Source organism: Sphaeramia orbicularis, chromosome 11, assembly GCF_902148855.1.
Source record: "Sphaeramia orbicularis chromosome 11, fSphaOr1.1, whole genome shotgun sequence".
Classification (NCBI taxonomy): Eukaryota; Metazoa; Chordata; class Actinopteri; order Kurtiformes; family Apogonidae; genus Sphaeramia; species Sphaeramia orbicularis.
The window spans coordinates 33,200,420-33,344,598 of record NC_043967.1 but is presented as its reverse complement, the minus strand read 5'-3'; the positions used below and the strand labels follow the sequence as shown (position 1 = coordinate 33,344,598).

At 35.3% G+C, this 144,179-nt stretch overlaps 2 protein-coding genes and 1 long non-coding RNA gene across 5 annotated transcripts; 2 read left to right on the top strand and 1 right to left on the bottom strand.

The window, feature by feature from the left end:
• Window positions 1–24,205: 24,205 nt before the first annotated feature.
• pkib (protein kinase (cAMP-dependent, catalytic) inhibitor beta) lies at window positions 24,206–106,682 on the bottom strand. Of its 2 annotated transcripts, none has more exons than XM_030147086.1 (3): window positions 106,398–106,682; window positions 29,838–29,989; window positions 24,206–25,298 (listed from the first exon to the last, which is right to left on the bottom strand). In XM_030147086.1, exons 2-3 carry the CDS (start codon window positions 29,977–29,979, stop codon window positions 25,216–25,218), a joined length of 225 nt encoding a protein of 74 aa, XP_030002946.1. In that variant the 5' UTR covers window positions 29,980–29,989; window positions 106,398–106,682; the 3' UTR covers window positions 24,206–25,215. The 2 variants fall into 2 exon arrangements, with proteins under 2 accessions (XP_030002946.1, XP_030002947.1); XM_030147087.1 differs by having other exon boundaries at window positions 106,451–106,681.
• LOC115428234 (uncharacterized) lies at window positions 106,678–118,731 on the top strand. Its single transcript, XR_003936592.1, has 2 exons — window positions 106,678–106,804; window positions 118,309–118,731. It is a non-coding gene; the product is annotated as an uncharacterized LOC115428234 (long non-coding RNA).
• A 7,494-nt stretch (window positions 118,732–126,225) lies between these two features.
• Window positions 126,226–137,392, top strand: serinc2 (serine incorporator 2). 2 transcript variants are annotated; one of them, XM_030147079.1, is made up of 11 exons: window positions 126,226–126,371; window positions 128,172–128,333; window positions 129,454–129,641; window positions 130,185–130,264; window positions 131,513–131,650; window positions 131,741–131,910; window positions 132,036–132,126; window positions 132,283–132,439; window positions 134,804–135,019; window positions 135,117–135,269; window positions 135,310–137,392. In XM_030147079.1, exons 1-10 carry the CDS (start codon window positions 126,333–126,335, stop codon window positions 135,253–135,255), a joined length of 1,380 nt encoding a protein of 459 aa, XP_030002939.1. In that variant the 5' UTR covers window positions 126,226–126,332; the 3' UTR covers window positions 135,256–135,269; window positions 135,310–137,392. The 2 variants fall into 2 exon arrangements, with proteins under 2 accessions (XP_030002939.1, XP_030002938.1); XM_030147078.1 differs by having other exon boundaries at window positions 135,117–137,392.
• Window positions 137,393–144,179: the final 6,787 nt, after the last annotated feature.

Sequence of the window (144,179 nt, the reverse complement as noted above, 5' to 3'; positions counted from 1 at the left end):
TACACAGGCATATATAGATCTACAGTGATATAATGTGTGATATGGGTCAATGGTGGCTAACGCTCATGCAAATACAAGTGGAACCAACACAAATACCAGTCTGGACCTAACGTTTACAATTATGTCTTTTAATAAGAGTCTGTTTGTACAGCATTCAATCGATAAGACACAGTATATGTACTATATCGTTTCCTTATTTAAATCATGTCATGAGATTTCACGGTAACATGAAAATGTAGGACATTTCAAGTCTTGTGATATACATCTGGCTCCTCATTCTGTGTGAATGTTCCATGTGACTTGGACAGAAACAACACTCATTCATTCATAATGATGAACCTGATGCTTCCACAGCCTTGACAGTAGACCCAATACAATGGAGTGTGTTTAATAATGGAGAGCAAGTGAAATTCAACAAAACAAGCATTTTTAAAGGTCAAAGGTTAACCTGCTTTATTGTCCTCGTAGGGCAATTCAGCCTCTGCATTTGACTCATCCTGAAATGAACACAGAACCTAGAATTAGCATTAACATTAGCATGAGCAGCAGATAGGAGCACCAATAGGAGAATGAACCTGAAGTATATGTATGTACCTGTTTTTAACCTACATGGTACAAAGTGGAAAAGTAAAGTCAACACAGAAGGGTCTGATCTGACTGACAATGACTCAAACCTGCAACCGCCACCACCACACCACCGTCCTGCCCATTAGATGAACAATATAAGTTCCCATGAAATCTAAGTCAATATAGAACCGAATCTGTATTATAAAAGCCAAATGGCCTCTATGTGCATGCGTGTATGTGTGTCTTGGGATCCACACAAAATCCAGAAAGAGCTGACTGCTGCAGTTTGGCAAATTTATTTGTTTTTGTATCATTGAACAGACTAGCGAAAATAGCAAATTAATTGGACCAATATATTAGGAAATATTAGTAATTTTGGAAGACAATAGCCTTACAGTCATGTTGCTATACCCAGCAGTCACCTTTGGCGGTGACTGCTGGACAAATGCGGTACAGCATGCACGAATACACAACTACATAAAAACTAGCACATCTAGAACCCTTGGATCCCTGCGGTTCAATGCGCTAGTTGAATAGAATAGAATAGAATAGAATAGAATAGAATAGAATAGAATAGAATAGAATAGAATAGAATAGAATAGATCGTTGTTGTCACTGTCACAGGGACACTGAAAATCAGTTAAGCAGCTCTGTTCTGTATTTAATATCTGAGTCTTTTTACATGATATGTCTTCTGTTATGTCAAATAATAGGATATAGTCCAGGATATAGTCCAATTAATAGCTTTAATAATAATAGCTTTATTTGTATAGCACCTTTAAAAACAAAGTTTACAAAGTGCTTCGACAGAGGGCACAACAGCAGGATACAAGAAGCAAGTAAAAACACTAAAACAGAAGCAACACAATAAGAGAGATGTGTACAACAAATGCAAAAAATATGGCACTTCGAATAAATTAAGAGGGCAGGGATAACGTAACAAGATGCTGTTAAATCAATGCAAAACATGAAGAAATGAGATGAAACAACATCATGTATGAGAATATAAATTAATAATCAAACAGCATAAAAATCAAATTTAAAAATTAAAATTAAAAATTAAAAAGGGACAGACATCACATAAAAGCAAGTCTATAAAAATGTGTTTTAAGAGGTGATTTAAAAGATGTCACTGATTCCACAAGCCTTATCTCCTAGGGCAGGCCGTTCCAAAGTCGAGGGGCCCTGATGGAAAAGGTCCGGTCACCTTTCGATTTAAGCCTCGACTTTGGAACAGCCAGGAGCCCTCTGCCCGAGGAGCTAAGGCTGCGTACTGGCTCGTAGTCAACTAGCATCTCATCTATATACCTGGGAACCAGACCCATTCGGGCTTTAAAAGTGATCAGTAAAATCTTAAAATCAATTCTAAAACACACAGGGAGCCAATGGAGGGATACCAGGATAGGGGTGATGTGATGTCGCCTATTAAAACCAGTGAGAAGTTTTTTGACAAAAATTATGACAAAACTAGAAAAGCACTCTGAGAGCGCAGACCTCCGCCAAGGCAGATCAGTGCCCCCCCTCCCCCCGATCACCACCAAAATTTAATCATTTGTTCCTTGTGCCAGTATCAATATTTCCTGAAATTTTCATCCAAATCTGTCCATAACTTTTTGAAAGATCCGGATCAGTCTTTGCCATTTGACAGAACACCCCATTGTAAATCCCTGAGTCAAATTGCATGAGATTTGCACAATTCCCCCATATTGTGATTTCCACCATAAATATTAGTCCCATATTTATTTTACCTATATTTTAAGATTCCTTGACCATGAAAACATACCATTAGCAACTGGATTCATAATTATATCCTTATTAGTTCAGTAGTTATTCACGAAAATCACATTTCTCGTAATGGCGGTTTTCTTCTGGATCTAGCTCCTTAAGTATTAAAGCTACATGAAATCCGGTGGCATACTCCCGATGTGGATCTGACTGAGCTACACGATGGCGCTTGTCAGAAATTTCTACCTTTAATATTAAAGGAACAGTAGGCCAAAAAGTAAGGGCACCCCCATTTTTTACATAAATTGAGATAAAATCCGCCTTCTGGATCAGATCCGGATCAGCCTTTGAAATGTGATAGAGGACCCCATTGTCAATTCCTGAGTAAAATTTCATGAGTTTTGGTCAATAATTAAGCGAGATATTGGGAAACAAAAATTTTGGCCCCATTTACCACAATGTTAACGAAAATTTCAAAGTGATCCAGAATCCAGGATTTCTTCTGGATCACCCCCAAAAGTTAATCATTTCTTCCTTATCCCATTTCCAACAAACCCTGAAAATTTTATCAAAATCTGTCCATAACTTTTTGAGTTATGTTGCACACTAACGGACAGACAAACAGACAAACAAACAAACCCTGGCAAAAACATAACCTCCTTGGCGGAGGTAAAAAGTTATTAATTTTGTGGAAAATGACAGAAGGAAAAAAGCTAACTGATCCTGCAGATGGGAGTGTTTTTTACTTCAGTGTCCCCCCACCAATGATTACAGCATATACCAGTTACAGACCAGTACAGATGACCTACCAGATACAGGTACCCAGCAGTTATGGATCACCTGTGGACCTCTATTTTTATTGATTTATTTATTTATTTTTAATTACTCCACCAGCAGAGTTGACCGATCGGAGCAGACAGGTCTTTTAAGGTGAGCTCTGGCCTCGCTGAGTTTATGGTTTCACAAATAAATATGCAAAAGCCTCTGACGGGAAGGTTAATGAAAGGTCTATCGTGTAATATTTAGTGTCATGTAGCGATGAAGGTGCAGCTTACAGAACCAGCCTCAGAAAACCCCTGTCATTTCACCCCAATCTAAACATGCTTTTAGACGCAGTGTTTGTTTTGTCCTTTCTGGGCTTTTTAGACACAGGGGGGGCGTGGGGTAACTCTAGTCCACATTTAGACATGGTAGGTGATGGTGATGCACCTTAACACTGGATGTCACCTTCTATTAAATGGAAAAAAAGAAGAAGTCAGGTCTACAAACAACTCACTACCTTTGCAGATATACACATCGCATTCTGTGGTAATAAAAAATACAGTGTGAATATTGTGAATATTGTAATACATTTCTTACAGAGGTATAGTTCTGGAGAACCGAATGTATAATATGCGGAATATATATAATAATATATAATATGCAGGTGAAAATAATCCTCAATTAACTCATAAAGACCTAAACCGCAACTGTCGATCAAAACCATCTACTGATCTAAACTGTTTAATACCTATTGATCCACTAATCCTGTCAATACATGTAAATAATTGGAGTAAAATGCAGTTTGTCGTCTTTTCATGGTCATCAGGTATAATCATTTGGACGTTCAGAGGCTCTGGAGTGAACATGGAAACACTGTCATCTTCTACAACATTAGTCACTTTTCCATCGACCCTCAAATTCGTGAATATAACTTGTGCATAAAAATTTACCTAATGGAAAAATACTCTTGTTTTTCGATTAAAAGTTTTTATGCTGGCAAGAGGTGGTTTTTGGGATGTAGTGCAATTGGTCTATCACGCAAAACTGCAACGGAAAAACCTTTTTCTGCAACGAGAGTCATGTGAATAAAAAATCCGGATGCTGACAGATGTTACAACAAGCGAAGAAGAAGAGTTTTAAAAGAAAAATTGCACAGTATGTGTGGACACACCAGGAAACCGAATCATTTTTAAATTTAGTATGGGATAGAGGGGTAATATACAATTATAATGAATATGCCGTAATTTCCGGTCTACAAGCCACTACTTTTTTCCACACGCTTTTTTTCCACACCCCACGGCTCAAAAATGATCCGGCTAATTTATGTTTTCTGGGCTAACGATTGAAGAAGGTAGTAAAGTTGCTGCATGTAAGCTTGGCATTAATGAATCGATGGTGAAACGTTGGAGATGAAGTGGGTGTGGCTTATAGTCATGTGCAGCCAATAGTCCGGAAAGTAAAGTAGCTGTAAATCAACACGATATTTACGTTCGTCGCCATGTTTATGGAGTGACTTCTCGTGTGATCTTGCGATAATAAATAAACAAATCATCGCATTCGTGATTTAATGGAAAAATCTCTGGTTTTTTTTTACATTTAGTAAATATCAGTAAAGTTTTGCGCATATGTTCAATGGAAAAGCAACTATTTATTCACCAGTAAAACCCATGGAGTTTGATCAATGACATTAGATGGAGATGCTTGTTTTTATGTTCAGTTAATGATATCTATTTTACAGAAAAAGTCACTTTTTCTTCAGTTTACTCTGTTTCTGATACAATAACCTTCCACTTTATTTTGAGCTTTTATGAACATCTACATGATCAGTGAATTAAATATAGAAAAACAGCTAATTTTCACTGGAAAGAAAAAACACAAAACAAAGAAGATAATAATGCAATAAATGGTGATAAATGACTTAAGAAAGGTTAAATAGAGAAAAATTTATTTGGGCACTGCCACAAAAGTAACATTCAGTCGTCATGGGTTAATGAAAGACTTGTCAAAAACTACAGCCCTAAGAAACTACTCTTGTGTGTGGTGTTTCTATACTGGCTTGAGCTTAAACATATAGTCTAAGAAAGAATGCATTTTGTTAAACGTCAAAACATGTTAAATGTTAAAATGTTAAATAAATGTTAAAAGTCGAAACACTGTAAATCCAACTTGGTAAAAGAGCGAGCTGTCAAACAAACCTGTCAATCAAAGTCAAAATCTATTTTATTTTGTTAACTTGAGCTCTAATAAGTGGAGAAAAACATTAAAACCCACCTGATTACTCGTTAGCGGATGCCAAGAAAATAGACTAGTGACCATAATGTTAATATTATTAACAATCTTTAGCAAGACATTCAATGGAATCCTATAGTGCTGCCCCTAGTGGCCATCAGCGGTGCTACAACTTTAAGATACACTGCATTTCAGAGCAGAGGTCCTTGCCCTATGACATGTACAGGGTGGGGAAGTAAAATTTACAATATTTTGAGGCAGGGATTGAAAGACAGTGTATGACCAATTAGTTTATTGAAAGTCATGAGAATTTATTTGCCACAAGAAAATGTACATAATAGAAAATGTTTTATTCTATGTGTCCTCCTTCTTTCTCAATAACTGCCTTCACACGCTTCCTGAAACTTGCGCAAGTGTTCCTCAAATATTCGGGTGACAACTTCTCACATTCTTCTTTAATAGTATCTTCCAGACTTTCTCGTAATAGTTTTGCTCATAGTCATTCTCTTCTTTCCATTCTAAACAGTCTTTATGGACACTCCAACTATTTTTGAAATCTCCTTTGGTGTGACGAGTGCATTCAGCAAATCACACACTCTTTGACGTTTGCTTTCCTGATTACTCATATGGGCAAAAGTTTCTGAAAAGGTATGGATAATAGTGCTAGGTATGATTATGACATCAATATGTGTTTGGTTTCAAAACAATTGACGTTGTGCCTGCTGAGAAAAAACCACTAAATGTTCATTGTAAATTTTGTTTCCCCACCCTGTACATTGCACAGATTGGGGCTTTATATTAATAGGACGGCCTGATCACAATCAAGGGTACCAGAAAGGGTGCACATATAGATAAAAAATAATAATGCTCTATCAAAAAATCAGACAGGCCATTTTATTTGTCTGAAATTTCTCTTTTAAAGTCCAAAATATTTCTGTATTATGGTGTCTACTAAAAATTTCACAAGCTTGTACCTCTGTCAAATCACAAATTATTTAGTGTACGAACACTCCAGCCTAATAGCCTCTATATTTGTTGCCTACAAAGATATACAAATGTTTCAGCACTCAGGAGAATCATGCATTGTTTATTGCATAGATGTCGTGTCCAAAGCATGTGTACTGAAAAATTCCATATATTGACAGAAACAATAAAATTAGACCCACATATTTTGATATGGTGTACGGACACTACTTGGTGTACGGACTCTACAAGATTGGAATGGAAATCTGGCTTACCACATGGTCACATCTGTGTTAGATCTGTAACTAAGTCTTCCTGGTACAGGAGGAAAGAAACATTTGTGAACAAGTTATAACAGTATATCTATAAGGCATATACGCCATATTATTGATGAAAGTATATTGGTGTACGGACACTACATGAATGTTGGTGAACAACGCACCATTGAAAACATGTGGTTCGATGTAAACATCCGTTTGACACATTGTTCCCAAATGTTCTGCAGCCAGGGAGCACACCAAAATCTGTCTAGTTGTGCATATTTAGTCATAATAATACTGAAATAACAGGTTCCCATTCTATTATTACAATTAAAGGGCTGTAAAAGAAGGGTTTTCATAACAAAATGGTTGATTGTCTTAATAGTGAAAATAAGAATTGATAATCAAACAGCTGTTCAACAAAAATGATCAATAAATGAAAAGCAATGTGATGTGTGTATTTTGTAACAAAAAAGACACAGGAGTTGAGTAGCAATTACACTGGTCTACAAGGAAAATGCTTCCAGAATAAAAGTAATGAAATTTTACCACATGAGAATCACCGATAAAGAAAAATCAAGTCAAAAATGCTGGTTGGCTGAACTTTCCAAGATACAGCCTTGGGTCAAAATGCAAAACTCAAGAATTAACGAGAGAATGGGTTTGACTCAAAAGGAATATTTGTCTCAGAGCTACAAGATCTACTTCAAAACACTGTCTGCACATTAGAATGCATTCACTTTACAGGTTCTATTTAGTGGAAGATTTATAAAACTATTATATAAATGTACATAAACCAATATATATGTGTAATAACACTTAATCATATACCTTGAAAACATCAGCAAACCGGCACTTTTGTCATTTATTTTCCAATTAATCTTATTAAAATACGTAACATTTAGCACATTTAATGTCTGAAGCAAATCATTTCTAAAAAACTGTAGACCAGTGTCATTTATTGTGTTACAAAACATTATGTACAATAATTTTGCTCTCTTATAACAATAAAATTGTGCACGTTTTCACGCTCATTGGGTCGCCATTTTATCAGTTTTTATCCAATTTTCTTCAAATTTGGAGGATTGCAAGATCTAGTAAAAAGATGGCCAAAGACACATTTTGGGAATGGTTTTGGGGGTATCTTTTTGCAATACTGATTAATAACTGATGCAAATATACTTGTTCACCTTGATTGTGATCAGGCCGAGGAACAAGTAGAAGTCTTCAGAGCTGCTGTACAAAGGAGTCCTAACAGGGAAAGAATTGAAAATGGCAAAAATATGGCAACAATGATAAAGAATGGTCGACTTTCTTACGGAAAAGGAAGCTGTATTCTTTAAGCTTCTGTATAGATTTGGTGGAAAACATCTGAAGCTTTTGTAAATTGATGCTCTGACAGCTCACAATGCATTCTGCTCCAGTTGTATCTTCCATTCTTGTTGCTTTTTGTCTCACATCTTTTCTTCCACTCTTCATTTTTCCTCCTGAGGCTCTTGTCTGTTGGAAATAGCACGTTGACTTCCACGTGAAGGCTTTTTCTCTCTTCGCCCGCCTGGCATCCTCTGTGTGACCCACGTCTGCATGGCCTCAGTGCCAGTCTTATCATCCCGCCTCCCTCTCCCTCCCCTCTGTCTCCTCATGCCATCGTCTATATGTCTCTTTAACACTCACTGTCTCCTCCACGGCAGCAGGATCACTCAGTCACGGGCCTGTTCGCGGAGGCTGTAAGGCAGAAAAACAGAGACAGAGAGAGACAGATCTGTGGGGTAGTGGAGTACCTAAAGGCTGCTCTTCATTCACTTAGCTTCGATTGATAACACAGCGTTTGGCTCTAATCTGACTCGGAGAAGAACCACAGTGCATTTCTGTGAGGCAATTACACGACAATTTCCTTAAGGAAAGCAAATAGCTCACCGCTCATAACACACTATTCAATTATGCAAGAAGACAGAGAGCTTCTCTTTCCGCTGCTGCTCTGTTCTGTGGAATTAGAAACACTCTGTCCTGTTATTTTAGCTTCGTAAAAGTGTGTACAGTGTTAACACACACTGAGGTACAGCTGAATGATGAAAGTAGAGGAGGTTTCACTAAGTCCAAGTTATTGTGAAGTATGGTTATTTCTTGTGGTTTCATTATTACCCCGCCCCCCCAAAAAAGAGAGGCAAGCGATATTGTTTTTGGTTCGGTTTGTTTGTTAACACTCTAGCAGCAAAACTATTGGTTGAATTCCTAACACATTTGGTTTGTAGATTGCCAGTGAACCAGAATAGGGCCCAATCCCGATTCACCCCTTAGCCCAGGGGTGTCAAACTCATTTTAGTTCAGGGGCCACATTCAGCGCAAATTGATCTCAAGTGGGCCAAACCATTAAAATAATTGCATAAAAACCTATAAATGACAACTCCCAGTTTTTCCTCTTCATTTTTTGTGCAATGTTACGCCCCGGCTAGGGGACCCTAGGATGCAACATGAAAAGTGTGGACACCTTTCCTCACTCCCAAGCCACAGAGAAAAAAACCCAGATGCGGGTTGTGCATGTTAACAAAAAAAGGTGATTTATTTACAAAGAGCACATTACAGGTAATGAAAACCAAACAAAAAGGCAACTGAAACTTCAGGGTGGGCTCTGGCCAAAATAACAAACAAAACTCTCTAACACAAGAACGAAGCTGACCTGCAAAGTAAAGAAACCAAAATACAGAGGCTGACCTTCCTTACAAAAACAGGAGAAAACTGTCACATCTGCTTCCAGACGTTAGTCTGGTCTTGTCTGTCTTGTTTGTCATTTCCTGTTTTATTTTGTTAAATCCTCCTCTTGTGTCATGTCTGGTGTCTTTGCTTCCTGTTTCTAATTTTCCCCACCTGTGTGATTACCTGTCCCTGCCCTGATTTGTTACACCTGTGTCTCATTGTCTTCCCTCCCTCTTGTGTATTTAAGCCCTGTGTTTCCCCTTGTCCTGTGCCAGTTTGTATTTACCACCGTGTGATACTTACCAGCGTTTTTGGATCCTGTCTGTCTGTCTGTCTGTCTGCCTGCCTGTTTTTGACCTGGATTGCTTCTCTGACTACTGCTTTTTGCCCGACCCTTGTCTGTGCCTCTGCCTCCAACGATTCAACGTGTGTTCAAGCTACTCGCCTGTTTTACCGGTACGTGAGCTTGCCTGTTCCCTATGTCCTGTTGCCTTTCCGTCTGCCTGCCCGTGTATGACCTGGTCCGTTTACTGACTTCCCTCTGCTCTCCCCTGGTCGGGTTCCCAAAGTGTTTTTCCGGTCCGGGCTGTGTGGTCCCATCTCCGGTCCAGTTCACGGACCCTGTGAAGAATCCAGGACTCTGTGTCTTCAAGATTCTGTTTATTCACACTATCAGAGATTTGTCAGTTAATTTTGTGTTTAATAAACATTGTAAACTTTTACATCTGTCTCTGGGTCTTGCATTTGGGTTCAGCTTTCGTACTCAGACCATTACAAAAACGAGACAAATGAAAAGGGCAGCCCTCCCCTACTGCTGAACCACGAACACTAACAGAATGAAGGTGGAGTTGGGAGTGGAGGAAACGGCGAAACTGGTCCAGCCCAGCTCCGCGGTCTTTATTGGTCTGCCTCCGACAGCTGGTCCAATCATGGTGCGGGATCTGGCTCATGACCTGTAACACATTATCCACTCACACACAGAAAAATGGACAAACCCACAGAGTGACACAATGACCCACCTATGGGTCATAACATGCAATAAAAAACATTAAATTATGAAAATATTTACATTTACAAACTATCTTTTCACAAAAAGATGTGAATAATCAGAATAAAAGTAATTTCTTAGGAAAAATAAGCTAAATTTTAACAATATTATGCCTCAACTTATCACTTGTACATGTGCATTACACACAATGTTACACAAACATAATATTGTTGAAATTTTGAAGTTTGGAATTTGTAATTAAAATAAGAATGTCTACAATATTATGTGTCAACTATTAACACAACTTACAAATTGGATCTACAAATCCGCAAAACATTTAGTAACAGGCAGAATGTTGTTCAAATTGCACTTAATTTTCGGGTTGTTCACATTTTATTATAAGGGTTAATAGACTATTATTTTACTTTAGATCACATTGGGCTAAAACCAGTTCAACACCCTTGACTGTTCATATCTTCAGTGTAATTTTTGCACTCCATAAAATCCTGCTGCGGGCCGGATTGGAACCTTTGGAGGGCTGGTTTTGGCCCACGGGCCTCATGTTTGACACCTGTGCCTCAGCCCCTCCCCCTTACCCTTACCCCTTGGCCCTTGCACTTGACACTACCCCTGGAAACTCTATTGCAAGGGTTAGGGGTTGAAACATTCCCCTGTGAAATGGGACAACCTCTAGAGACCTGTTACGTCATCATCAGTCATTGATGTCGCTTTAACAGATGCGAAAACTTTGTTTCTGAAAGTATTCCCCATGTCGTCAGCAACTGGAACCGTCTGTTCCATGGGCTTTGGTCATCTTTTTGTGGCTATCAACTATAAACTGCAAAAATGCGATCTATAACACATTGAAACGGCATTAAACGGTTGATCAAATGATTAAGTTGTTTACAAAGAAAATCTGTACATTTTTGTGTTTCTCTCATCACACTGCAGTACTTTTTGGCTGTTTACCTCCATCTTGCCAATGATTTGAACAGAATTATGGGGAATTTCTCCTACCCCTTTTTTTGTATTGTGGTCCTGAAAAATCTCTGTTTCGAGGGTTATACAGCCCTCTGCCTTAGCTCTTCCCCTCCATCTTATCGAGAATTGGGACAACACTACCCCGTCACATGTACGTGCAAAATGGAGGGGTAGAGGTAACGTGGAGGGCCTCAATCTCATTACATTTTGGGAACATTAAAAACCACCTGATTACTTGTTAGTGGATTCTAATAAAATGGACTAGTGACCGTAATGTCAATATTATTAACAATCGTTAGAAAGATGTTCAATATGCTGCCCCTAGTGGCCATCAGCGGTACTACAACTATAAGATACACTGCATTTCGGAGCAGAGGTCCTTGCCCTATGACCTGTACACTGCACAGATTGGGGTTTCATATTAATAGGAACAAGTAGAAGTCTTCAGAGCTGGTATACAAAGGAGTCCTAACAGGGACAGAAATAGAAATTGCAGAAATATGGCAACAACGATGAAGAATGGTCGACTTCCTGTTGGAATTAGAGTCTTTTCATGTATCTGGATTCATGTGAAACCTCATGTGGGGGCTTAATTTCTGAAAGTTTGTAAGAGGGCACTGTTGAGTCAATTATGCAAAACATCACAATTTACTGGGTTGCCATGGCAACACTTTTCAATGAAGTAATGACTCTGATACGACCAAAGAACACATTTAGATGAAACTAATTTTGCTAGGGTTGAGTCTTAAAGCCGAATTCATTCAAGTACCACAGCTGGAAATGGCAAAAACTGCATATTCATGTACTTAAATATTCATATTACTTGTTATTTACATCCCTTTAAAATGACTTAAGCGGTCTCCACTATAAAGTCTAACTCCAGGCTGAAAGCGTCTGATGTTCTGCTTTTTGTTCTTACTGACGTCCATCTCAGGAGCCCAAAGAGACTTCAAAAACTCATTTAAACACTATTTTTTTTTTTTTTTTTTTTAATTATTATTAAAGTGCAGTGTGTTCAGACCAGACAGGACCTCACACTTAGTCAAATGTCTTATCATGCATACACCTCCTGTCCTTATTTCAAAATCAATTACCTCACCTTCTGTCACGCTCTGGAAAAACATGATTGCATTTAATACATTAAGGGTGAAGCTTCTCTCAAGGCAAGGTTACCCTAGCAACAAGTTACGTAGCAGCAGCCGAAGCGAGGGAGCTTCAGAAGGGGAAAAAGGATGCCTGAGAATGGAGGAGGTGGAGAAGAAGAAGACGAAGAAGAGGGGTGTTTTAGCAAAAACACTAATCAACATGGTTTGCATAGTCCACTGTATTTCTACTTTAGTTGTTTATTTGATCAGCTCAGATGAACAGCGACTGCAGAAAATCTATTAAATAAATGATGCTGCTGTTACATAACTGCTAGACCAAAGCCTCAGCTAACAAACATAATGTATTACCCACAAGTGCTTAGCTGTGGTTGTGTGTGCAGAGAAACAAAGAGCCCATGGGGGTGTGTTAGTGGATGGTCTGTCCTGTCAGCAGGGTGCTGGGATGCAGCCAGACACCAGCATCCATAATCACACCCGTTGTGGATATAATGACCCGACCTTCCCAACTGGAGGTGATTTGGAACACATGAAAGTCAAAGGATTGTATTAAAATAATCCCCCCACCACTACTGCGCGAGCATCGAGTCAACACTGGGTGTGTCCGAGTTGAACTCCTCGTGGGTTTAATGCTGAAATCCTGCACAGGAAGACCAAACAAAAACCCTCGAGTCATCATCTGTGTCACTGTATTTGTGCAACTAAAGGCAATGCAATCAAAGCTGTTGTGTAACTAGCATTTAAGCCATTTTCTTTGTACCCAATATAACAAAGAAATTCCCCTGTCAGTGCTGGAGCAAGATGTGTGGGGAATGATAATTTAGTGAATGTCTCCATCTGCTGTACACCCAGAGTTACTGCTGCATTATGTAACAGGAGGGAGATGAAGAAACATAGTCCTTATATATTAGACCAGGGGTGTCAAACATGCGGCCCGGGGGCCAACTCCGGCCCGCCAAAGGGTTCAGTCCGGCCCGTGGGATGAATTTGTGAAATACAAAAATTACACTGAAAATATTAACAATCAAGGCTGTTAAAATAATTTTAGGTCAATTAATTCTAAAGTGGATCAGAACAGTAAAATACAATCATAATAAACGATAAATAATGAAAACTGCAAATTTGTCTCTTTGTTTTAGTGTAAAAAATGTAAAATTACACAAAAATGTTCACATTTACAGACTAGTCTTTTACAAAGAATGTGAATATCTGAAATGTCTTAAGAGAAGTATGTGGAATTTTAATAATATTCTGTCTGTTTTTTAATGTTTGGTGTATTTGTAGATAAACTGTGATCTCTAAGTTGTGATTCACGTGTATAAATGAAAAACTAAGGTGCAATATTGTTAACATTGCACTTATTTTACTAAAGAATTTTCAGGTTGTTCATATTTGTTCATGTTATGTTCAACTACAATTCGTGGATGTAAACATTTTAATTACGGAATTTTAAGTGTATTTTTGCATGTATTGTAGGATATTTTAGCATATTTAAGTGTATTTTTGCGTGTATTGTAGACTATTTAAGCATATTTAAGTGTATTTTTGCGTGTATTGTAGGCTATTTAAGCATATTTAAGTGTATTTTTGCGTGTACTGTAGGATTTTTGAGCATAATTAAGTGTATTTTTGTGCGTATTTTAGGATATTTAAGCATATTTAAGTGTATTTTTGCGTGTATTGTAGGATTTTTGAGCATAATTAAGTGTATTTTTGCATGTATTGTAGGATTTTTGAGCATAATTAAGTGTATTTTTGTGCGTATTTTAGGATATTTAAGCATATTTAAGTGTATTTTTGCGTGTATTGTAGGATTTTTGAGCATAATTAAGTGTATTTTTGCATGTATTGTAGGCTATTTAAGCATATTTAAGTGTATTTTTTATTTTATGGAATTTACTTTTTTCACTCAAAAGTTCTTATCCTAAAATTTTAATTATTGTACTGGTCCAGGACACTTTAGATCATATTAGGCTGGATGTGGCCCCTGAACTAAAATGAGTTTGACACCCCTGTATTAGACCACCCCTTGTTTTCTTCAATTTCTTGTTCATTTTAATGCCTGGTACAACTAAAGGTACATTTGTTTGGTCAAATGTAATGATAACAACAAAAATAGCTCATAGTAGTTTAATTTCAGAGCTGATATCTATCCATTTTCCGTGTTTTCTTGATAATAACCAAAATCACTTCAGTTCTTACATCAATTTCTATGGCATTGTACTGACAAAAACAGTGCTTTTAGACATTCCATGTTTTTTTTTTTCTGTCTGTTTTGGTCACATGATACACACAGGAGTTAGTACTTGACTGCATAACCATTGTTTTTGTTGATTTTTGACGGGCTAATAATTTTTTCCGCGACTGTATATAGGAATAAAAAGAGGAGTGTGCCAAAAAAATAAATTATTCCAACATTATGGACAACAGTGTATGGTATTGAATGCATCAGTTCAATACAGTATTTAATACTTACATACTTATGGTTTTTAACAGTATTTTGTATGTGATATGTTAAACACAAGTGCATTTCTTTAAACCTAATTCTTATTTTTCAGTTTCTGCAAAAAAAAAAAAAAAAAAAAAAAAAAAAAAAAAAAAAAAAATATATATATATATATATATATATATATATATATATGATGTAGAGTTTAGTTTAGTCACATGATACACACAGGAGTTAGTATTTTATTGCATAACCATTGTTTTTGATGACTTCTGATGGTCTAATAATTTTTTTTCCGTAACTGTACATAATTACATGTGATTGGTGCAGGTTTAAGTGCACTTTATCACATTTGGTGGCTGTAATCAAAAGAATAGAATGACATGATTTTTGCTTTTGTCATTTAATTTATTCATATTATATCAATAACTCACCTCCATCCTCTCAACAGCCATAACAATATTATTATGACTGAGTGAGTCATACCGTAGAGGGCTCAGCCTTTTAGAGCACTACCTGATTTTCCTTGAGATTTTTAATATTTTGTGTTCAGATTTGGACACCAGCTCCTCAAATACATGTTGAAAATGTGACTCTCATGCACACACTGTTCTGTTGTTATAATAAAGATATGGGAGGACATTGAGAGGTGCATTTTTACAGTTTGTAATTGCAAAATGGATGTGAAAAATGATTTGTCTCTTTGAAAATGCTAAATATGATATTCGACTGGACGCCGAATCATCTCTGTTCATTCTGCAAAATTGGAAAAACAAGAAGGCAGCATTTAAGAAATGGAAAATATTAATGAGGTGTTATTATTAAAAAGACAAACCGGTGACAGAGAGAAACATTTCCAGAGGGAAAGAAGATTGATTCATGAAGACTTGATTGAGCTGAGACACAAAATCATCATCCAGAATTTTAAAAAGCTTTAAGGAACATAGTGTGGTTTATTTACTTGTTCTGTCTATATGTTGTATTTATTTGTCTATTTTAACCCATAAAGACCCAGTGTTACTTTTGTGTTAGTTCCCAAATTAATTTTTCCTCTATATTTAACTTTTCTTAAGTAATTTATCGCCATTTATTGTAATATTATTTCCTTTTTTTTTTTTGTTTTTAGTGAAAATCATCTAGTTTCCTATATTTAATTCACTGATCATGTAGATGTTCATAAAAGCTCAGATTAAAGTTGAGGGTTATCATATCAGAAACAGAGAAAACTGAAGAGAAACTGACTTTTTCAGTCAAATCTATCAATAACTGAGTATAAACCCAGTGTGTCCATCCACTGTCATTGATCCAACTCCATGGGTTTTACTGGTGAATCAATGTTGTAGAAGATGACGGTGTTTCCACGTTCACTACGGAGCCTCTGAACGTCCAAATGGGTCATATCTGATGACCATAAAAAGATGAATAACTGTATTTTACACCAATTATTTACATGGATTGATAGGATTAGAGGATCAACAGGTATTAAACAGTTTTCATCCGTAGAGGCATTTAGTCTCTAGCGTCTGTTTGGGTCTTTATGAGTTATGACATACAATGTATATGCATATTTATGTTCATGTAGGGGATGTAAGATCAGCTGTTATCAATACTGTATGTAACCGCAGGTGGGTCAATGACACGACACAACATTTTTTGTGCCCTAATTTAGTTTAGTTTAGAAAAAGTTACAAAACTCACAATTTGGTGTCATTCATTCTCTTTTTTGTAGACTAAAATTTCAAGTTTTAATCCGTTTTTAGCAAAAATTAGGAAATCAATATTGTGTATTCATAAAAACTATGTCTATGAAGTGATGAAAGCTGCTGAAAATTCTCAATAAAACCCCTCTCTGGTTACATAAAAATATTTAAAAAATAAAAGAAAATATAAGAAATTTAACATAGGAAAATAGATTTACAGTGAAAAATGCAAAATATAGAAGATATTACTATAATAAATGGTGATAAATAACTTAAAGATTGAATGGAGATAAAAAAAAAAATTCATTTGTGAACTGCCATAAAAGTAGCACTGGGTCTTTATGGGTTAAAATAAATTGGTTTATATTGAAGTATAGTCCAATACCTTACCAGATTTTTCCAATCATTGTCTTTTCATGTGCTGATAATGACATGATGACAATTTATATTCCAGTGTTTTTCAACCTTGGGGTTGGGACCCCACATGGGGTCACCTGGAATTCAAATGGGGTTGCTTGAAATTTCTAGTAATTGATAAAAAATTAAAACTTACTAATAAAAATGTACAGTATATAGCCTAAATGTTGCCTAAATTTAACGTTTATTTGGAACATATTATAGCAAACTATTACATGATCAAAAACAAATTAATTTTAGCAAATAAAATGTCTCCGTTTTGAATGTCCGGGGTCACCAGAAATTTGTGATGTTAAAATGGGGTCACGAGACAAAAAAGGTTGGAAACCACTGTTATATTCTGTTTACAGAGATATTTTTTATGTGATAACAGCCTTTTAGCTTCTTCCTCTTGGTGTCAGTGTGAATAAAGTCTGCAGAAATAAACTGTCTCAACACACGTTACATGTATGTAAAGCTTGTGGGACTGTCATATATGCAATAGAAAAAATGTGTACATCAAAAAACGTGGAGATGTAGCTGTAGAATATTTGACACCATCAATGGTACCATGATGCTATTGTCTGTAACATCTGATCAACCCAAAAATGTACATTATTTGTCATCGACCCAAAAATTATAACAAAAATTTTGCCTAAAATTAACATTTATTTGGAACATGTTATAGCAAACTGTTACATGATCAAAAACAAATTAAATTTAGCAAATAAAATGTCTCTGTTTTGAATGTCCGGGGTCACCAGAAATTTGTGATGTTAAAATGGGGTCAAGAGACAAAAAAAGGTTGGAAACCACTGTTATATTCTGTGTATGTGTATGTATGTGTGTGTGTGTGTATATATATATATATATATATATATATATATATATATATATATATAGAGAGAGAGAGAGAGAGAGAGAGAGAGAGAGAGAGAGATAGATAGATAGATAGATAGATAGATAGATAGATAGATAGATAGATAGATAGATAGATAGATAGATAGATAGATAGATAGATAGATAGATAGATAGATAGATAGATGTGTACGTATATGGGTGTATATATGTATATGTGTATATGTATGTATGAATATATGTACATATTGTTGGTTTAGACCAGGGGTGTCAAACTCATTTCAGTTCGGGGGCCACATTCAGTCCAATTTGATCTCAAGGGGGCCAGACCAGTAAAATAATAATGGTAAAAAAAGTAAAATTCTATTATGATCAGGTTTACGTCTACAAAGTTTCCTTAAAAATCTGAATAACACGAACAACTTGAATTGTCTTAAGAAAAACAAGTGCAATTTTAACAATATTCTGCCTCGGTTTGTCAGTTTATCATTTACACATGTGCATTACAATCGCGCAAAACATTTAGTAATAGGCAGAATATTGGTAAAATTGCATTTACTTTTCTTAAGACATTTCCGTTTGTTCATATTTGTTCAGGTTATTCACACTTTTTGTAAAACTATAGCTCGGCAATGTAAACATTTTCATGTAATTTTACTTTTTTTACACCAGACAACAGAGATAATTTAGGGTTGTCATTATTTACAGGTTATTATGATAAGATTTTACTGGTCTGACCCACTCGAAATCTAATTGGACTGTACAGGGGTTGGATAAAATAATGGAAACACCTTCACCTCAAGATGATAATGCCCCAATCCATACAGCTAGAATTGTTAAAGAATGGCATGAGGAACATTCTAATGAAGTTGAGCATCTCGTATGGCCGGCACAGTCCCCAGACCTCAACATTATTGAGCATTTATGGTCAGTTTTAGAGATTCAAGTAAGACGTCGATTTCCACCGCCATCGTCTCTAAAAGAGTTGGAGGGTATTCCAACTGAAGAATGGCTTAAAATTCCTTTGGAAACAATTCACAAGTTGTATGAATCAATACCTCGGAGAATTGAGGCTTTAATTGCCGCAAAAGGCGGACCTACACCATATTAAATTATATTTTGTTGATTTTTTAAGGTGTTTCCATTATTTTGTCCAACCCCTGTATGTGTCTGTTTGTGGAACCTGAATTAAATGATTTTGACACCACTGATTGTTAATATTTTCAATGTAACTTTAGCAATTTTTCACAAATTCATCCCGCGGGCTGGAATGGACCCTTTGGCGGGCCGGATTTGGCCCCCGGGCCGCATTTTTGACACCTGTGGTTTAGACAAAGGGGTGAGAGCTAATAAGCTAATATGCTTCTTCTCACTCCTTTTCGAATATACTTTTCATTTCTTTTTGCGTCTATCTTTATTTTATGCTTCCTTGAATTTTCATTTGTATATTATGTTGTGCAAAGAAGTCAAACAGTAGTAATCAGGAAGCTTGTATCATATCCATATTTGAAATAAATCAATAAAAAAAAAAAGACATTTTCTATGTGATAACAGCCTTTTAGCTCCTCCCTCTTGGTGTCAGTGTGAATAAAGTCTGCAGAAATAAACCCTCTCAACACACGTTCCATGTATGTAAAGCTTGTGGGTTTTTAATATGGCAATTTTCACCACCAGATAGAATCAACAACTGGGATTCAATCCAGCTAAGTAAAATATACGCACCACTTAAGAGATCAGGACACTACAAAATACACTTCTGATCCATCAACTCCCAAAACGGTGTCTATCACACAGCTTCAGACAGACCATCAGCATTTTGTAAGAAGAAGTACAGCATCAAAAACTGGCCGGGCAGCAGCAGCAGCAGCACAACACACGCTCTCTCTGCTGCATTTGTGAAACACATCACATAAAGACACAGCCACTGGCAAAACATCTTCAAATAGAGACAAATTACAGAACACCACGTCTTTGTGGGTACAGTGTGTGAATAAATCCTGGTAATCATACAGGCAGCATGTATGACACACATGGGTTATACTACAATACAGTATATTTACAGTAGTAGTGACTGACAAAGTGTGGACTGTTTCGCGTGGTTGTTTCTCGCTCTCTTGTCTTGTTCACAACTTTGTGTATGTGTTAATGAGCGCGAACAGACTTCTCTCCATGTGGAAAAGGCAGAAGGCAAGTGTGCCGTCATTTTCGACACACCAAACACACACTGGTGTTGCTCCATGTTTGCCCAGTCAGCGGGCATATGTTGCTGCTGACGAAACTAGCATGTGAGAGGAGGATTTGTGTGGCGAGATCATTTCCTGTCGGAGCCGGACGAAGAAAACAGGTTTACAAAGGCCTTACTAATGCATTGTGTTTTGTTAAAATATACCATACCCATCGAACGAATACGCAAAGTGTTTCTGATACAGAGTGCTTCAGAAAACGAGAGATTTTTGGCACAATCTGTTCACTGTGTTTGCGTCAAGGTTCTAATAGTTTTGGATTTTTCATTATAGTTTAGTTTTATTTAGTTTGGACTTTTTTGTCTCTAATTCAGTTAGTCTTAATTTGTTTTTAAAGCAAGTTTGCTAGTTTTTATTAGTTTTCATTCTTTTCTAAATGCTTAGTTTTAGCTTAGTTTTAGTTTTGTCATATCTTATCTTCTTCGATGTCATATTTAAATAAATCCCAGACAGGACTCTGCTGCTTTCTCCGAACTTTAGTCTCCATGTTTCTAGGTAGAGTAGGAACGAGAAAACGACTCTAAATGACAAGTGACGAGAAGTGACGGACCTTGAAGTACAGTATGGTACCGCTAGCTAAAATTGCTAGAGCGAAATAAATCAATTTTATATCAATCCAACACTGACGAAGGGAATTTTATCCATAATTTTTATCCGTTTTAGTTAGTTTTGTAAGCACACAATACAGTTTCAGTTAGTTATCATTTTTTTCTTTTAATTATAGTTTTTATTTATTTCAGTTAACAAAAATGTTTTTTCAATTCTAGTTTTCGTCATTTCGTTAGTTTTCGTTAACGATAATAACCTTGGTTTGCGTCGACGTTCTCACAAAAAGTCCAGAGTAATTCACCTCCACAACAAATCCTCATAATGTTTTAAAAACTTAACCCTATAATGCTGAACGTGTCATATTTGATACGAATTTTGAAGCCTTCTACATCACAGGTGTCAAACATGCGGCCCGGGGGCCAAATCCGGCCCGCCACAGGGTCCAGTCCGGCCCTTTGGATGAATTTGTGAAATGGAAAAATTACACTGAAGATATTAACAATCCTTTTAGTTCAGGTTCCACATTCTGACTAGTTTAATCTCAAGTGAGCAGGACCAGTAAAATACTATCGTAATAACACATAAAAAAACAACTTCAAATTTTTCTCTTTGTAAATGTAAATATTTTCATGGATTTACACTAAAACAAAGTATAATTTTGCAAAAAATATGAACAACCTGAAATGTCTTAAGAGAAGTAAGTACAATTTTAACAACATTCTACCTGTTACTCAATGTTTTGTGTGTTTGTAGATCCACTGTGATCTGTAAGTTATAATGTACATGTGTAAATGATAAACTGTTAAAATTACACTTATTTTTTTCAGTTAATGTTTTTCACATCTTTTGAAAGGATAGTTTGTAGATGTAAACCTGTTCATAATGTAAATACATTTTTTTTTGCTCTAAAACATCGAGAACAGTTTGTAGTTGGCATTCTTTATATATTATTATGTTATTCTTTTACTGGTTCAGCCCACTGCAGATCAAATTTAGCTGAATGTGGCCCCTGAACTAAAATGAGTTTGACACCCCTGCTCTACACGTTGCTATCAGTGTGATATTTTTTGTCTTGAAAAACCTGATGTATACAATTAGATACATGCAATACACAGATAATCCACCAGGGGAGGAATTCATTCACCTGAGGCCTTTCCAGTGACACCACAAGACTGTTGTTAATGAGGAAGGAGGCAAAACTTTGACAATTTTGAAAAGGAATTACCAATAATAATAATAATAATAATAATAATAATAATAATAATGGATTAGATTTCTATCGCACATTTTTGGCCATTCAAAGCGCTTTACATTATTGACCCATTATTCATTCGTTCTCACAGTCCCCCTCTAGTGGTGGTAAACTACACCTGTAGCCACAGCTGCCCTGGGGCAATTAGTTAGACATATTTGTGTTAGATTGTTTTTGTTTGTTCAAAAATAAAAAATTTGAGCATTGAGACCTGATGTATCAAATATGATACAAAACTGAAACTCATACTTGGAAATTGATACTTGAAAAAAAATTGTTTTGGTTCTTCAGAGGGACTAGCAAAGGCTCCAGTTTCAAAGAAATGGAATTTTCTGTCACTGATTTAATGGTTCAGGCTTTACAGGGTTAAGTAACATCATCAAAAACTTAAAACTGGACATAAATGTTCTTCATTTAAAAAGGCTATATGTAGCATTTCTACTTTAAAATATTAAAACATTATGGAAAATGATTATAAAACTGTTAAGAATAAAGAGCCCTGAAGTTCTGCCAAAGACACTCATATGAGCTGAATCTATTCATACCCACAGTCTGACAGATTTATATGATCACTAGAGGGAGTAGTGAGTCACTCTGCTGGTGATGAAAATTAACGCCACAAGGCGAAGCTTTAAATGAAAAATGGAGTTTGACGATGAAATCACAGCATTTCTTTTTGGGTGGGGGAGTTTGATTATGAGGCTTATGAAGATTTAACGTTATTATGATGTTTTTATCTTTGCTAAGTTGCTATTCGTTGATCCACGCTTCAGACTAAACCATGACAACTAACTTCCAAACAAATCTTTTGTGCAGCTACTGACAACACAAATTATACAGAAAACGGAGGTGATCTGGGGTTTATTGTGTCTGTTTTCTGTCTAAAAACAGAGCTAAGCTAACAGAGCTACAATGTAAACTATCAGCTAACTATAAAACATAGTGTTACTGTCAAAAACTATGCATTTCAGTTTGAAGAACACGTGATGATAATACAGATGTGTGTAAAACGATGGGCTTTATACTTTATTCAGTGAGTGATTCAATCTTTGGATACGTCATATTAATACTACACATAATCCCTTTAAATTTTTAATCGATTTTTAAAATAGTAGCATTTTTTAAAAATTATTTTATTGGCAAATCTTTGGCAAAATTATTAGAAAATTATTATAAATTATACATATATTCTGCAAGCTTTTTGTTTCAGTCTTTGCTTCGTAGTTGGGTGCTCCTGTGAAACTGGGTTTATTTTAGTACCTGGTACTTTTCCAGTTTTTCAGACCCAATAATAAAACAGAAATTTAGACATATTTCCCCCCAGGATGAGCCTAATGATGACCTCAGATAAATGCAAAAAAATTCTACTCTGAGCCATCCCAAAATTAACACATTTTTAATAAAATATTGGGTCCAAAAATAGGACCCATAACTGGGACATAAAATACTACCTAGGTGTCAGCGCATTTAATCTGGAAAGCATGGGTGGAAATGCTCTTATATACCACTATAAATAAAGACACTGTGTTAAATTTGTCGATCCTAGTGGTTTTTCTAATCCAGACATGCAGGTTTTTCATAAATCTCAGTCTCATTCCAGGTTTCGCGTGTAACCCACTGTGTCCACTAATGTTACATACAGAATCTGCCCATTTAAACACATATAAATCGCAAGTGATTTTGCAACAGCGATCATTTTTGTTAAACACTCTGCCTGGCATAATTAGTTTGATTCCCAAAATGTACCTGTGAGAGAATAAAAAGACATTTGAAAAAATTGGAGCGCGTAATTTTTGTGTCCTTTTCACTCTGTTACATGCAGATTTTTGTATAAAAATAATATAAAAATGTGTTTTATCTAAAAAATAAGTTCCCTTTTATCTCAGTAAATATTTATTTTTAACATACACCCAAAGTGCTTCCAAACTTACTTCATAACATTAATCTACATTTTGTTTGATTTTTTTAGCCCCCATGTCCTGTTTTTAGGGACCGGTTTTATAAAAGCACCCAGTTGTGTTTACAATTTTCTCACTAATATCATAAATCATTGACCTCCATAACAACAGGTGGCGATATGAGTCATTTTAACAGTTGTTGCACCTTTTTTTTATGTTCATTTCCAGACATTAAAAGGATTCGATTACATTTTGAGTATTTCATATCTTGGTAGGATGTATTTTTTTGTTCTTTTAAGACCTGCTATTTTTGTTTCTGTAGCATTACGTAAAAAAAAAGAAAAAAAAAGAAAAAAAAAAGCGTATTTGTTTGACGGGTGAATTCTGTATTTGCTTAACAAAAAATGCACTAGGTAAATGGAGTTCTGTATTTGCATACCAAAGTCTATTTATGAAATGATGATTAAACATGTTTTCTTTGTTTATTACCTTTTCCCTGGAAATGATCTCCACACTTGTGCTGCACATTAGCCCTGCGGTAGCATCTGTAAATGCAGCAGACTCCTATAAAAGTTTTTTTTTTTTTTTTTTTTTCGGTGACACTTCAAGCAATAGTCATGTTGCGATACCTCCCTGTAAAATTCAGGAAATATCAGTAGCCCAGATTGGTTGATAACAGTACTTCACAAAGAAAAAAAAAAAAAAACATACACATTTTTAGTTGTAAACCGCCACTAGGCACATTTTTTTTTAGTTTGGAAAATGAAGAGACTTCTAAAAGCAGCCTTGAGCCAAAAAAAATCCTCGACTCCTCTGTGTATTTTAATGAAGCAGCATGTACTGGCAGTGGGTTTATATTCACTAAAGGAATGTCTACAGATACCGACGGCTCTTCCTCGTAACGTCTTGCATCATAGTGAGACCTTCAAAATGAAATGCCTGCTCATGTTAGTAGGATTAAAACAGTCTGGTAAGGTAAGGAGGGATAAAAACTGTACATTTACAAGGTATATACTGTACAATAGCTTCCTTCCAGCCCCGGATTTTAAAACATAGATCATACATTTTAGTGTAAAAGCATAAGACGACACAAGAGTTCTCCTATTTTTTTTTTTTTCTTTTTTCAATTTATGTCATTTTTGTCACATGTACCACTTGCTTGTAGCTGAGATAAAAAGCTTACAAGCCGCGATGACACTCCCTTCCAACTTAGATTTTTCACTTTAAAACAATAGGCAGGAATGCAAGCAAATGGTACATATGACAGTTTGACCTATATAAGATGAACCCCTTTTAAATAAATCATAGAAAAATAGTCAGTATACAATCTGTCATGGTCCCTTTGAGTCTCAGTGTCGCCGGTGATTCGTTCACCAACACGCACATTTACTCGTAACTAAGTGGCGTCTGACTCTGTTTTAGATGGGCGTCAAACAGTCTTTAGCTCCTGTATCCAGTCCTTTGGGAGACCGTGGTTCAGCCGCCTGGCAGACAGACCGACTCTCGGCAGGTCTACGTCACTCCTCCTCCCGCAGGTCGCCCTCCGTCTCGTCCTTCATCCCGTCCGTCAGGTTTCCTCTGCAGGTAAAATCAACGAGTCCCTACGATCCCTCTTTGGCCTCTGCGCTCTCCGATGGAGCTGGAGCCTCCTCCGCCGTCGGCGACTGAGCTCCTCCAGGTCCATCTGCACAAAAAAAAAAAAAAAACACAAAAACTCACAGAATAGAGACAGATGCACTGCAGTTACTTTAAGGACGATCAGAGAGTTTTAGACCGTCCAACGCTGGTGTTCAGTATCGGTTACTTCACGGTTACATCATCAAGTGCAGAGGATTTTCGACTAAAATCATTTCTATATTATCTGCTGTTACAAATGTAAACTTCTAGTCCGTTATAGAACCCAAATGTCATTTTCCACCTTCATCATACTGAATATTACAATTTATTTTTGTACTTTAAGTTAAATTATCAACGTTTTTTTTTTTCTTTTATTCAAGTCTGTTTTTACACTTCTAATTTATTTTGTATACTGTGTTTGCTCTTGTGTTCTATTTTTCAGTTCTATCTATCTATCTATCTATCTATCTATCTATCTATCTATCTATCTATCTATCTATCTATCTATCTATCTATCTATCTATCTATCTATCGGTCAAAAGTTTTAGAACACTCCAATTTTTCCAGTTTTGTTTTGAAATTCAAGCAGTTCAAGTCCAATGAACAGTTTGAAATGGTATAAAGGTAAGTGGTGAACTGCCAGAGGTTAAAAAAAAAAAAAAGGTAAGGTTAAACAAAACTGAAAAATAATGTACATTTCAGAATAACACAAAAAGGCGAACAAGAAATGGGTTAACAACTTAAAGCAGTTCTGCAGCAATGGAGGTTGATCAAGCCTGGAAAGTTGGTGCTACCAATTCCTACAGGTGTTCCAACGTTTGTGAATTCCTTCCAACCCCCTGTGTCTGCATAAAAGTACTGTTGGAACACAATGTGGTACCATACCGATGTGAGCATTATTTGAACAGTATTGTACTGCAGAAAGTAGTGTGTTACTATAAAAATGGAAAAGAGGAAAAGGCAATTAATGATAGAAGAGAGACAGACCATCATAACGTTTAAAAATGTAGGTCTGTCCTACTGAGAAATGTCCAAGAAAGTCCAGGTGTCAGTAAGTCCAGTTTCCTTCACCATCCAAAGGCACTCAGAAACTGGAGGAAATGCTGACAGGAAGAGGTCTGGCAGAGCCAAAGACACAACAGAATCAGAAGACAAGTTTCTGACAGTCAACAGCTGGAGTGAGAGGAGACTCACAGGACAACAGCTTCAAGCACAGTGAAGATAGTGGTCGTACTAAGCAAGTCTCAGTTTACACTGTGAACAGAAGACTTCCAGTCGCAGGTTTGATGGGTCGAGTTGCAGCAAGAAAGCCACTACTGAGACTTCAGAATAAGAAAAAGAGGCTTGGCTGGGCCATGAAACACCACCAGTGGACTACTGAAGACTGAAAGAAGGTGTTATGGACTGATCAAACCTGCAACTGCCTTTTTTTTTTTTTTTACCTCTGGCAGTTCACCGCTTACCTTTGTACCATGTCAAGCTGTTCATTGGACTTGAACTGCTTGAATTTCAATATAAAACTGGAAAAATTAGGGTGTTCTAAAACTTTTGACCAGTAATCTGTCTATCTATCTATCTATCTATACACATAAAGGTGGTTTCTCAAATTTGTTCAAAATGTAGATTACACCTCAATATGTTGATATAAAAATGTAAAAGTAGTGCTGTCAAATGATAAAATTTTGAATCTGATTAATCACAGGGTTGCTGTGGATTAATTTCGATTAATCGTGATTAAATATCATTCATTTTTAATCTATATTAATCACGTTTCATTTTGCATGAAGAAAGAAAGAAGGGAATAAATATGCACTAAACATGTTTATTAAACGCCTTCAACAATTCCAACAAAGCAACTTGAAACAATCTTGTTTTTTTTGTCCTCATATTTCCATCCAGAGGGCCAACGTGCTGTTTAGTGTCTTCCATCTTTATGGGTTGGTTCTGCTGCCTGTCACTACCGGATCAACTGACCATTTGTGCATGCAGGACGGTAACTCTACTCGCTGAAATGCATTGGCAGAGACGTTCAGAGTCATTCTGTGCCACAGACGGATTAACTGGATTAAAAATTTTAATCAGATTAATCATGATGATGGATTAATCCACATTAACGCGTTAATTTTGACAGCCCTAGTAAAAAGCAAAATGATTTAACAGAGCTAAAGAAAAATCATTAGCAAATACCACTGTAATGAAACCTACCAAAGTGTCATTATTGTCATCTGATTCTAGTACAAGATAGTTTATCTATGATGTGAATTCTTTATGTTCAGAAAGATGTTTGTTTCAGCATTTTTCAGTTCAGTTTTGATTATTTCTGATCATAGTTAAAAGTGCAAAAATCACTGACTATTAATGATTTAAGCTTCATTTAGCAAAATGACTCCATTCTCTTGCAGTATCTCATCCCAGGCTTAGTGTATAAAATGTGACATTACACGTCCTAGTGTTAGTGTTCAATGTAATTATTACTATTACTATTTACAAAAATACCATGTGATGTTAAATATTAAACTTATTTCTCATAAATATGTGTAAAGAATGTATTATATTAAAATAATACTTCAACCAGACGCTGAATATTAGATGTGAACACAATGTGATATTTCAACAATAGTTTTTTCTTTGGATTTTCTAAATATTATTGAAAGGCCGAATAGAAAACCCTTGAACATTGACTATAGTTTTGATGTTGTTTTTCGGGAAGCTACATGATCTCAAGAATGCCAGCACTGTGCGGAAACATACTAAATATTTAAGAAAGTTCACTAAAATTTGAAAAGAAGTCTGTCTGTGAAGGTTTGAGAGATGGAATGTTTTTAGAAAACCCAAAAAAAAGACACACTGAGGCAACTGGAGAACAGGCATGAACGCCACCTTTTGGATTTTTTTTGCAATCGGGTCATTAACAGAAATATATGGTGTTGTATACAGGCATTGGAGACATTAGAGAGACATGCTTATGTAAAATATGTCTTGATTATTGAGAAAGTTTGAGAAAAAAACAGCATTATGAAAATAACCCATTTTTTTTCATGAGACTAGTTGCATCATTGTTTTTGTAATTTACCATCATGCTCATTTGGTAATTACGCAGATGGCCTAAAATGCTGTATCAGTGTATCCGTGGCATGAGTCTGGCACACGTTGTTGCGAACATGCCAGAGTCATGACGGATGACTAATGACGATCTGGCCCTTAGAACCGGGCCAAGAATGCGTTCTGAATTATAGATGTTATACGCCTAAAGGTGTGGCTGACTGTCAGACTGTGCATACGTTTCAATCTGAGGTGAAATCCCAGCATGCATTGCCGCTTAAACCAGAGGTGTCAAACTCATTTTAGTTCAGAGGCCACATTCAGCTAAAATTGATCTGAAGTGGGCCGAACCAGTAAAATAATAACAATAATTTATAAATAATGTCAACTCCAAACTTTTCTGTATGGTTTAGAGCAAAAAAAGTAAATTGACATTATGAAAAGGTTTACATCTAAAAACTATCCTTTCAGAAGATGTGAATAACATGAACAAACTGAAAAAAATAAGTGTAATTTTTTTTTTTTTTTTTTTGGAAATATCTTTTTATTTCACACAGGAGAATCCTCCAGATACAGTACAAACATAGTCATACTGGGTCTCACTTTTTACAATTCTCCTTTGTGCATTCTTCCCACCTCCCATCCCTAAAGAAATAAATCAGCTAAACACACACAAAAGTAATAGGCCAAAAATATACATATCTAAAGAAAAATAAATAAATAAATAAATAAATAAATTAAAAAAATATATAATAATAATAATAATAATAATAATAATAATAATAATAATAATAATAAATCATCCCCACAATAACATTAATAAGGGTAACAACATAAGCATGAACATAATTATGCATGCGGTAACATAAATAGCAATAATAGGGCCCATTAGTATCCTGCATTTTTTATGATCTAACTGTAACTTATATGTGTCATTTAATAAATACAGACTGCTGCTTAAATCAAATTGTAAATCCAAAACTGATTGAGTAAAAGAGTGAATTGAAATAAGTGTAATTTTAACAATATTATGCGTCAGTTTATCATTTACACATGTACATTATAACTTACAAATACACAAAACATTTAATAACTGGCAGAATATTATTAAAATTGTACTTATTTCTCCTAAGACATACCAGGATGTTCATATTTTTTCAGGTTATTCATATTTTTTTGCAAAATTCTACTTAGTTTTAGTGTAAATACATGAAAATATTTGCATTTACAAAGAGAAAAATTTAGAGTTGTCACTATTTATATGTTATTATGATAGTATTTTACTGGTCCTGCCCACTTGAGCTTGAATTGGTCTGAATGTGGAACCTGAACTAAAAGGATTGTTAATATCTTAGTGTAATTTTTGCATTTTTGCACAAATTCTTCCCAAGGGATTTGACCCCCGGGCCGAATGTTTGACACCTGTGGCTAAAACTGTATTCAACATCTTCAGTGTCTGGGATATTTATCATCCTGTCCTTACAATGCAATGGTCCTGTCAGAAAAATGTGGCCCTGTCAAAAAAAAAAAAAACTCCGGCAGAATAAAGGCCGGTGTACTCTACCTTTGAGGGACAGCTCAGCCAGTTTAAGAGGCAGGTCACCGGGGTTAACACCTGCCGGAGAACCCAAGATGTCAGGCAAGGCGTTCCTCCTCCCTGACCGCCCCGAGGAGGCAAAGTCCAGCACCGGCTCCACCTCCGTCATCTCAGAGCCCCTGAACAATAACAAAACATGACAGTACAGTGTTAGAATTGGCTTGGGGCATAGAAATAACAGTCTACAGACAAAAACAAACCTCAGTTGATATTTCTGTCATAATGTGACAGCATCAAGTAGATTCCTTTTAAAATGTATTTAAAATGGATTCAAACTGTTGTGGCCAGAGCTCAGCTTCACTGGCACATACGTTTTGGACATGCCCCAATGTTACTACCTATTGGACTGAAACTTTAGAGCAGGGGTGTCAAACTCATTTTAGTTCAGGGGCCACATTCAGCCTAATATGATCTAAAGTGAGCCGGACTAGTAAAATAATATAAGTAAAAGGATAACAACTTATAAATAATGTCAACACCAAAGTTTTCCTTGTTTTTGAGTGGAAAAAAAGCTAAATTCCATTATGAAAATGTTTACATCTATGAACTGTACTTGAACATAACATGAACAAATATGAACAACCTGAAAATTCTTAGGAAAAATAAGTGCAATTTTAACAATATTATGCCTCCGTTTATCATTTATACATGCGCATCACAACTTACAGATCACAGTGGATTTACAAATACACAAAATATTTGGTAACAGGCAGAATATTGGTAAAATTCTGCATATGTCTCTTAACTAACGTAACATGGACAAAATTGAGCTAATTTTCAGAATTAGCTTAATTACTGTTAATTTATCTGTCCCATTAAGCTAGTGCTTTGCCTATTTGGTTTTCATGACACTTTACTAGTAGCTACTAATAGCTAACAGTAAAATAAAGAGCCATATATTTTTTTTTCCATTCTTTTTTACTATTAATAATGCACATAAACAGGAACTGGACTCTTGTGTGAACCTTTAATTTTTTCCCCCCTGTTAACATGCATTAATACTGACTTAACATGAAGTAAATGAAGCTAACTTTGAAAGTTAGCTAAAACATTAGCTTCATTAACATTAGCTTATCTGTCATTTTATGGTTTGTGGCTATTTTTTCAAGCAGCAAGCTACAATAATTAACAGCAAAGCAAATCCATAATAATATTGTTGAGTATACAGTCTTAAATAGAGTCTTATACTTTTTTTTTTTTTTTTTTAATTTCTTTAATTTTTTAAAATCTCGGCATGCATGAATACTTGCTCACATTAAAGTCTTAGAAGTGTCCACTGAATTATTGTTTGCTCTGCTTTCCAAAAGAAAAAATATTCACTAATGATTAACTTAATACATGAACTATACAGCTGTATCAAAAAACATGAATAATGGTGTTAAATCATGACAGATATTCAGTTGTTTTATACGTCTTTTGTCTCATTGATGACGCTCCTGAAGACCCAGCTCTTCCGAGAGCACCTCCTTTCCTAGCACTTTCAAACATTCCATTTTAAATATATTATTATGGTTATTCTGTTGTTTTACTTGGTATTTTTATTTCACTGTTTTTAATTGTACAGCTGCTTTATGTCTTAATCGATTCTTGTATTTTTAGTCTATAATTTTTGCTTTTTAATCTTCTGTGCGACACTGTTTTTAATTGTACAGCTGCTTTATGTCTTTAATCTATTCTTGTATTTTTATTTTTTTTAAATTTATTTATTTTTTTTTAATTTTGGTTTTCCCCTGTAAGTCATTTTGGAAAAAAGCATCTGCCAAATGCATAAGCCCAGATAGCAAATATTTTGGCAGTATTATGGCATACATTTGGCATTTTTGGCTTTCTTTTGGCATTATGAAATCCTTTAGGCTTAACTGTGGTATGATTAAGGTTATCCATAATAGATATGGAGGCACCAGCAATATATGGCTGAGTTCTGGCATATGTCTGGTTAACCAAAAGACTGGGGATCAAGTATAGGGATGGCATGTTTATGGCAAGCCAGAAGATTGACCAAAGAGCGGCAACATCTTATTCCATATATGGATGTGTTTTGGTTGTGTTTTGGCATATTTCTGTAAAGCCAACACACTGCACAAAGAGCAGGAATTTCTACCCAGAAGAAAACCCCACTTCATGTTAAAAGCATGATCAACACAAATTTTGGGTGAATTCTGGCCTCCTTTTGGCCTCTCTTTGGGTCAGTTTTGGCTACTTTTTGGCTGGATTATGGGGATTTGGGGGTTTTCTGGGACAATTATGGCTATATTTTGGAAGTCCGCAATTAGTTTTGGGTGAATTTTGGCTTCCTTCTGGTTTGGTTTTGGCTTGCCTGTTTTGGGCCATTTAGGGCCCATACATCCACCCAGAACTTTACCAAATGACATGCCAGTTTTGGGCCAGATTTAAGCCATAATGATTTTGCTATCTGGGAATGTAAATGTAAATGTAAATGTAAGAAATGCCTTTATGTTGTTATACGTTTTAAATGACAGATTAACCCAGTTTTTACTGTGAGGTTAGTAGTAACGTGAAATCATGGGAATGTCATATTTTGAGTATTACATGAACCAACACAGGCCATTTATCTTGATGCATCACAAGAAAACAAAATGCACCTAATCTGTTTGGCAATTTGAACATCAGGAGAATACATTTATCATTGAAGCGAAGGATGTGTCTGTCTGGTCTCATGGCAACCAGCAGCTGAGAAGTCAGCTCTAGGCTACACTGGTGACAGGCAGAATTACATCCCCTGTCACACACATACACGTACACTCTCAACACACACAGATACGGCGAGCCGCTGTTGCTATGGCAACAAAGCAGGAAAAAAAAAGGCACCACTGGCAGGTAAACATATGACTGTGGCCCATTCTCTCTCTGTCTCTCCGTGGTTCTTTCTCTTTTGTTGTGTTGCCTCCCTTTAAATAACTATACCATTCTCTGGAGCAAAAATCCCATTTCCCATTGGTCTGTTTCAACAAAGGGATGAGTAGCTATAAAGCACAGACACATGCAATCTAGATCTCCACAAAAAAAAAAAAAAAAAAGAAAAAGGGGCCACAGGTTGGCCATCTGTTAGCCTTGAGCGCTATTGTAGTCAAGTCACTGAGCTCATATAAACCCACAACACTGCTTTGTGTCCTTATTTTTTATCACTCAACATATTTCTTTTATCATTCTCACTTAATGTTTACAACTGAGCACCACAACACAAAGAGTGCTATCACTGTTTTATAACACAAACAATGAACTGACACATCCTAAAGTGTGGATTTATTTGATTAAATTTAACGCATATTCCATGATTAAATTTAATGTGCTACTATTCATTACCATAACAGAATGATGAGATGTGATAAATTGTTTATTAATTTAACAATGCTGAAATACTACAGTTGCAGATAGATAGATAGCTAGCTAGATAGCTAGATAGCTAGATAGATTGATTTACTTTATTAATCCCCAAGGGGAAATTGAAAATACGGTCACCGCTCCACAAAAACAGTCATACCACATCAACAACAAATAAATAAATAAATGCAGAGTATAAGTAGCTAAGAATAAGTTACATTAAAAAGAAAGTAGAAATAAAAGACAATGTGTGTTTTCTACCTATCACATAAAAACATTTACTCTCATACACACTAGAGTGGATGTCAAAATCAGATGTATAAACTGTTTAACCCATAAAAACCCAAATATCCACCAGGGACCAAAACCATCTACTGATCTAAACTGTTTAACATTTGTTGATCCACTAATCACATTAATACATGTAAATAATTGGTGTAAAATACAGTTTGTCCACTTTTAATCATCATCAGATATGACCCATTTGAACGTTCAGAGGCTCTGTAGTGAACATGAAAACATCATCAACTTCTACAACATTGATTCACCAGTAAAACCTGTCGAGTTTGATAAATGAAAGTGGATTGTTTTATGTTCAGTTAATGATGTATTTTTACTGAAAAAGTCACTTTTTCTTCAGGTTTCTCTGTTTTTTTTGTATAATAACCCTCGTTTAATCTGAGCTTTTATGAACATCTATATGATCAGTACATTAAATATTGAAAAATACCTGATTTTCACTGGAAAAATGCAAAATACAGAGGATTATTTCATAATAAATGGTGACAAATCACTTAAGAAATGTTAAATATGGAGAAAAAAATCATATGGGAACTAAGTAGCACTGGGTCTTTATGCATTAAAAGCAGGCAACAAGCGGTCCTTGGGCCTACAAAAAGATGTCTAAAAATCAGGCTTGTGTCAAGTGTGATAACTAAAACTAAAGTAGGTCCCACTGAGACATTTTCTGACCTATGTGCTGTGATTCAGCCCATTAGGATTACACCCACCCCTCATCATCTGCCATTGACACAGACAAGCCTGTCAGTCAAGAAACTGGAAGAAGATATTGTACCTGACTGTAGGTCAAACGTTCAAATCAAAGCAATTCATCTGTCTTTTTCTGGTTTCAAAGTGTCTCGCATGTGCTTGGAATTCTTCTTGATGAATTATAAACAGGCCTACTAACTATTAATCTGTTCGCTACTGTTAATGTGGCTTCTATATTAATGGATGTGAATCTTTCAGAGACAACACATTTCGCAGTTTTGTGTCGAGGAAGGCAGCTGCATGGAATTGATTATTATACAATTAAAGTGAAAATAGGCTTATGAATGTCTGTTTTTTTCCCATATAGAATAGAATAGAATAGAATAGAATAGAATAGAACAAGAAAATTAAAGTGTCATCCAGTCAAAAAAAAAAAAAAAAAAAAATTAAGGGTCATATAAAAATCTAAAATAAATATCATAAAACAACTGAAAATAAAATAATAATAAAAAAGACAAGCACAAATGCACACACAGTGACATGTGTTAATAATGCAGTACTTAATACTTTGCACCAAAACACAGAAATACTGTAAAACAGAGTTACTTATATTTCATGTGATGCACAAACCCTCCCCATTGTTTCTACTTGTTCCACTTTATATTGAAGTAAATAATCCTGATGTAAAATAATAGAAAGGAATAGAAAGGATGTCACTCATTGGTTTGATGGTCTCACCTTGGAGCGAGCAGTGAAACTCATCAAGCTAATGCTACAGCTAACTTTCTGGCAACTGCAACAAATGCCATGAAATACTGGTACTTAAAAGTTAACATATAACAGTTACATTTGATAGCAGTGATGGCAACTTCATATAATATTCATTCATTTTCAGAACGGCTTTGTCCTAGAGCGGGTCACTGGGAGGAATGGGCGAGGGTGGGGTGCACCCTGGAGGAGTCACCAGTTCACTGGAGCCTAATGCACTTTCATATTCACACAAATGCACAGGTGTCAAACATGTGGCCCGGGGGCCAAATTCAACCCGCCAAAGGGTCCAGTCCGGCCCTTGGGATGAATTTGTGAAATGCAAAAATTGCACTGAAGATATTAACAATCCTTTTAGTTCAGGTTCCACATTCAGACCAATTCAATCTCAAGTGGGCAGGACCAGTAAAATACTATCATAATAATATAGAAATAATGACAACTTCAAATTTTTCTCTTTGTAAATGTAAATATTTTTATGTATTTACACTAAAACAAAGTATAATTTTGCAAAAAATGTGAAAAACCTGAAATGTCTTAAGAGAAGCAAGTGCAATTTTAACAAGATTCTGCCTGTTACTAAATGTTTTGTGTGTTTGTAGATCCACTGTGATCTGTAAGTTATAATGTACATGTGTAAATGATAAGCTGAGGCAGAATATTGTTAAAATTACACCTATTTTTTCAGTTTGTTCATGTTATTCACATCTTTTGAAAGGATAGTTTGTAAATGTAAACCTTGTCATAATGTAAATGAACTTTTTTCGCTCTAAAACATAGAGAAAAGTTTAGAGTTGACATTATTTCTATATTATTATGTTATTATTTTACTGGTTCGGCCCACTGCAGATCAAATTTAGCTGAATGTGGAACTGAACTAAAATGAGTTTGACACCCCTGCACTAATGGGCGATTTAGCTTAAATTACCTATGAAGGTGCATGTGTTTGGTTTGCAGTATCCAGAGAGAACCCACACAAACATGGGGAGAACATGGTTCTGTGTTGCATGTATACATACAACACAGAACCACACAGAACCACCCACACTGGGGTCAGACCCAGAACCTTCCTACAGTTCTAACTAGAGCCCGACCGATATGGGATTTTTGGGACCAATGCCGATATTGATATTGGAGGCTAAAAAAGCCGATATCTGATTTATCGGCCGATATCTGATATATTGGCCAATAACTGATATATTGGCCGATATCTGAAATAAGAACATTGATATACACAGGATGTAACTGTCTTATATTAGATAATGGTGGACATGTGAATGAACAGTTGCATCTTTGTTTATCTCACAAAGATAATTTACTTTAAAACGCTGTATAATAGTCTTATATTAGACAAGTATGTGACCTGTGGGAAACCATGAGTCATAGATGTGGTCGTTTTAATGCTGGGGACTTTTGAGAAAAGATGTGTGTCTATATTTTATAAGTAGTGATATAAAAACTGCAGAGCTGCAACCGATTAATTGATTAGGTGCTTGAAGCCAATGCAAAAATTCACGATTCAATTAATCAACTCGAATTGATTGAAGGGAGATATTGTATTGCAGTTTTCCTGAATTGAAGCTTCTTTGTGCGTCACAATAAGCGTCCGTGTGAAGCACAACAGTGGAACCAATGTTTAACAGCAGACAAATGAAGGAAACAAAGCTTTGATTCAGGAGAATTGTGGTTGAATGATTTTTTTGGATCACTTTGAGTCGATTAATCGGTTGCTGCTCGAAAAAACTGTTTGGTAAATCATTATTTAAAATGTAAGCGACAATTAATGCACAGTATTAATACCCAGGTGTGCCTGCAGAGTGAAATTGTGCGGTACACAGGAAGTGCACGGACGGGGGTGGGGGGTGTATTGTTTGTAAGATGGGGGGCAACATATAAACACTAATTAGCATGAGCAGATCAAATTAGCAGGCACATATTACAGTAATGAATGACAATGCTAAAATAAGCTAATGTGGCCAACCAAGAAAAAATGTTTTATCCACTTAACCCAGTGTTTTTCAACCTTGGGGTCGGGACCCCACGTGGGGTCGCCTGGAATTCAAATGGGGTCGCCTTAAATTTCTAGTAATTGATTAAAAATTTAAACTTACTAAGAAAAATGTACATTATATAGCCTAAATGTTGCCTAAAATTTATGTTTATTAGCAACATATTATAGCAAACTATTACACGATCAAAAACAAATTAATTTTAGCCCAAAAAAAGTCTCCATTTTGAATGTCTGGGGTTGCCTGAAATTTCTAACGAGTTATTTAAAAAAATTTTAAAATTAAAACTTACTTACAAAAATTTACATTATATAGTCTAAATGTTGTCTAAAATTAACATTTATTTGCAACATAGTATAGCAAACTATTACATGATCAAGAACAAATTAATTTTAGCCCCAAAAAAATGTCTCAGTTTTGAATGTCTGGGGTCGCCTGAAATTTCTAATAATTTATTTTAAAAAATTTAAACTTACTAATAAAAATGTACATTATATAGTCTAAATGTTGTCTAAAATTAACATTTATTTGCAACATATTATAGCAAACTATTACATGATCAAAAACAAATTAATTTTAGCAAATAAAATGTCTCCGTTTTGAACGTCCGGGGTCGCCTGAAATTTGTGATGTTAAAATGGGGTCAGGAGCCAAAACAGTTGGAAACTCCCTATTTAAAATTGTAAATAGGGAGTTGTATACAAATTCAGCAGCTTTGTGGAAATGAGCTATGGGCGTTTAAACATGAGATCTCTGTGGAGCTTTTGGAGCCAGCCTCAGGTGACCATTTGGGAAACTGTAGGTAAAACCGGATTTACGTGACCACAGCCTGTCTTGTCTTGCCAAGCCGTAATAGTTACAAGGACTAATTTTGGCTGATGTGACTGTAGGCGTCCAGAGAAGCCAGGGCATTGTTCCAGTTTTCCCTCTCAGGCCCCACTTGTCAAAGCTGCTCTTTGTCCTGGATCAGAGGCCAAAGTCAGACAATAGCAGACTAATCAGGGCCAGGCAGGAGGAAGGACACTTCACACTGCATGTCTGTCCTTCCTGCTTAAGTCTGTTTTCACTGTCAAACTGAACAGCTGATTATCGATAAACATGGAGGATTGGCTCTGTTATCTTTATAATTACAGTTGAAGATTGGTTGATCTATTGACTTACTGTAATTCCACGTCTATATTGATCTTTTTTAAAACCACATATTGACCAGTCACTGGTTAGCATTTAAGTAGAAGGGAAGGATTTTCTGCAACATCTTTAACCCTTAAAGACCCAAACAGCCGCTGGTAACTGAAAGCATCTACTGATCTGAAATGTTCAATACCTGTTGATCCACTAATCTCATTAATGAACATGGAAATAACTGAGGTAAAATACAGTTTGTCATCTTTTCATGGTCATCAGATATGAACCATTTGGACGTTCAGAGGCTTCATAGTGAACATGGAAACACTATCATCTTTAGAAGTAGACCGATATATTGATTGTTTTCAATATTGGCTTAATTCTTTTTTTTTTAAAGACGGTATTTGATCAGTAGTAAAAATGTTATAAGATAATTGATCAGGCACCTGTTTGGGCAGCACCTGAAGTTCAGTAATTGTTAAAAGAGTACTATGTGTATGTGTATTAATAATTTCATTTATACTGCTGCATAAAATATTTTTTTTTTATATTTATTTTTTAATTAATTTTTTTTTTAGCTATTTTATTTAATTTTTTTTTAATTTTTTTTTTAATTTTTAAAAAAAATTTTTATGCTGCATAAAAATCTTAATTACCTGAGTGTTTCAATTGTATTTTATGATCAATGTGCTTTAAAAAAAAAAAAAAAAAAAAAAAAAAAAAAAATCAGCCTTAAATATTAAATATTAAAAATGAGTTGTTGATATCAGCTGTTGATATCGGCTGACCAAATTTTTTTAAAAATCAGCATTGGCTTTAGAAAAACGAATATTGGTCAACCTCTAGTCATCCTCTGTAATACTGATTCACCACTAAAACCAATGTGGTTTGAAAAACTACAGTGGATGGAGACACTAGTTTTTATGTTCAGTTAATGATACATTTTGCAAGGCAAAAGAAAAGGTAAAACGTAAGAAAAAAAGGGGGAAAAAAAAATTATATATTTTGCTGGAAATGTCACTTTTTCTTCAGTTACCCGTTTTTAATATAATAACCCTCAACTTTAATCTGAGCTTTTAAGAACATTTACATTATCAGCAAATTAAATACAGCAAAATATCTGATTTTCACAGCAAAATGCAAAAGACAGAGGATAATATTATAATAAAGTTTGATGAATCAATTAAGAAAGGTTTAATATAGGGAAAAATTAATGTGGAAGATGCCACAAAAGTAGAACTGGGTCTTTTTTGGGTTAAGTTTTTTTTTCTGATATCAGGAGTGATATCTGCTTCAATTCACCTGAAGTTGCTGAATCTTTCAGCAAAAACTATCCCTGTTTTTATTTAAATGAAGGCAATGTTTAACACTGTCTTTACATCTGTCATTTTAGGAACCATCTAGAACAGGGGTGTCAAACTCATTTTACTTCAGGGGCCACATTCAGCCTAATATGATATAAAGTGGGCGGGACCAGTAAAATAATATCAACAATAGGATAAGAACTTTTGAGTGAAAAAAGTAAATTCTGTAAAATAAAAAAATACACTTAAATATGCTCAAAAATCCTACAATACACGCAAAAATACACTTAAATATGCTTAAATATCCTACAATACACGCAAAAATACACTTAATTATGCTCAAAAATCCTACAATACATGCAAAAATACACTTAATTATGCTCAAAAATCCTACAATACACGCAAAAATACACTTAAATATGCTTAAATATCCTACAATACACGCAAAAATACACTTAATTATGCTCAAAAATCCTACAATACATGCAAAAATACACTTAAATATGCTTAACTATCCTACAATGCACGCAAAAATACACTTAAATGTGCTTAAATATCCTACAGTGCACCAAAAAATACACTTAATTATGCTCAAAGATCCTACAATGCATGCAAAAATACACTTAAATATGCTTAAATATCCTACAATACACACAAAAATACACTTAAATATGCTCAAAGATCCTACAATGCACGCAAAAAATACACTTAATTATGCTCAAAGATCCTACAATGCACGCAAAAATACACTTAAATATGCTTAAATATCCTACAATACACGCAAAAATACACTTAAATATGCTTAAATATCCTACAATGCACACAAAAATACACTTAAATAAACTACAATACATGCAAAAATGCACTTAATTATGCTCAAAAATCCTACAATACATGCAAAAGTACACTTAAATATGCTTAAATATCCTACAATACATGCAAAAAATACATTCTAAAATTCCATAATTAAAATGTTTACATCTACGAATTGTACTTGAACATAACATGAACAACCTGAAAATTCTTTAGTAAAATAAATGCAATGTTAACAATATTACGCCTTAGTTTATCATTTCTACACATGAATCACAGCTTACAGATCACAGTGGATCTACAAGTACACAAAATATTAAATAACAGGGAGAATATTATTAAAATTCCACATACTTCTCTTAAGACATTTCAGATATTCTTTTTTTTTTTTTTTTTGGAAAAGACTAGTCTGTAAATGTGAACATTTTTGTGTAATTTGACATTTTTTACACTAAAACAAAGAGACAAATTTACAGTTTTCATTATTTATAGTTCATTATGATAGTATTCTACTGTTCTGATCCACTTTCACAAATTTCACAAATTCATCCCACGGGCCAGATTGAACCCTTTGGCCCCCAGGCCGCATGTTTGACACCTGTGATCTAGAATAAAGATGGACCGTAGCCAGTCCTTATAGCGCATGGACACAGCATTACACTACAATCACCTAATGAGAATGTCTGCTTAGTAACTTTCATTAAACTATGGGATTAAACATTGAACAGGCAGTGACCCATCCCTGGAACAGGTTTATTTTAGCCGATAATCCAACAACAGTTGAGATGGGATTATCTTGTCAAGAAAAGTGACCTAGATACTCGGATGTCAGTCGACGGCTGAGTCAGACTTAGGCCCCAGGTACGTTATGCAATAAGGTATAAAGGAGTTATAAAAGCGTTGTCACAGGTCAGGGGGAGTTTACAAAAGGGGTGAAAACTAGACTCTAGTAGACTCTACATCAGGGGTGTCAAACTCATTTTAGTTTAGGGACCACATTCACCCCAATATGATCTCAAGTGGGCTGGACCAGTAAAATAATGACTTAATAACTTATAAATAATGACAAATCCAAGTTTTTCTTTTTGTTTTAGTTAAAAAAAAAAACCCAATTAAATTATGAAAATATTTACATTTTACAAAGAAGATGTGAATAACCTGAAAAAACAGAAATTTCATTTGAAAAATTTGTGCAATTTGAACAATATTATGCCTCGACTTACTATTTATACATGTACATTACACACAATGTTCCATAAACATTTGGTAACAGGCAGAATATTGTGAAAATTTTGGAGTTTGGAACTAAAATTTGAACAGTTTCTACAATATTCCATCTCTTATTATTAACACAACTACAGATCACACAAAACATTTTAGTAACAGGCAGAATATTGTTAAAATTGGACATTTCGGGTTGTTCATCTTTGTTTTTATTTATGTATTTATTTGCATTTTATTGTGAAAGAATAGTTTTGTAGATGTAAATATTTTCACAGTGTAATCTTAGTTTTTTCACTTAAATTTTTTCCACATAATTTTTCACAAAGAAAATTTGTCGTTGTCATTATTTATGGGTTATTGTGTTGTTATTTTTACTGTAGATCACATTGGTCTGTATGTGGAACCTGAACCAAAATGATTTTTGACAACCTGGACTGTTTAGGTTAATTTTTGCACTTTCATCCCGCGTGCCTGAATTGAAACTTTGGCGGGCCAGATTTGGCCCCCGGGCCGCATGTTTGACACCTGTGCTCTACATCATTTTTTTTTTTTTTTGCAGAAACTGAAAAATAAGAATTAGGTTTAAAGCAATGCACTTGTGTTTAACATATCACATACAAAATACTGTTAAAAACCATAAGTATGTAAGTATTAATTACTGTATTGATCTGATGCATTCAATATCATACACAGTTGTCCATAATGTTGGAATAGTTTAGTTTTTTGGCACACTCCTCTTTTTATTCCTATATACAGTTGCGGAAAAAAAGATTAGACCATCAAAAGTCAACAAAAACAATGGTTATGCAATCCAGTCCTAACTCCTGTGTGTATCATGTGACTAAAACAGACAGAAAAGAAAACACAGAATGCCTAAAAGCACTGTTTTTGTCAGTACAATGCCATAGATACTGATGTAAGAACTGAAGTGATTTTGGTTATTATCAAGAAAACATGGAAAATGGATAGATATCAGCTCTGAAATTAAACTATTATGAGCTATTTTTGTTGTTATCATTATATTTGACCAAAAAATAGGTACCTTTAGTTGTACTAGGGATGTTACAATTACCGGTATAACAATAAACTGCAGTAAAATTGCAGACAGTTAGTATTACCGTTCAAATTCTAATTGTCATGATAACCATGTTTGATTACCACATGTTTAGGGGGAGAAAACGCCTATGTAAAGCTATGCTTTTATGTCAAATATTTGAGCATAGTTTTAATTTATTACAATTTTGATTTTATATGCCTAATATTGGGAACCAATATTCACTTTTAAAGTCTTTGAAAAGGTTCGTTTAGCATCATTGTGTTATTTATGCAATAAATTATATATATATTTCAAATCGGATTTTATTTTTTTGTGTGTTTTCTGGCCTTTTATGTTTTTATAGTAGGTTAAAATGAAAAAAATAATAGACAGATGATATAGATGAAGCTGTGCTGAAAAAAAGACACCAAACATGGGTATAGTAAACATTTCTGTATATAGTATATAAAGGCAAAACCAAAAGTACTGAAAAACGGACAAAATAGGCTCAGACCGCTAACGGTTAATACTTTAATGTTTCCGCCAACAGAAAGTACATTGTGGCTATTATTTCATTTGTTATTTGTTTGTTTGTTTCAAAATACAACTTGGTTAAATTATTTCAGTGTGTGTATTCGTACTTTTTGAACATTTTGAGCATAATTTCAACAATACCGCGATAATAATAATAACAGTGATAATTTTGGTCACAATTACCGTGATATGAAATTTTCATATTGTTATATCCCTAAGTTGTACCAGGCATTAAAATGAACAAGAAATTAAAGAAAACAAGGGGTGGTCTAATAATTTTTTCCGCAATTGTATACACATCAGTAATCACCTTTGTTACACTTTATCTATCCAGACTAAATCACATCATCAATCAAGTTACAATCATTTCATGAGAAGAGGTAAAAAATATTTTATTCCATCCTTATGGGCAGCTGTGTCATAATGCTGTTAATATCCTATCTTATGATACCTGAAAAAAAAAAACCCTCTCACTGATGTCATCTTACAGGTCTATTGTGTCTCTGAACTTAAACAGCCCTCAGTGAACCCGTCACATTCAGCTCTCAAGGGTAATTTTGGCCATAACAGCACACAGTATTGTCTCCGACCAAACCTCATATTGCTCTCAACACCGGCGAAAGCAGCTCTATTCACGAGAAGCCTTGCTGTCTTTTCAGAGCACACCCGCCGTTCTAAATGGAAATAGAAGTTCAACGACCCTGAGCAAGAAACCTCGTCTCTGCAGAGGCTTCATAGAGAGTGAATGGAGGTTTTCAGCACCACGGACAGAGCTACAGATAGAGAACCTGAAAGCTCAATACACCGGACTCCGACAACCTACACATTTATATCCCCTCTGTTCTTTTGTGTAATAAATGTCAAACCAAACCCTTCAAGAACCTGGCAAGTAAATATTCCTGCTACCAGCACACAGTGCAGACCTTAGAACAGGCTCTTTCAGAAACCTTTCCTTTCAAATCAATACTTAGCTATTAGGAGTTTACGTTTTTAGAGCTGGTTTGCTGATACCAAATTATCAGTTCTTAAAAATCAATGTGTCCACGTGTATCTTGTTAAATATCATAAAAACACATTCGCTGTGAAGAAATTTGCTCTATATTGTGAACATCAATATTCAGTGTTGATCTATGAAACAGTAGTTGAATGTTTAAGAGCTGCAGCCTAACAAAACCTGCCCAAACTGCCAAGTAGTTTCTATGAAATATTAAAAAACAGGCTGAGTGGCAAGAAACAGTCCATTATTTAAGGCAAAAAGAAGCAAATACTGAACTCAAAGAAGCTGAAAACAGTCAAACTTTTGTGTTTTTACTAGTGCTGTCAAACAATTACAGTTTTTAATCAGATTAATCACATGGTTGCTGTGGGTTAATTTCGATTAGTCATGATCGAATATAATTCACTTTTAATATATATATGAATCGTGTTTCATTTTGCATGAGAAAACAGACTCAAGAAAGAAGGGAATACACACTACCGGTCAAAAGTTTTAGAACACCCCAATTTTTCCAGTTTTGTATGGAAATTCAAGCAGTTCAAGTCCAATGAACAGCTTGAAATGGCACAAAGGTAAGCGGTGAACTGCCAGAGGTACAAAAAAAAAAAAAAAAAAAAAAAAAAGGTAAGGTTAAACAAAAGTGAAAAATAATGCACATTTCAGAATTATACAAAAAGGCGAACGAGAAATGGGTTAACAACTTAAAGCAGTTCTGCAGCAATGGAGGTTGATCAAGCCTCGAGAGTTGGTGCTACCAATTCCTCCAGGTGTCCCAATGTTTGTGAATTCCCTCCAACCCCCTGTGTCTGCATAAAAGTAGTGTTGGAACACACTTTGGTACCATACCGTTGGAGCATTATTTGAACAGAATTGTACTGCAGAGAGTAGTGTGTTACTATAAAAATGGAAAAGAGGAAAAGGCAATTAATGATAGAAGAGAGACAGACCATCCGAACACTTAAAAATGTAGGTCTGTCCTACAGAGAAATATCCAAGAAAGTCCAGGTGTCCGTAAGTCCAGTTTCCTTCACCATCCAAAGACACTCAGAAACTGGACTGGGAAATGCAGACAGGAAGAGGTCTGGCAGAGCCAAAGACACAACAGAATCAGAAGACAAGTTTATGACAGTCAACAGCTGGAGTGAGAGGAGACTCACAGGACAACATCTGAAAGCACAGTGAAGATAGTGGTCGTAGTAAGCAAGTCTCATCTTCAACTATGAACAGAAGACTTCCAGTTGCAGGTTTGATCAGTCCATAACACCTTCTTCCCATCTTCAGTAGTCCACTGGTGGAGTTTCATGGCCCAGGCAAGCCTCTTTTTCTTATTCTGAAGTCTCAGCAATGGCTGTTTTGCTGCAACTCGACCCATCAAAACTGTTCTAAAACTTTTGACCTGCAGTGTATATGCACTTAACGTGTTTGTTGCAAGCTGGGCGATGCATTAGCTAAAGTGCTAGCAGAATCCCAGACAAACGTATGCTTCACATTAATATGGTATTTGAAGCTCCAAGTGCTTTGGTGAAAAGAGAACTCCTTCCTGCAGAGTGTATATAATACTTTATGTCTGTCAACTGGGTCTTGGGTTTTTTTTGTACTTGTTGTGGCCAAATAAACCTTCTAGGGACAAGAGATTAGTTGGGAGTGTGGTCTGGGTTAAGATGGACGAGTGGTATACTCATCCGAATAATAAATTTATATACTGAACTTAATCTCTTAATCTCTCTCTTGGCCACAACATACTCATATTTCCATCCAGAGGGCCAGCGTGCTGTTTAGCGTCTTCCATCTTTATGGGTTGGTTCTGCTGTCTGTCACTACCGGATCTGTTCATGCGCAACGGTAACTCTACTTGGACAAACTGCCCTAAATATCTTGGCAGAGACGCTCAGAGTCATCCTGTGCTTCAGATGGGTTCACTGGGTTAAAATTTTTAATCAGATTAATCATGATGATGGATTAATCCACGTTAATGTGTTAATTTTGACAGCCCTAGTTTTTACTGAAAATCCACTGAAATCAATTAACTGGTTATGAAAATATTCATTACTTACATTTCATTTAAATAATCTAAAGTTATCTGTTCTATTCATTTACAGTATGAATTCAATTTGCTTCCATGTTCAAATCTGTTTCAAAGCTCTGGAAATCACTAAATATGCATTTTGCTAATGAACTGAAAAATACAATGACATTTGTAATCATGAACGAAAGGATGTGATTAAAGTTAATAAGTCCAAAATCTATGTAAATATATATCAGCTAAAATTTACTTAGGGGGTCAAATGAGTGGCCATTTTTGTAAAAAAAAAAAAAAAAGTTGTAAGAAATGCATAGAACTGTGTTGAAATAATGCTAATACATCTGTGCACAGACTACTGATATTATTTGACAGTGGAAGCTATATTTTCAGAAATATTGGATTTTGAATAGCACGTGTATGTGAAAACTTTTGCTGGTGGACGGACGTGACATTACCCATGATACTCTGGTCAGTACCAGTACTTTATTAGGAATAAACTTATAGACTTACTATTGCTAATTCTCCTCTTATTCATAAATGTTAGTATTGTGGATCTAAAACAATAACAGCTGACACAAAAACACAAAATGTGGCAGTGGACGGATGTGACATGGTTGTTACAGATCCCATCATACTGATGCTCGGCAGCCATGTCACCGTTTACACTAATGATCCCTGTGCAAAAACTAGGATCAGAATTATTTATTGTATAGTTTATCATCATACTAAAGAGTAAATAACAATATAGAATTGTTATTTCTTTATAAAAATGCTTATTATTACAAAACTGTTGATTTAAACAGTGACGTGTGACATTCTTAATGTATGTATTGGCGTAACATAAGCAGGATGGATCAGCACCATACTCCATATTGAACCTGTAAAAATAAAACATGTGATATGTAGGATAGAATCTGGTAAGAAAAATTGGGGAATCTAAAAGAATAGAATATTTGTTTTTCAGGTAAATTCAGTTCAAATATAACTTGGCCATTTGTGACATGAAAATCTAGCATTAATTGTGATGAAATTGGACATTTTTGAGCTGAAAACATAGTTCATATGACCATCAACATGTTGCAACAGAACTGAAATCCTGTCAATTTGCAGAACTTGCATTTACCAACACAAAGTTCCTTTGGGGATTCACTTCTATTGATTTCTTATCCACAAAGACAGAAATAAGACCTCTACGTAAATTTTAGCTGCCATGTTCAAATCTGTTTCAAAGCTCTGGAAAACACTAAATATGCATTTTGCTAATGAACTGATAAATACAATGAAATTTGTAATCATGAATGAAAGGATATGATTAAAGTTAATTAGTCCAAAATCTATGTAAATATATATTCATTCTCATCTCATATTTAAATAGATTGATTGACCCAGGATTTTAGTATGGGTGTAACCACAACAAATAGCGATAAAATCCAAAATCCTACATATTAGCAGATGTGGATAGCAGTGTGAATAGGAAAATGTTAGCAGAGGAGCTGGTCTTGGAAGTAAGATCTCAGTCAAATCTTAATTTCTCCACAAATCGAAGACAGTGATAGTGATCAGAGTGTCGTGAGCCTTCTCCGGCCCGACGCCTCGAGCTGACCTCCATTCTGCTCTCATCAGTCCAACACTCACAGCGTGACACAGAGAAGCCACAGCCGCTGCACACACTCCAGCTCCGACAGAAGTGTCCAGTACAGAGGAGAACATATACAACACCAGAGACAGAGGCTGTTGTCAAGGACGGAGGCCACGGACACAGTTGTTAGTTTACTAATGGAGTTAGATAATAGCTCCCAGCAAAAAGAAAGAAACAGGATCAAAAACACATCCTCAGGTCACCTCCAAAACAACACAACATTTACAGACATAAGAAAGTGTTGATAGCATTAAAAAGTACAGCGGAACTGTTGCATTTAGGCTGTGGCAGTTTCAAGAGAGAAGAAAAAGAAACTTAATTTTATAAGATACAAATGCTTTGTCTCTCCACCTTATCCATCCCCATATAGTATTTGATTAAACTGTTGTTATCTTAACATTACCTGAAGAGGAGGCAAGGGCTTTTGTTTTTGGTTTGGTTTGTTTGTTTGTTAACATTCTAGCAGCAAAACTATTGGCTGAATTTGTACCAAATTGTGTTTATAGCTTGCCAGTGACCCAGAATAGATCTGATTACATTTTGGGAACAGTAGGTCAAAGTTCAAATTTTGTATGAATTTTTATTTTTTATTTTTTCCTATTCACTTACAATTAGGGTTGTGTATTGGCAAGAATCTGGCGATACGATACAAATCACAATACTGGGATCACAATACGATATATCAAGATATATCATGATACTGTTAAAAAGGCAATTTTTTGTTTGTTTCTTTATTTTAAAAGATTATTTCCTTGAAGAACTGAATTACACCAGGAATATGCACAAATAAAACACACATTTTTATCTGATCTCAACAGGATCTAATGCTTTATCACAAAACTTTCTTGTCTAAAAACTTCAATTACAGTTAAAGATCCTGTTCAAAGGTTCATATTCTATTAGTTCAGAACTAACATCAGAACATTATTTTTGTACAATCCCAACAAAAGAACTAACATTATTTAATAAAAGTGTTAAATAATAACAAATAAAATATAAACAAAAAAGAAAAACAAAAAAACAAATATGAACCTCCACAATATCTACATTTGAATAAATACGTAAAAATATCGATACAGTACTTTTTAATATGAATACAGTATTGTGAAATGAAATATCGCAATATTATTGCAGAACCGATATTTTCTTACACCCCTGTTTACAATGGGCAAAATTTCAAATGTCTGTTGCAGCAAAACTATTGCTTCAGTTCATACCAAATTGACTTTATAGATTCCCAATTAGGTTTGGAGATTGTCAGTGACCCAGAACAGATGTCACTACATTTTGGGAAAAGTAGTTCAAAGTTTCAATTTTATTATGAATTTTTCAAATCTTTTTCTTCTCCCATTAAATCAGGGGTGTCAAACTCATTTTAATTCATGGGCCAGATTCAGCCCAATTTGATCTGCAGTGGGCCAAACCAGTAAAATAATAACATAATAATATAGAAATAATGTCAACTCCAAACTTTTCTCTATGTTTTAGAGCAAAAAAAGTAAATTTACAGTATGAAAAGGTTTACATCTACAAACTATCCTTTCAAAAGATGTGAATAACATGAACAAACTGAAAAAACAAGTGTAATTTTAACAATATTCTGCCTCAGTTTATCATTTACACATGTACATTATATATAACTTACAGATCACAGTGGATCTACAAACACAGAAAATGTTGAGTAATGGGCAGAATGTTGTTAAAATTGTACTTAAAACATTTCAGGTTATTCACATTTTTTTTTTGCAAAATTATACTTCGTTTTAGTGTAAATACATGAAAATATTTACATTTACAAAGAGAAAAAATTGAAGTTGTCAATATTTCTATGTTATTATGATAGTATTTTACTGAATCCTGCCCTCTTGAGATTGAATTGGTCTGAATGTGGAACCTGAACTAAAAGGATTATTAATATTTTAGTGTAATTTTTGCATTTCACAAATTCATCCCAAGGGCTGGACTGGACCCTTTGGTGGGCTGGATTTGACCCCCGGGCCGCATGTTTGACACCTGTGCATTAAATTATAATGGGCGAAATTTCAAATGTCGATAAAAACAACAATTTTGTTTCAATTTACTTCAAACTTGGCACATATATAGAGGGAATTGATATACTGACATCAGCACATGCACAGACATGATGACATCAGCTGGATCCATGCTAAAATAAGCAACAATATGTGCGAGGGGCGGGGTTTGTTGTGACTGGCATCACTTGTTTGATCATGTTTTTAGATGTAAAGCACGTTGGTCTTCATTGTGCTGTTGTAAAGTGCTATATAACTAAATTTTGATTGATTGATCCCCAACCACCTTCTCTGAACCCTGGACTATTTGGTTCTAGTTGGAATCATTTTAATTTAACAGAGACAATAGATTAGCTGATAGCAGGAGCTTAATTCGCATTAAAACCAATTTATGATCAGAAAAAAGCAAAGTTAAGACAAATTCGTAACCATTGCTTCATAATATGACCTTTATTTTTGCCATTCTGAGGGACTTTATGTCCTGCCCACACTATTACGAGTATTTTCCACAGCATACACATCCATCTCCCAAATGTGTCTGTGCCGACCTCTATCATAGGCCTATGTGACCTATATCTGATGTTTTAGACGCATCTTCATTACAAAAACCATAACAGGTGATGCAATGCCATTCATTTCTGATCTGATCTCCTTGTTTTCCACAAGCCGGCTCAAATGGCCCAAACATAGGCCACATAAAAATATCCATGTTAAATAATGTCTGCATTAGTGTGGATACAGCTCTAGAAACAAGGCAGATGGCATGGTGGACTCTACTGCTGCAGAGAAAAACACTCATGAAAACATAATCATGAATCTGATATCCATCTCTAAAATCCCTTAAATGTCAAACACTGGACTTTTATCTATAATATTTATATTTAACCCATAAAGTCCCAGTGCTACTTTTGCGGCAATCACAATAAATGGTGCCGGGCACAACAAACCCTGCCCCTCGCATATATTCTACCCATTATAAGTAAAAGGGAAGATCTTAAAAATTCATTAAAAATTTGAACTTTGACCTATTGTTCCCAAAATGTAATGAGATCCATTCTGGGTCACTGGCAATATATAAGCCAAATGTGGTATGAATTCAACTGATAGTTTTGCTGCTACAGACATTTGAAATTTTGCCCATTATAAGTAAACGGGGAAAAAAAAAAAAAAATTAAAAATTCATTAAACATTTTAACTTTGACCTACAGGGGTTGGACAAAATAATGGAAACACCTTCACCTCAAGATGATAATGCCCCAATCCATACAGCTAGAATTGTTAAAGAATGGCATGAGGAACATTCTAATGAAGTTGAGCATCTCGTATGGCCGGCACAGTCCCCAGACCTCAACATTATTGGGCATTTATGGTCAGTTTTAGAGATTCACGTAAGATGTCGATTTCCACCGCCATCGTCTCTAAAAGAGTTGGAGGGTATTCTAACTGAAGAATGGCTTAAAATTCCTTTGGAAACAATTCACAAGTTGTATGAATCAATACCTTGGAGAATTGAGGCTGTAATTACCCCAAAAGGCGGACCTACACCATATTAAATTATATTTTGTTGATTTTTTAAGGTGTTTCCATTATTTTGTCCAACCCCTGTACTTTTCCCAAAATGTAACCGCATCTATTCTGGGTCACTGGCAATCTATAAACCAAATTTAGTATGAATTCCACCAATAGTTTTGCTGCTAAAGTGTTAATAAACAAACAAAGAAACAAAACCAAAAACAATAGGCTACCCCTTGCTTCCCCTTCGGGGGGTGGGGTAAAAATGATTTTTTTCTCTCTATTTAATCTTTCTTAAATGTTTTATCACTATTCATTATAATATTATCCTCTGTATTTTGCATTTTAAAGTGAAAATCAGGTATTCACCTATGTCTTTAATTTACTGATCATATATATGTTCAAAAAACTCAGATTAAAGTTGAGGGTTATTATGTCAGAAAACTGAAGAAAAAGTGTCTTTATCAGCAAATATATCATTAACCAAGTGTCTCTATCCACTGTCATTGATCAAACTGGTGATAGATGACAGTTTTTTTTTTACTGGTGAATCAATGTTGTAGAAGATAACGGTGTTTCCACGTTCACTATGGAGCCTCTGAACGTCCATATGGGTCAGATCTGACTATTTTTACCTTTCGTAACTGACTTGTCCCCATTTTTACCTGGTGATCAGAGGGGGGCACACGACTGATCTGCCTTGGCGGAGGTCTGCGCTCTCCAAGTGCTTTTCTTGTTAAAAAATAATATTATCCTCAGTATTTTGCATTTTTAGGTGTAAATCAGGTATTTTCCTGTATTTAATTCACAGATCATGTAGATCACAGGTGTCAAACATGCAGCCCGGGGGCCAAATCCAGCCCACCAAAGGATCCAATCTGGTCTGTAGGATGGATTTGTGAAATACAAAAATTACACTGAAGATATTAACGATCGAGGACGTCAAAATCATTTTAGTTCAGATTCCACATACAGACCAATTACATCTCAAGAAGGTCAGACCAGTAAAATATTATCATATTAAACCTATAAATAATGAAAGCTGCCAATTTTCTCTTTGTTTTAGTGTAAAAAAAGTAAAATTACATGAAAATGTTTATATTACAAAAACTGTTATTTTACAAAAAAATATGAATAACCTTAAAATGTCTTAAGATAAGTAAATGCAATTTTACCAAATTTTACTTTTTTCACCATTATTATTTTACCGGACCGGCTCACTTGAGATCATATTGGGCTGAATGTGGCCCCTGAACTAAAATGAGTTTGACACCCCTGATTTAGATATTCATGAAAACTCAAAAGGAAATTCAAAGTTAATTATATCAAAACAGAGAAAAATGTAGAAAAATTACTTTTTCGGCAAAGATACAGCTAACTGAATGTAAAAACAAGTGTCCATCCACTGTCATTTATCCAACTCCACGGGTTTTACTGGTGAATCAATGTTGTAGAAGATGACAGTGTTTCCACGGTAACTACAGAGCCTTTGAATGTCCAAATGGGTCATATCTGATGACCATGAAAAGACGAAAAACTGCATTTTACACCAATTATTTACATAGATTGATAGGTTTAGTGCACAGGTGTCAAACATGCGGCCCGGGGGCCAAATCCGGCCCGCCAAAGGGTCCAATCTGGCCCGTGGGATGAATTTGTGAAATGCAAAAATTACACTGAAGAAATTAACAATCAATGGTGTAAAAATCATTTTAATTCAGGTTCCATGTACAGAACAATTACATCTCAAATGGGTCAGACCAGGAAAATATTACCATAATAACCTATGAATAATGAAAACTGCAGATTTTATCTTTGTTTTACTGTAAAAAAAAAAAAAAAAAAAAGTACAATTACATGAAAATATTTACATCAACAAATTATCCTCTTACAAAAAATGTGAATAACCTGAACAAATATGAACAAACAGAAATGTCTTAAGAAAAGTAAATGCAATTTTACCAATATTCTGCCTGTTACTAAATGTTTTGTGTATTTGTAACTGTAATGTAAGTTTTAACGCACATGTGGAAATGATAAACTGAGGCAGAATATTGTTAAAATTCCGCTTGTTTTTCTTAAGACATTTAAAGTTGTTCATCTTATTCAGATTTTTAAGGAAACATTGTAGATATAAATCTGATCATAATTAGGGATGTCCAATAATATTGGCCCACCGATATTATCGGCCTGATATTGGCATAAAAATGTAATATCGGTGAATATCGTTATCGGTTTTCATTAAAACCGATAAAATAATGCCTTGATTTCACCGGCATTTACCGACGCGTAAATGAAGCATTGTTTGTAGCTGAAAGAAATGTGCAGTTTTCAAAATTGTACAGTCGAGTTGACACACTGTAATAGACTCATGGAGGGAGGGAGAGAAAATAAATAAATATGGCATTTTTTCCACAACTTAAGTTGAAGTATGTATTCTTTGCACAGACAGTGTTTACATTTTGAAAGCCTTGTTGCATTTGAGAATGCATCCAATGGGGCATCACAATAAAATTAGGCATGATGTGTTAATTCCATGACAGGAGATATGTGATGTTACCTAAAATTAGTTTAATATCCCACATATATTGGCAGCGGTATCGGTAGATATCGGAATCGGAAATTAAGCGTTGGACAATATCGGCATATCGGTTTTTGGCAAAAATGCCAATATCGGACATCCCTAATCATAATGTAATTTTACTTTTTTCACTGTTATTATTTTACTGGTCCGGCCCACTGGAGATCATATTGGGCTGAATGTGGCCCCTGAACAAAAATTAGTTTGACACCCCTGGTTTAGTGGATCAGAACTTATTAAATATTTTAGATCGGTGGTTGATTTTGGTCACCAGTGGCTGTTTAGGTCTTTATGGGTTAAGTATGGCTACACATTACTTATTAAAATCACATCAAAGCTTGTATCTTTTTAATCTCGTGAAGGTTATATTCCATTTGAGCTTTGAATCTAGATTTTCCAGTTTCAGTGTGAACAGGAGGTACAGCCAACGTTGACATACCCTGTTTCCTGACACTGGAAGCATGGTGTTTGGTTGGAACTACAGGGGTTGGACAAAATAATGGAAACACCTTAAAACATCAACAAACTAGAAGCACTCGGAGAGTGTAGACCTCCGCCAAGGCTGATCAGTGCCCCCCCCCGTGGGCCCCCCCCACCCCCGATCACCACCAAAATTTAATCATTTCTTCCTTATCCCATTTCCAACAAACCCTGAAAATTTCATCCAAATCTGTCCATAACCTTTTGAGTTATGTTGCACACTAACGGACAGACAAACAAACAGACAAACAAACAAACAAACAAACCCTGGCAAAAACATAACCTCCTTGGCGGAGGTAAATATAATTTAATATGGTGTAGGTCCGCCTTTTGGGGCAATTACAGCCTCAATTCTCCAAGGTATTGATTCATACAACTTGTGAATTGTTTCCAAAGGAATTTTAAGCCATTCTTCAGTTAGAATACCCTCCAACTCTTTTAGAGACGATGGCGGTGGAAATCGACGTCTTACTTGAATCTCTAAAACTGACCATAAATGCTCAATAATGTTGAGGTCTGGGGACTGTGCCGGCCATACGAGATGCTCAACTTCATTAGAATGTTCCTCATGCCATTCTTTAACAATTCTAGCTGTATGGATTAGGGCATTATCATCTTGAGGTGAAGGTGTTTCCATTATTTTGTCCAACCCCTGTAGACGCAGCACAGGTAGACAGGTTGTTTTTGCAGTAGAGCATTCGATCCGAACAATTTTCCATTCTGTTTGTTAAAGAAAACCAGCCACAGGGTGTACAGTACTGCTATGACTGTACCCCCCCCTCCTCCTATAACAGCAGCATTAGTCAGTCAGTCAGACTGTGGGGGTTTAGGTCAGAAAACTGCCTCCTTTCCTGACGAGGAACCGCACAAGAAACGATGTTTACACAGCCAACGCAGACACGAGAAGTTTCAGATGAATAAATAATGCCTGGGATTAAGTCTCTTTGCTATTTTTAGTCCCTCATACCCTGTGTGATTATTTCCTGTCCTTCTCCCCACTTTTCTCTCTTTTTTTTTTTCTGTTATCCTAAAGCTTAGCATGCTCTAGCTGCCATGGAAACTGCACCATTGTTATAAAGCCATGTAGTGGAGGAGGGGAGGCAAAGGAGACGAAGCAGACTATCTTTATACCACTTTGTTTTTCCTCCCATGGAGATGTTTTGTTGTTATGTTAACATCGGATTTGATAAAGCTTTAAGTTGAGGGAAACCAGGATTGCTGCTTTGGGGAGGTACAAGCAAGCAAAATAATACAGAGGAACGGTGAAATGGATGTGGTATATAGAGGAGTGTTATTAACCCTTTCATGCATGAATTATGAGAACCTTAATCACGATTTTTCCCCTTTTTTTTTTTTTTTTTTTTTTCAAACCCCACCACCACCACCACCACCCCGCTTCGGAGGACAACTTCATTTTTAACTATACAGGGGTTATTTTCTTATATTGAGAAGAAAAGAAAATAACCCCTGTATCATTAAGATGAGAAGACAAAATGAAAATTCTTGAACTATTTATTTTTAATTACAGCTTGTGTTTAAGTAACAATCTCAAACTTTATATTCACATGTTCATCCATTCCTTGCTCATATACATATTAGGGATGTAACGATATGAAAATTTCATATCACGGTTATTGGGACCAAAATTATCACGGTTATCATTATTATCGCGGTATTGTTGAAATTGTGCTCAAAATGTTCAAAAAGTACTAATACACACACTGAAATAATTCAACCAAGTAGTATTTTGAAAAAAAATAAAAATAAAAAAATAACTGGCAAAATGCACTTTCTCTTGGCAGAAACATTCAAATATTAACCCTTAGTGGTCTGAGCCTATTTTGTCCGTTTTTCAGTCATTTTGATTTTGCCAAATGTTTACTATACCCATGTTTGGTATCTTTTTTTTCAGCACATCTTCATTTATATCAACTGCCTATTTTTTTTTTTTTCACTTCAACCTACGATATTAAAATAAAAGGCCAGAAAACACAAAAAATATATAAAATCCAATTTGAAAATTTTATAGAATTTATTGCATAAATAACACAAAGATGCTTAATGAACGTTTTCAAAGACTTTAAAAGTGAATATTGGTTCCAAATAGTAGGTATATAAAATTAAAATTGTAATAAATTAAACTATACTCACATATTTTACATAAAAGCAAATCTTTACATAGGCGTTTTCTCCGGAAAAGTGTGGAAATCAAACACGGTTATCATGATAATTAGAATTTAAATGGTAATACTAACTGTCTGCAATTTTACCGCGGATTATCGTCATACCGGTAATCATTACATCCCTAGTACAACTAAAGGTTCAAAGGAATAAACAAACAAACAAAACAAACAAAAAAACAAATGAAATAATAGGCACAATGTACTTTCTGTTGCAGAAACATTCAAGTATTAATCGTTAGGGGTCTGAGCTTATTTTGTCCGTTTTTCAGTACTTCTGGTTTTGCCTTTATATACTATACACAGAAATGTTTACTATACCCATGTTTGGTATCTTATTTTTCAGTACAACTTCATCTATATCATCTGTGTATTATTTTTTTCATTTTAACCTACTATAAAAACATAAAAGGCCAGAAAACACACAAACAAAAAATAAAATCCGATTTGAAAAGTGTACATAATTTTAAAAAATTTTAATTGGAATAAATTAAAATTATACTCAAATATTTGACATAAAACCATATCTTTACATAGGCGTTTTCTCCGGAAAAGCGCGGTAATCAAACAAGGTTATCATGATAATTAGAATTTAAATGGTAATACTAACCGTTGGCAATTTTACTGTGGTTTATTGTTATACCGGTAATCGTTACATCCCTAGTTAGCTAACATATTTTCTCAGTTACCTATGTCCACGATAACGGCTTGCATACTGATTGTTGTATAGATTAGTCTGGTAAAGTTTTTTCATCAACATTCTGATATTCATGCAGAAGGTATACTAACCATCTGCAATTTTACCGCGGTTTATCGTTATACTGGTAATCGTTACATCCCTAATACATATGCATAGAGGGAGGGCTCATATAGATGAAAGTGTACAGGGACAAGATGAGATAAGACCGTGGATCCTCTTTAGGCATGAAAAAAACAATGCAACTGACATTTTTTTTTTTTTATGAACCTATTTTTCATGGAGTTGCAAAAATGCCCGCTCAGATGGATACCATGCATTTAATATTTGAAGTCAAAAAACGTGTATTTACTGATATACTGTGTAAAAACTATGAAATAAAAATGTTTTTAATGCTGCCAATCTGTTTTCTCATATTTAAACATACTCTAATATTAGTTATTACTCACTTCCTGTAGATAATATACAAAAAAAAAAACATGTTAAGAAAAATGATAATTACAATCTAATAACAAACACTCAAACATGTTAGTGCAGATCAGGTTTATCAAAAACGATAAAGTTACAGTAATGGTATGAATGTCAGTGTATTATTATGGGAAGATGCATGAGTGTCCACTGTGTTGGCTGATATGGAACTAAAACAACAAAATCCACAAATATACAAGAGAACAGCTGGAGAATAACTGTCCACTGGAGTGACCACTATGCATGAAAGGGTTAAAAAAAACACACACAAGAAGTCTAGCATCACTACTAAAAGAGAAAAATGGATGAAACATGTAGCGGGATGTGAAAATATGCAGCGTAAATGATCACATTACGTGCACAGCAAACAGGTGCACAGAAGGTCATGCATATGCACAAAAGCTGGAAGGTGAAACACGACTGTGAGTTTAGCAGATGATTTTCAGAAAAGCTGTTTTTTGTTTTTTTTTTCTTCTTCTTCTTTTTTCCGAGTAGCAGCAGCGAGAGAGGGAGAGAGGGGAGAGAAGCGAGAGGTGAGACTGATCTAATGAGACAGCGCGATCACAGCCTGCCTTCAGATCTCGCAAATATCCCGGGCCGATCCTCCCGTCTTTTCCGCTGATCCGTGCAGCCTTTTTTTTCCTCACCACGGATGCCTGCTTTTATGTTTCAGATGTGAGGACTCGGAGACAAAAACGCATCAGTGCAGAATTTGACTTTGTAGATAATTTACTTGAGAGATGAGAGGGGCTGTATGTCTTTGGAGAAAGAAATTTTAGAGTTCATGCGCCACAGGTCTGTACATATACAGCAAATACACATTTTTACCTCCGCCAAGGAGCTTATGTTTTTTGCCAGGGTTTGTTTGTTTGTCTGTTTGTTTGTTTTTTTGTTTGTCTGTCCGTTAGTGTGCAACATAACTCAAAAAGTTATGGACAGATTTGGATGAAATTTTCAGGGTTTGTTGGAAATGGGATAAGGAAGAAATGATTACATTTTGGTGGTGATCGGGGGTGGGGGGGCCCACGGGGGGGGCCACTGATCAGCCTTGGCGGAGGTCTGCGCTCTCCGAGTGCTTCTAGTTAGAATTTGATTTCAAGAGGCTTTTACTACAAGTTAGTGCCTTCGTTGCAATGGAGAATCAAACCGACATTTCTCAGTGAGTCAATAAGTGGATAAATCTTCATATCTATTAGAGCTGCACCCGGTTAATCGATTAGGTGCTTGAAGTCAATGCAAAAAGTCCAGATTCGATTAATCGACTCAAATTGATTGAAGGGAAATATTCTATTGCAGTTTTCCTGAATTGACGCTTCTTTGAACTTGAAGTAATTAATAATTTGACATAACTATTGATGCCAACTCATGACAACATTATTGGTCATATTGTTTATTCTTCATTGGATGTCAATGTACTGTAAATGGATGTTTTCCAAAGAATAAAGACATAAATGGCTAATCTACAGGGTGGGGAAGCAAAATTTACAATGAACATTTAGTTGTTTTTTCTCAGCAGGCACTACGTCAATTGTTTTGAAACCAAACATATATTGATGTCATAATCATACCTAACACTATTATTCATACCTTTTCAGAAACTTTTGCCCATATGAGTAATCAAGAAAGCAAACGTCAAAGAGTGTGTGATTTGCTGAATGCACTCGTCACACCAAAGGAGATTTCAAAAATAGTTGGAGTGTCCATAAAGACTGTTTATAATGGAAAGAAGAGAATGACTATGAGCAAAACTATTACCATAAAGTCTGGAAGTGGAGGAAGCAACAAAAAACGTACCAAAGCTTTTATTAAAGCTCTCAAATCCAAAATTCTAAAGGATCCAACCAAATCCATGAGAAAAATGGCAATTGAACTTGAGGTAGACAACAAGACCGTTAGGAATGCAGTAAAATATGATTTGAAGATTTAAATTCTCATGACTTTCAATAAACTAATTGGTCATACACTGTCTTTCAACCCCTGCCTCAAAATATTGTAAATTTTGCTTCCCCACCCTGTACACACTTTTTTTTTTGTTACAGGACATGTTTGGCAGCTATAAAGGTTTATTTTATGAGGACGCTAGGGCTGTAAAGTAGGTTTTTTATTGCAGGTTTGACATCAGGTCGTACTGGCCTTAGTGCTAGTATAATAGTGTCTATTTCTGGTGTGCAGAGTGGACGGTGGAATAAAACACAGCTCATTAGCATTCGCTTTAGGTTTTAGTCACTGTCACTTTTCTAAGCAGCAACAGTTGGACATTTTATGAATTTTATTTTTGTTTTCCTTCAGTATTTAGATCTGTTCAAGTGATGTGACTGCAGCTTAACCATTCCTTTTCTTGTTGATTTTTTTTTTTTTTTTTCATTAGCTGCTTCATTTATGTAAAAAAAATGTGAAAAATGTCTACTAATTAGAGCTGCAACCGAATAATCGATTAGGTGCTTGAAGTGAATGCAGAAAGTCCCGATTCGATTAATCGGCTCGAATTGATTGAAGGGAAATATTCTATTGCAGTTTTCCTGAACTGAAGCTTCTTTGTGCGTCACAATAAGCGTCCGTGTGAAACGCAACAGTGGAACCAATGTTTAACAGCAGAGAAATGAAGGAAACAAAGCTTTGATTCAGGAGAATTGTGGTTGAATGATTTTTTTGGATCACTTTGAATCAATTAATGGGTTGCAGCTCTAATATCTATTTTCTTATCTGTTAGATTTGATGAATGAAAACTTCATGCTTTAACCCTTTCATGCATGAATTATGAAAAAATAATCCAGATTTTTTTTTAGATTGATTTTATTTTTCAAAATGAGACTAAAGTTGAAAAGCATTTTAAAAAAAATTTTAAATATGGTTTTATTAAGAAGATATTTAACCTCCTGAGATGCTGGAAAGTACAAGTTTTGTCTTTTTTTTTTTAACCCATAAAGATCCAAACAGCCACCAGAGACACAAACTATCTACTGATCTAAACTGTTTAATACCTGTTGTTCCACTAATCCTATCAATACATGTAAATAATTGGTGTAGAATACAGTTTGTCATCTTTTCATGGTCATCAGATATGACCCATTTGGACGTTCAGAGGCTCCGTAGTTACCATGGAAACATCGTCATCTTCTACAACATTTATTCACCAATAAAACCCATGGAGTTCGATCAATAACAGTGGATGGACACACTTGTTTTTACATTCATTTAGCAATATATTTACTGAAAAAGTAACTTTTTCTTAATTTTTCTGTTTTGCTATAATTAACTATGAATTTCCTTTTGAGTTTTCATGAACATTTATATGATCTGTCAATTAAATATAGGAAAATACATGATTTACACCAAAAAATGCAAAATTCAGAGGATAATATTTTTTAAAAATGGGGACAAATCAGTTAAGAAAGGTCAAAATAGGGGAAAATTCATTTGGGAACTGCCACAAAAGTAGCATTGGGTCTTTAGGGGTTAATTAAATAATTGCCTATATTGGATATATCATGATGCACCCGTTTTTTCAGATGCATTTTTTGTACTTTTTTTTATGGAATGTCCTTTGTGGTGGACAGTTTTTGTTTTTTGTATGAAGCTGTGAAACTCTTGTCCATAAATGTGGACAGAAAACCCATAACTGGGTCTTTATGAGATCACGGAGCAGTCCAAATTCTACAATTATGAATTATAATCCTTTTTTTCATTGTATTGCTTAGGGTCTATAGAATATTGCCTTTATAATCCTTTGGAAAGTGAGCTTCAAGTATGTGTCCATAAATGTGGACGTCATGTATGAAAGGGTTAACATCTCCCTTCATCTGTAGGGCTGTAAGAAAATATCGGTTCTGCAATATATCGTGATATTTCATTTCACAATACTGTATCGATATTGAAAAGTACTGTATTGACATTTTTAGGTATTTATTCAAATGCAGATGTTATGGAGGTTCTTTTTTTTTGTTTATATTTTATTCATTATTATTTAACACTCTTATTAAATAATGGTAGTTCCTTCGATGGGATTGCAGAAAAATAATGTTATGATGTTGGTTTTGAACTAATAGAAAATGAACATTTGAGCAGCATCTTAAACTGTAATGTCTGTAAAACATAATTTAATTTTGAACACAGGAACATTTTGTGATATAGCATTAAATTCTGACATGATCAAATAAAAATGTGTTGAGTATTTGTGCATATTTCTGGTGTAATTAATTTCTTCAAAGGAAATAATCATTTAAAAAAAAGAAACAAACAAAAAATTGCCCTTTTAACAGTAGCATGATATTTCATGATATATCATATTGTGATCCTAGTATTGTGATTTGTATCATATTGCTAGATTCTTGCCAATACACACCTTTATTCATCTGGATACTGTAATGATACAAAAACTGGTTAATACACCCTGATGTATAGATGACATCACAGGTTGATTTCCTCTCTCTCTAATAATAAAATATAGTATTATGCAGAAAAGTTGCAGACATGAAATATTATTTAGTGTTAAAAAAACAATACATTGCTATTGCATTGAGGCTGTGAGTTAGTTTTAAGCACAAAAACCTTGGTTAGAGTAAGGAAACGGTTTGGAGAAAAGGCTAAAATAAGAAGGAGCACTGGTCTCCGGTGTATAAGTCTGTAACCTTTCCATCTCCTTTGAAGGGTTGACCCTGTTTAACTACCTCAGCTGACCTACATCACTTTTTCTAACTTTTTTGTATCTTCTTGCACTTTTTGCTTACTGGTAAAGTTTGACTGTTTATTTCAAATTTACAAACATAAAACTTAAAAAAAAACAACTCAGATCTCACGAAGAAACAACTACTTGAGTCAAAGAAAATGACAAAGTGATAAAACCTAGAGGCACTGTTGTTTTCACCACTGGACACAGCTCTAAACGAAAAGAATGGAGCTTCTTCTACATGAATGAGTTTATGAAACTATAAACTTGACCATTTGTCGATCCGGGGTTCAAACTACACTGTGACACTTCTGATCTTGTTCGGATGATTCCAAGTAGATCTTTAGTACAGCTACTGACAACACAAACCGTACAGAAAACAGAGGTGGTTTGTGGTTTTACTGGGGCTGTTTTCTGTCTAAAAACATAAGCTAACAGACAAATAATGTAAACTATCAGCTGATGCAGCACATGAAGATTATAAAACAGTGTTATTGTGACTGAACCAGCTATGAGTTTTAGTTTAAAGAAGAAAACTTGATGATATCGTAATACAGATGTGTGTGAAGAGTTACTTTTATACTTTATTCACTGAGTGTGGATACATAGCATTGATTCATTAGCAGTTTTAGTAGCTGTAGAGGAGTGTTCTAGTACAAGGTTTGCACATGCTGTTGGGATTTTGGAATATCCATACTACATATGACCCCTTTAACGCTTTAAAACCTGACGTGTCATCGCTGACACACCCTGCGCATATACAGTTTATTTGGTAATACTATTTGTGCAACTGGAAAAATTCCAATGGTTTCTGAATCCTGAGACGTTGTGCTTTATAGGCTTTATTGGGTCATTACCGTAATTTCACTCACGCCTGTACTAGAAGCTGGAGAATAAGCCGTTTTAGCAGTATTATAACATTAAGTAAACTGTAAATGACTGCTAGATTTTGAAAGTTCTAAGGCAGTGTTTTTCAACCTTGGGGTCAGGACCCCACGTGGGGTCGCCTGGAATTCAAATGGGGTCGCCTGAAATTTCTAGTGATTGCTAAAAAATTCAAACTTACTAATAAAAATTTACATTATATAGCCTAAATGTTGCCTAAAATTTATGTTTATTTGCAACATATTATAGCAAACTACAGGATCAAAAACAAATTAATTTTAGCAAATAAAATGTGTCCTTTTTGAATGTCTGGGGTTGCCTGAAATTTCTAATAATTTATAAAAAAAAAATGTAAAAATAAAAAGTTACTAAAAAAATGTATATTTTATAGACTAAATGTTGCCTAAAATTAATGTTTATTTGAAACATATTATAGCAAACTATTACATGATAAAAACAAATTAATTTTAGCAAATAAAATGTCTCAGATTTGAATGTCTGGGGTCGCTACAAATTTGTGATGTTAAAACAGGGTCACGACGCAAAAAAGGTTGGGAACCACTGTTCTAAGGGCTCTGGAAAATGGCCAAAAGGATGCACTTACAACATATTTTCTAACCTTTTTATAGTCAAAATAAGAAAAAAAAAAAAAGTCCACACAGACCATTTTAGGAATAGGGTTTAAAGGGTTAAGAACAAAAAAAAAAAAACAAAAAACATGACATGGTGTATTACATGTAAATAAAAACTACTGATTCAAATGAATGATTATTATAAACATCATTCTCTTATTAAATTAATATTTATTTTTGGTCAGGTAATTGCATGTAGGTTCATGTTGCTGACCTGTGATATAAATCTTAAATGTTCCATCTGTTTTTTAGATTGTTAACAAATTGAAATTTTGAGCAAATTCTCAGTGGACATTTTCATTTGACTGCTTTTTCCTAAACAGGAACGTTTCAGTAACAAATGATCAACTCTAAAATGTCCACTTCAGTTCTGCTCTGCCCAGGTTTAGATTTCCTAAAACCACATTGTGTGTATCAGCCTCTTGAAAAAAAACAAACCTAGTGCAGCATCTTTGTCATACTGCGTTATGTTAGGAACAACTGCACCCAATTTTTTTTTTTTAAGTCATTTTGAGTTGTGTGTGTTCTAATAGCTACATCTGCAATACAATGACATAATGCTGACATAACAGTCTGAGCATATCAACATTTAAATCGAGGTCAGCTTGAAACATGATGTAGTCAGGACCCTGAAGGTTTAATCTTTATTTTTGAAGGGATAACATGTAAAGCCTATTGGATAACAACAAACCTGTCTCTGATCTTAGATTATGATCGATCTTAATCTGTCATATGATCTCATTTTTCGCAGACTGTACAGATAATGTCATTAAAAAAAGCACTGTGAATACTCCACTTCATTCTGACTGGCCTGTTTTTCAGTCTAATTACACTATTTTGCATAAAACATTACATGAAGGTCTATAGATTTATAGTATTAACATCGGTGGGACAATTTGCTGGACTAATGAGTTTATTTCAGTCCATTTATAGCACAGGTGTCAAACATGTGGCCCGGGGGCCAAATCCAGCCCACCAAAGGGTCTAGTCCGGCCCTTGGGATGAATGTGTGAAATGCAAAAATTACTCTAAGATATTAACAATACTTTTAGTTCAGGTTCCACATTCAGACCAATTCAATCTCAAGTGGGTCAGAAAAATCTATAAACACTCACAAATCCAAATTTTTCTCTTTGTAAATGTAAATATTTTCATGTATTTACTCAAAAACAAAGTATAATTTCACAAAAAATGTGAATAACCTGAACAAATATGAACAACCTGAAATGTTTTAAGAGAAGTTAAGTACAATTTTAACAATATTCTGCCTGTTATTAAATGTTTTGTGTGTTTGTAGAGCCACTGTGATCTGTAAGTTCTAATGTACATGTGTAAATGATAAACTGAGGTTGAATATTGTTAAAATTACACTTATTTTTTCAGTTTATGTTATTCACATTGTTTGAAAGGATAGTTTGTAGATGTAAACATTTTCATTGTTTAATTTTACTTTTTTCATTCTAAAACATTGAGAATTTTTTTTTATTATTATTATTTATATATTATTATGTTATTATTTTCCTGGTTTGGCCCACTTCAGAACAAATTTAGCTGAATGTGGCCCCTGAACTAAAATAAGTTTGACACCCCTGATTTATCGTGATACTTTAATGTCTGTCTGCAGCAAATTATCCAGGTTTAGTCGATATTATTATTATTTTATTATTATAACTTTTGTTTAATCAGGAAAAAAAAGCTCATTGAGATTAAAAATCTCTTTATCAAGCGTGTCCTGACCAAAACAGCAGCAGCAGATACACAAAATAGAAATCACAGCCATACATCCACACTAAAAATATACATAAACGCAATGAAAGTCAGTACTAAAAACTAACCTTAAACTGATAAGAACATATATATAAAACATCACCATTATTTTAAAGGTACTATAAGTATAATAACAATGTTCCATAAAAGCATCTCAAACTTACAGAGTTTGCATAATGTGATATTTTGCAGCTGCTGATGAAATAATAAAGTCTGTAAGATGTGGGTCTGGTATCTGAAGTCGGATGTTCAATTAGTCTGATTTACACAGATGCTGATAGTGTTATATCTGTGTAAAAAATATGGTTGATTTATTATAGAACTCCAGTTGAACAAATTAAGCTACAGTCGAGGGAAATAATGAAGCTGCATGGACTGCTGCTGTGGACTAGCACTGACTTCACCTACATATTATCAATATTGTAATGATGTTTATCCAAATTTATTCTGAGTGTGGAGTTTCTAATCAAATACAATATGTGGCTCCAGGCACAACTAACCCCACCCCTAACACATATTGTAGCTTATTTTCGCATCAATCCAGTCTATACGTGTGCTGATGTCAGCATATCTATTGCCTCTATATATGTGCCAAGTTTAAAGTAAATTGAAACAAAATGGATGATTTATACACATTTTAAATTTCACCCATTATTTTTATATTTCCCAAAATGTAACTATGTCTATTCTGGGTCACTGGCAATCTATAAACCCAATTTGGTATGAATTCAACCAATAGTTTTGCTGCTACAGACATGTGAAATTTTGCCCATTATAAGTAAATGAGAAAAAAAAAAAAAGAAAAAAGAATTTAAAAAATTCCTAAAAAAATGTGAACTTTGACCTACTGTTCCCAAAATGTAATGAGATCTATTCTGGGTCACTGGCAATCTAAAAAAATCAATTTGGTATGAATTAAAGCGATACTTTTGCTGCTACATACATTTGAAATTTTGCCCATTGTAAGTAAAGGGAAAAAAAAAAAAAAATTAAAAATTCATTAAAAAATTGAACTTTGACCTACTGTTCCCAAAATGTAATCAGGTCTATTCTGGGTTACTGGCAATCTAAATTCCAAATTTGGTATGAATTCAACCAATAGTTTTGCTGCTACATACATGTGAAATTTTGCCCATTATAAGAAAATTGAAAAAATAAAAAGGAAAAAAAAAAAGAATTTAAAAATTCATTAAAAATGTGACCTTTGACCTACTGTTCCCAAAAATGTAATGAGATCTATTCTGGGTCACTGGCAATCTAAAAAAGTCAATTTGGTATGAATTGAAGCAATAGTTTTGCTGCTACATACATTTGAAATTTCACCCATTGTAAGTAAATGGAAAAAAAAAAAGATTTCAAAAATTAATAAAAAATTTTAAATTTGACCTACTGTTCCCAAAATGTAATCAGATCTATTCTGCGTCACTGGCAATCTATATTCCAAGCTTGGTATGAATTCAACCAATAGTTTTGCTGCTGGAGTGTTAACAAACAAACAAACAAACAAACTGAACCAAAAAAAATAAAAAAAACAACAAAAAAACAAAACACTACTTGCCCCCACTTTTGGGGGGGGGGGGGGGTAAAAATACATAGCCTGAACCTCAGAAACAGGAGAAAATCTGTTCTAGGAAAACCAAAATTTTAACAGCTGTGATACAACTCTAATTTATTTATTATCAATTTATTATTATATAATTGTGGATTCTACATCATCATCATACGATCTTTTGACCAGATCACCCATCCTACCTCTACCTAAACAAAAATGTTAGCGCAAAAAGAAGAAGTCACAAGCTCAAAACAAGGTTATAATAGTTTTGGATTTTTAATTCTAGTTTACTTTTATTTAGTTTTGACATTTTTTTCTCTAATTCAGTTAGTTTTAATCCGTTTTTAGAGCAGGTTTGCTAGTTTTTATTTGTTTTTGTTATTTTCTAAATGCTTAGTTTTAGTTCAGTTTCAGTTTTTTCATATCTTTTCTCTTCTTTGCTGTCGAATTCAAATAAATCCCAGACAGGACTCTGCTGCTTTCTCCCAACTTTAGTCTCCATATTTCCAGGTAGAGCGGGGACCAGAAGACGACTGGAAACCACAAGTGACGACAAGTGACGGACCGTTAAATATCATATGGTGCCAGCAGCTAAAATTGCTCAAGGGAAATAAATCGATTTCATATCAATCCGACACTGACAAAAACGAAAACTAAGGGAATTTTATCCATAATTTTTATATAAAGTTAGTTTTGTAAGCACACAATACAGTTTCAGTTAGTTATCGTTTTTGTCTTTTAATTATAGTTTTCATTTATTTCAGTTAACGAAAATGTTTTCTCAATTCTAGTTTCTGTCATTTCGTTAGTTTTCGTTAACGATAATAACCTTGGCTCAAAAGCAGGCTGATATCACTGAAGCGACACTGTCTGCTGTTACCGCATCCACCTTCAAACGGCACAGAGAACCAAACTGCCCTCTCGATGAATAGCTGTGTTTAATGTGCAATAACAACAACAAGCCATTATATGAAATGAGGCCAACAAAGCGCACTCTATGTAGCTAAATATGAGACAGATTGAGCAGCTTTTCAAGAGGGTCAACGATAACAACAGAGCACCCAACCATTAACTGCAATTAGCAGATTTGACAGAGAGACTAGTGAAGAACATCAGGCAGGCAGGCAGCTCTGGAAACAGGCGAAGAAGATAGGAAAGAATATAAGATAAACGACAAATCAAATCAAGCCAGAAACTCAAACTTAAAGCTCAAATTTATAGAATTATATTTGTGCCAGTTAACGATAGATTCTGAGCACACAATTAGAGATTTTGAGCACATAAAAATATATTTTGCTAGCACATTAATTATATTTCAAAAAGAAATTACGCTTAAGCAAACAAAAATCGATATTGTGCTCCATAAATGCGTTTGCATGTTAGTTTTACTCATAATGTTCTCTCGCAAATTCTTTCCATGGCGCACAAACAGACCGCTGCGCTCGCTCGCTTTCCCCTTCCCTCTCTCGCTCAGCGTCCCTCTCCCTGCGCGTTCAGGTTGTCGTGTCCGCACGCTCAACTTGACACACACGTTACAATTGTGCCACAAAACCAACCAATCGGAGAGCTTGCGGAAGTACACTCTGATTGGCTGTTCACTCTCCAATTAGCTCGCTAGTTACATTTACCCGAAAAAAAAGTGCTCGATGAGACAGACACAGACCGGAAGACGAGGAATTGATTCTACACAAACTTCGGTCAGTATCTATTATTATTATGATTATTGTCTCATGTCATACCACGACTTTGTTTAGTTTTTCTACTATAGTGCCGTAACGTTAGGACTGCGTTGTCTGGGTTTACATTATATCTGTTTATTTGTATAAGTTTCTGTAGAATCAATTCCTCGTCTTCCGGTCCGTGTCTGTCTCATCGAGCACTTTTTTTTTTAAGGTAAATGTAACTAGCGAGCTAATTGGAGAGTGAACAGCCAATCAGAGTGTACTTCCGCAAGCTCTCCGATTGGTTGGTTTTGTGGCACAATTGCAACGTGTGTGTCAAGTTGCGCTGGCGGACACGACAACCTGAGCGCGCAGGGAGAGGGAGGTTGAGCAAGAGAGGGAAGGGGAAAGTGAGCGAGCGCAGCGGTCTGTTTGTGCGCCATGGAAAGAATTTGTGAGAGAACGTTATGAGTAAAACTAACATGCAAACACATTTATGGAGCACAAAATCGATTTTTCTTTGCTCAAGCGTAATTTCTTTTTGAAATATAATTGATGTGCTCCCAAAATATATTTTTATGTGCTCAAAATCTCTAAGCGTGTGCTCAGAATCTATCGTTGCTCGCTCAAGAAACTGGCACAAATATAATTCCATACAAATTCAACCAGTTTTACTTCACATCTTAGCATTAATCACAGTACATACACAGAGTCTTGTTTAGCCTGTTATTAAATCCACATGTGCATCCATTTCCATATCCTTAAGTTCATCTCTGGAATTGGAGAAGACGCATTTTTAACCTTTTGACACCCAACCTTTTCATGATGCCCTTTTCACAGACCTGTCAGAGTTCAAACAGAAGAAATGTGAAGCCACGATGCATGTGAGGAAACATCTTCTAGTTTCTGTGCATTAAAAACAACCCATCATTTAAAGGGTCCGACGAAGACACACTATTATGAGACATGTCGGCTGTAACACTCATACCACAGACAGAAACCCAGATCTCCTCTGTTCCTCTGTTGCCATGACCGCAACTTAATTCACCAATGAATTTCTGAAAGACTGAGCTGTAAACATGTCGCTAAAAAAGGGAACATTGATACGTGTATGGAAGTAAATGGGTCTCATCAGATTTTGAATAATAAAAGCTACTGAATTTCTAGCACTGAATTTTTTTTGCACTGAAATTAAGCATTTGAATTTTTTGTCTCTGAATTCAACTATGTTCATAAATTTAGAGTAAAAAAAAAATTCAGAGGCAAAAAATTCAGATGCAAAAAATTCAGATGTAAAAAATTCAGATGCAAAAAAAATCAGATGTAAAAAATTCAGATGCAAAATATTCAGAGGCAAAAAATTTAGAAGCCAAAAATTCAGATGCAAAAAGTTCAGAAGCAAAAAATTCAGAAGCAAAAATATTCAGAGGCAAAAGATTTAGAAGCCAAATATTCAGATGCAAAAAATTTAGAAGCAAAATATTCAGATGCAAAAAAATCAGATGCAAAAAATTCAGATGTAGAAAATTCAGAAGTAAAAAATTCAGATACAAAATATTCAGAGGCAAAAAATTCAGAAGCAAAAAATTTAGAAGCAAAATATTCAGATGCAAAAAATTTAGAAGCCAAAAATTCAGATGCAAAAAATTCAGAAGCAAAAAATTCAGATGCAAAAAATTCAGAAGCAAAAAATTCAGATGCAAAAAATTCAGATGCAAAAAATTCAGAAGCAAAAAATTCAGAAGCAAAAATATTCAGAGGCAAAAAATTCAGAAGAAAAAAATTCAGATGCAAAAAATTCAGATGCAAAAAATTCAGATGCAAGTAAATCAGAGGCAAAATATTCAGAGGCAAAAAATTCAGAAGCAAGAAATTCAGAAGCAAAATATTCAGAGGCAAAAAATTCAGAAGCAAGAAATTCAGAAACAAAATATTCAGATGCAAAAAATTCAGAGACAAAAAATTCAGAAGCAAAAAATTCAGATGCGGAAAATTCAGAAGCAAAATATTCAGAAGCCAATAATTCAGAGGCAAAAAAATTCAGAAGCAAAAAATTCAGAAGCAAAATATTCAGATGCAAAAAATTCAGAGGCAAAAAATTCAGAAGCAAAAAATTCAGAGGCAAAAAATTCAGAAGCAAAAAATTCAGATGCAAAAAATTCAGAGACAAAAAATTCAGAAGCAAAAAATTCAGATGCGGAAAATTCAGAAGCAAAATATTCAGAAGCCAAAAATTCAGAGGCAAAAAAATTCAGAAGCAAAAAATTCAGAAGCAAAATATTCAGATGCAAAAAATTCAGAGGCAAAAAATTCAGAAGCAAAAAATTCAGATGCAAAAAATTCAGAAGCAAAAAATTCAGATGTGGAAAATTCAGAAGCAAAAAATTCAGATCACACATCTGCTTGTACCAGCGTCACATGACCAACCTAACATAACTCGATTGGCTGTCTGCCGGTTCGACTTGAGATAGAATCAATTGCTTATCCTTGGTGTTCCGAATGTGTGATCTGAATTTTTTGCATCTGAATTTTTTTTTTATTCTACATTTATGAACATAGTTAAATTGAGAGACAAAAAATTCAAATACTTAATTTCAGTGCAAAAAAAATTCAGATACTTAATTTCAGTGCTAGAAAAGTAATGGCTTTTATAATTCAAAATCTGATGAGACAGATTTACTTCCATATCCGTGTCAGTTTTACTTTTGTCACATCTAACACTACTTTTTCAGGATCTGGATGATGCTTTGCGTTCTTGGCAGTGTGGCAGTGCTGGCATAATGACAAAACATGTGGCATTAAAGATTTAACATGTACAGTTTGTGCAAGCTCGTATGTTTATGTGATGTTTGTGCTGGGAGTTGGAGTTGGATGTCTGAGTTGTTAACATCCCTAACATAAATTTTAAGTGCAAGCATGCATCAATCATAGATACTTAACCTTTAATATTTTATTACCCTGAAGGGGAGGCAGGGGGTATTGTTTTTGGTTCGGTTTGTTTGTTTGTTAACACTCTAGCAGCAAAACTATTGATTGAATTCATACCAAATTTGGTTTACAGATTGCCAGTGACCCAGAATAGATCTAATTACATTTTGGGAACTGTAGGTCAAAGTAAATTTTTAAATGAATTTTTTAAAATCTTTTTTTCCCCCATTTTCTTATAATGGGCAAAATTTAAAATGCCTGTAGCAGCAAAACTATTGGGTGAATCCATTCCAAATTTGGTTTATAGATTGCCAGTGACCCAGAATAGATGTCATTACATTTTGGGAAAAGTAGGTCAAAGTTTCAAGTTTTATGAATTTTTTAAATCTTTTTTTTTCCCCATTTACTTATAATGGGCAAAATTTCACATATCTGTAGCAGCAAAACTATCGGTTGAATTCATACCAAATTGACTTATATATTGCCAGTGACCCAGAATAGATCTCATTACATTTTGGGAACAGTAGGTCAAACTTCAAAATTTTTATGATTTTTTTTTTTTTTTTAATCTTCCCATTTACTTATAATGGGCGAAATATGTGCAAGGGACAGGGTTTGTTGTGCCTAGCTAACCACTTGTTATCTATTATACTATGCTGCATTCCAGGCCATTTTTTGAGCCCATAAGTAACGACTTCAAATCACAACTCACGACTTTGTAGCGTTCCAGGCAAGACACCCAAAACTGCCTGAGCACTAGGAATTGTAGTAGTTAGATGTAAACAAACCAGCACGGTGGACCGTACGTTATGTTCATTTACAATCATTTCTATCGCCAAAGGTGTTTGTTCTTTGTTTATTTGAGGGAAACAGAGGAGGAAAAATGGTGCATAAGGGAAGAGAAGCTGTTCTACCTTTTATGTTATTTGTATATTCGGATACGTATTTGGTATTAATTTATTCTTGCACTCAATGGACTGAAAACTAGCTAACGCTACAGTAGCTGCTGATTCTGCAGAACATTTGCACATAAATAATGTCAGAGCAATACCTTATTTTCATAAACAATCTGCATAAACGCCCCATCCATGGAGCCACCATTGCTACGTGACACCAGAACTCGGAACTGGGAGAACATTGATCTATAGTACGAGTTCAAGGGTGGGAAGTCACGGGTTTGACTGCCATTCCAGTGCCTTTTCACCGGTAGAAGGATGGAAAAACACAAGTTACGAGTTGCTAGGAGTGCAGCATTAGGTTGTTTAGGTTGAAACAAGGTTTAAACAAGGGTAGAAAATCAATCATATTGAAGCATGTATCTTTTATTTGTCAAGTTCGCTCAATAATTGGCGCAACAAATGTTAGCATAGCGCCTCACAGCAAGATGGTTCTAGGTTCAAGCCTTCTTATTTTGAGTTTATCTTTTTTATCCACTATTAAAAAGAAATACAGATAGGTGAATCGTCCTGACCACGGTGCTGATGAAGACCTGGAGTTGGTCCCGGAGTACCTTTAATGATGGCTCACTAGTCCTAATGTGTGCTACGTGCTAATGCTAAATGCTAATGCTACGAACTGCGTAAATGCATACTGAATTTCCCTACAGGGATAATAAAGTGAATTAACCTTCAACCATTAATTGAAAATATAATATGAAATACTGTATCCTTTCCCTTGTTGTCATTTCAGTCAATGGTTTTATTAACAGATGAACTGTTTTGTAATAAGCCAATGACCAGTATGAGTAGGGATGAATGATCTGGCCAAAAGAACACATGATCATATTTTGCGGTACAAACACTCCGCAATCCAAATCCTGATTTTCTCACATCTTAAAAAATACAAGCAAGCTGTTTTTTTCTTCTTTTTTTTGTCAGTTATCCACTCATTTTCTCTGGTTTGTGGGGTTTTAGTTAGTATGAGGTGGCTCTTTTGCTGTTCTTATATAGAAAGTCTGCATAAACTTTGCATAATTTTGGACCAAAAATCATTTCAGTACTTCAATAACACCTCTGCTTTATCATGTACATTCAGCTTCAGTGTTTCCATTGATGACCTACATTATGGTGGCTTATTTTGCCCTGTCAGACCTTCACAACAAATCAATAACTTTTCCACTCTAATATACAGTAGCTTTTAAACATCTGTGTAAACCAGACTCACTGCACATCAGAGTTCAGAAGCCTCATATAACGGACGAATTTGCAGTAATTCTTTAGTATAATTTCTTCAACGAAGGCGAAACAGCTTGTTACACAAACTCTGCAAATTAATATGGATTGAAACCAAACACATAAGTGCAGACAGATGCTAAAATATCACTAAAAACTGACCATAATAAACTCACCAGCCTAGCAACCTGTGCTAATGACGTAAATGCTACAAATACTGTAATGACACTAACAAACAAACTGAGATCAGCTTTGATGGTGCTGTTATTATTATTTTTTGTTACAACACAAACTGTACAGTCCCTCTGAAAAGTGGATCATAGGGCAAATTAAAGTTTGCTGCAATCTAAGATGGTGAGATTGGACAGACTTTACGTCAGTGATGACATTTTGATCGTATCACACAGCTTCATGACTTACAGGACAGCTTTACATAAACTGAATCTAATCACACACAGGAATGCATGAAGCACTACATATTAAATCAGATTTTTCAGTAGTATTAGCAGGAGTACTTGCAGTGCATGAAATTCTGCTGTGATAACCAACCAGACAAATACTCAGTACTTGTATTTAACCCACAAAAACCCAATACTACTTTTATGGCAGTTCCCAAATAAATTTTTCCTCTATTTTCAACCTTCCTTAAGTGATTTCTCCCCATTTATTCTAATATTATGCTCTGTATTTTGAATGTTTAAGTTAAAATTAAATACTGTCCTATGTTTAATTCACGGATCATGTAGCTGTTCATAAAAGCTCAGATTAAAGTTGAGGGATATTACATTAAAAACAGAGAAAACTGGAGAAAATGGGACTTTTTCAGTGAAATATATCATTACAGAGTTTCTGCGGGTCATTAAAAGTCTTTAAATAGATGTTGTGAAAATTAAGGCCTTAAATGGTATTAAAGAGCATTAAATTCTTTGTCCAGAGGCATTACAAAACAAGTGTTCAGAGAATGCAAACCTCCGCCAAGCACCCCAAACAGTGTGTGTGTGTGGATCAACTGTTTCTTTTTAAACTATGGATGTGCAAAACAAATTTGTAATGATATTTCACGAATTGCATTTTTTATGATTTTTTTGAAAATGGTGTATAAAAACCAACAAAAGTCAACAGAGCGTAACAGAAGAGAAATGGAGCAGAACGATATTTCGTACAAAGTTGAAGCTTGGTACCAGTCGTGTGTATGTGAAATTATATTAAATTCAAATCAATATTTGTTGAGTTATAATGAAAAATGTGTTGTAAATGGGATTTTCAATGTTAAATTGAAATGTCCACAGAGTCCACATTCCAAAGTAGATGTGGATAATTTTGTGCCAGATACAAGATATTGTTATTAGCTACGAGTGTATCAAATTGGAGGCTAATCGGAGTCATTTTGAATTTTTTATGAAGTTTTGAAAATGGCTCAATGATGAGAGGTAGGAAAATTGGAGATTTTGTGACCTTGCTGTGACCTTGAACTTTGGCCTAAAATGTAATGGGTTTGTCCCAGGGCCTAGGCCTATCTGTGGGGACAATTTGGTAAAGATAGTTGGAATAGTTTTCCCGTAAAGTTGCTAACAAACAAACAAAAAAACAAACACGCAAACAAACAAACACACAAAGCAAAGTGATCACAATACCTCCTGGTGGAGGTAATTAAATACACTTGATGGAAAAAAAGCATTGTTATTCACAATTTATTTTGGTTTTATAAACATTTAATAATTTTGATCGGAAGTATAGTGTGATGACTGACAAGCGGAACTTTTTAATTGTCTATTGTTTGTGGCCGATACACGAAGTCACAACACCAGATGCTTGGAATGTAACATGCTGTGAGCGTGCTCATGCTGTGGTGAGAGAGTGGAGGGAATATTAGCAAATGTCGGAAAAATGGGAAAATGCAAGTTTCAGCAGAAGTGACTGGAGGAGGAACTATTCAGAACCTGGTTAAAGCCTGTCAATGGTAAACTGACATAAAACTACAGGGTGTCCCATAAGTCTCCATACATAGGAAAAATAAACGTTTCTTGACATAAACCATTTTTATTTATATAATATGCTCTATATGACTGCCATTTTGTCGGGAACACATTTCAATGCGTGTCTGCTGAAGAACTATAAAGAACAATTATAAAGAAATACATGTTAGAATCGTATATGTATGGAATGTATTATGTCTCCTATGTATGGAGACTTATGGGACATCCTGTATATATAAAACTGTATCTGCAGTTGGATATGGGCATTAAACTCGTTTAAAGTGGCATTAAAAAGCAATAAATTAGATTTGCTGATACCTGCAGAAACCCTGCATTGACTAAACACAAACCAAGCATTTCCATCCACTGTCATTGATCCAACTCCATGGGTTTTACTGGTGAATCAATGTTGTAGAAGATGACGGTGTTTCCACGTTCACTATGGAGCCTCTGAACGTCCAAATGGGTCAAATCTGATGACCATGAAAAGATGACAAACTGTATTTTACACCAATTATTTGCATGTATTGATAGGATTAGTGGATCAACAGGTATTTAAATTTTTATATCAGTAAATAATTTTGGTTGCTAGTGAATGTTTGGGTCTTTATGGGTTAATGTGAATGGTTTCTCGCAGTAACAGTAAAGTCACTAGTGCTCAGCTGCAAACTGTAAAGGTCTGACATTTTTTAAAATTTTTTTATACGTGTTAAACTAAGAAGATCCACAAACTTGCTCGGTTTCTGGCTATAAGAGGGATTTTCATGTGTAAAAAAATCCAATGTCCTCAAATGTTACATCACCACAAAACTGTCTGAACACAAGACGTTACACAAGACTTTCACCTTGAAAAAAATCAGCCTCAGCCTGTAACAACAAATACTAACATTTGAGTTATTTTCATCAATGTTTAATAGTCCATTGAAAACAGTAAACAATGGTCTTTGCAGTTTCCCAGAGTCCTGTGTGACTTCCTCAGATTTCTCACTTTTTTTGACCGTATCCCACAAAGACTTCATTAGCTCACGCTCCAAATATTCAGCATGATATTGGTAAAATAGAAAGCACTGCATAATGAGTTCTTTTTAGCGTTAATGCTCCAAGGGTAACAAGATGCTTTAATCGGGTTTTGTAGTGATTTCTTTAGACTGGAGGAGTAACACCTTTTGCTGTTCACATTTTAAAATCATGAAAATAGACATAAAATGAGTTCAGGTAAAAATAAACCTGTTACTGAACATAGAGTCGATCTGAGTCTTGGTAATAAGAACACATATAAAACAACCGTTAGAAGAATAATCATATTTAGAATAGCAATAATGGAGAATTCAATAATCATTTTACACACACTGTAAAAAAAAATGACCGTAGAATTAACAATAAAAAGCTGTAAAATTGCAACATAAAAAACTGTAAGAGAAAATGTAATGCAAAGTTGTTAATTTGAAAGGATTTTTGTTATTGATGAAATCAAATATAGCTGTAGTTTTTACAGGAAGAGTATTTCAACAAAACCAGATTTGTAATGGTAAACTGAAAAATAATGTGGTGCTGTTTAAATTGAAAGACCACAATGTTGAAATAACAGCCTATTTGCTTTTGTTTTGTTTTTTTTTTTCAAACAAAAAAAGTACATATCTGGGCAATAAGGTCAAAGGTCAAGGTCAAAGTTATTGACAATTTCTGATGTTAAGTGATTGCTTTCTGAAAACAAATCTTGACTTTTTTTTTTTTTTTTTTTTTTTTAACTTCAACTACGAGTCATCTATTAAACACATTCACAATTAATATGCTACAAGCAGTTAACACACAGGTGTCAAACATGCAGCCCAGGGGCTAAAAACGGCCTGTGGGATGAATTTGTAAAGTGCTAGTTAGTGCATCGAACTCAAAAATAATATCATAATAACCTATAAATAATGACAACACCATTTTTTTCTCTTTGATTTAGTGTAAAAAACATTAAATTATGAAAATGTTTACATTAAAAAAGTATCCTTTAACAATAAAATGTGAATAACCTAAAATGTCTGAAGTAAATTCAGTGCAATTTTAACAATTTTCTACCCGTTACTGAATGTTTTGTGCCTTTGTAGATCAGATCTGTAATGCATATGTATAAATGGTAAGTCGAGGCATAATATTGATAAAATTGTACTTATATTTCTTAACAAATTTCATTTTTTTTCAGGTTATTCACATCCTTTTTGTTTGGATAGTTTGTAAATGTATATATTGGCATAATTGAATGTTATTTTTTGCACTAAAACTATTTGGAGTTGTCATTATTTATTGGCTATCATGCTATTATTTCACTGGTCCGGCCCACTTCAGACTAAATTGAGCTGAATGTGGCCCCCGGAAGAAAATGAGTTTGACACCCCTGATTTAACAGGATGCATTTGTCAAACACGAAAAGTCTCCAGAAGAATATTCTTGACTTTGCAATTTAGGCATTTTTCACAATTTTCAAAAAGCAGAACCTCAAATTGGAACATTAATGTCAACAGCACAGGTAACTAGGCTACTGTGTTTATTTTAGTCCATTTATATGATTACTTTTGGTTCTACATTAAAGTGTTTGTTCATTTACATGTGTTTTAAATCTATTTGAATTTTTTCTTGTTGCTGTTGCACTTTGTCACTGATGGTGAAAGTGCTGCTCTTTATGGCTGGATCCTTCAGCTGCTGGTGCTCTGTCCTGTACGTTGACCGATCTATGTGAATTATGGAATGTGTGTCTAATGTCCTGTCCTTGTGCTATGACCCAGGTCTACAAACTGAATTGTCCCCAGGGGATAAATAAAGTGTTCTGAATCTGAGGTCTGCAGTGTTTCCATTAATTACCAAGACTGTGACCTGATTTGTCTCACTGGAGTTTTACAGTCAATAGAAAATGTTTTACACTCTAACAAACTCTAAAGCATCTGTGTAAATCAAACTCTATGCACATCCAAAACTACAGATCACAGAATTATGATGATCATGATTTCTTCATCCATAGAAAAACAACTTGTATAAACTCTGTAAGTTAAAAGAGTACACTTCAAACTAAGCACCTACTATACATGTGGATTAGTATTTATCTACATCACAGGTGTCAAACACGCGGCCCGGGGGCCAAAGCTGGCCCGCCAAACGTTCCATTCCAGCCCGTACGATGAAAGTGCAAAAATTAACCTGAACAGTCCAGGTTGTCCAAATCATTTTGGTTCAGGTTCCACATACAGACCAATGTGATCTCCAGTAAAAATAATAACACATTAACCCATAAATAATGACAATGACAAATTTTCTTTGTGAAAAAGTATGTGGAAAAAATTTAAGTGAAAAAAACCCCAAAACATTACACTGTGAAAATATTTATATTTACAAAACTATCTTTCACAATAAAATGCAAATAAATACATAAATAAAAACAAAGATGAACAACCCGAAATGTGCAGTTTTAACAATATTCTGCCTGTTACTAAATGTTTTGTGCATTTATGAATCCACTGTGATCTGTAGTTGTGTTAATAATAACAGATGCAATATTGTAGAAATTGTTCAAATTTTAGTTCCAATCATAGTTCTAATCATTTTTTCCGCAACTGTATATAGGAATAAAAAGAGGAGTGTGCCAAAAAACTAAACTATTCCAACATTATGGACAACCGTGTATGACATTGAATGCATCAGTTCAATACAGTAATTAATACTTACATACTTATGGTTTTTAACAGTATTTTGTATGTGATATGTTAAACACAAGTGCATTTCTTTAAACCTAATTCTTATTTTTTAGTTTCTGCAAAAAGAAAAATATATGTATGTATGATGTAGAGCACAGGTGTCAAACATGCGCCCCGGGGGCCAAATCTGGCCCGCCAAAGTTTCAATTCCGGCCCGTGGGATGAAAGTGCAAAAATGAACCTGAACAGTCCAGGTTGTCAAAAATCATTTTGGTTCAGGTTCCACATACAGACCAATGTGATCTTCAGTAAAAATAACAACACATTAACCCATAAATAATGACGACAAATTGTCTTCGTGAAAAATTGTGTGGAAAAAATTTAAGTGAAAAAACTAAGATTACACTGTGAAAATATTTACATCTACAAAACGATTCTTTCACAATAAAATGCAAATAAATGCATAAATAAAAACAAAGATGAACAACCCGAAATGTCCAATTTTAACAATATTCTGCCTGTTACTAAATGTTTTGTGTGATCTGTAGTTGTGTTAATAATAAGAGATGGAATATTGTAGAAATTGTTCAAATTTTAGTTCCAAACTCCAAAATTTTCACAATATTCTGCCTGTTACCAAATGTTTATGTAACACTGTGTGTAATGTATGTGTATAAATAATAAGTTGAGGCATAATATTGTTAAAATTCCACTAATTTTCCTAATGAAATTTCTGGGTTTTTTTCAGGTTATTCACATCTTTTTTATAAAAAGTAAATATTTTCATAATTAAATTGGGGGTTTTGTACTACAACAAAAGAAAAACTTGGATTTATCATTATTTATAGGTTAAGTCATTATTTTACTGGTCTGGCCCGCTTGAGATCAAACTGGGCTAAATATGGCCCCTGAACCAAAATGAGTTTGACACCCCTAATCTACATAGTCAATATTGGAATAATTTTGGTCCAAAATGATGCAGCTTCCAGTCAGATTCAGTGACAAAAAGCCATCACATACAGCCTAAACCAGGAGTGTCAAACTCATGTTCTTCTGGGGGCCACATTCAGCCCAATTTAATCTGAAGTGGGCCGGACCAGTCAAATAACAGCATGATAGGCAATAAATAATGACAACTCCAAACTGTTTTAGTGCAAAAAATAACATTCATTTATGCCAATATTGACATTTACAAACTATCCAAACAAAAAGGATGTGAATAACCTGAAAAAATGAAATTTGTTAAGAAATGTAAGAAGAAATTTATCAATATTATGTCTCGACTTATTATCTATACATATGTATTATAGGTCAAATATACAAAGGCACAAAACATTTAGTAACAGGCAGAATATTGGTAAAATTGCATTTACTTTTCTTAAGACATTTCTGTTTGTTCATATTTGTTCAGGTTATTCACATTTTTTGTAAACATATAAACCTTTTCGTGTAATATTACTTTTTTACAAAGAGAAAATTTGGGGTTGTCATTATTTATAGGTAATAATGATAATATTTTACTGGTTCTGACCCACTTGAAATCTAATTAGACTGTATGTGTCTGTATGTGGAACCTGAATTAAAATGATTTTGACACCATTGATTGTTAATATCTTCAGTGTAATTTTTGCAATTTTTCATAAATTCATCCCGCGGGCCGGATTGGACCCCTTGGCAGGCCGGACTTGGCCCCCAGGATGCATGTTTGACACCTGTGGCCTAAACCGATAGGAACCAGAAAAACCTGGAGGAAAGTTTGATTGTAAGTCACATATATTTTCATAAAAGGTGAGAAAAATGTGATTCAGATTGTGGATTGGGATGATGATCATATGACCTTTTGACCAGATCACCCATTCCTATGTCCTTTGTCCTATATGTTCCATTCCAATCCCTTTAGGAATTAATTATAAGACAGCCCTCATGATCCTCAAATGCATCCATGGAAACTACCTCAAGGACCTCCTCACCCTTCACACTTCCTCCCCACAGCACCAACCTCCTTCTCCCTCCAGAACTAGATTTCAGACCACGGGAGACTGGGCCATCTCCTCTGCCGCCCCCAGTATCTGGAACTCCCTCCCTGACCACCTCAGACCTCCATAATCACTGGAATCTTTCAAAAAGGAACTGAAGTCATTCCTGTTTAGACAGGCTTTTTACGGCCTACCATGATACTTTGTTTTATTTGCTTAGTCTTTTATTCTTGACATAGTATTTTATTTTTTTAATGGACTGTGTTCTCTCTGTAGCACTTTGAGATTCCGCCAAATGAAAAGTGCTTTATAAATGCAATTTATTTATTTATTTTTGTAATATTTTATTTTGCAGTTTTCAATTATATAAAACATACACAAAAAACACAAAAACACACACACAAAAAATAAAAAAACACAAACACAAAAGCTCAGATGTAACAACTGATCAATTAATTAACTAGTCAGCCATATTAATTTAAATTGATTCATATAAACTCAAAACAGATAGTAACGGATACAATGACATTGTTACAAATATTAAATTATTTAACTAGTAGTATTGTGACTGCCTCCGCCGCTACTGCTGCCACAATAATTCTAGCAAATTAGGCTACTGGTATTATTAAATATTTTTGTATTATTACAACAATTACTATTTTCCCCCTCACTCCCCCCTCTCTCTTTCTCACTTTCATTTACACCCCCCTCTTCCCCTTTTCCCTATCACCCCTAACCAAGCTATATGGTTTAGTTGCTATTTACATTTATGATCTTTTTCTTTGTAATATGACGTTGTTGTTGTTGTTTGTCAATACTATGTTGTTGTTTTTGGTTTGTTTGTTTATTTGTTTGAGTTTGTCTTTGTTTATGTGTTGTTGTTTTTCTGTCCACATTGTCTTAACTATCACAAATTAAAAAAATAAATAAATAAATAACTAGTCAGTCCTTGTTCAAAGAAAGAAAGAGGAGCAGAGGCTGAAGACAGTCACTGGTGTACAGATATACACCTTAGTCCAATTTAACTCCCTCCAAGTACGCGAGAAACTGAGTCCAAGCATTTGAAAAAGTGTTCACAGAACAAGTCCTCAAAGACCTGAGCTTTTCCATCTGTATTAATGACAACATATTATTGACCCAGGCTTCAAAACATGTAGGGTTTGGAGACTTCCATTCTTTTAATATCAGTCTCTTAGCGATTATCGTTCCAAGTTCCAGTGGACGCTCTAATGTTGCAGGTATATTCCCGACAGTCTGAGAACAGCCAAAAATAGCAAGTCCTGGTTCAGGCTGAAGAGGCCTTTTACACGCTCTGGAGAACCAGTCAAATATTTAGACCAGAAATCTGTCAATGATGAACAGAACCAAAAGGAATGAGACAAGGTACCTTCTAACACTTTACACTGAGGGATAAATCTTGTTCAGATTTATTTATTTATTTGTAATCAATTTTTCATAATTTACTTTCATTGTGCTTCTCCAAAAGTACAATACAAAAAAAAAGAAAGAAATTCACATTTTATGATACGAGATTTTGTGACGCACAAAGTATAACCCACCCCCAAAAAAAAAAAAAAAAAAAAAAAAACTGATGGCAACCCCAATACCAGCCCAACCTGGATCTCAAAATGCAAAAACCACTAATAAAAACAAACACATGTATATAGATAAAAATGAATATAATTTACAGATATAAACAGATCGGTGATCAGGAGAGTCATAGACAATTATGTTGCACTCTTTCTTTCACCATAATGTAAACAGCATCCCACATACTAACGGTTTTTCAACTGGCTGCATGCATCTGGACCACTGACCTCTCCATCATAACTATATCTATCATAACTATATCATTTTTAGTTTTTTTTAAAAATCTTATATAGTTTAGCATTGTTTAGTTGTATGTAAGTATAGAGGTGAATGTATAGGCTAATGCCCCTGTGATCATACTATGTCTATTTGTTTTTTGTTTATTTGTTTTGATGATGCCTATGTCATCATTATTTGTATTTTTAAATCTTTTTTTTAATTTATTGCGAACGAGTGATGTACTAATATTGGCTGTTTTATGTCTGGTTTCTGTCACCTGCTTCGGGACTGCAGATGAAAGTAGTTCTTTTTACTAATTCTGGCATATTTACATAGGTGTATTTTTTATACAGCAATGTTCATAAATGTGCATGGTCCCTATTAAATAAACGGTAACACTTTATAATAAGTACACACTATGACGCATTAGTTAAGCATTAATAAAAACTGACATGAAGACTCATTAATATACGGTTTATAAGCACAGTTATAAGGGTTTTACTCATCATTAACAAGAACATTAGTTAATTAACAGGATTAACAAATCCTGAATTCATCATTAATAAAGCATATTTGTGACATAAATATTAATATATGGTTTATAAGCACAGTTATAAATGTTTTACTCATCATTAATAAACTCATCTACATTGTGCTTAATGATTGTATTTTCATACTTTATAAATTATGGATTCGGCATTTAAACATTTAGTATTGAATCACTTACAAACCAGTTATAATGTGCATTTATGCTCACACATACACTATTCAGACATGTACTAATGGTTAGTGAATATGTTAATGTGTATTTTATACTAACTCACACATTTATTTTCCAACAGATGTCTTATAAACAGTTCTTAACACAGGAATTCATTAGTTCAGGTAGTTATAAAGCGCTTACTACTCATTAATTAAGTGTATGGTGTAAGCTCATCTAAAGTGTGCACTATCTATGACATTTAAAGCATTTACAAATGAGATTTAAAGGTTGGAAATGCCTAAAGACTCACAAAAGTCTGAGTTATTTTAACAAAAGAAAGACAAAGCTCATGGGATTATTAAAACAAACTACATGATTGAATGATGAATGATTATGATTATTAATGATGAGTAAAACCTTTATAACTGTGCTTATAAACTATATATTAATGAGTATCCATGTCAGAAATATGCTTTATAAATGATGAATTCAGTATTTATTAATGCTTAACTAATGCTTCATAGTGTGTACTTATTATAAAGTGTTACCAAATAAACCAATACAATAGAACAAATACATTTTCTTGGCTGCAGATAAATGCAATTTATTATTTTCATTATTTTTATTATGTGACGTCCACTACACATTGATCTATTTATGTTCACGTAAAAATTGCTAACAGATTTTTGCACCTCTTCAATTCAAAATCAACCGTCTGCCTCCGGTGAACAATTGAACCCTTGTAGCTGCAGTTAAAGCCTAGAGCATAAATCTACTGTAAGTCACATACATGTGTCACACAGGGAGGACAGTGTGTGCTGCCATCACATCAATATTTCAGCACATTAGCTGTTGTTTTTTCTTCTCTTTTTTTTTTTTAGCAGTGTAACTGAGGCCGTCCTTCACCCCGGGCGCTCCACAAACTAGACCATCATGTCAACAGCGATGCATCCTGGGTGGCTGCGGCTCCACGTGCTGCTCCTGCACGCTGGCTAGCGTTCACAGGCCTCTAGCGCTCTCCGACAACAACCCCGGCAAATGGGGCATCAACGGAGACGCACACACAGACAAAACACACACACTGCCACTCTGCATCAGCAGAAGTGTCAAGCTCTTGTGTTTGTGATTAAAGCTGCACGCTGGAATGAGGATAAAAGAGGAGCCGCAACAGAAGAGGATTTCATCTCCACAAGTAGAAAACCCAGGATTTCCATCCATCCATCCCTTCTGCCATTTTCAACACTTAATCAGACTGAAACCTAACAGCAAGGAAAATCCTTTTTTCCCAAACTCTTCCCTCAGGTCCTTCAGGGGAATTCTGATGTATTCAGAGGCCAGACGAAATCCAGTCCACCTGTATGTCCTGCATACTTTGACAATGAGGACATATTCTAATCCAGTGCCAAACTCACTTCAGCTGACTGTCATGGTGAGAAAAGAAACCAGCAAGACAAAGGAAACCTGAAACCTGAGGTGTGAATACAATAAACTACTAAAATACTGCAGATCCAATACTAAAGACTTGTGCATGACCTTGTGCTGGTCATTGGTTGACATTAGCGGACTGCATTTGGAAGATAAAGGCGGTGCTACAGTATCTTGTGCCACCGTGGAGAAGCAGAAAAGAGGATACCTTCTGAATGAATATAAGAATGTTCATGAAAAACCTTTACCAGACTAATCTATACATAAATCAGTATACAAGCGGTTATCGTGGACATAGGTAACTGAGAAAATATGTTAGCTAACTAGGGATGCAATGATTAGACCGCGGTAAAATTGCAGACAGTTAGTATTACCTTTTAAATTCTAATTATCATGATAACTGTGTTTGATTACCGCACTTTTAGGGGAAAAGCCCTAAAGCTATACTTTTATGTCAAATATTTGAGTATAGTTTTAATTTATTACAATTTTGATTTTATATACCTAATATTTGGAACCAATATTCAGTTTTAAAGTCTTTGGAAAGGTTAGTTATTTGTGTTATTTATGCAATAAAGTATATACCGTACTTTCCAGGCTATAAGCCGCACCTGACTATAAGCCGCAGGTGTCCACATTGTGACATGAGATATTTACACTGAACGATGGTAAACAGAAAAATTATTTAAATATTTATTTCCATACCTTAACTGCTTTTTTCCAGACAGTGCCTGTAACACGGCAGTAAAACGGCAGGAACATGACTGGTTAAAAAACCCAGAAAAGTTATTGATCTCTATCTTCATCTTCCTTCTGCGCATTGAAACCACTGCAGTCGTCTTCTTCAGTGTTCTTCAGTTGAACATCCTCAAAGGCACACACCTTCTACATCTCCCTTCCGTTGTTGCTAAGTGGCACTTCCGTGTTGCAGCTCTATTTCCTTCTTTACAGACACATCGATCGCTTTTAACTTAAAAGCTGCAAAATATGCATTTCTTCGTGTTTTCCATGATGAGGGTTTGTGCATGACACGCAAAATGATTGTTAAAAGTTAAGCTTAAAACTTCTCCTCTTCGCATCACCTCTTCCACCTGTGTGTCTCACTTTTGCGTTTCCTGCTAGAGCGCCCCCTGGTGGCCGTTAGCCTGTATAAATCTATACTCGAGCTGCATCACTGTATAAGCTGCAGGGTTCAAAACGAGAAAAAAGTAGTGGCTTATAGTCCGGAAAGTACGGTACATTTTTCAAATCTGATTTTTTTGGGTGTGTGTATGTTTTCTGGCCTTTTATGTTTTTATAGTAGGTTAAAGTGAAAAAAATAATAGACAGATGATATAGATGAAGTTGTGCTGAAAAAAAAGATACCAAACATGGGTATAGGAAACATTTCTGTATATAGTATATAAAGGCAAAATCAAAAGTACTGAAAAACGGCCAAAATAGGCTCAGACCCCAAAGGGTTAATATTTGAATGTTTCTGCAACAGAAGGTACATTGTGCCAATTATTTTATTTGTTGTTGTTTTTTGTTGTTGTTGTTTTTTCAAAATACAACTTGGATAAATTATTTCAGTGTGTGTCTTGGTACTTTTTGAACATTTTCAGCACAATATCAACAATATCGCAATAATAATGATAACTGTGATAATTTTGGTCACAATAACCGTGATGTGAAATTTTCACATCGTTACATCCCTATAGCTAACATAAAGAAATGACCACCTCCCTGCACAAAACAGTATGCAGTAGCACACCCAAAAAGAGGAGTGCTGTTTGATAATTAATCAGCAAGTAAAGCTGCAGACTCAAAAACCAAAAACATGGAGTGAGACTGAATTTGAGCAAAAATTCTCTGTATATTCCTCTCAGATGGGTGCAGTATTATACATCATAAGTTGAACAAGTATTTTTTAAATGCAGTTTTGATACTTTAAACCAGGGGTGGGCAACTCCGGTCCTCGAGGGCCGGTATCCTGCATGTTTTACATATTTTCCTCTTCCAGCACACCTGGAAGTCATTCCACCGTTATCAGGCTTCTGCAGAGCTTGATGTTGAGCTGATCAATAATTGAACCAGGTGTGCTGGAAGAGGAAAAGATTTAAAAGATGCAGGATATCAGCCCTCAAGGACCGGAGCTGTCCACCCCTGGTTTAAAGTATCAACAGCAGGGGGAAGTCCTGTACCAGAACACACTTACGATGATCAAAACCACCAACAAATCAGCACTATGTATCCACAGACTGTATCAGTCACACATTCACAAGTATAAAGTTCATGGTTTGCATATCTGTATTATGGTATTATCAAGTTCTTCGATTAAAAACAGATAGCTGGTTATTTTGACATTCGGTCAAAATAACAGTGTCTTCTAATGTTCACGTACTGCATCTGCTGATAGTTTACATTATAGCTCTGTTAGCTTAGCTCTGCTTTTAGACAGACAACAGCCACAGTAAAACCACAAATCACCTCTGCTTTCTGTATGATTTGTGTTGTGAGTAGCTGCATTAAAGATCTGTTTGGAATCATCCAAACAAGGTCAGAACTGTCACAGTTTAGTCTGAACCGTGGATCAACAAATGGTGGACTCAGCAAAGATAATAACATGATATTATACCATAAAGAGCTGTGTCCAGAGGTGAAACTGGTTCTAGCTTTTACCACTTTGTCACTTTGTAGCTGTTTCTTGGTTCTCATCCCATGTCATCACTTTCTGGCATCACTTTGGTCTAGGGGTGTAACGCTGCACTTGTTTGTACTGAACCATTTCAGTTCGGGGCCTTCGATATAATACGGAGGTGTAACAAAGGAATACATGTAGCCTATGTGAAGAATGAAAACTGCTACTGCTGCTGCTGCAAAAAAAAAAAAAAAAAAAAAAAAAACACTTTACTCTGAGGTTGGAGCACTGAAAAGGGGGGGTGAACATGACAACAAAGAGTAGAACACAGGAACAGAACCTGGGTCAGACATTCGAAACATGTACTAAAACAAGCTAAACAGTGAATCAATGCAAAAAAGTTCTTCAATTGGTCACATCTAATAAAATTGAGTGAACTTAATAAAATTTAACTGAATTCATTCAATTTTCATTCAATTAAATTTTATTTAATTCACTAAACTTAATTTTATTAGATGTGACCAATTGAAGAATGTGTTTCAGTGTGCTAAGTTTCACTTTCGGTTTTTGGTAGTTACAGAGTGCCCCCCCCCACTTCACTGGTCTCCTTCACTGTACCAAAACCGTATCAAAAATGTATCGAACTGAAGACCCCTGTACCAAAAACGTACCGAACCAAAATTTTTCTGTACCATTATACCTCTACTTTGGTCAAAGGTTACGTGGCATTAGTTTTCCTGAGAGTGACTCACTACTCCCTCTAGTGGCCACATAAATCAGTCGGACCATGGGTATAGAGGGTATGCACGTGACATCACCACTAGCAGAAGTCACCACGGTTCCGCCCACTGAGTGGCAGAAAGAGGGAGATGAGTGACAGCGTTGGCTTCAATACTGTCTAAACTTAAGAACAATATTTAATAAAAAATGGGGAAGAGCTGATGTGCAATTGGTTGTATGAACAGGTTTGAAAAGCAGTCGGAGCTATCGTTTTACAGACACCAAAAGACAAAGAAAAGACAAGTAGATGGATCCACAAATCCAGGAAACCAAACCTAGATCTGTGGATCCTGTTTGGTGTCAGGTAACATTAATTTATGCTGTATTTTTGGGTAAAATCATACCATAAATGACGTATTGTTTTGGCTAACGTTATTTCTTAGTAAAGCTCTTGGTTTCAAGATCAGATCTTTCATGGTTTTTGTCTTCATTTTGTGATTCTGAACCTTGTGCTCCTACATGATTAGTAAACTAACTTAAACTGAGGCTAACCTAGTTTTTCAAATACGGGGGAACTGGAGAATAAAGCTACGATGGAGTATTAGGGCCACATGAGAAAATAAAAACACTAGTCACTACAAGTATAAAGTTAAAAAAAAATCAATATAAAACCCCTAGTTTTATGATAATAAAGTCGAATACAAAAAGAATCACAATGTTATGAGAATAAAGTCGTAGGTCTAAAAAAACCTCATATTTTTACAAAAATGTCACTTGTTTAAGAGATTAAAGTCGTCATATTCCGACAATAAAGTTAGAATATTACAAGAATAATGTCGTAATTTAAAAACAGGTGGGAAAAATATCATAATTTACCAGAATAAAGTCATACCCTGCTGGTTCACAGCAGTATTATCTGTGTTGTATAAAGTATTTGATATTAATTCTACTTAAATCTCCTCAGTCCCAGTAGATCCTGCATATATTCACTGGGGTCAGTACACAGTCTACTGTAAATGCACTTTAGATCAGCTGGTTCTGGGCTCTAGTTTTGGACCCTGGTTGTCAGTAATGATGAAACCATGTATATTTGTTTCAGGTAAAAATAGTGATGATCCCCTCCACCCTGGATGTCAGGATACTCCATTTCTGTCCACATGTCAGTGTTCATGGACCACTTGTTCTTTGGTAACTCGTACGGATCCATGTCCAGTCCAATTGTCCTTCATTTAATTTCATATTTCACATTTTCCTGGTCTCGCTGTGTTTACTGCTATACTCCATCATGTTAAGCAGGTTGGTTTTTGCCACTCAGTCTGATTTAGAGGGGTGTGGCCCGGGGGGGAAGTGACATATGTGCATACCAGAGATTGCATTTACGGAAAATATTCCGTCATTGACGGATTTTTTTTTTTTTTTTTTTTTTAAATGACGGAAAATTCTGAAAGCCATCCATCATTTTGACACATTAAAATACTGAGGGTAATCGTTGTTTAGCTGACTTTAGCCGAAATTAGATGCTACTTTGCAACTGTGAAGACAGCCGAGTCTCCTTAGTTATTTTCAAAAGCCCAGTAAATATGATGGCATTGATAAAAGCAGTGAGAAAAGAGGGACTGATGCAGTGAAGGATGACAAGCAAGTTGTACGCCAGTTCTTATGACATTTGGTGTGTTATATGTACGCATTTTCTACCTTCAATGTGTTATTTGATGGCATGTCAATCTGTGGTTCACATAACCTGAACCCTAACCCTCAGTGCATGGGATTTGACACTGTGTGAACAAACACAAGGAAAGCTTAGAATGCCTACAGATAACACACCAATTAAAAGTGGCGTAAATAATTATGCCAGTCATGATATCACGTTGGTTTATCAGCCAGCAGCAACTACAGTTGCTGCATCATTGAGATGCTTTTGGACATTAAATACTACTAAATATATCTCATTATCATTAAAAAATAAAAATTTGAAATGACGGATAATAATATGTTATGACGGAATTTTTACGACCCTGTCCGTCAAAATGACGGACAATAAAAATGTCTAGCGCAACCTCTGGTGCATACCCTCTATTAATATATTCAGGTCATATCTCTACAGTCCAATACTTTGGTATTTTTGGCATAACTTCAGAGCTCTTCATACTCAACACTAATGATAATTTTAGGTAAAAAAAAAAAAAAAAAGAAAGAAATACTGTGTATAGCCTCTTTAATATGTTAACAACCTCCCTCCTCCATCTAGCCTTGGTAAGAGTCAAGAAGACAAGACTGTTTTGATTCCTACATGATGACACTCCAACATCTTCTCCTTGATGCAAATATGCTAAGCTTCCAGGTGCCCCTATAGACAGGCAGCTGCAGCCAAAACCAGGTTTTCATGGTCCCGACTCCATTCAATCGGTGGCATCTCGCACCCTCTTACAGCCTCTCCATTTACCAATCAACAGAATGAGCTCTTCAAACGGTTGATGTCTGACAAACCGTGTTAACGCCACGTCAGTTTCTGGGGCAGACGGAATTCCACGCTGTAATTACAAGGGAAAATGAAGCAGCTGATTCTATTGTGTGGCCTGATTCACTGAAATGGTCTGCGGTCTGAATGGATGCTTTGCGAATTACAATAAACCCTTTGTCTTTACACCAGAACCAGTCCGTCTCACCTACTGTTCCCGGCCTATCTAATCTATATGGAGAGGCTAGCAGCAGGCGAGATGACACTGTTGCACCGCAGCCTCTTCCCATAGAGCTGGAGAAAGGCACGCTGGGGGGTTTTGAGTTGCCACCCCGATGCTTCTCGTCAAAGCCAGAAAATGAGCACAGGGTGGTTAAGGTCAGAACAGTCTAACACATCATCTTAAAGGAAACGGCCCCCCCTCTGTTCTTTTTTATCTTCGTCCGTCCTCTAACGTCTGCACGGAAACACATCTGCTGACTCATGGAGGAAAGAAGAGGCTGACCGTCGTAACAGCGCAAGATAAAAGTAGCTGTAGTCAAATAGCAGCAAGCCATAGGTCACCAGTAAAGGGCAACGGCTTTACAGAAGCACCGCTCTGACCGAAGCCGTATAGGTCACTGGTCAATACAGACGAATAATGAATGACTAGCATTTCACTCCACAAATTACTGTTTTCATCCTCAAAGCAGAAAAGCCCGTAATCAATGGGAATTGAATTTGGTGCCTTTTGGTAAAATTAGAAATAAGAAAGCGACCAAATACACATGGCTGTTGTTTCAAAAGATGCAAAAAAATATAATCTGCTGCTTGACTTTTTATCTCCAAGCCTCCGTCTGCTGGGAGGAGTAGTGAAATGTATTGATTAAATTAAAGTGCCTGGACCTGATTTTCAATGCAAACTGAAATCAATGGTTCTTTGACAACATTACTTAACCCTTTTAGCAAAGAAAGACATTTCTTTGAAATAATGAAGGCCTCTGTCCAACTGTGTCTAAATACAGTCCAGCTGTATAATTTCAAGCCTCAAACTGACACGCCATTGAATTCCATTGTTCTTCATTGTGTTACACAGTTTTAATTCCATGGTTTGTTGTTTTGCTCTGAACAATATAGGCTATTACTGCTACACTGTAAAAAAATGACTGTAGAATTAACACCAAGAAGTTGTAAAATTGCAACATAAAAAAACTGTAGGTGACAATACAATGCAAAGTTGTTTATTTGAAAAGATTTTTATGTTAACTATCAAATATAGCTGTAGTTCTTACAGGAGGAATATGTGAACAAAACCAGATTTGTATGTAGAAATTATGTATTTCTATTGCACTTAGAAAATAAAACTGTACATTGAAAAACAATGAGGTGCCGTTTAAATTGCAAAGACCATAATGTTGAAATAACGGCGTATTTGATATATATATATATATATATATATATATATATATATATATATATATATATATATATATATATATATATATGAGTAAACATTTAACAATGTAACATTTTAAACTTGTAAATTAATGGGTTGGTAGAGTTGCTAGAGTGGCTCATTCAATAACCAAAGGGTTGGTGGTTCAAATCCTGGCTCTGATTGTCCATATGTCAAAGTGTCCATGGAAGACACTGAACCCTAAACTGTTTCCAGTTGGACCTGGTGGTTCTGGAAAGTGCTTTGGACACCATGAAGGCGTAGAAAATGTGCTAAATAAGTGCAGTCCATTTACCATTTAAATCCAATGTTAAATCCACATGTTTAAAATGTTAAATCCACATGTTTAAAATGTTAAATCTACATGTTTAAAATGTTAAATCCACATGTTTAAAATGTTAAATCTACATGTTACTCCGTAAATATGTTTACAGTCGGATGTGTTTTTTACAGTATTGTTCTGGAAACCACAGCTGCCAGTTTTTTCCTGTGAAAACAACAGGATTTATTTTACAGTGTCGTATCTACAAAAAATGCTAGTATCATTTTATCATGTTATAATAATGTTGAAAGTTTAGTGTTATAACAAGATTTTTTCATCTTATAATGGGATATGCTCACTTTATAACCACAGTTTCTAACAATATATTTTCACACTGTAATGAAAAACTGATCATTATAAACTATTATTATAACAGGATAGATCATGTAATAAAGAGATTTTCATGTTGTAGGATATTACTATGTTATTATCGCGTACAAGTGTTATTATAAGTACCAGTTCACATTATAATAATTTATCACATCAATTGATTTGTGAAAATACCTTATTACATTATGAAGTAATTTTAAAATATCATGTAACAGCAATATATCATTATATCTTATTTTAATGAGGAAAATCATGCTAGAACAATAATGTTACAACATATTAATCTGTTTTTTGTTTTTTTTGTTTTGTTTTTCTAGTTTTGCAGTGTTAGGTATCCAAACAAATAATAGATGCCATTTAACAATATTTTCCTCAGTCCTTTCAGTTAGCAATTTTACCCCTATAAATCAAGGAATTGTGTGAACTGCATTTGTCCTTTTTTGTGGCAATTGTCTTTCACCAAGCGTCTGACTAAGGCTGCCTACATAGTCAACGCCTGTGAGATGCAAAAACTACGCATGCAACATATTTCCTGTCACAGTCAGCACATTGAAGGCAAGCGAGCCGGGCGACATGCAAAATGCAATACATCGCTCAAGCAATAGGGGGTAGCTCTGAGTCAGGTACAGTCCAGGTGTCAAACCGGGTGATACTCAGATCAAAATGGTTACGGAAGAAGAGTGTATTCTGATGTTTGTTGCACCGGACATTTTAAGGGTAGGAATACCGTGGTAACTCACCTAATTCACAGGGCAATAATCACATTCACAGTCATCGGTAATGTTCGACCAGAACTCACTGAGCCTGTGTAATTTTTTATTAGTGAACATCCTGTTTGACCCTTCAGCTTAAGACAAAGAACACAGAACAGGTTGAAATAAAGAGCAATGTTGATTTTGAATCAGCGGCACAAAAAAATACAAAACATGCCAAATATAGACGGTGGTATGTCTGGCCTCTGAACTGCAGCAGAGATGGAATCAGGACGAGGAATTCCAATCTCTTGTTCGGCCTACGCGAATTCTACACAGGGAGAGGCATTTCCAATATTTCCGAATGTCTGTCTCTGACCTGCTGGCTCGAGTGACTCACTTTCTGCCGGAGACTCTGATGAATCACCATCATCCTCTTCTGTAAATATAATAATGTGTTAAATTAAATTACATTGCTTGCATATTGCCCCCACCGGTGACGTACGGTATTACACGCATCGCTGTGTTGCGTATCAAAAAAATGGACAACACATTTTGAGATGTGAGCACGCATCATGGCGGCCAGTGCGTAGTGATGCGTTCGTGTCTGCATGCCTTTGCGTTGACTATGAAAAGGCCCTAAGGGTGTCAAACATAAGAAATAATAATAGTAATGGACTGGATTTATATGGTGCTTTTCTATGAACGTATGCTCAAAGTGTGTACAGTGGATCCATTATTCATTCACGTAAGCATAGCTGCTCATTTGCGCCACCGAACATTCATACCCCAGCGTGAGTAGCAGCACTGGAGGAAATGAAGGTCAAGTGTCTTGCCCAAGGACACAACAGCACATGACTAAGACAGAATGGGATTCGAACCACCAACCCTTATTATTGGACATCCCGCTCTACCTCCTGAGCCATGGCTACCCCAAATAATGGATGAATAAACAAAATCAAGTGTCTGTTTCATTAATAAAACTTCTGAAAGTGGAAACTGGCACCATTTGCATAATCCCACTGTGATAGCTCTACATTTGTTGTATTTAGACTGAATAGAAAATGTTAAATCTCAGTGAGTCACATTGAAGAGACATGTTTGTGTAACTCTGCCAGTCTAGAGGGACATTTTGGCACTTATTCAAAATTTCTGGAGTCACATTTCCAAACCTCAAAAGACAAAAACAGCAAATGGGTTTGATTAAAAAAAACAAAAAAACAAATATAAATCGGCTAAAATTTGCTTAGAGGTCTTATTTCTGTCTTTGTGCATAAGAAATCAATCTAAGTGAATCCCCAAAGGAACTTTGTGTTGGTAAATGCAAGTTACGCAAATTCAGAGGATTTCAGTTCTGTTGCAACATGTTGATGGTCATATGAACTATGTTTTCAGCTCAAAAATGTCCAATTTCATCACAATTAATGCTATATTTTCATGTCACAAATGGCCAAGTTATATTTGAACTGAATTTACCTGAAAAACAAATATTCTATTCTTTTAGATTCCCCAATTTTTCTTACAAGATTCTATCCTACATATCACATGTTTTATTTTTACAGGTTGCAATATGGAGTATGGTGCTGATTAGGGATGTAACGATTACCGGTATATCGATAAACCGCGGTAAAATTCCCCGCGGTTAGTATTACTGTTTAAATTCTAATTATCATGATAACCGTGTTTGATTACTGTACTTTGAAAACTAACGGTACTGCTCATTTCCTGGAGAAGCAGCAGCACTCCAGGCGCTATCTATCTATCTATCTATCTATCTATCTATCTATCTTTGAAAAAGAAACTCAAACAACTCAAACTTGATATGGAAAATGGTCAATCAGTTACCATAAGGTGACATCTTTAATGCACATTTGTATATGTGATTGTTTACATGTTAATATTTTAATGTTTCTGCCAACAGAAAGTACATTGTGGCTATTATTTATTTATTTATTTATTTTTCAAAATACAACTTGGTTGAATTATTTCAGTGTGTATGTAAGTACTTTTTGAACATTTTGAGCACAATTTCAACAATATCGCGATAATAATGATAACCATGATAATTTTGGTCATAATAACCATGATATGAAATTTTAATATCGTTACATCCTAGTCCTGATCCATCCTGCTTATGTTACGCAAATACATACATTAAGAATGTCACATGTCACTTTTTGAATCAACAGTTTTCTAATAATAAGCATTTTTATAAAGAAATAACAATTCTATATTGTTATTTACTCTTTAGTATGATGATAAACTATACAATAAATAATTCTGATCCTAGTTTTTGCACAGGGATCATTTGTGTAAACGGTGACATGGCTGCAGAGCATCAGTATGATGGGATCTGTAACAACCATGTCACATCCGTCCACTGCCACATTTTGTGTTTTTGTGTCAGCTGTTATTGTTTTAGATCCACAATACTAACATTTATGAATAAGAGGAGAATTAGCAATAGTAAGTCTATAAGTTTATTACTAATAAAGTACTGGTACTGACCAGAGCATCATGGGTAATGTCACGTCCGTCCACCAGCAAAAGTTTTCACATACACGTTCTATTCAAAATCCAATATTTCTGAAAATAGAGCTTCCACTGTCAAATAATATCAGTAGTCTGTACACAAATGTATTAGCATTATTTCAACACGGTTGTATGCATTTCTTACAACTTTTTTTTTTTTTTTTTTGACAAAAATGGCCACTCATTTGACCCCCTAAGGAAATTTTAGCCGAAATACATTTTTAGTCGAGTCTGGGTCATCAGACACATAAGCAGACGCTGTGCATGACTTTAATCATTCACTGTAATTCAAGCCGTTTTAATTTTAACAGTGAAGTTGGCATTTATCGGTCAGCGCTGCTCAATATTTATCAAGTGATATTTGAGCACACACTGAGTTTATCTGTCCGTCTTAGCTCTTTAATGAGGGAAAGTGTCAGATAGAGGATTTAGATAAGCAGCTCAGTAGCGTAGAGGCCACTGCAGATTAAAAAGACTTTATAGGTAAAGCATTCACCCGTTTGCTGATTATAGTGGCAGCCTTTGTTCCTTGTAGAAGATAAAACTGTGGCTGTTTATTTATAACGGCCTGAGCAGCCACGTCTGGCACCTCTGGGAATCAAAGGGCATGTGCTACCATGTCATCATCTGTGGGCCATCATCTGTCTTAACACACTCTGACATCGGGCCTGATTTCCAAGAAAGAGCAGGAAGAGGAACAGAAGCTGGGAAGTCAGATGATTCACCCAGCAGTGAGTGAACCGACTCTGCCAGTGCTGACACCCAGCAAAGTACCTTCACTTCCCGTACCAAAATATTAACTCAGCGCTCAGATACGCACACGACTGACTGCATTTCCAAGATTAGAGTAGAACATTACACTGCTTCTCTCTTCCGCAGCATGAAATTACACAGACGTTCATTCTACAACTTCAGCTTATGTCTCTAGTGGGGTTTTTTGCTGGAGCGTCTTCTTATTTAAAATCTTCTTAACCCTTTATAGGTCACCCATAGAAATATTCTGAAAGTCAAAATCTCAACCTTAGCGTGTTATAGGAGGATATAACAGGAAATGGTTCAAGATTTTTCATTGTTACGTAGAAAATCAAGGTGAATGAAGTTACCATATTTGGTTCCATACCTGTAAGTGGCAAAAAAAAAAATACAAGAAGTATATATAAAAAACATAAGTGCTGATCCAGACTAGGGGTGTTAGAAAATATCAGCTCTGCAATATATCACGATATTTCATTTCACAATACATTATCGATATTAAAAAGTACTGTATCGATATTTTTAGGTATTTATTCAAATGCAGATAGGGCGGAGGTTTATTTTTGGTTTTCTTTATTGTTTATATCTTATTTATTATTATTATTTAACATTGTTTTATTAAATAATGGTTATTTGAATCATCCGAAAAGCACTTTTTACTGTCTGAGAGCAAGATGGTAGTTCCTTTGGAAACTAAGAGAATTAGAACAATTTTATGATACAACATTAGATCCTGTAGTGATCAAATACAAATGTGTTTAGTATTTGTACATATTTCTGGTGTAATTCAATTCTTCCGGAAAATAATCTTAAAAAAAAAAAAAAAGAAACAAACAAAATATTGCCTTTTTAACAGTATCATGATATATCGCGACATATCGTATCGTGATCCTAGTATTGTGATTTGTATCGTATCGCCAGATTCTTGCCAATACACAGCCCTAATCCAGACCCCTGTCCACATCCACATTCTCCCTTTGAACATCATTCCTTACATTAGTACCATTACTTCATGGTACCTAACAAAGCAGGTCCACTCACTGTTCATGCAGAGGTGGACCTTACAGACCCTGGAGACCACACTGGACCTCAGATTGTTGACTCACTGTCCTCACTGGAACTGTTGCTGTCACTGTCTTATAATGTATGTGGAAATTACCAAAAATAGTCACTTGCCCGATGAAGGGTTAAAGGTCCATCTGTTGTTTCACGACACTACTATATGTGAAAGGTGTCTCTCAAACTAAAACCGAAATTTCAGATTTCTCTTTGTATAACTTGGTATATTAGTTAATAGGGGTGTTAGAAAATATCGGTTCTGCAATATATCGCAATACTTCATTTCACAATACTATATCGATATTAAAAAGTACTCTATTAATAGTTTCAGGTATTTATTCAAATGCAGATATGATGGAAGTTCATTTTTGGTTTTCTTTATTGTTTATAGCTTATTTATTACTATTTAACACTGTGTTATTAAATAATGGTTATTTGAAGCATCCTAAAAGCACTTTCACTGTCTGAGAGGTAGATGTTAGTTCCTCTGTTGGGACAAAAATAATGTTCTGATGTTAGTTCTGAACTAATAGAATATGAACATTTGAACAGGATCTTAAACTGTAATGTCTGTAAAACATAATTAAAGTTTGAACACAGGAACATTTTGTGATATAGCATTAGATCTTGTTGTGATTTTAAAAAAAAGTGTTTAGTATTTGTGCATATTTCTGGTGTAACTCAATTCTTCCAGGAAATTATCATTTTTAAAAAAGAAACAAAGCAAAAAAATTGCCTTTTTAACAGTATCATGATATATCGTTTCGTGATCCTAGTATTGTGATATGTATCGTATCACCAGATTATTGCCAATACACACCACTATTAGTTAATATTAGCATTAAATTGGTTTTATATGCTCTGTCAGATAGTGTTGATTAGTCTGAAAAGTCAACATTATTGTATCAAACACAATTATATGTATTAAAGCTGCAGAGTGCAGTTCAACTGGTCTGAGAGGATGAGAGCATCTTCTCTTTGTTTTGTCTAATTGCAAGTGTTTTCAGAAGAGTAGGAGGGTTAAATATGTGATTGAAAGCTGTAATTACCAATCACTGATCAGATTCCATCAGACGTGACCTGGATGCAAGTCTACTGCCCTACTCTGTATGGATTCATTTTATATAACAGCATGAAACAACATTAGGTCATCTATATTTCACGGATGATCCGATATATCATGCACTTGTATGTTTGAATCTGTGCTACATGAAAGATAATGTAATGAAGCGTTAAAAGACTTTGACATGATGATGACTGAAAATGAAGATTTCTTTGTTCGTGGCTGATAAAAGAACAAAAACAAAATAAAGAAAACAAAAGTAGCATCTGTATCAGTTTGAGCTACGGGTCAAAATGTCATTTTAACCCATATTGACCCAGTGTTGCTTTTGTGGCAGTTCCCAAATGAATTTTTCTCTATTCTTAACCTTTCTTAAGTGATTTATCACCATTTACTCTACTATTATCCTCTGTATTTTGCATTTTTAAGCGAAAATCAGGTATTTTCCTTTATTTAATGTACTAATTATTTAGATGTCCATTAAAGCTCAGATTAAAGTCGAGGGTTATTATATCGCAAACAGAGAAAACTAAAGAAAAGCAGATTTTTTTCAGCAAAATATATCGTTAACTAAACCGAAAATAAGTGTGTCCATCCACTGTCGTTGATCCAACTCCATGGGTTTTACTGGTGAATCAATGTTGTAGAAGATGACAGTGTTTCCATGGTAACTACGGAGCCTCTGAACGTCCAAATGGGTCATATCTGATGAGCACGAAAAGACGACAAACTGTATTTTACACCAATGATTTACACGGATTGATAGAATTAGTGGATCAACAGATATTAAAGATTTTATATCAGTGGTTGGTTGGTGGATGTTTTGGGTCTTTATGGGTTAAATATCAGTATCAGAATCATTCAAGGTTTTTGCAATGCCTACTATCTTTCTATTGATTCTTTTGGTCTGGACTGAAAAAAACTGCAGTAGTAAAGTATACATGTGCAAAATTCTAGCCTTTTTTCTCATGTATTTTAACTCCTACTGCTTCAACATTTACTAAGTTGCTGAAATTTAATGGTCATGTCAAACAGATCAATGCTAACAGGCAGTGTGGCCTGTACCTTCAGTAATTTAATAGTATGATTGACTGTTTGATTGATTTGATTGGTTATTGTGTCCAGCTCATGGTGGGCTTAAAAGACACCATTAATCAATAAGAAAGAAAAGAAAAAACAAATAACATATAATCCTGAACTAACAAACCTGCCTGATGTATTGTTAAAGCTTCAGAAACAAAAGGTAGCCAAGTTAATCAGCATCCAAGCACCAAAACATTCCTTGATTATGGACAAATTTCCTCAAATATAGACATTCTGAACTCATCGGTTAAAAAAACCCTACCCTGTAGCATTAGCATGAATAGTTTCACACATACATCGTATAAATGACATCCTCGTAAAACCAGAAGTCTGCATTTTGGCTGTCAACATCTTGGCCATTTCTCAATATCAAGTTCAGGAGTACAGTCTTATGAACTTGACGAGTACGGTCTTCGTAAGAATGGTTCCAGAAAATGGACTTCCTAAAAACGCAAGTCTCTTTGTAATTGAACGGCTGCGTACTTGCGAACTTTCCTCCCTGGTTCTGCTGTATTAACACCATTGGTTCCATAACATATTTCCCTCAAATCACCACAATGTCACTCAATTTGATTTCAATACATTTGTACTACTATTTACAAGTCATTTAAATTTTTTACATATTTTGCATATTTTTCAAGACTGGAACAAATTTCGTCAAATCCCGTATGATAATAAACACATATTTCTCACTATTCTGCCTCTGGCTTGTGTTCCAACATTATATCACATCATCTTGTTACGGTCATCAATAAAACATTTCTGAATTAAGTTTTTACAAAAGCCGCCGTAGCATTCAAAAGTAGCATGAAGTGCATCTTGGGATATAAGTCTACACAAGTCACCAACCAGTGCATGCTTGGTTTAAGCTAGCAGACAAGAGCAACATCCGGGTATTGCATGTGTTTATGGTTTATGCGAACTTTCAAATGGAACAGTACTTGAACAGACAAGAGCGCTTATTGAGAAACAGTTCTTGTTTTCTGGGGACCAGAAATTACCATATTTGGACAAGAAGGCAGAGCTGGGGAAGCAACAGGGGTGATGGATGAGCTAAATGCTAATGCTAGCTTTCTGAATTGGTAAAATGATCAACTTCATGGAACAATGGTGACATGTTAGAGCAGGGGTGTCAAACTCATTCTAGTTCAGGGGCCACATTCAGCTAAATTTGATCTGAAGTGGGCCGGACCAGTAAAATAATAAAATAAAAATATAGAAATAATGTCAACTTCAAACTTTTTTCTGTTTTAGAGTGAAAAAAGTAAATTTACATTATGAAAATGTTTACATCTACAAACTATCCTTTCAAAAGATGTGAATAACATGAACAAACTGAAAAATTAAGTGTAATTTTAACAATATTCTGCCTCAGTTTATCATTTACACATGTACACTATAGCGTACAGATCATAGTGGATCTACAAATACACAACACATTTAGTAACAGGCAAAATATTATTAAAATTGTACTTACTTCTCTTAAGACATTTCAGGTTGTTCATATTTGCTCAGGTTATTCACATTTGTTGTGAAATTATACTTTGTAAATGTAAATATTTTCATATATTTACACTAAAACAAAGAGAAAAATTTGGAGTTGTCATTATTTATATGGTATTATGATAGTATTTTACTGTTCCTGCCCACTTGAGATTGAATTAGTCTAAATGTGGAAATTGTTAATATCTTAGTGTAATTTTTGCATTTCACAAATCCATCCCAAGGGCCAGATTCGACCGTTTGGCGGGCCAGATTTGGTCCCCGGGCCACATGTTTGACATCTGTGTGTTAGAGTAACTTACAAACAACTACAGTAGGTTGGGGGGAAAAGAAATGTTTTGTTCAATAAACAGAAGCCCCAAAATGAGAGAACACACTGTTAATCAAACCCTGAAATGGCAGATAAAACCTTGTATTAGTTCCAAAATATTACTTATTAGAGTATCCAGACAAAGTAAATGAGAATGAGTCCTGGAAATATAGTAACAGTATATTCTGAGAGTAGTTTAAAGGAAGTCTAATGGGAACCAGCATCTAGTGTCAGTGATAATTCTTTGACCAGAGTGTAATCTACAGACCGCAGGCCAAGAACACCACAGTAGGATAAGTAGAAATCAGAACACTACAGCAAGCGCCTTGAAGCAGGAATGAGTATTAAAACAGGGAAAAGCTGGATTTATTTTTCCCTTCTTGACACTGTGCATCCAACTAAATGTTCCATGGGACAAGGATTAGCCTATAACATGATGACCAGAAACTATCATAATATGTGTTTTACTCTACTAACTAATGTTATTAAAAGTAAGTTTTATTGGAGGGACTTTGTAGATGCATCAAAGGTGTATTTATTTGACTGTAATAAAAAAAAAAAAAACTTCAGTGCGTTGTTGTTTTACTTCATTTTACTATATTTTGAAGGTGAACAAACAAATTATCATTTTGTTTTGAATGTCCTACTTCTAGATCTGGGAAATGCTCCACTGTTTGGTGAGTATTTGGTATGTTTTGACTATTTTTTTTTAACAGTTTAACACCACAAATACACATTTGGCTTCTCCACCTTTTATTCAAGAACAAAAACAAGCCTCTAAACTTGAAGTAATTTATTATTTGACGTAATTATTGATGCCAACTCATGACAACATTATTGGTCATATTGTTTATTCTTCATTGGATGTCAATGTACTGTAAATGGATGTTTTCCAAAGAATAAAAACAAATGGCTAATCTACACTCTTTTTTTTGTTACAGGACATGTTTGGCAGCTATAAAGGTTTATTTTATGAGGATGCTAGGGCTGTAAAGTAGGTTTTTTATTGCAGGTTTGACATCAGGTCGTACTGGCCTTAGTGCTAGTATAATAGTGTCTATTTCTGGTGTGCAGAGTGGACAGTGGAATAAAACACAGCTCATTAGCATTCGCTTTAAGTTTTAGTCACTGTCACTTTTCTAATCAGCAACAGTTGTACATTTTATGAATTTTATTTTTGTTTTCCTTCAGTATTTAGATCTGTTCAAGTGATGTGACTGCAGCTTAACCATTCTTTTTCTTGTTGATTTTTTTTTTTTTTTCATTAGCTGCTTCATTTATGTCAGAAAATGGTGAAAAATGTCTACTAATGTTGCTCAAAGCTCAGCATGAGTCCTGTTTGGCCTACAACCTAAACATATTCAGTCTTAACCCATAAAGACCCAAATATCCACCATCGACCATAACCATCTACTATTCTAAAATGTTTAATACCTGTTCATCCACTAATCCTATCAATAAATGTAAATAACTGGTGTAAAATGCAATTTGTCATCTTTTCATGGTCATCAGATATGAGCCATTTAGATGTTCAGAGGCTCCGTAGTGAACATGGAAACACCGTCGTCTTCTAAAACATTGATTCACCAGTAAAACCCATGGAGTTGGATCAATGACAGTGGATGGAGACACTTATTTGTACGTTCAGTTAATGATATCTTCGCTGAAAATGCCACTTTTTGTTCAGTTTTCTCTGTTTCTGATATAATAACCTTCAACTTTAATTTGTGTTTTTATAAACATCTACATCACAGGTGTCAAACATGCGGCCTGGGGCCAAATCCGGCCTGCCAAAGGGTCTAGACCGGCCCTTGGGATGAATTTGTGAAACACAAAAATTACACTAAGATATTAACAATCCTTTTAGTTCAGGTTCAACATTCAGACCAATTCAATCTCAAGTGGGTCAAACCAGTAAAATACTATCATAATAATCTAGAAATACTCACAACTCCAATTTTTTCTCTTTGTAAATGTAAATATTTTCATGTATTTAGACTAAAACAAAGTATAATTTCACAAAAAATGTGAATAACCCGAACAAATATGAACAACCTGAAATGTTTAAGAGAAGTAAGTACAATGTTAACAATATTCTGCCTGATATTAAATGTTTTGTGCATTTGTAGACCCACTGTGATCTGTAAATTATAATGGACATGTGGAAATGATCAACTGAAGCATAATATTGCGAAAATTACACTTATTGTTTCAGTTTTTTCATGTTATTCACATTGTTTGAAAGGATAGTTTGTAGATGTAAACATTTTCATTGTTTAATTTTACTTTCTTCACTCTAAAACATGGAGAAAATTTTGGAGTTAGCATTATTTATATATTATTATGTTATTATTTTACTGGGTCAGCCCACTTCAGATCAAATTTAGCTGAATGTTGCCCCTGAACTAAAATGAGTTTGACACCCCTGATCTACATCATCAATACATTAAATGTACGAAAATACCTGATTTTCTCTGAAAAAATGCAAAATAAATAAGATAATATTACAATAAATCGTTTAACTCAAGGTTAAATATAACCAACAAAAAGTTGTGGCCTTTGCATCTTTACTAGCTAGACGTACCATTCTTTTGAAATGGAAGGACTCATCACCTCCAACACACGATCAATGGATTAGAGACATCATGCTTAATATAAAGCTCGAAAAAATTAGGTGCACCCTAAATAACTCTATTGATAAATTTTACAAAATATGGGAGCCTCTTTTACACTGCGTGAATATGTTGCATGGCTTGGAACTTTAAAAACATGTTAGGTGTTTATATTGCTATTGACCAATTTTTATTTATTTATTTATTTTCTTTCTTTCCTCCTTTAACGGTACCAGAATGCACTGTTTTGACTGTCTTTATGTGTGTCTTGTTTGTATTGCCTTTTTTTTTTTTTTCTTTCCCTTGGGTTCTGTTTGTTTATCATGTCCAGTGTCAATCTTTGTATTATGAATACATCACTTGAAATTATAAATGTTATTCTTGTGAAATGAAAAGTTCTATAAATAAAGTTATATATATATATATATATATATATATATATATATATATATATATATACACACACACACACACACACAGGGTGTCCCATAAGTCTCCATACATAGGAGACATAATACATTCCATACATATATGGTTCGAACATGTATTTCTTTATATTTCAGTTAACTCAAAGAATGCATTTGAATAAAGAGCAACAAATTGAAATCATCCTGATGGCCGGTTCAGCAAGCAGTTGTATGGTTGCAAGCGCATTTAACAGAAAACATGGGATGAGTATCACACACGACACTGTGGCACAACTTATTGTCAAGTTCAAAAAAACAGGAAGTGTTTTGGATCAATTCGTTCCCGACAAAATGGCAGTCATATAGAGCATATTAAATAAATAAAGTGGTTTATGTCAGGAAACGTTTATTTTTCCTATGTATGGAGACTTATGGGACACCCTGTATATATCATTTTTTTAAAAATCAAGGTTAAATATAAAGAACAATTTCATTTGGGAACTGCCACAAATGTAACACTGGGTCTTTATGGGTTGAGGATGATGGAAAACACAAATTCAAACTTTTTCTTTCTGAAAAAAAAAAAAAAAAAACAGCTCATACTAATTAATTAATTATGAAAGACTTGGGAATTAATTGAACTGTTTACCACCAGGTCTTACTCTGTGCATCATCTCCTAATATAAAGCAGATAATCCAGCTGGTTGGGAGCTCTCCGTTGGGAGCCAGTGGCATTTGGATATGAACAGCTGATCCACACAAAGGAGTGAAGTCCTTCTGGAGGTGACAGGTAGCTGCTCAAGTTCTGCTTTAAATGTTCCAGTGTTTACAATCCCACTGACAGATCAGCTGATTACATGGGATTTGTTGATTAAGCTGTTGTTGTTGTGTTTTCTTTGAACCAGTCTAAGTGCAGATAATGGCTGCAGCTTCACCTTACACGCCTAGAATCTATAGACACCACAGCCTCTTATTTGTGTGTGTGTGTGTAAAAGCAGAGTCTGTGTGTTTTGTCTGAGCAGCAGCAGTACAATGCAGTCTGACATCCTACCTGTGGAGCTGAAACAGGTGACAGTTTATGTGTGCGCAACGACGGACACTCACCAACTGATTGAGCGCGCTTTGCCGACGAACAAAAAAAACCACACAAAACAGTCCGAAGTTGGAATTATCCTCCTGTCACCATCTCCTGCGGGGATGAAGAAGAAGAAGAAGACAAAGTGCAGAGTGTCAGGGAGTCCGTCCGACAGCGCACATTACAGCTCCTCATCGCCGCACACGGAGCGCCGGAGCCGCGCCATAGCGCACACCGATCTGCGCTGATTCCACACGGACGGTTCAGCCGCGAGAGAGGCGCACCGCACCGCACAGCGCGCGCATTCCCGGCAACAGGGAGGAGCGTCATGACCGCACGTACAGAGCACGCGCAGAGAGGAAGAGGAGAGGAGAACCTTCAGAGTAAGATCACATCAGCTGTCAGACAAAGAGAAGAGAAGGACTGGGTACACGGCACGACCAAAAAGGACATTATTAACCCTATCATGCATGAATTATTAGGACCTTTGTCGAGATATTGTCTTGAGTGTTTTTATTCCTCACTAACTAGGCATGAAAAAACAATGCAACTGAGTTTTGGGGTTTTTTTTTGTTTTTTTCATGGATTTACAAAAATGTCCACTTGGCTACAACATGCATTTTATTCTTGAAGTACAGAAACATGTAATTTCAAACCCAATATCAGAAAGTGATATGAAAACAATGAAATAAAAACATTTTTAATGCTGCTAATCTGATGTTTTCTCACATTTTAACTAGTGCTGGGCAGCGATTCAAATTTTTAATCGCAATTAATCGCGTAGATTTCTGCAATTAATCACAATTAATTGCATAGTTAATGGGGGGGGGGGGGTGCTAGCATCAACAGCGTATATTGCTTTTAAGTGATATTTCACACTCGAAGTACTCCTGTGACAAAAAAATAATTCCACATTGCAGTGCTTCCAAGCAACTGTCCTTCTCAACCCCACCATCTGAAGACATTTAAAATGAAAATGTCCATGGAAAAGACCAGTACTTTTCTCCATGTTTATGTCCCCACCAGTTTACTTCTGCTTGTGACTGATTGACAGGAGTCTTAAGCCCACTAATAAGTACTAATACTAATAAGCCCAATAATATGTGATGTTCAGTTGTTCAAAGCAAGCAAAGGGGGCCCTCTAGTGGTCGGAATAAATTGCACTAACGTATGTTTTGTCCTTTCGGTGTTCCCGTAGTCAGTTCGGACATAAGAAGGAACTAACAGACACGTTTCTTTCACTCTGTTTGTGTGGCCCCAAAAACGTTTGCCTGTGAGTATTTTATGTTCAGTTGTTGTAAGAATAAATAGTATAAAATATCTCTGATGTGAACCTTTGTTGCTGGATAAAAAGATGTTGTAAATCTTCAGTTAATCTGTAAATGCTAGTTGTTAGCATGTCTATAGATTTTCCCATTCAAGTTAGCATTGAGCTAGCGATCTTTTTCCCATTCATTTAAATGTATAATGCTATGTAAATGTACTAAGGCAATGAACAGAACTGAGACATATTTTGTATGTATGTTGCAGTTTTACAGTAAGTCTCAAGTAAAAGATTTGGAGAGAAGTTTTGGGCTTTTCTTGTTAAACCTATTGTCTATCTGCCGAGCTAATCGCTACACACACACAAGCAGAGGCAGAAGAATATGAGTTAGAATAAAACTGCATTAACGTGAGATGAAAAAAAAAAAATTGTCGGCATTATTTAATGAATGCATTAATGCGGTAATAACGCGTTAACTTGCCCAGCCCTAATTTTAACATACTCTAATACTAGTTATGAATCACTTGATTGATTGATTTGATTGATTGATGTATTTATTTCAAATATGAATGTCAAAACAGAAGAAAATAAAAAAAAAAAAAACCAAACACTTAAACATAAGACATATAATACATAATCGAAAAGGAGTGAGAAGAAGCATAACTTCTAAATTCCCACCCCTTCTTCTTAAATAATTAACAACAGTAATAATCTTCCTAGTTCATGGAGATAATATGCAAAAAAAAAACTTTTTTTTTTTTTTTTTTAAAACTGTTAATTACAGTCTAGCAATTAACAATTGATTTACACTCAAACATATCACTGCAGATCAGGTTTATCAAGAACAGGAAAGTTACAGTAATGGTATGAATGTCAGTGTAGTGGATGGTGCATAAGTGTCACCTGTGTTGACTGATTATGCAACTAAAACAACAAAACCTGTGAATATACAAGAGAACAGCTGTAGAATAACTGTCCACTGGAGTGAATACTATGCATGAAAGAGTGAATAAAGATGTCCAACATACGGCCCGCGGCCCAAAACTGGTCCAGTAGACAGATCCAGTCAGCCTTAACATGCAAAAATTACACTGAGGTATTAACAGTCAAGGGCAGTGTTTTTCAACCTTGGGGTCGCCTGAAATGTCTAGTAACTGATAAAAAAATAAAAATAAAAAAAATTAAGAAAAACTAGAAAAGCACTCGGAGGGCGCAGACCTCTGCCAAGGCAGATCAACCCCCCCCCCCCATCACCACCAAAATTGTATCATTTGTTCCTTATGGCAGTATCAACATTTTGAACCACCAACCCTTATTATTGGACAACCTGCTTTACCTCCTGAGCCACGGCCATCCCAAATAATGGATGAATAAACAAAATCAAGAGTCTATTTCATCAAAAAAATTTCTGAAAGTGGAAACTGGCACCATGTGCATAATCCCACTGTGATAGCTCTACATTTGTTGTATTTAGACTGAATAGAAAATGTTAAATCACATTGAAGTCACACTCAGACACACTGAGTCACATTGAAGAGACATGTTTGTGTAAATCTGACAGTCTAGAGGGACATTTTGGCACTTATTCTAAATTTGTGGAGTCACATTTACAAACCTCAAAAGACAAAAACAACAAATGGGTTTGATAAAAAAAAACAAACAACAAAAACTAGAAAAGCACTCTGAGAGCTCAGACCTCTGCCAAGATCAGCCCCCCCACCCCACCCCCAGATCACCACCAAAATTTAATCATTTGTTCCTTATGGTAGTATCAACATTTCCTGAAAATTTCATCAAAATCGGTCCATAACATAACTAACAGACAGACAAACAAACAGACAAACAAACCCCAATGAAAACATAACCTCCACCGTTCCTTGGTGGAGGTAAAAAATGCATTTTTAGTCAAGTCTGGGTCATCAGTCACATAAGCAGACGCTACAAATGACTTTAATTATTCAAAATTTCATCCAAATCCATCCATAACTTTTTGAGTTATCTTGCTAACAGACAGATGAACAAACAAAAAATCCCCCCCCCCCCATCACCTCCAGAATTTTATCTTTTGTTCCTTGTGCCAGTATCAACATTTCCTGAAAATGTCATCCAAATCCGTCCGTAACTTTTTGAGTTACCTTGCTAACAGACAGACAGACAAACCCTGATGAAAACATTACCTCTGCCGTTTCACTTGGCGGAGGTAATAATTAATAGAAAATATACAGTGAGTTGAGAGAGACAATCACAAAACATTAAAGACATGACAAACTGAAGCTGAAACTGAAGCACTGTGGTACTGTTTATCTTTCAAATGTTCATTGTGGTCGGTTTCAGATGCTGCAGCTCTTTCATAATTCATAGTTTGAGTTCTTGTTTGTTCAGTATTAATTGTCAGCCTTGGAAATCCAAGCTGGACTGACTGTACATATCCTGACCAAGGAAAATCAAATTCTCACTTTGTGCAGTAATCTACACCTGGCTTTACTGCCTCCATCCATAATAATATACATTCTATAGACTAAATGTCATCTAAAATTAATGTTTATTTGTAACATAGTATAGCAAACTATTACATGATCAAAAACAAATTAATTGTAGCCAAAAAAAAGTCTCTGTTTTGAATTTTGCCAGAAATTTGTGATGTATGAGCCAAAAAAAGGTTGGGAACCACTGGTCATGGATGTCTAAATCTTTTTTTTTTTTTTTTTAGCTCAGGGGCCACATACATACATATATATTCTTTATAATATACAGGCCTACTTATTTGGCTGCATAAACTGTACATTATACCTGCTCCAGAGACCACATCACCCCCCTTCTCAAACAACTCCACTGGCTTCCCGTATCATACCGCATCCAATGCAAGGTCCTCCTCCTCACCTACAAGCCCCTCCATAACCTGGCCCCTCCCTATCTCACTGATCTCCTTCAGCAGCACTGCCCCACCCACTGCCTCAGATCAGCCAACACTAACCTCCTCACTCCCATCACTAGACCAAGCCTTCGCTGCAGCTGCCCCCACCTCCACCCTATGGAACTCACTCCCACAAAACATCAGGAACTCAGACTCAATACAAAACTTCAAATCACTACTGTAAACTCACCTGTTCAAACTTGCATTTTCTTGAGCCTCTTTCTTTTCTCTCTGTTCTTTTTGTTTTGATTGTTTGTGAAGCGTCTTTGAGTGTCCAAAAAAAACACTATATAAGTGTGATGTATTATTATTATTGTACAATAAATTATTCCAAATACATTTCAACTCAGTTACTTCTGTGGCTGCAACCAGTGACTGTTAATTCTGAAAATCACAATCAAGTCTGTCACTGCTACTAATAATCTATATCAGGGGTCACCAACCCTGGTCCTTAAGATCTACTGTCCTGCATGTTTAGAAGTTTCCCTCTTCCTTCACACCTGGTTCAATTAATGACCAGCTCATCATCAAGTTCTGCAGAAGCCTGATAACGATGGAATGGCTTCCAGGTGTGACTGCATTTGAATACCCCTGATCTAAAACATGCAGGATAGTGGCTCTGGAGGACCAGGGTTAGTGACCCCTGGTCTAAAGAGTAAAATACACTGTTACCAAAACAGAATCAAATCTTTAACCAGAAAAAACAAGAAGTATGTTGTATCCATACAGTCTATAAGGCAGTGGTTCCCATTTTAACATCACAAATTTCATCATCTCCAGACATTCAAAACAAAGACTTTTTTTTTTTTGCTAAATCTAAAATAGTTTGTTGTACTGTGTTGCACATAAACGTTAATTTTAGATGACATTTGATCTCTATAATGTATATTTTTATGGATGGAGGCAGTAAAGCCAGGTGTAGATTACTGCACAAAGTGAGAATTTGATTTTCCTTGGTCAGGATATGTACAGTCAGTCCAGTTTGGATTTACAAGGCGGACAATTAATACTGAACAAACAAGAACTTAAATTGTGAATTATGAAAGAGCTGCAGCATCTGAAACTGACCACAATGAACATTTGAAAGATAAACAGTATCACAGTGCTTCAGTTTCACAGTTTGTCATGTCTTTTATGTATTGTGATTGTCTCTCTAAACTCACCATATATCTTTTATTAGTATGTTTTTATTTTTATTAATTACTATAAATTTCAGGCGACCCCACATGGGGTCCTGACCCCAAGGTTGAAAAACACTGCTATAAGGAAACATAAGCCAAAGAAGGTTTTACTGTTTTGTTTTGGTTTTTTTTTACTGTTTATTTTTTTGGTTGTGTATACTGTACATTAGTTTAAATTATTCCAAATACATTTCAACTTAGTGGCTGATACCAAAAAGAGTTAATCCTGAAAATCATGTCATGGTGAACTCTGTTACTGCTACCAACAGTCCAAAGCCCTGGTCCTCCAGAGCTACTATCCTGCATGTTTTAGATGTATCCCTCTTCCAACACACCTGATTCAAATGATGTCTATCATCAAGTTCTGCAGAAGCCTGATGATGACCATCAGGTGTGCTGGAAGAGGGATACATCTAAAACATGCAGGATACCGGCTCTGGAGGACCAGGGATCTAAAGAGTAAAATTCAGTTGCCAATAAAAATTGAATAAAACATTTTTACCTCTTCTCGTGAAATGATTGTGACAATATGATTTATTTTTGATAGATAAAGACATGGTGGTGCAGTGGTTCGCACTCATGCCTCACAGTAAGAAGGTCCTGGGTTTGATTCCAACACCAGTCAATGGCGGTGGGACCTTTCTGGTTGGAGTTTGCATGTTCTCCCTGTGTCTGCATGGGTTCTCTCTGGGTACTCCGGCTTCCTCCCACTATCCAAACACATGCACTGATAGGTTAATTGGTTAATCTAAATTGCCCATAGGTGTGAATGTGACAGTGATTGTTTGTCTCTATATGTCAGCCCTGTGATGAACTGGTGACATGTCCAGGGTGTACCCCGCCTTCGCCCATAAGTAGGTGGGATAAGCTCCAAACAACGCCCATGACCCTGGTGAGGATAAAGCGGGTTCAGAAAATGAATGATGAAGTCTAACTGGGACTCATATGGAATCACTGTACCTCGTAAAAGGTGGTTATTGATGTGTATAAATATACTGCAAAAAAAATCTGTAATTTAACTGAATTTTCACTGTTTATTTTACAGATTTTTCCTGTATTTTTAAGATACAGGAAAATATGAATGAAATTACAAAAATAGACTGTAATTTTACGTCAAATGTAAAATAACATGAAAAAACTAACTGTGAATAACCATAAAGTTTCCATTTTTTAAAAGAATTTTTTTTCTTTTTTCACAGAAAAATACAGCTAAAATACATTTGCAAATGTATCACAGAAGTATTTGTTCTGTAAGTTTAACTAGACTTGTTTGTTAATTGACAAATATCTTGTGTAATTACAGTCGGTTTCATAACAAAAATGTTGAATAAATTTATTTTTGTGAATGTATAACATGTATAAGCACTGATAAACTGTCCAAATACAGTTTTTATCAGTGGATTGGACAACTGAGTCTCATTTATATATATATACATATATATATATATATATATATATATATATATATATATATATATATATATATATTTATATATATATTTATATATACATATATAGGTAATTCGATTGTTTTAACACTTGAAAATATTCTTTATTAAAGATTAAAAAGTCAAAAAAAGAAGCAAAATCTCAAGTAAAGTTTGGGCAAAAAACTGTATTTTAATTATGGAAAATTACCGTATTTTTATGAGATCGTTATTTTCCATTATTTTACAGTATTTTTTTGGCACCCCTGTTGTCAGAATAATACCTTTTTTTTTTCTTTTTTTTCTTTTTTTCTTACAGTGTAGGAATAAAAAGAGGAATGTGGCTGAAAACAGAATTATTCCAATATTATGGGCAACAGTGTTTAATGCCTTTATTCTGACACACAATGATTTCAAATGTTTCTTTTAGTTTTAGTGAGAAAAAAGTAAAAATACATGAAAATGTGAATAACCTGAATAATTCTGAACAACCTGAAATGCTTTAATAGAACTAAGTCCCATTTTAACAACATAATGTCTCAGTTTTTACCAAATGTAACTCACAGCATAATTCCAGTCTATGAGATGTATTCTACAGGGTTATTTTCATTCATTTGTTTAAGGCTCAGCTGAATTAGCAACAGTTTTAATGAAGGATTAAACTTAAAAACGTTGACAGTATTAGACAGAAAAATGCACACTGTTCTGATATTTTCTAATCTTTTTTTTTTTTTTTTTCAATGAAAGACACAAGGTAGTTACAAATGGCTTGTATTTTAAGCTGAAGCCTCAGTAAATCAGCTTCCTGTGTTATTCCTTCTGTCTTAACCAGCTCCTTCACCACTGCTGCTCAGAGGTTTGTACCATTATGTTCTTATTAAGGGGTGCACCTCAAATACAAATTACATTGGACAAATGGAACAGCCTTTTACTAGTTTATTGAGGAAAGTCTTTGACTGCTACGACTCTGTCTTTTTTTCTTATTCCTAATTGGTTCATGTATTGGCTTTTTCCATAATGACATGTGAGGCACATGTATCGTTGCTATTGTATATACTGTACTCTGATATTGAAATAGTAGCAGATAATAAGAAGTTGCCTGTAATAACAAAACAGTGGGAAACGACAGAGACTGATGCTGATTGTTTATCAGGTCAGTTTTTTATTTAGTTCAACTATTTGTGCAATATGTTGGATATTCTACATGAAAATGTAATAAGATGACACAACAGTAAAAATATGATGAATATATTTCAGTACATCAGAAATCCAGTGTCAATTTGTATATTAACCCTTTCATGCATGACTTATGAGAGCCTTAGGCAAGATTTTTTTTTCTTGAGTGTTTTTATTCCCCCTTAGGCATGAGAAAAAACAATGTGATTGATTTTTTTTTCATGGAGTTACAAAAATGTCCATGCATTTAATTTTTGTAGTAAAGAAACGTGTGTTTAAAACCCAATATCAGAAAGTACGGAAGAGAATTAGGGCCACTGGAAAAAAATACAATGAACTACGGTCCAATATGTATTTCTTATTATTATCATTATAAGAAAAAAAAGTCAGAATTCTGAAATTTAAGTCAGAATTCGGAAAAAAAAAGGTCAGAATTCGGAGAAAAAAGTTAGAATTGTGAGATTAACGTCAGAATTCTGAGTTTAAAGTCAGAAGTCTGAGATGAAAGTCGGAATTCTGAGGAAAAAGTCAGAATTCTGAGATTAGTCAGAATTCTGAAAAAAAGCCAGAATTCTGAGAAAAATTTCAGAATTCTGAGATTAAAGTCAGAATTCTGAAAAAAAACAAAAAAACAAAAAAAAACAAAAACAAAACAGAATTCTGAATTTAAGAATTCTGAGATCAAAGTCAGAATTCTGGAAAAAAAAAAAAAAAAGTCCGAATTCGGAGTTTAAAGTCAGAATTCTGACTTTTCTCAGAATAATAACAAAAAATATATATATTACACCTTTTTAATTTTCCAGTGGCCCTAATCCTCTTCCGTAAGAAAGTGATATGAAATAAAAACATTTTTAATGCTGCTAATCTGATGTTTTCTCACAACATATTCTTATGCTTGTTATTAGTCATTTCATGGTGATAACATACAAAAAAACCTTTGTGTCTAACAAAAACAAGTGGTTTACACTCAAACATGTTAGTGCAGATCAGTTTTATCAAGAACAGCAAAGTGACAGTAATGGTCTGAATGTCAATATATGGGATGATGCATGAGCATCCACTGTGTTGGCTGATATGGAACTAAACCAACAAAACCCATGAATATACAAAAGAACTGTAGAATAGCTGTCCACTAGAGTGACCACTATGCATGAAAGGGTTAATAGCATTTTTTAACAGTGTGGATTTAACGGGAAAGCCTTTGTTTGTTTGTATTTTCTTTTTTGTTTTTTAAGAGGAATTTCTTCACTTACATGTTAAAAACAACTCTATGTATACTTACCAGAAATGTATTTAGAATAGAATAGAATAGAATAGAATAGAATAGAATAGAATAGAATAGAATAGAATAGAATAGAATAGAATAGAATAGAATAGAATAGAATAGAATAGAATAGAATAGAATTTGTTTTCATTGTTATTGTCTCAGCAGTACAGAATTGAAAACAGAAAAGAAAAAAATCATTATATACACTAAATCCATTATAGGTAAAATAAAATACAAAATTGAAATGGAAAGATTAATTTTTAACCCATAAAGACCCAAACATCCGCTGACGACCAAAATCTTCTACTGATCTCAAATGTTTAATAACTGTTGATCCACTAATCCTAACAGTCCATGTAAATAATTGGTGTAAAATGCAGTTTATCATCTCATCAGATATGACCCATTAGGATGTTCAGAGGCTCTGAAATAAACATAAATAATAGTATAAAAACCTACAAATAAGGACTCAAAATTTAAATCAAAAATTTCATAGTAAAAAGTATCAATATCGGATTGGTATCGGCAAAACTAATCATTAAAAATATCAGATCCGGAGCAAAAAAAATCCAGATCGGGACATCACTAGTGGAAACACCGTCATTTTCTGCAACATTGATTCACCAGTAAAACCCATGGAGTTTGATGACAGTGGATGGAGACACTTAATTTATGTTCAGTTAAAGATATATTTTACTAAAAAAAGTCATGTTTTCTTTAGTTTCTCTTTTTTTCCATTTAATAATCCTCAACTTTGATCTGAGCTTTTATGAACATCTACATTATCGGTGAATTAAATATTGGAAAATACCTGATTTATACTAAACTAGGAGCACTCGGAGAGCGCAGACCTCCGCCAAGGCTGATCAGTGGCCCCCCCCGTGGGCCCCCCCACCCCCGATCACCACCAAAATTTAATCATTTCTCCCTTATCCCATTTCCAACAAACCCTGAAAATTTCATCCAAATCTGTCCATAACTTTTTGAGTTATGTTGCACACTAACGGACAGACAAACAAACAAACAAACAAACCCTGGCAAAAACATAACCTCCTTGGCGGAGGTAAAAATGAGAAATACAGAGGATAATATACGAATAAATGGTGATAAATAAGTTAAGAAAGGTTAAAAATTGAGAAAAAAGTATTTGAGAATTGCCACAAAAGTAGCACTGAGTCTTTATGGCTTAAATAGTAGGGGTGTTAGAAAAGATCAGTTCTGCAATATATCGGGATATTTCATTTCACAATACTGTATCGATATTGAAAGTACTGTATCGATATTTTTAGGTATTTATTCAAATGCAGATATAGCGGAGGTTCATTTTGTTTTTTCTTTAATGTTTATATCTTATTTATTATTATTACCTCCGCCAAGGAGGTTATGTTTTTGCAAAGGTTTGTTTGTTTGTTTGTTTGTCTGTTTGTTTGTCTGTCCGTTAGTGTGCAACATAACTCAAAAAGTTATGGACAGATTTGGATGAAATTTTCAGGGTTTGTTGGAAATGGGATAAGGAAGAAATGATTAAATTTTGGTGGTGATCGGGGGTGGGGGGGCCCACGGGGGGGGGGGCCACTGATCAGCCTTGGCGGAGGTCTGCGCACTCCGAGTGCTTCTAGTTTAACACTGTTTTTATTAAATAATGTTTATTTGAAGCAACCTGAAAGCACTTTTTACTGTCTGAGAGGCAAGATGGTAGTTCCTTATTTGGGATTGAACTAAAATAATGTTCTGATGTTAGTTCTGAACTAATAGAATATGAATATCTGAACAGGATCTTAAAATGTAATGTCTGTAAAACAGAATTTAAGTTTTAACACAGGGAAATTCAGTCATACAGCATTAGATCATGTTGTGATCAAATAAAAATGTGTTTAGTATAATGAATATTTCTGGTGTAATTAATTCAATTCTTCCAGGAAATAATAAATTTAAAAAAAGAAACAAACAAAAAATTGCCTTTTTAACAGAATCATGATATATCGTGGTATATTGTATCGTGATCCTAGTATTGTGATTTGTATCGTATCGCCAGATTCTTTCCAATACACAGCCCTATTAAATAGTAATATTCCAACTGACAATTTATTGTTATTACTTTAGGCTGGGTAATTATAGGGAACTTGATTTGTGTTCTGGGAATTTTTCTTTGTTTGTATGTTTGTTTTTGTTTATTGGCTATTTGCTGATACTTGAAAGGATGAACACATGTTTTGTGTAAGATTGGGTGGTAAAAGAAACTGATTTTACAGTGAGTTGTACTGTCATTTCACCATCGGAGCTGTGTTGTTGTGGTGTTTTATGGGGAAGTTTTGTTTTCTTCCCACTAATGGAAATCAGTCACTCAACCTCTTCAGGCTTTAGTTCAACTACAGATACATCCACCTGTCACACCAGCGTGAATAATGTAATACAAAACAGGTGATGTGATTGTAAAATGATTTAGTACAAAAGCATCAGGAGAAGTCTAGACCTCTGGGAGGAAAGATGGACTGAAGATCACCGGTTTGCTGACAAATGCATGAGAAAACAATGTTCCTCAAAGAACCACAGGAGGGGACAGTCATGTTTCATCCTCTCTTGTTTCTATGAATCTGGATGTGTTTCACTGCAGAATGGGGCACAAAGCTGAACACCTGTGATCTCTGTGTCCCTCAGATGACACTTCATGAAGAGCCATCATTCATCTATAGCCAACAGAACCACATGGGCTCAGGATTATTATGGCAAACCTTTGTCAAGACCCGACAATATGGAGTTACAGACGCGAGCGCCAAGTCGAACCGCGCTGTGCCAAAAGGATGGTTTATGTTTACTGTGTCCAGAAGCATCGTCACTGTCTCTGGGCTCGGGGGCGTCTGGGATGGACCATTACTCAGTGGAGACGTGGACCGGTCTGTATGCCAGGTCTCCTTTGGGTGAAATGTCTGGACCAAAGATGAAAAGAACCATTCAGACTGTTACCAACAACAAGTCTGCAATGCAGGGTCTGTGATGGTCAGTGCAAAGAGTAAACATTATGTACATAAAGAGCCAGCGCTACTTTTGCGTCAGTTCCCAAATAAAATTTTCTCTATATCTGACCTTTTTTTAAATGATATGTCACCATTTATTATAATATTATTATCTGTATTTTACATTTTGTGAGTATAAATCAGGTATTTTCTTGTATTTAACCCTTTCATGCATGATTTATGAGAACCTTAATCAAGATTTTTTCCTTGAGTGTTTCATTCCTCTTTCGGCATGAAAAAGGCAATGCGTTTGAAATTTTTCTTATGAACCAATTTTTCATAGAATTCCAAAAATGTCCACTCAGCTGGACACCATGTGTTTAATTTCTGAAGCAAAGAAACATGTTTATTGATATGTTGTGTGAAAACTATGACATACAAACATTTTTAATGCTGCTAATCTGATGTTTTCTCATATTTTAACATATTCTAATACTGGTTACTACTCATTTCATGAAGATAACATGGAAAAAAAAAAAAATTTGTTTAAAAAAACAAAAACAAACAAACAAACTGTTAATTACAGTACAATAACAAGCAACTGATTTTCACTCAGATATGTTACTGCAGATTAGTTTTATCAAGGACAGCAAAGTTACAGTAATAGTATGAATTTCAGTGTTTGGGATGATGCTTAAGCGTCCACTGTGTTGACTGATATGGAACTATCCATCCATCCATTATCTACCGCTTATCCGGGGCCGAGTCGCGAGGGTAACAGTCTAAGCAGGGATGCCCAGACTTCCTTAGTTCCTGTTCCTAGTTTTAGTTCCTGATATGGAACTAAAACAACAAAATCCATGAATATACAAGAGAACAGCTGGAGAATATAGAATAGCTGCCCACTGTAGTGACCAGTATGCATGAAAGGGTTAATTTACTGATTATGAAAATGTTCATAAAAGCTCAGATTAACCCATAAAGACCAAAGCAGCCACCAGCGACCAAAGACATCTACTGGTCTAAACTGTTTAATACCTGTTGAGCCACTAATCCTATCAATACATGTAAATAATTGGTGTAAAATGCAGTTTGTCATCTTTTCATGGTCATCAGATATGACCCATTTGGACGTTCAGAGCCCCCGTAGTGAACGTGGAAACACCATCATCTTCTACAACATTGACTCACCAGTAAAACCCATGGAGTTGGATCAATGACAGTGGATGGCGACACTGGGTTTGTGTTCAGTTATTGATAGATGTTACTGAAAAAGTCACTTTATGCTCAGTTTTCTCTGTTTCTGATGTAATAACCCTCAACTTTAATCTGAGCTTTTATGAACATCTACATGATCAGTAAATTAAATATAAGAAAGTATCTGATTTTGACTGAAAAAAAAGCAAAATACAGAGAATAATATTTTAATAAATGGTGATAAATCACTTGAGAAAGGTTAAATAGAGAGAAAAAATTATTTGGTAACTGACACACACGTAACACTGGCTCTTTATGGGTTAAAGTTGAGGGTTATTATATCAAAAACAGGGAAAACTGCAGAAAAAGTGACTTTTTCAGTCAAATATGTCATTAACTGAATATAAACCAAGCCTCTCCATCCTGTGTCATTTATTAAACTCCATGGGTTTTACTGGTGATTCAATGTTGTTGAAGATGACAGTGTTTCCATATTCACTATGGAGCCCCTGAACATCCATGGGTCATATCTAATGAGCATGAAAAAATGACAAACTGCATTTTACCTCAATTATTTCATTGTATTGATAGGCTGATAGAAATAGAAATAAAAAGAGGAAATTATTTCAGCTTTATGGGCAACAGTGTAATAGGAACATACATGCTAATATGCTGCTAATTAAAATATAGCTCTAGTATTATCATGAGTAAAAATTCAGGCAGTCCTTCACAGATAAACATTTTCAGGTAAGGTCAAACACAAACAGATGGAGGTTCGGCCCCTGTTGTTTCATACTGATGCTCTGACCTTCACTGTCACACCTGTTTCCTCACTGTGACTCTGAACTGTGCTGCAAAGTCACCAGAATATTACTGAGGGAAGGATGTAGGAGTATCACTGAGTCCTAATAACCTTCAAGAAAAAGGATCCTGTTCCTTATGCTGTAATTAGCATAGTTTTAGCATTAAAGGAGTGCTCTGTTTATGGAATAATAACTGTTGATAAATTGTTTTTCATCACCAGGTGTTTTAATTTAAGAAAAGCTGATTAAAATTAAAACCAAATCATGTGTCATTTGCCAGATTTTTTTTGCAAATTGCATTTACGAAAAACAAAAAAAGGTATTCTTACCACTTTCTCACTATGAAACAATAAATATTTCCAAAGCTAATGTGGTGTCAGTAACCAGTACTTTCATCAAAAGTATTCAATTTGTATTCAAAAGTATTTAACCTGTATTCTTTCGCATGCCAGGAGTTATTCATAGTGTAATGTGAAGATTGTACTAGAGTAGCTGACTTTTTTCCTGGGAGAAACTCTATAAAAAGACACATGCACCAATGGAAAGTTTTCAAAACATGGTGGACAAAAGTACACGTGAGTGGAAATTTTGGACATTCTGGGAAATAATTTACACATTCTAGGAAAAAAGTTACATATTTATATATAATAAATTAAATCTTTCATGCATACTGGTCACTACAGTGGACAGCTGTTTAAATGTGTTCTGTTGTATATTCATGGATTTGTTGTTTTAGTTCCATATCATCCAATCCCATACACTGTAATTCATAACATTACTGTAACTTTGCTGTTCTAGATAAACTTGATCTGCAGTAATATGTTTGAGTGTAAAAAAAAAAAAAAAAAAAAAAAAAAAAAAAAAAAAAAAAAAAAAGCAAATTGGTATTAGAGTTTAATTAACAGATTACAAAATTTGATCTTCTCACAAAATTGATTACATTTTTGTGACTTTATCAGTCGATTTTTTATATAGTTCTCACCCAAAATAGGTTTTAAGAGAAAAAAAAATCATTTTCTAACAGGATTCCTGTTAGGTACAATGGTGTATTCACCACAGATGTAGCAGAATACGTCAGGCTTATTTTTGCAAGATCTTCTGGTCGAAGCCATTTCATTCACCTGTAATATTAAAAAAACCATTAATCATAAATTGGCAAAAGTAAAATCTTCAGAACTCGTTTATTACAAGAAATATGAAAGAATTTAGTATCATACGATGTGAAAATGCCCATAAATGTAAGGAAAAATGTTAAAAAGCCAATATGTAGCATAGTTCAGAAAGTTGACCTGATTCAGCAAAATTAATGTGATTTTTTGGATTCAGCACACCAAAATTATCCTAAATCAGCTCAAAAAACTTAAACAATAAATTTGTTGTTGACCAGTGTTATTTTTGCTGTTTTAAACTTTTTTTTGGTGCATATTATCTCCATGAAGCAAGTAATAACTAGTATTAGAGTATGCTAAAATGTGAGAAAACATCAGATTATCAGCATTAAAAAATTTTTATTTAATAGTTTTCACACAGTATATCAGTAAATGAATGTTTCTTTGCTTTTGAAATTAAACACATGGTGTCCAGCTGCGTGGACATTTTTTAACTCCATGAAAAATAGGTTGATGAAAAAAAAAATCACATTGTTCTTTTTTTTCATGCCTAAAGAGGAATAAAAACACTCAGGAAAAAAAAAATCTTGATTAAGGTTCTCATAAATCATGCATGAATGGGTTAATACTGGGAAATAGTTGCACATGTATATATGCTGTCCAATCTAGACAAAGACCAGTAAAAATTTACCCTATCATGGACAAAGCCAAAAAGGTGGGCTCTAAAGTGACTAGAATAATGTTCTAAATATGGTAAAAAGGGAAGGTCTATAGCTAAAACTCAACCTATTTTTGGGCAAATAAAAATGGTCTCCCAGAGCGAAAAAGTCAGTTTCTGCAGATATTAACTCAGTGTTTATTTTGTGTATGAATAAACACTTTATGCGGTTCAAATTCTGCTCGATCTCCAGCTTTGACTTGACTCTGTGTGCATTTACTTGATGAAGCTCCATTACATAGATTAAGGAGTACAGAGACATTTAAATTCAATATTCCAGAGTATTGTGTGGAAGAGCATCAAAGGGACCAAAGATGTCTCCCACCTGCGGCTGTAAATTTTACATAACACTAATTGTGCTGATGAAATTGGTCATTATTTGTTTCTTCTAACAAAAAAACAAACAAAAAAAAAAAATCTGCTTAACCCTTTCATGCATAATGGTTACTCCAGTGGACAGCTATTCTACAGCTGCTCTCTTGTATATTGTATATGCATATTATATTTTTAGATTTTGTTGTTTTAGTTCCATATCAGCCAACACAGTGGACACTTATGCATCATCCCAAACACTGCAATTCATACCATTACTGTAACTTTGCTGTTCTTGATAAACCTGATCTGCAGTTACATGTTTAAGTGTAAATCAATTGTTAATTGTTAGACTGTAACTAACAGTTTTTTTTTTTTTTTTTTTTTAAACAAAAAGGTTTTTTTTTTTGCATATTATCTCCATAAAGTGAGTAATAACTAGTATTAGAATATGCTAAAATGTGAGTAAACATCAGATTAGCAGCATTAAACATGTTTTTATTTCATTGTTTTCATATCGCTTTATGATATTGGGTTTTAAATACATGTTTCTTTGTTTCAAGAATAAAATTCATGGTGTAGCTGAGTGGACAATTTTGTAAATCTATGAAAAAAAACCCTAAACCTCATTGTTTTTTTCATACCTAAGGAGGAATAAACACACACACACACGCACACACACACACACACACACACACACACACAAAACCTCGATAAAGGTTCTCATAATTCATGCATTAAAGGGTTAATATGACATATAAAAAATTTGAATAGAGTAATCCATGTTTTAGGTGAATTGAATGTTATTATTCTATTTTTTGCTTTTCTTTCTGGTATTGCTGTTTCTGCCCTTAGAAACATGACATATATGTATGTGTTAAACCCAGATTCAAAGGATCCTGTTATTTGGAATAATAAGGTTGTTGGCTGAGTGAAGTAAGGTATACACTCATTAAAATGCTCCACTCATGCAGAACAGATTTAAACAAAGGGTCAGGGTTTAACTAAAGGAAGGAGGTCAGATGGACAGACATACAGGAAGCTCTGATCCACACTGACTGATATCACATCCAGATTCCTCCTTCTTTTGGAAAGCAAGCATGTGTTAATCACCAGTCATGAATATTTATGTACATGGAAACAACATGACTATTATACAAGACATATCGTGGTAATGAATTTCCTGGAACACTATATCAGTGATTCATTGGGGCTATCAAAGGATATTAAAGTCTCAGAATGAAAGGGGGCATTTAAAGGGGTTTCCAGACAGCAGATAAGAGATGCACGCTCATTTCAAAAGAATAGGAATAGAAAAAGGCTCCTCATTAGTTAAATGCCATGACAATTAGCTTAATGCCCTGGCTTTCACATCTTACAGATAGTGAAACATGAAGCACACAATAACATGAATAATAGTTATTTTAATGCCATATAAACGAACTCAAAAAATATATCAATACTCAATATATTCCACGCATACATTTGGGTTGAAATAAATGTGAATGAATCAATGCATATTGTATGTACTGATACAATAATACATGTTACATAAATATTAAGACTGACAATAACAAATACTGACAAATGTATTAGTTTAAAACAACAGTTAATAATTTATTCATAACTGGTAACTGTAGCGCTAGAGTGTGTTTCAGATAGACCACAGGTGTCAAACATGTGGCCCGGGGGCCAAATCCGGCCCGCCAAAGGGTCCAATCTGGCCCATGGGATGAATCTGTGAAATGCAAAAATTACACTGAAGATATTAACAATCAGTTGTGTCAATGTCATTTTAATTCAGGTTCCACATACTGTCCAATTAGATTTCAAGTGGGTCAGACTACTAAAATATTCTCATAATAACCTATAAATAATGACAACCCCAAATTTTCTCTTTGGTTTTTTTTTTGGTGTAAAGAAGTAAAATTACATGAAATTGTTCACATTACCAAACTATACTTTTACAAAAAATGGGAATAACCTGAACAAAAATATGAACAAACGGAAATGTCTTAAGAAAAGTAAATGCAATTTTACCAATATTCTACCTGTTACTAAATGTTTTGTGTGATTGTAATGCACATGTGTAAATGATAAACTGATAAACCGAGGCTGAACATTGTTAAAATTGCTCTCGTTTTTGTTAAGACAATTCAAGCTGTTCATGTTATTCAGATTTTTAAGAAAACTTTGTCAATGTAAACCTGATCATAATATAATTTTACATTTTTCACTGTTATTATTTTACTGGTCCGGCCCACTTGAGATCAAATTGGGATGAATGTGGCCCCTGAACTAAAATGAGTTTGACACCCCTGATATAGACATACAATCACAGCTGTGATTATGGACACTCCTTCAGAACTCACATCATTAAAGGAATAATAATCTATCACTGAAATCATCACTGTCATCATCATCAAATTGCCCATCAGTAATAGTAACATAATGTTTTTTTTTTACAATAAATAACAAAGGCTTTGCAGCTTTAAAAATTGTCATTTGGCATTGCAAATCAAAGACACAAGCAAACAAACAAACAAATAAATATTTTTATCAAATGATATTTAGAAAATAATACAAAAAACAAACAAACCAATAAATTTATTAGTTATGGGAGTCAAAATATTTTATCAAATTCACCTTGGAAATTGCAGTAATTTCATTAAAGTTTTTCTTTTTTCATTTTTCATGTGACATGAACTTTTTTTTTTTTATCAGCAGGGATCAGTAAGATTGCACACACTTCATTCTAAGTTCTAGTTTATTTTATAATGATGTGTTTTCTGTAAGTGCCAGAGACCAAATGTTCAGACTATGACACGAAATATAAATAATTTCTGTGCATGTCTTTTTTTTTTTGGTGGAAATAATAACAGAAATGTGCCAATTCTTAGGGATTACGTGTGTCCAGACTGGTTTATTCAAGTCAATAAAGACAAATTAAACACACACACAAAAAAATAAAAATGTTCAGACTATGACACAAAATATAAATCCTTTCTATGCATGTCTTTTTTTTTTTTTTTTGGTGGAAATAATAGCAGAAATGTGCCAATTCCTACTGGTTAGGTGTGTCCAGACTGGTTTATTCAAGTCAATAAAGACAAATTACAAAAAAAAAAAAAAAAAAAAAAATGTTCAGACTATGACACATGGGAAGTTTTTTGTTTGCGTCAAAGTGTCTCAGTTTCCCTTTTTTTTTTTTTTTTTTTTTGGGGGACTGTTGACTATAGCTCACTAAGGCTCTTTCACAGAATTAACCGGAAGTACTTATCATCAAAATAAAAGTTAAGAGCGTTAACAGAGATGCGTTCACACCGCTGTCCAAACAATATAGGATTGTGTTGAAATTGTCCCTTAAATATTACATTTGAAATTGAAATCATATCATGTGACGCTCCATTTAATGCGACAAATATAAAACATTTATTCGAAACACCTGTTATTAAGCTTTTATTTTGAAAAGAACTGACGGATTTCTTCTCATCGGCTTTCAGGAACTTGACGCCGCCATTTTGAGCAGTTTCTTCCTGAACTTTTTACACCTTAACAACTTTCTTCGGAATTGTGAAAAAACGCAAAAATGGGAGCTTGTTTGGCTCTTAGTTCTCTTGCCAGTTGCGTGAGTATACCTTTTCTGGTATTAAAATGTCCGTATGAAACACTTAGGCGAAGTATATTATATAATTTCCTGTCAAATATTCCTGGGATTGTGCGTTAACATGTTTGTTATGGACGCAATCTGATGTCACGTGAAGCCAACGACTGAATAAAAAAGTCTGTTTTAGCTTTAGCATTAGTTAGCGGTTACTTAAATGAAGCTTACTGTACGTATTGTAAGACATTTCTACACTAATTATGAATTATTAACCCTGGTTAACTCATATTTAACAGGTAACTACACCTTGTAATGTACTCTTAAGCAGGTGAAAATGTATCGACAAAAAGTTAAAACAGTACGGTTTTTATTTTACTTTTAAACGTTTTCATTTTATGTATATCCTCAGACTAAATACACTTTAAGACGTTTTAACAACTGTCATTCTTTGAGGCTCTGGTCAGGTAGTGAATTGCCAGATTTCTTAATGGCAGATGACTTTAGTTACAGTTTGGATTAAAGGTAATGTAAATCTGTAGCTAGATATATGTGACGTCAAATGAACATGATGAAAAATATATACATATACTTTAAAAATACATGTATCTTGTCCTTTAAATATGTTTATGGAGCGGTCTGTGTTTTCCAAAACGACGCCATTTCCGGGTTTCCACCCACTGAGCAGTTAGTGCGTCATTTCACCACGATTGCTACCTAATAATAATAATAATAATAATAATAATAATAATAATAATTATTATTATTATTATTATTATTATTATTATTATTATAAATAATGAAAGTATAAATGTACCAAAGGCCTAATGTTTACTACGATAACGTGCACAATCTAATAACGCACGCTGCAGGTATTTGTCAAAGTTGAATGTGTGTAGTCTCCATTTAAGTTGTGCACATCAGATAAATGTTCATTTGAAATAATAAAAGGCATGTTTAAAAACTAAAACGAATCTCTCATCTCTAGCATGAAACTTGGTGCAGCTGATTCCATGATGGTATTTATCTGCTGGAGGCACTTGAATGAAAACTACAAAGTAGTAAGAAATCTGGGAGGAAATCCTGCTGATTATGCATGAGATTTAAGTTTCCAGACAGGGATTTGAAACTTTAAATAAGATCAGTGATAGCATCAATAAGTGTGATAGTTGATATTCATTTAAATTTTTCTCAAAATTCTGATATCAGGTGTCTAAAATGTACTTCGTTTTTACTCTTTGTGTCTTGTATAATGTTTTTTATTTTCCCCAGTAATTTAAATAGATAAAGTTTTAATCTAATCTTTACCGGTATTAGTAGGAGTTCTTTGTTTGCTGTGACAGATGGCGTTTGGTATTTCAGAGGATAAGTATGGCACAGGCCAGTCTTTGAACCATATAAACTGGATTCTTGTCGTCACGGCTGTGATGTTTCCACCGAAGCCTTGTGTACACTGGTGTAAACACATATTTAGTGAAGGATGGCTGGTCTCAGCTCTGCCTCAGTACTTCATGCAACTCTGAGCTGTCTGCCGCTGAGTCGTGAGGAATCCTCCGTGATGCTGGATTGGAAACAGACAGGGGGACATTTGTTCTGGTGGCAGCTCTAATCGCAGGCCTGATTACCGCTGCTGTAAATCAGTATTTGTCTCTGTCTTTCTGCAGAGGGAGGAATATGGTTGCCCTGGTAGCAGACACACTGTTTTATTTTTTTCTTGTAGTTCTTGTGAGTCATGCAAGCATTACTGTGATTATCCCAGGGCCCAGAGGCCGGTCCAGGAGTCTCAGAAAACATGAATGTTTATGAGTGGCCTTGTCTCTCCTGCAGGCATCCTGTTTGTGCGGCTCGGCCCCCTGCCTCCTGTCGTCATGCTGCCCTTCAACGTACAACTCCACCATGACCCGGCTTGCCTTCTCCTTCCTCCTGCTGCTCGGTACTCTGGTGTCCATCATCATGATCCTCCCCGGCATGGAAGATCATCTTAAAAATGTGTGTGAGACAACAAGATTAGATCAAATGTAATGATCTGCATGGGGTTACTGGATCAGACTGCACTAATCACTGGAGTACATACTCAGTTAACTCTTTCGTCTACTCCACCTGCAGAGTATTTGTAGCTAACAGCTTATTTTCAGTGTTTAATGTGTAACTCAAGATTGACCCTAGTAAAACTATACTATAAATGTAGCCTTCATTATTAAAACAAATTCTGATTTATCAAATGTTTATCGCCTTAAAGTGGAAAATGGCTGGTTAATTCCAAGATGATATGCATGATGAGGAAATGGCAGTGAAGATTGTCAGGAATTTATACAAAATTGTGCGTAAGACCTATAGTGAATTGGGCTGTGATGATTTTACAAAAGTTCCCCCCACCACCACCACCAAAAAAAAAAAGAAGACATAAATAATCGTGGATCACCTCATAGAGCCTGTACCACATAGGCTGAGGCCTTCACACAGTGGCCTGGGTTTGATTCTTACCTAGGTCATTTGCTGTATGTGTTCTGTTTTCTCCCATCTGTCTCTGTCTCCACTTTCCCTCTATAAATACGAAAGGCAGAAAGTAATGCCATATTTATGCTTTTTGTGAAACTGTTACCCTGATTCAATGGTTAGTGACAGTTGACGGTTTCAACAAAGGTTTCAGTGATTTCTCCATTATGAACAATAACTTGATCAAATCTCCCTTTAGTTTCTCAAACTGATTGATTAAATCAGGTAAACAAGTAAGACTAGATGCATCTAGACAGTGTTTCCTATGTAGAGAATGACCTCCTGCCCTCCGTCTGCTGTTTGGTGATGTAATCTGCAAATAACCCATAGCTGAATCACAACTAATAAGCTGTTAAAATATTAGAAATACCCTCTAGACTCTCTGTAGGTGTAGGTGTTGTATTGGATATTTCCTCAACCCACATGTTTCTGGCAATTCAAGAAAATGGGAAACTCATTCAAACTGATTCATAAGGACTGAACTGAGCAACAGAGTAAAATTGTTAGAGCAGCAGACAGGATGGTCTGATTTTTGTCGTTAAAGTTGGCCCACTTTAGCTTCCTCCTCTGTTTTTTGTCCCAATATGTTCATTCTTTCTGTTGTCGTACTCAGATTCCGGGTTTGTGTGTTGGCGGAGCCTCCATACCGGGCCTGGAGGGCAAGGTGAACTGTAGCATCATTGTGGGCTACAAGTCGGTTTACCGCATGTGCTTCGCCATGACCTGCTTCTTCTTCCTCTTCTCCATCATCATGATCCGAGTGCGCAGCAGCAAGGACCCCCGAGCCGCTCTCCAAAATGGGTCTGTACTGTGCACTGCAGCTCACACGTTTCACTGACACAGCACTGAGTGATGACAGCATGCTGCTCTCTGCTGGACAAAAATAAGAACTGCACTGCTAAGATTGCATGTACACAGAGAGAAAAACACGTTTGTTGTGTACATATAGTTGCGGGAAAATTATTAGACCATCAAAAGTCATCAAAAACAATGGTTATGCAATCAAGTGCTAACTCCTGTGTGTATCATGTGACTAAAACAGACAGAAAAGTAAACATGGAATGCCTAAAAGCACTGTTTTTGGCAGTACAATGCAGTACAGCTATTGATGTAAGAACTTATGTGATTTTAGTTATTGTCAAGAAAACTGGAAAATGACTAGATATCAGCTCTGAAATTAAACTCTTATGAGCCATTTTTGTTGTTATCATTACATTTGTCCAAACAAATGTACCTTTAGTTGTATCAGGCATTAAAATGAACAAGAAATTGAAGAAAACAAGGGTGGTCTAATAGTTTTTTTCCGCAAGTGTACTTAGTAAAACTGAATGTTTGTCTTTTCAGTTTCTGGTTCTTCAAGTTCCTGGTGCTTGTTGGTATCACTGTGGGAGCGTTCTTCATTCCAGATGGCACCTTTACCACAGGTATGGAGACAAATGTGATGTTTTTATAGTCTCACACCTCTAGACAATTCAGCTGCTGCACTGGTACTGTTCTGCAACACAGTTTTCACTTCTGCTGATTGAACTAGAAATGACAATAAGAAAACAGAAATCTTTTTGAGGTTCAGGCTATAACAGACATATGATATTTATAGTAAGTGTTGGCTGTGTTTCTGCCTTTCCTCTGCTGAAGTGTTCCAGTGTTGCCTTGTTTGGATGTTTAATAACAACTGCAGGTATCAAATAACACTTCACTTTATATGATTCAGAGGAATGATGTGTTTTATTTATTGTAAGGAGACAAGTCAGAGTCAAAATTAAAATCATGAACAAATCCTTATTGACTGCCAGTGTTAAGTGTTCATGAATGTTTGAAAGTCCTTTTTGTAATGGTCAGTTTATCCATAAATAGACCAGAATTACCACCATGTGAATCTACTAATGGACATTTGTTTGATATGCAGAGTGTATGTGTGTGTTTTTTAATTAAACTTTTAATGACTATAGCTTATCGCCCGTTTGGTTGTAAGAGCTTGTATGATTATTAATTGCTTCCTGTCACCTGTAACAGGTCACAGCAAACAAGACAAATTGAACTAGTGGATATGATGACAAGGAAATGATAAAAACAAAATAAGGAAGAGACGGATAATGAGGCCTTATTGACGTAATGTTGCCTCCCTGATGACTCTTATTAGCACTCTGCCAGTACTAGCAAGTGGTTGCTTGGTAACTTTATCCCTTTCCCTCCCAAACTACTGTGGTCTAAAGATATTAACCCACACATATTACACAAAACTGAAGACACATCACTATCCTCAACACAATCCTGTACACAAGCAGGTATTAAGACATCTGTGGTCACATGGTTCACAGCTTAGTCACCTGACCAAACACAGTACATCCCTCATTATGGTATCAACAGAGGTAGTTTATATTTTAGTCGTCTTGGTGACATATTTTAGGTCACAAAACACTAGGGTATTTACAGTCCTATTAATCAATGTATATAGCTTTAACCTATAATCTTATTGAACATTTTGGCCATTTATTATTCTGTTTGTAGGTCATCCACATATGATATATGCTGATTATTGTATATAGCCATCAGAATATGCACATTATGGCTTGTGAAGTGGCATCCTAGAATGAAAATGGACTGTAATTTCGTTGTCATTGCATAACTTTGTCATGGTGTGACTAAATGTCCGGTACTCTGTCTGTTGTCAGTGTGGTATTACTTTGGCGTGGTGGGTTCTTTCATCTTCATCATCATCCAGCTCATCCTGCTGGTGGACTTTGCCCACTCCTGGAGCCAGTCCTGGTTGGAGAAAGCCGAGGAGGGAAACTCCAAGTGCTGGTTTGGAGGTGAGCAGGCAGTACGTTAAATAAGTACATTACTAATGTCTCTAATGACTTGAAGTCTCTTTGGTAATGTGGCTTTGTGTTGTTCCTTAGCTCTGCTGACCTGTACCCTCATCAATTATGCCTTGGCCTTTACTGCTGTCGTGCTGTTTTACATTTATTACACCCAACCCGCTGACTGCACTGAGCACAAGGTGTTCATCAGCCTGAACATGATTTTCTGCATCATTGTGTCAGTCGTAGCCATTCTGCCCAAAGTGCAGGTAATGTGAATTGGAACAGCTGACATTTTGTGCTTCAGATTTTGTACAATATTGAACACAAGTGTACACAAATAAGGATGCCTAAATTATTACATTTTTTTTTATTACATGCCTTGCATCCACAGGAGGCCCAGCCAAGCTCAGGTCTGCTCCAGGCCTCCCTGATCTCCCTCTACACCATGTATCTGACCTGGTCAGCCATGAGCAACAACCCCAGTGAGTCCAGGTTGATTTTTAACATTCCAGAAGTGGTTTGGGAAGAAGCCCAGGGAAAGACATGAACTCCACTTTTTCCACTGTTAAAATGGTTTTCAAAATTACTCACAGTTATAGTCTCTGTTGTTTACATACTTTTCTTTGTTTCAACTTCAGACCGCCAGTGTAATCCTAGTCTGCTGAGTCTGGTCCAACCCAGCAGCCCAACTCCAACAGGACCTCCTCCAACACAACCCCCTGGCGGTGTCCAGTGGTGGGACGCACAGGGCATTGTGGGATTGGTCATTTTCTTGTTCTGTACCCTTTATGCCAGGTATGTGACTCTTACTGCAGATACTTTGCTGTGTGGGTGGTTTGGATTCACTTAGAGTATTGAGGCTTCCATTGTATATTTCTGATCAACCTAAACTTATGCTGCTGTCAGGAATTTCATACTCCCTGCTGTTTAGGTCCAGACTGCGATACACTATGTACTTACTTGTGTAGTACATGTCTTTTCTACAATGAACTTGATCATTGTGCAGTTACTGGAATTGATGATTGCAGTGGGGTTTTTTTGTAGACTTTTTAGTCTTCATTTTAGCCACAACAGAGATACAGGAAACACAGGCAGGAAGAGAGAGGATCTGTGAAGTGGCTCAGAGCAGCTGCATTTAGACCTGATGTGGTACACACTTTACCAAGTGGGCCACTGTGGTGAACCATAATGCCTATATTCTTGCAATCTGGTGAATGGAAGCGAGAATCATGATTTACTCTGTGCTCAGATGGCCAATTTACCCCTCTTAGAAATATTAATATAGCTTCTTTTACAAAATAACTCCTAACACAGTGATGGAAACTTTTGTTGTGCTTTTTTGTATTGATTCCTTTTCTCCGAAGAATAAGAATAATTTTGAGTGATGCTCTTTTTCTTCAGGTTTTCACATTTTCACTTTATAAACATGGAGCTTCAGAGTAAAGAGTAAAATCTGTCTATAGCTGATAAATTTCCTCTGTCTCAGATGAAAATCTCTATCTCTAGTCTGTGTTCTGGAAGGTAAACTGAGTAGCTGAATATCTGTGAACACTGTGAACACCTACGCATTCACACAAATGTAACAGTACTCAACGCATAACCATACTCAACGTTTGGAACAGCTAACGTTGAGCAGTAATGGCAGCAAACACCCAGCACTGAAATAAAGATATTAGAGGCTCAACAGTGACATGGATTTAATGAAGCATAATTGTAAAAGCAGCCAAAGTGCTTTCAGGAGCAGTAAAGTCACAGCGGGTCAAGTGATTTGAGAGCAGCACTCATTAAGAACAGCAAGCGCTGCCAGGATGCTGTTAAATTTCACCCCTTACCTGCACTTAAGCAAAAAAACACAATGATGCAAAATTAAAAAAGTATGGATAGTGATAGTGTATTAATTATGTATCACTAAACTGAACACTTCCTAAAGATGAGGTCATTGTGCTCCAAGTAGTAGTTTTGCTCTAGCTTTGGATGGATCAGTAGCTAAAATGTAGAGATTTTCATTAATGACAGATGTAAGACTACGTATTTACAGAAAGGATATTAAAAAAAAAAATTGTAAATAATCTTTGCAGATATTTGAGTGCAGATTTCTAAGTTAATGGGGTGTACTTGAGAACATCCCTGTGCCTATGTGCTTTAATGTAGATTTTACAAGTATACAAGGTACACCTGAATGCACCATGAAGCCTTTTTGTGTGTGCAAATTCAAAGAAGACCAGAACAATGTGCTGATATATCATTCCAAATGTAAAGAGTCTTTCTAACATGGCTGTAGTACGAACATTATCCACCTACATGGTAACATATACCTGCATGTGGAGCTTTGAGGGGCATGTTGTTTATTTCTGCTACATTTTAAAGACTTAGAGCTATTTATATCGAGTAAAAAATGTCCAAAGCTTGTCATTGCTATCAACATAAATGTCATCACGTTGCATTTCAAAGTCGTTCTTTTGCCCAGCCTCATCTCTCACAGCCAGATATATTTCAACACTTCATTTTAACACTTTGTCAGTGCTGGAAAAATATCTGGCTGAACCCATTCTGATTGCTCGTCTGGCTTGTTTCTATATCTACAAACACGATCACAATCATCTTGGTTAACCCAGTAATGCAGCAGTTGTGCTTTTTCAAAGGTTGTCAGGGTAGAACTTGTTTTGGTGGAATATTTGCACATGGGAAGGCAAATAAAATGGATAAAACACCTGTCACAAAGGACTCAGCTGGCCTACTTTATTGTATTATCCAAATATGTATCAAAACCAGTAGCAGTAGCTTGGAGGTTACTTCTTATACTGAGGAGGGTTGGAAACCAGCAGATGGCGCTAGGGAGGAGAGTGTCCGCTGGAATAGTCAGTGTTTATGCCTTACGAGGGCTGTTCAATAAGTTCATGGCCTCACCCAGAACAGAACAACACAGACTAATAATTTATATTTTATTTTTCAACATAATCTCCATTTACAGCAATGCACTTGGTCCATCGATGTTCAAGCATCACTATCTCATCACGAAAGAATGTAACATCCTGTATTATAACAACCAGTATTTCTGGGTGAGGCCATGAATTTATTGAACAGCCCTCGTAATCCCACAGAGTACTTCCTGTCAGACTGATATAATAGTATATGTTGTTGTGTTCTCTCCTGTTCCAGTATCCGCTCCTCCAACAACGCCCAGGTGAACAAGCTCATGCAGACGGAGGAGGGTCAGGGTCTCACCGCTAACATCGAAGCCGCGGAAGGAGAAGATGGGGTCCGACGGGCCGTGGACAACGAAGAAGACGGAGTCACCTACAGCTACTCGTTCTTCCACTTCTGCCTCCTGCTGGCGTCTCTGTACATAATGATGACCCTCACTAACTGGTACAAGTGAGTATCCCTGAGTGGGTAACTTCAGCCCGTTCCTGCACCAGACCCACTCCCTTCCAACATTCATCTCCGTCCCTGTCTGTTTTTGTCTCACCAGGCCTGATACTGACTACAGCGCCATGCGGACCACCATGCCCGCTGTCTGGGTGAAGATCTGCTCCAGCTGGCTCGGCTTGGCCCTCTTCCTCTGGACCTTGGTGGCTCCGCTGGTGTTCCCTGACAGAGATTTCAACTAAAGTCTGTCACCAGGCAGGCAGCTCTTGCAGTTTGCACCACTTTATCTTAAAATACATGAGCTTTATTGGTAGCTTTGTGGCTAAAGTTCCATGTTTCAGTTTGGCAAGAAACCTTAGATTTTTTTGTTAAATAGAGCTTTAATCACACATTCCACTGTTTCACCTCAGGTAGTTTTTTTTACCATTATCTTAGCCCCTCCCAAAGTGGCAACTGTCAAAACCTTAGTAATCATTACTAGGCACAGGAAGCACATCAGACTGAAACAACAAGGGAAAGTACAGCAGACAGTCCAACAGCTGGTATCCCTTAAGTTTATGGGGGGGGTAGTATTTATACCTGTGAAGCCAAACATTTAGAGAAGTTGGATTCAATGAAGGGACTCTTCAACACTGTTTTCCTATCAACACTATTGCATATTATATCAATGTTTCCCAACTTGTTTTGACCAAACGCCGCCTCGTCATTGTGCCCTCCCCCCCCCGTAAAAAAATTGGCGAGGGGGGTGACATAAATTCGCCATTGAGATTACATGCTGGTAGTACAAGAACAGCACCGCTTGTGCTAATATTGATACTTAAACATTGTGATGACTAACAGTGACTAACACCCCCCATTTCTGTCTCAGCACCCCCCTCTCAGCTTTCTGGTTCCAAATGCCCCCTGACATTGTCCCAACACCACCTGGGAGGCGGTATCGCCCCCGTTGAGAAACACTGTATTATATACGGACATTATGAGAGGACAACACAAGTCTGCGGACCGTACTTACTGAGGAAGAAACTTGGAGTTGCGATTTGCCCCCCCCCCCATTATTTTATGACATTATATAGTAGGTAAAGGACCAGTCAGATATTGACCAGATACTCCAAAAGATATACTTGAAAATGTCTGTTTATACTTGTGAAATATGAGGGAGAATTGGACAGAAAGGACCATAATTATACTTCTCTTTTTTTATTTGTTCAGACAAGGTATAGCGTTTTTAGATGTTATGTAACATCTAAAAAAGCTATACCTTGTCTGAACAAAAGAAAAAAGAGAAGTATAATTACATAAACAGAAGACAAAATGAACGTCTTTAGCCTTATCAAGGACCATAATTACTTAACATTTGAACTCCAGGTTCAGATGCTAAAAACATGAGTAACATTAGCACATGATTATGAAGACAGTTGAGTATTAAGTATAAGGATCTAATTCAAGTCGGTTTGTTGTGTGGCTTAGACGTGAAGTAATTTAGACACTAACACAGACACTAGCTAACGTAGCACACAGATGTTACTAAACACAGACACTTCTATCTTACACCCAGTGACCTCAAATATAGGTCTTTATTGCATACTGCACTCTTTTCTGTCTGCTTCTCCCTCATATATATCAGAACTTTCCCAGAACAGGTTTGACAGGTGTCGCCGCAGTAACTTTGGGGCGGTCTATTGTTTTATTCACTGTTACCAAATACTCCAGTTGTGAGCACTACACATATTAACAAAATCAGACCAAATAAGGCTTTGCTGATCACTGCTGAGAAGTTTTTACCACACTAGTGATATGTTCAGATTCTTTTTTTAATCACGTATGAAATCAGTTTCATTTCTGGGAAGCTGTTGTTTTAGGCTGGATACTGTTCTGAACTTCTATACTACTGCGAAGAACTTTGCTTCAATACTGGTTCCTAAATGTACAATTTTTTCCCCATTTTAACCAAGAAGAAAAGTACAGATATTTACAATACAAATATTTCTGCTCATTTGAATTTTTATACATTCAATAAAAATGCAAATACACTAAAAATATATGAAATCTGTCAGCCTGCTTGCACAGAACTGTTGAAAGTTACTGCTAACTCCTAAAATTGGATAACCAACGATGCCAGACGGTTTTAATAATCAGTTGTATCGAAGCAATTTGGTTGGCGTTATAAAATCCCTGAAGTCTGTTACCCAGCCTTGCTACTTCTCATAATTATACATTTTTATTCACCTAGTTTTAAGTGCCTTATATTTTGCACACAACTGACTCAAAGGGGACCATTTTTGATGTCTTTGAATGTTTTTCTCAGCAGTTTATAATGCAACGTTGCAAACCGAATGTTTATTTTTCATTGCAATCAATAAAAGTAAAGATATCCAATTTGTCTCGTGTCGACAACACATTTATCCAGTAGGTGAGGCTGTTGTTCTTCCCATTCGTCTTTTTTTTTTTTTTCTCCAGTCACTGTCCACACACCCTGGGTTTCATGTAACATAAGTGCCAAAGGTTTTCTGAACCTGCACTTTAATGTTCGTTTTAAACCCCCCGGATTACTCCATTTCCTTCAGAAACCGTAGACACAATATGATCAAGACTTCGGGTCAGCTGGGATTTCCAAATGCTCCACAGCCCTCCCTCGATTAATCACATGATTCTGCTAAAATGTGATTTATTGTGCTCTTGGTACGCCGGATTCCCCAGTGAAACACACAAACACACACACATACATACTCACACATTTGGCAAGTAATATAGAGGGAATGTGCTGTTCCCCTATCACAAGATCAGCATGAGGAGGGGGCTGAACACAACACTTCATTATACCTCACAATATTCATTCAAGCCTGATGTTTGGGGGGGAAAAAAAGGACAACTGAGCAGCTTCTGGGGTTGTCCTGCACATCTGGTGGTAAATCCCAGCTGTTCCACAGTTGTGTATAATGTATTTTAATACAGGATACCTTTAATGACTACACCTCTAATTAATATTACAAAAGATAAAATGCATTTGTATGATGAGCGCTAACAGTAAAACCAGATTACAGTCCCTTCGGAGACAGACTTAATGTGATTTTTCTAGTCGTTCATCTTCTGGTCTAATGATAAATATACGTTCATAATCATTACATCGTATAAACTCTGCTGATGTATTGAAGTCGTATCACAGATTTAGTTAGCGAAATGACCTCTGTCCTGTTATTAATCACTTTTAGACGTGAGATCAAGAAAAGATGGCAATTCGAACAACGTTAAAGATATAAGACGTAACAAATAAACCCATGCAAACCCTTCATGCTACATACTTTAAATGTACGGTGTTAATGTTATGCAGGGGAAAAAGGGTTTCTGGAATGGGAAATATACATGTTATTTCCCATTTAATCTATTTTAGTTAACTATATATTTTTATTATGTCTGTTGTTGCTCCCCTGTATTAGTATGTTTTTGTTTTTCTTTACATATATAGAAGTTAAATACATGATGTAAAATGCTGATAAGATAAAGCTGCCTGAAAAAATAATAAGATAATAACAAAAAAAAGAAAAAAAAAAAAGCTGTAGCAAAGTGAAAACATCCTGTCATTTCCAGTCTCATGACTTTGTGTTTATTTTTAGTTCACACTCTGGCTTCTGCAGCGTTAAAGTGCAGTTTGAGTCAACCATAGACAAAAGGGGGGAGAGTGAATCACAGAAAAGCCTCTAATATTTTGAGTTACGGTGCTGACATTAAAAACTGATTTGCACAGTGGAGTAAAGTTAATATTTCACTGGTCAACAACAAATTTATTGTTTAAGTTTTTTGAGCTGATTTAGGATAAATTTGATGTGCTGAATCCAAAAATCACATTAATTTTGCTCAATCAGGTCAACTTTCTGAACTATGCTACATATTGGCTTTTTAACATTTTTGCTTACATTTATGGGCATTTTCACATCATATGATACAAAATTCTTGCAATAAACGAGTTCAGAAGATTTTACTTTTGCCAATTTATGATTAATGTTTTTTTTAATATTACAGGTGAATGAAATGGCTTCGACCAGAAGATCTTGCAAAAATAAGCCTGACGTATTCTGCTACATCTGCAGTGAATACACCATTGTACCTAACAGGAATCCTGTTAGAAAATGATTTTTTTTTCTCTTAAAACCTGTTTTGGGTGAGAACTATATAAAAAATCAAATGATAAAGTCACAAAAATATCATCAATTTTATGAGAAGATCAAATTTTTCAAAATCAAATTAGCAAAAAAACCTGACCCGATAGAGAAAAACAGATGTCATTTTTGGATTTAGCGGTGCAAAATGGTCCTAATTCAGTTGAAAAAACCTAGACAATTTGCAAAAAACATTTTTTTGTAACCCAGTGTTTTCAATCTATTTGTTACTTCAGGAGTTTCAAACATACGATCCGTAGACCAAAATCGGCCCGCCAAAGGGTCCAATCCGGCATGTGGGGTGAATTTGTGAAATGCAGAAATTACACTGAAGATATTAACAATCAAGGATGTTAAACTCATTTTTTGTATGTATGATCTCAAGACCATTAAAATACTATTATAATAACCTATATATAGTGACAACTTATTTTTTTTTCCTCTTCGTTTTAGTGTGAGACAGTAAAATTCCATGAAAATGTTTATATTTACAAACTATCCTTTCACAAAAACTGAATAATCTGAACAAACATGAACAACCTGAAATGTTTTCAGAGACATAAGTGCATCTTTAACAATATTCTGCCTGTTACTAAATGTTTTGTGTCTTTGTGGATCCACTGTGATCTGTAAATTGTAATGTACATGTGTAAATGATAAACTGAGGCAGAATATTTTTAGAATTGCACTCATTTTTCTATCAGATTTCACGTCGTTCATGACTGCATGTTATTTGCATTTTTACCCCCGAATGAGTGGTAGGGGGTATTGTTTTTGGTTCGGTTTATTTCTTTGTTTGTTTAACACTCTAGCAACAAACCTATTGGTTGAATTCATATCAAATTTGGTTTATAGATTCCCAGTGACCCAGAATAGATCTGATTATATTTTGGGAAAAGTAGGTCACAGTTCAAATTTTTTGTACATTTTTTAAATCTTTTTTTTTTTTTTTTTTCCATGTACTTATAATGGGCAAAATTTCACATGTCTGTAGCAGCAAAACTATTGGTTGAATTCATACCAAATTGGGTTTATAGATTGCCAGTGACCCAGAATAGATGTCATTACTTTTTGGGAAAAGTACGTCAAAGTTAAATTTTTTTATGAATTTTTAAACTTTTTTTTTGTTTTTTTGCCCATTTACTTATAAAGACCAAAATTTCACATCATCAACCATCAATTTTGATTCAGTTTACTTCAAACTTGCCACATATATTGAGGAAATTGATATACTGACATCAAGGCACATGTAGACATGAGGGCATCAGCTGGATCAATGCCAAAATAAGCAACAGTGCGAGCAAGGGGCGGGGTTTGTTGTGCCTGGCACCACTTGTTTAATCAATACTTTGTAGATATAAACGTTTTCATCATATAATTTTAAATTTTTTGCTGTTATTATTTTAGTGGTTTGGCCCATTTGAGATCATATTGGGTTGTATATGGCTCCTGAACTACACTGAACAAAAATATAAATGCAACACTTTTGTTTTTGCTCCCATTTTTCATGAGCTGAACTCAAAGATCTAAAACTTTTTCTGTGTACACACAAGGTTTATTTCTCTCAAATATTGTTCACAAATCTGTCTAAATTTGTGTTAGAGAACACTTCTCCTTTGCTGAGATAATCCATCCACCTCACAGGCGTGGCATATCCAGATGCTGATTAGACAGCATGATTATTGCACAGGTGTGCCTTAGGCTGGCCACAATAAAAGGCCACTCTAAAATGTGTAGTTTTATCACACAGTACAATGCCACAGATGTCACAAGTTTTGAGGGAATATGCAATGGTCATGCTGACTTCAGGAATGTCCAGCAGAGCTTCTGCCTGTGAATTGAATGTTCATTTCTCTACCACAAGCCATCTCTAAAGCTGTTTCAGAGAATTCATGAAGAAGACTGTGTGAGGAAAATGGTGGTCACACCAAATACTGACTGGTTTTCTGACCCCCCTGGACCACCCAATACAGTAAAAGTGCACATTTTAGAGTGGCCTTTTATTGTGGCCAGCCTAAGGCACACCTGTGCAATAATCATGCTGTCTAATCAGCACCTTGATATGCCACACCTGTGAGGTGGATGGATTATCTCAGCAAAGGACAAAGGAGAAGTGCTCACTAACACAGATTTAGACAAATTTATGAACAATATTTGAGAGTAGTGATGTGACGTTCACGAACAAATCAAATCTTTTGAACAGCTCTTTGAAATGAACAATGGGAGCCAAGTCTTTGTAAAGAGCCGTATATTTAATTTTTTTTTTTTTTTTAAGGAGGGAGTGTCTGATTGCCTGTCAACTTACCACCAAACTGTTCTTGTTCTGAGAATTGCACCATAGTTCAGGTATTTAAGTAACTGCAGTGATTAATCACTGTTGTGTTTTGTGCAATTTTTTCCTTATGTTTACACATATTTATTGTTCTTGTTTTGAGGAGACTAAAATGTTATTTCATAAGAAAATATTTTATTTTCTTCTTCATTTTTAGGCTACAGACTAGTCCACATAATGTACTGTGATGTTTTTGGTCAAATTCCATCATTTGCCTAATGTCACCTCTCATGTCATGTATTTAGCCCACACATTTGAACTAACTATTTTTTTCATGGTAAGATAATATTTACTGCCGCGCCAATTAAACACCTTTAAAATGTAATGTCAATCATCACATGTAGCCTATTTAGTCATTAAAACATTGGTGTTTCAAAATAATGCAAAAAACATAAAAGAGCCAGTCTTTTGAACGGCTCTTTTCAGTGAACGGCTCCTGATTGAACGGCTCCCTTCAAAGAGCCAAAAGTCCCATCACTATTTGAGAGAAATAGGCCTTTTGTGTACATAGAAAAAGTTTTAGATTGAGTTCAGCTCATGAAAGATGGGAACAAAAACAAAAGTGTTGCATTTATATTTTTGTTCAGTGTACTTGATTCAATGCTATAATGGTTTAATCGTCTTCACATTATGTTAATAAGACGTGAGGTTCAGTTAGCTTTGCACAGAAAGAACCAGTAATTATATATAGTCATTTTAATGGAAACTTCTTGCTTTTATGCTTTTTGTAACATTTCAGACATACTTTTTCACAGTTACTAGAGAAAAAAATCAAATCAGTAGTTCTTCTTTTACAGAAGTACAGAAAGTGTGTGCTCTTGCTACTTTTGCAAATGACATCACATGTGGTGTTACTGCCCTAGCTGTGTGCACTGTCTCCACACTCAGCATCTTTTCACAGTGCATGCTTGCCTGTAGTTGTATTTGACCTGCATTGTTGTGGGTGCAGTATCAGGGGTAGTCCCCAGCCCAGCTGTGAGCAGCAGGCACCACTAATGCTCTTATATAAGACTCAATGAGGCTCTGATCAGTTGCATAAGCCTGTTATAGGATCATGGATTCATTGGGAGCTCACCCCACTCCTCTGGATGCTGTGGTTTAGTATTCTGGGCCCTGCCCCTGGTGACATCAGTGATCAACATCACCGTCAACAGGCACGTCCACAGCAGCCGCACCGCGTCTCCTCCGAGGGTTTGAAGCACCTGGCAACCAGGTGGAAAAACAAGTTAAATGGAGGCATGATCCATGAAGATTTTTAATGGGCAACCCCAGTGGTGTTCATTAGACAGCTATATGAGGTTCCTCTCACAACTGTTGTTTCAGACGTAAAGAGTGAGAGCGTAATAATGTCAAAATAATATGTGGAATATGGTGAAGGTGTTACTTTACTATGCCACCTAATCCAGGGGCGTCAAACTCATTTTAGTTCAGGGGCCACATTCAGCCCAATATGATCTCAAGTGGGCCGGACCAGTAAAATAACAGTGACAAAAGTAAAATTAAATGATGTCAGTGTTTACATGTATAAAGTTTCCTTAAAAATCTGAATAACATGGACAACTTGAAATGTCTTAAGAAAAACAGATGCAATTTTAACAATATTCTGCTTTGGTTTATCATTTACACATGTGCATAACAGCTTACTTTACGATTACAAAAACACAAAATATTCACTAACAGGCAAAATGTTGGTAAAATTGCACTCACTTCTCTTAAGACGTTTCAGATTGTTCATATTTATTGAGGTTATTCACATTTTTTGAAAAAGGAAAGTTTGTCTATGTAAACATTTTCATATAATTTTAATTTGTTTTACACTAAAACAACAAGAAAATTTGAGGTTGTCATTATTTACAGGTTACTACGATAGTATTTTACTGGATTGAACCACTTGAGATAATATTTGTCTGTATGTGGAACCTGAATTAAAATGATTTTGACACCACTGATTGTAAATATCTTTAGTGTAATTCTTACATTTCACAAATTCGTCCCAAAGGCCAGATTGGATCTTTTGGCGGGCTGGATTTGGCCCCCGGGCCGCATGTTTGACACCTGTGACCTAATCTGTACTGTATGCCTGATTTGTTCTACACATATGATTATAATCCTTCCTCTAAACAGTATTTTGAGTTAAAATAAAAAAGGGCTTTAAAAACAGTAATGTTTAGACACTGGTGTGCAAATTTGGAACAATGAATGTGAAATTTGGCAAAAATAATCAAAAGGTTGATAATATATCTTTTTTCTGGAGTTTTTTTTATCAATTTGTGATAGGCCAAATAAAATGTGTTGAAAGTTCAATTTACATGAAGAGTCAATTTTTGTGTTTATAAAATTATTTAAATCAATCCACAATATATGTATGTAGGTGCAATCCCAAAATAAATGACATATTGTTTCCTCTGCGATGCTGCATAAAGAACAAAGAGTATCAATATTTTTTAAAAAATATTTTACCAGATAGGTCTTCACCAGATAACATCTATGGATCAATTCAAAAGTAACTTCTCGTACCTTATTAGTAATAATAAATTTCTTTGACAGGATCCAAGTGTTTATGAAAAAACATAATTTTTTTTTCAACTTTATTGACAACATTTGAGTATACAGTACAAAAATTTAAACAAACAAGATGTCAAAAGGGAAAAAGCATTTGAACATGTAAGTTTAAGAAAAT

Excerpts from the sequence above, each read along its gene's own strand:
- pkib (XM_030147086.1), bottom strand. The coding sequence starts at position 29,979 with ATGACGGAGGTGGAGCCGGTGCTGGACTTTGCCTCCTCGGGGCGGTCA. Across the intron at positions 25,299-29,837 it reads GGCTGAGCTGTCCCTCAAAG|ATGGACCTGGAGGAGCTCAG; the intron begins GTAGAGTACACC and ends TTTTTTGTGCAG.
- serinc2 (XM_030147079.1), top strand. The coding sequence starts at position 126,333 with ATGGGAGCTTGTTTGGCTCTTAGTTCTCTTGCCAGTTGC. Across the intron at positions 126,372-128,171 it reads TTAGTTCTCTTGCCAGTTGC|GCATCCTGTTTGTGCGGCTC; the intron begins GTGAGTATACCT and ends TCTCTCCTGCAG. Across the intron at positions 130,265-131,512 it reads AGATGGCACCTTTACCACAG|TGTGGTATTACTTTGGCGTG; the intron begins GTATGGAGACAA and ends GTCTGTTGTCAG.